Genomic DNA, 141,806 nt, shown 5'->3' with positions numbered 1-141,806 from the left:
ATGTGTAAAGTATACTCTTCTCATGAGTCCAAGATATTGAGGGTTTGAGTTCCATAATACACATTGATGTTGCAGCGAGACTTAGGAGTAGGATTAGCCAATTAGGAGTGTACGTGTTAGTTGTTTAAAAAAATGTTTCAATAATCCATGTATTAAAATAATAAAGTTATAATTTTGTTAGCCAATTAGGAGTGTATATGTTGTTTTTTTTTTTTTTTTTTTAAGTTTCAACAATCCATGTATCTAATTTAACTTATAATAAAAGACTCCAAAAAATGACATATGACAACACCTCCTTCTAAAAAATTATCTATAAATCTTTTGAAAATTCTCAATTGAAATAATCTGATCTAACAAATATGAAATATTGGTTTATCACGTTATCGATCCTCACTATTATTATTATTATTATTATTATTATTATTATTATTATTATTATTATTATTATTATTATTATTATTATTATTATTATTATTATTATTATTGTAACACCCCCAAAATACCACATGCGGAAACCCCGCAAGGCGTGTTACACATCAGAGTCTGAGCCACCAATCACATTGAACCAATAGTAAATACTTAAATAAAACATGTCATTAATCGCCAAGATTAAATGTCAACACAATATTAATTTCCAAGAGTTATGTAGCGGAAGCATATGATAAGTCGTTTTGTAATCGTTTCAAAATAAATTTAAAACCAATGTATCAATTATAAATAATCCAGCAGCTTCGATCCATGACCTCTCCAGCGCGCCCAGATAGCAAGTCCATATTCCAAAGTTAACGACCTACAAGCATGCAAACAAGTGTGTCAGACTACGCTGGTGAGTTCAAGGTGTTGCTTACGTGTGAAGTTACCAGATATTAGTTAAATCAACTCGTTGTTTGGTTCAGATGTCGTTGTTAATTTGTTTATTGTACCGTATGCAGCGTCAATGATGGGAATGCCTAACCCCAATGCCTTACATGCATTGGTCAAAGTCAAGGTATCAAACAACCTTGACAAGCTGTAGGAGGTCTTATATCCGCGTTACAAGTTGTCCCAGTAATTAGTTCACGCCCGTCCTTACGGCCCGGTGTGAGGGTGCCAAACCTAATAGCGCTATCAACTAATTACCCCATTGCCTTACAGGCAATCCGGTAAATGATTGTTTCTATGTTTCAGTTGTTTACCCCACGTTTCCCTTCCAAATGTTTACCAGTTGTCCCAAACCACCGGGACGCATGCTTGAGAAAATGCAATGAACTCACCTGGGGTTGCTCGGCAGATTATACCAAAGTTACTTGAATTAAAAGTAGTCAATCACGTCCTAACAGGATTACCGTACAAGTCAGGTTGGGTTCAAGTATTGTACATATGTTTCACACAAGCTATCACGTTAATCATGGCAACACATAATCAGTCATACAATCCATTCAGCATTGTGCAAATAATTAATTCAGCCCAATAACATCCGGCCCAACATGTTGTGCGATCGGCACATCCTTGTGCGATCCACAGCATGTTGTGCGGTCCAATAAGCCCGGCCCAATATATAAACGTTTAGCATACAAGTGGGGCCCAACAGCTATCAAGATAATACAACTTGTGCGATCCAGACATCATGTGCGATCGGATGGATTTGTGCGATCAGGTTTGGGCTTGAAAGCCCAATCGGTTGAACAACAATTCAGCTTGTGCGACACAACAGCAAGCTCGGCCCAACAGTGGCCTTGTGCGACTGAATTGAGTTATGCGACCCGGCCAGTTGTGCGATCAGGACCTCTTGTACGACAGGAGGCCTTGTGCGAGTGGGATTTTGGGCAGTCCGGCCCAGTAACAACAGTTCAACATGGGCTATGAACACGGGCCCGATTAGGCAAGCCTTGTGCTACCGGGAACCGCTTTGTACGATCAGGCCCCCTTTGTGCGATTAGTTTTGTTATTTCCATGATTTAAGCAACCGGTTACAATTCTTTATCAGTTTCCAATTTTGAAATCAATTAACAACTTTCAGTTTCAAAGCTTACTAGATTTCGATCAAACAAGGTTTGTTACAACCAATTCACATAACCCTAATCATATCATATCATGAACACTAACCTATCGATGAACATGCGGCCGATTACTTATTATTTCATCATGATTCCGTGCGTAACATATGATAATAACAACTAATGAGAGCCCTAATCACTAACAAGATCATCACATAGCAATAGATTAACAATCATACACTCAATCCGATCATATTACACAACATGTAAACGATTCATACAATCAACTCTAACCGGCTAAGACAAAACGTGGAATCATAACATCATTCAGACAAGTAAGCATAGCAAAACACTAACCGGTTAGAATCAAACAAGGGAAGAGAGTGGTCCGATTGGTGAACAAGATCTTCGCTTGCCAAGAGTGTTGCCGTCGTGTGTTGAGAGAGAGAATAAGCACTAGGGTTTTGTGTAAATGAGTGTTGTAACAACAAATGGGGAAACTACCCTAGAGATGGGTGTTTGTACGCAAAAGAGGAGTGGGCCGGCCCTCACTTGGGCTGCCCCTTGTCCGATTACCAATGCAAAGCCCAATCGGCTTGCGTGGTTGTGTGTAGTGTTGTGCGATCGTATCATTTATAAGTATACAAACATCACAAGACACATTCACATCACATTAAATAATATCACGTTACATTAAATCTTCCCATAATCACAACACGTTCACATACGTTACACAAGGTAGGTCAGAATTACGAGTTGTCACAGTATCCCCAACTAAAAAGAAATTTCGTCCCGAAATTTGGTACGCACTCACTAACGTAAGCTATGTTGTTCACTAGTTTTCCTGGGGTGTCACATCATCCCCCACTTGAATGGGAATTTCGTCCCGAAATTCACTAGTTGCATCAACATTAAGTTTGCTAGGTTCTGCCTGATCTGTGGGGAACAAATGTGGATACTTAAGTTTCATCTGGTCCTCGCGTTCCCACGTGAACTCTGGACCCCGTCTTGAGTTCCAACGAACTCTCACAATCGGTATGCGGCTGTGCTTACGAACTTTAACTTCCCGATCCATAATTTCAATAGGTTCTTCGACAAACTGCAATTTGTCGTCTATCTTCAGCTCTTGAAATGGTACTACTAGCGTTTCATCAACCAAACACTTCTTTAGCTGCGATACGTGAAATACATCATGGACATTACCCAACTCAGCAGGTAATTCCAACCTGTAGGCCACCTTTCCAATCCGTTCTAAAATTTTGAATGGTCCTACATAACGAGGGTTTAGTTTGCCGCGTTTCCCAAAACGTACCACACCCTTCCAGGGTGAAACCTTTAACATAACGCGGTCATTAACTTCGAATTCCAGCGGTTTACTACGCTTGTCAGCGTAGCTTTTCTGACGATCGCGAGCTGCGGCCATACGGTTTCTGATCTGCACAATGCTTTCCGATGCTTCAAGAACAAACTCAGGGCCTGTGATCTGACTATCCCCCACCTCATGCCAACAGAGAGGTGAACGACATTTCCGTCCGTACAGTGCTTCGAACGGAGCTGCCTTAATGCTTGTATGGTAGCTGTTGTTGTAGGAGAATTCTATCAGCGGTAGGTGCTTCTCCCATCCTTTTCCAAAGTCGAGTACGCATGCCCGAAGCATATCTTCAAGTGTCTGGATGGTGCGCTCGCTTTGACCATCTGTCTGCGGGTGATAAGCGGTACTCATGTCGAGTTGGGAACCAAACGATTTATGCATTGACTGCCATAACTCTGAAGTGAAACGCGGATCACGGTCCGAAATGATAGAAGTTGGCACTCCATGCCTAGAAACCACTTCCTTAAGATACACTGCTGCCAGCTGAGAAAACTTGTCGGTTTCCTTGATTGCTAGGAAGTGTGCTGATTTCGTGAGGCGATCAACAATCACCCAAATAGTGTCATTCCCAGCTTGAGTTCTTGGTAGTCCTGTCACGAAATCCATAGCGATCTGTTCCCACTTCCATGTGGGTATCTCTGGTTGCTGCAGTAGACCTGAGGGCTTTTGATGTTCTGCTTTGACTTTAGCACAAGTCAAACATTTGCTGACGTAGGTTGCTATATGAGCCTTCATGCTAGGCCACCAGTAGGTAGTTTTCAAGTCGTGGTACATCTTATCTGATCCAGGATGCACAGAGTAGCGTGATTTATGTGCCTCTTCCATTACGAGTTCTTGTAAGTCACCATAGAGTGGGACCCAAATGCGTCCGGTTACGTAGTAAGCACCGTCTCCCTTTTGTTCTAGTCGTTGTCTCGAGCCACGTAAAGCTTCAGCTCGAACATTTTCTGGTTTTAACGCTTCTAACTGAGCGTCTCGTATCTGGGAAGGGAGGTTGGACTGGATTGTGAGTTGCAATGCTCGTACACGCCTAGGTGCATTATCCTTTCTGCTGAGGGCGTCAGCTACAACGTTCGCCTTGCCCGGATGATACTTGATGGCACATTCATAATCGTTCAATAACTCCACCCATCGTCGTTGTCGCATATTCAACTCTTTCTGGTCGAAGATGTGCTGGAGACTCCTATGGTCGGTGTAGATGGTGCATTTGGTACCGTACAGATAGTGCCTCCAAATCTTCAACGCAAATACCACCGCTCCTAACTCCAAGTCGTGCGTCGTGTAGTTTTTCTCGTGCACCTTCAGCTGACGAGAAGCATAAGCGATTACCTTCTCGCGTTGCATCAACACGCAACCGAGACCCTGAATTGACGCGTCACAATATACCACAAAATCTTCGGTACCCTCTGGTAATGACAAGATCGGTGCACTGCAAAGTTTCTGCTTTAACAACTGGAAGGCCTCTTCCTGCTTCGTTCCCCAAGAATATGCCGTGTTCTTCTGTGTCAGTGAGGTGAGAGGTTGCGCGATTTTCGAGAAGTCTTTAATAAACCTTCGATAGTATCCAGCGAGACCAAGGAATTGACGCACCTTAGACGGGGTCTTTGGTGCCGCCCAATTCTTAACTGCATCCACCTTCGCAGGGTCCACATGTATCCCTTTCTCGTTAACAACGTGCCCAAGGAAATGCACTTCCCGAATCCAAAAGTCGCACTTAGAAAACTTCGCATACAGCTGTTCCCTTCTCAAGAGTTCCAAGATGAGACGTAGGTGACGCTCGTGATCTTCCTTGTTCTTGGAATAGACTAAGATGTCGTCAATAAACACTATAACAAACTCGTCGAGGTATGGCTTGCATACGCGGTTCATGAGATCCATGAAAACTGCTGGTGCATTGGTCAATCCAAACGGCATGACCAAAAACTCATAGTGTCCGTAGCGTGTGCGAAAGGCCGTCTTGGGAATATCCTCTTCCCTAACCCTCACCTGGTGATAACCCGACCTTAAGTCGATCTTTGAATAGAAGCTTGACCCTTGCAACTGGTCGAACAAGTCGTCGATGCGTGGTAACGGATAGCGGTTCTTAATGGTCACCTTGTTGAGCTCTCGATAGTCGATACACATACGGAACGACCCATCTTTCTTCTTTACGAACAGAACTGGGGCTCCCCAGGGCGAAGAACTGGGTCGAATGAAACCCCTATCCAACAACTCCTGCAATTGATTGGACAGTTCCTGTAACTCTCCAGGTGCTAAACGGTAAGGAGCTCGAGCGATTGGGGCCGCTCCCGGCGCAAGATCAATCTGAAATTCTACTTGACGATGAGGAGGTAGCCCTGGTAGTTCCTCTGGGAACACATCAGCGAATTCTCGCACCACCGGTAGATCCTCGATCTTACTTTCTTCAGACTGAGCGTTGGTAACTAACGCTAATAGTGCAGGATACCCCTTTTGTAGATACTGCTGTGCACGCATGGCCGTGATAATCCCAACCATCGTCCCACTACGATGCCCTTGAACTAACAGTGGCTCTCCATCAGGGAGAGGAATACGCACAATCTTTTCCTTACACAGAATTTCTGCTTGGTGCTTAGACAACCAATCCATGCCTACCACTATGTCAAAACTACCGAGCGTAACGGGAAGGAGGTCAATGTCAAACACCTGACCCACTAGATCTAGTTTGCATCCGAAAAGGACATTTGAGGCTTCTATCGTCTTACCATCTGCTAGTTCCACTATTTGTCTAACCTCTAAAGGTGTTGGGGTTATCCCTAATCGTTGACTAAACTCTAGGGACACGTAACTCCAATCGGCACCCGAATCAAATAATACAGAAGCAATACGATCGTTAACAGGAAACGTACCAGTTACAACGTTGCCGTCATTCCTGGCATCCCCTGCTCCAAGCTGAAACACTCTGCCCCGCGCACCATTGCCCCCGTTGTTGCCGTTGTTGTTGTTGTTTCCAGCATTGTTGTTATTCGGGCGGTTGTTGTCGTTGGCGTTCTGGTTTAACTGAGGGCAATCCCGCTTAAAGTGACCCTCATCCCCACATTGATAGCACCCCCTCCTAAGACCCTGGTTCTGCTGGGGCGGTTGTCCCTGTTGTCTCTGGTTGTGCTGGTTCTGTTGTTGCTGATGTTTGGGCTGTGAGGCCCTACAATCCTTGGCCTCATGGCCCACTTTACCACACCTGCGACATGTGCGACTACATGGCCCGAAATGATGGTAGCCACACTTATTACACTGTGGTTTCTTCCCTGCATACGAGCCCTGACTTTGACCACTTCCCTGGCCTTGATTGACAGAAGACGACTGGCTGATGTTGCGGTTGCTGTTGTCTGGCCTTTTCTGAGTCTGGCCAGCACTGGATGCCTTGTCATAATCACTCCACTTCCGCTTGTTATCATTAGCGGACGCAGTGGCAGTGGGTGTAGCAGCTTTAGTGGCCGAAATACGCGGGGGTAACGAATCGCTTTCCACCTTTTGATCCACAATCTTGTGAGTCAGACGAACGATCTGTGTCAAATCATTGAGGTGGGCTGCAGTGACCAAGCTCTTCACACGCGGAGGCAACCCTTTGATGAATAACTCAATCCTCCGAGACATAGGCCGGGACAAGTTTGGGCACATGTCGGCCAGTTCATATGATCGCTTCACATACGCTTCGACTTCAGATCCAACCATCTTCAAGTCGTAGTATTCGTTTTCCAACTTCTGGACCTCGTCCCGAGGACAGTACTCCTCCCTGATCAGTTCTTTAAAATCTTCCCAAGTTGTGGCATTCGCTGCCTCAATGCCCAACAACTGCACTTGGGCGTTCCACCATGTTAGGGCACCATCAGCCAAGGTACCCGCAGCATATTTCACCCTGTCCCCAGCGGGACAGTTACAGATAGCAAACACTGACTCTGCTTTCTCGAACCATCTCAGAAGTCCCACAGCCCCTTCAGTTCCGGTGAAGGTCTGTGGCTTACAGTCCATAAACATTTTGAATGTACACGCAGGCTGATTAGGTTGAGGTTGCGCTTGTTGACCTAAATAACGGGAGGAAACACATTATAGGAATGAAAAGACGCGTACGTGGTATAAGAGTAAAGAGTACTTGGTACATTTCGTACCAGCTTGATAGGCTGCTAGGGCCTCAGCCACGCGGGTATTGAATAGGTCAGTCAACTCAGCCTGAGTCATGTTGATGTTGCCACGTCCGTGTCCTCGTCCACTCATGTTTCTATAGTGGGGAATAAACCGATTTAGAAATCGAAACGAGACAGGAGTCAAGTATCACACTGATATTTACGTACTACCAAGTTCACACATAATAAGGCAGAACCCTTCTTACGCTCGATAAGCCTCACTGGGACTTGCATGCACCCCGCGTTATTATTAAGTGTGCACCCATAATAATAAGGCAATTTGCATGCTTATCTCAGTGCCTCTTAGCTTACACTCGAAGTTTCCCCCGTTCAAACAACACAACAGATGATATCACAGTTCTATGGTTTACATGAGTCGAAGAGTAGGGTCACACTATCAAGTCACTACGGTGTTAAACGTTTCAGTTCATATACGTTGTGGGTGTGTGACTGCTAAGCAAGTACTGTATAAAGTGAGAGAGAAACGAACCTTGCAATCTGGTGCTGAGTGTCATGATCGATTTTCGAAGTTGTTCGGTTATAGTCTGGTTTTACAAAACGTTTTAAAACCTAGTTCACTATAACCAGTGGCTCTGATACCAAACTGTAACACCCCCAAAATACCACATGCGGAAACCCCGCAAGGCGTGTTACACATCAAAGTCTGAGCCACCAATCACATTGAACCAATAGTAAATACTTAAATAAAACATGTCATTAATCGCCAAGATTAAATGTCAACACAATATTAATTTCCAAGAGTTATGTAGCGGAAGCATATGATAAGTCGTTTTGTAATCGTTTCAAAATAAATTTAAAACCAATGTATCAATTATAAATAATCCAGCAGCTTCGATCCATGACCTCTCCAGCGCGCCCAGATAGCAAGTCCATATTCCAAAGTTAACGACCTACAAGCATGCAAACAAGTGTGTCAGACTACGCTGGTGAGTTCAAGGTGTTGCTTACGTGTGAAGTTACCAGATATTAGTTAAATCAACTCGTTGTTTGGTTCAGATGTCGTTGTTAATTTGTTTATTGTACCGTATGCAGCGTCAATGATGGGAATGCCTAACCCCAATGCCTTACATGCATTGGTCAAAGTCAAGGTATCAAACAACCTTGACAAGCTGTAGGAGGTCTTATATCCGCGTTACAAGTTGTCCCAGTAATTAGTTCACGCCCGTCCTTACGGCCCGGTGTGAGGGTGCCAAACCTAATAGCGCTATCAACTAATTACCCCATTGCCTTACAGGCAATCCGGTAAATGATTGTTTCTATGTTTCAGTTGTTTACCCCACGTTTCCCTTCCAAATGTTTACCAGTTGTCCCAAACCACCGGGACGCATGCTTGAGAAAATGCAATGAACTCACCTGGGGTTGCTCGGCAGATTATACCAAAGTTACTTGAATTAAAAGTAGTCAATCACGTCCTAACAGGATTACCGTACAAGTCAGGTTGGGTTCAAGTATTGTACATATGTTTCACACAAGCTATCACGTTAATCATGGCAACACATAATCAGTCATACAATCCATTCAGCATTGTGCAAATAATTAATTCAGCCCAATAACATCCGGCCCAACATGTTGTGCGATCGGCACATCCTTGTGCGATCCACAGCATGTTGTGCGGTCCAATAAGCCCGGCCCAATATATAAACGTTTAGCATACAAGTGGGGCCCAACAGCTATCAAGATAATACAACTTGTGCGATCCAGACATCATGTGCGATCGGATGGATTTGTGCGATCAGGTTTGGGCTTGAAAGCCCAATCGGTTGAACAACAATTCAGCTTGTGCGACACAACAGCAAGCTCGGCCCAACAGTGGCCTTGTGCGACTGAATTGAGTTATGCGACCCGGCCAGTTGTGCGATCAGGACCTCTTGTACGACAGGAGGCCTTGTGCGAGTGGGATTTTGGGCAGTCCGGCCCAGTAACAACAGTTCAACATGGGCTATGAACACGGGCCCGATTAGGCAAGCCTTGTGCTACCGGGAACCGCTTTGTACGATCAGGCCCCCTTTGTGCGATTAGTTTTGTTATTTCCATGATTTAAGCAACCGGTTACAATTCTTTATCAGTTTCCAATTTTGAAATCAATTAACAACTTTCAGTTTCAAAGCTTACTAGATTTCGATCAAACAAGGTTTGTTACAACCAATTCACATAACCCTAATCATATCATATCATGAACACTAACCTATCGATGAACATGCGGCCGATTACTTATTATTTCATCATGATTCCGTGCGTAACATATGATAATAACAACTAATGAGAGCCCTAATCACTAACAAGATCATCACATAGCAATAGATTAACAATCATACACTCAATCCGATCATATTACACAACATGTAAACGATTCATACAATCAACTCTAACCGGCTAAGACAAAACGTGGAATCATAACATCATTCAGTCAAGTAAGCATAGCAAAACACTAACCGGTTAGAATCAAACAAGGGAAGAGAGTGGTCCGATTGGTGAACAAGATCTTCGCTTGCCAAGAGTGTTGCCGTCGTGTGTTGAGAGAGAGAATAAGCACTAGGGTTTTGTGTAAATGAGTGTTGTAACAACAAATGGGGAAACTACCCTAGAGATGGGTGTTTGTACGCACAAGAGGAGTGGGCCAGCCCTCACTTGGGCTGCCCCTTGTCCGATTACCAATGCAAAGCCCAATCGGCTTGCGTGGTTGTGTGTAGTGTTGTGCGATCGGATCATTTATAAGTATACAAACATCACAAGACACATTCACATCACATTAAATAATATCACGTTACATTAAATCTTCCCATAATCACAACACGTTCACATACGTTACACAAGGTAGGTCCGAATTACGAGTTGTCACAATTATTATTATTATTATTATTATTAATATTAATAATAATAAATCGTAAATAAAAAATCGCATTTAATAATGCTAAACAATCATCATGTTAAATTTGAATCAGTTAGCGTTGTTATATGTTAACTTTATATCACTATTTATAAATTAGTTAAATTTGAATCATTTATAATTTCTTTTGGGTTTAGTAATTATTATATAGAAAAAGTGTAACGTATAATAGGTCTTATCGTATGATTGTACGCGACTTGCAATCGCATGTTATATAAAATAAACGTATGTGTAAAATCTGGAAATTCGCATGTTGTGTATATGGGTGACATCGCATGGGTGTATATACAAATCACATGGAGGTGTTTAAATCACAATTCGCATGTTTGAAACATAAAATCGCACGTTAAAAAACAATCGCGTACGCAATGTACGTTAAGCCATTTTGTACGTTAACTGACCTCTTATTATATATATTAAATCACATCTTGCTAACTACAATTAATTATATTGCATTTATGCAAAGTTTTATGTTTTTCATTTTGGCCCTAGCTTCCCTTTAATAGGTTAACATATGATGTTTGTAAATATTTATTATCCATTTCTTTATTTATGTGCCTTAAAGATAAATATTCATTTCTCAGTATCGGCTGAGTATTCTGAGGGGTTTGGCTGAGATGAGGTTCCTTCATCTTTTGTGGAACTAGCTAATTGACGATAAGCGTCGGATGTACCTAGCTCACTCATACTGTAAACTAACAAATTGTCAAATAACACAAACTAATAATATACATATTTACACAAAATCACATAAATTATTTCCTAAAACGATTGATTAAAATTTAGGTATTGACAGAACACCTAAATAGCTTAAACCAGTGGTTGTAGCTCTGATACCACATTTTGTCGCAGCCCCGAACCCCTGCCCCGGGAGTGGGCGATCGCGGGACACGCTCAAAGCGGGTGGTATTGGTGTTTATTAATTTGGCAGTGGAATTTATACATCAGGACCATAGTTAGGAAATATTTTTATCAGAGTTGAACACCAAACTTTTATAATATATAAATGGGATAAAAACCCAAGTTTTCATTACAATACATTTATAGGGATAAACCCTAATTTGTAAAAAAACAAAATCTCCTTTTTAATTTGGTAACTTTTATAGCCACTTTTCTAAGCCTTCAGTCCTCTCCAGCTGTCTTCTATCAGCTTCACATTAAGTTACCTGAAACGCGTTTTAAAAAGATTTTATCAGCAAGAAATACTGGCGAGTGCATTCCAGTTTATTCAAAACAATTTTATAATTTCACAGTATTGAGAGCGATTACAATGTTTATATCTACCCAATTACTCATTCAGTACTGTCAATCCTGACTTGTGGGTCATGTTACTCTTTGGCTAACTCTTTGTCCAATAGTAACGGATTTCAAATAATGTATACAAAACCCCAACATACTGGCAGCAATTGTAGAATACACAGACTTAGTCACTGTTATATATAATTTAAAACATTTGAGGTTTTCACAAAAAGGTTTACAAAAAGGGGAATGACTCACATTGCTGACTTAGATAAACTATAGCTTCCTGGTGTTTCTCCTGGTTATTATCTATTAAAATTAAACAATGTACACGTGTTAGTAAGATAACCCAAATCACATTAGCCATACAACACGAGATAGAACTCCAACGACTGAGTCAGGCAGAGCCTTGACATGCGTTACGGAGCCCTAGATCAATCAGGTAGGGTAACAAATACGTGATCGGGGGTTATAATACTTACAACGAGGCAGAGCTTCGCTTTTTAGGGGGTATTATTTCCCGAGCAATATTGCTATTATAGTGACAGAGGAAAGAAAAGAATTGAACGTCGAATTCTGAGGCCTGAGGCCTGAGGCCCCTTTTATAGGGCTGGACATATGGCGGCTCGCGCCCCGCGATGCCCCACCCTTCTCCTTTCGTGGCCCGCGAGCTAGGCTGGCTAGGGCCTAGCCTTGGTAAGTCAACTCACTAGCTTTGACGCGTAACCGGACACGTGGCGGACCAGGGTCCGACCTGGTGTCACTCCGTCGCGCCCCACGACAGATATGAGGGTCCGGGTTGTCATACCCCAACCGATGGCGGAATCATCGGGGCATGGCACTGAGCGAAACAGATTGTCCAGAAGTTTCCATAACAATTATTATTACTATTCAATTTATATAATACGTCCCATACCGTTCCTTAAATAGCAAACAAATTATTACAGATAACATCAAGTCAAATATTCTGTTCCGACAACTCAGATTTTAAATATAAAAATTGTTCAAATGCTTCTAGAGACTCGATCTGCAAGATCTACAGACAACTATGCTCTAGACGCTTATTCTAAGCTCGCCTTCCTAGCAGATAAGCATCCTAATTGCCTGTCACATACGTTAAAATAAATTCAATACATAAAATGTAAAGGTGAGCATACAAGTTTGATAATAGCATATAGAGTTCGAAATAGTTTACGCATAACCAGCACGTACACAGAGGAAAACGAAGCATGTTAATTATCGACATGGATCTATCGATACCAATGACTGCGGGTTGACTGCCCGAGGCAGTTCGCAATACATGATTACCACCGTAATCCATGCAAGTAATTGTCCTTAACAACCCCCGTGTGAACGGGTGCTGAGTCCAAACTGTAGTACTATCGTCGTTAAGGCAGGTAAACAGCATTCCACGTGTAAACATAACAACAAGCATTCATTTAGTCACGTAATACATGCGGTAACGGTTAGCGCTTGAAATAATTGAGTAGTGTGTTCGATTGTGATTTAGAATAAGTAACGTATGTAACACCCAAAAGTGCGAAAGCAAAAGGGGTTCGAGTATACTCACAGTGATTGATGGATTGAATGGAGCACTTGAGAGTAGGGTTAGCCTGAATAGTTCGATAGCATAACGATAAGCAACGCGTAAAACGTAAACAAGTGTTGGAGGATCGGACAGCCTGGTCGATCGGACGGTCGGTACGGTCGGACGGCTTGATCGTTCGGTTAACCAGTCCGTTTGGACAGTCTGTCCGGTCGGTCAGTAGGCCGATCCGATGGACTGTTCGAGCGGATTGTTTCTTCCTTTGGGAAGGATGTGTTTGTGTATGATGGTTTGACCTTTTAAGGTTTTCGTTGTAGTATTTGAAAACATTGAAGTATCCTTACCTTTCAGGTCGATCGATCGAACGGTCTGTTCGATCGGTCAGCTTAACCGATCGGTTAGGTTCTTCAACAGCAAGTCCTTATCAGGGTGTCACCTGGTCGGACGGCTCGACCGATCGGGTGGCACTCCCACGTGTTGAGCAAGCTGAAAATCGATTAAGTGTTGAAGCATAGTATCTCATGATCCGAAGAGTAATTCAACTCAGACCGTAGTCCGATCGATTAGCACTTCGTTCAATAGTAGACTTCATGAAACTGTTAAAGTGTGGGGCCATGTGCTAGCCGATCGGTTGGCCTGGTTAATCGGCTGGCTTATCCGATCGGCTGGGCTGTCCGTTCGGACAGTCAGCCCGATCGGTCAGCTTCCTGACCTGGTCGACTTATTCGTCTAACACTTGGCTTTTTTGATTGTTTGACGTTATATCGAGGTACTTTGACAACGAGTTAAACCATAGAACCCTCGTTCTTACTTGTTTCCCCTGCTCGGACAGGAATCACCCAAATCCGGCCGGTGAACTATTCAGAACGGAGTTTAACGTTTAACCCGAAGTCGGTGAACCTCGTGGATAGAATCCGGTTCTTGGGTCGTGCAACCACTGAAATGATTAGCAAGTCGGCACAAGTTCCGTTCCTATCGGTTTGAAGGCATTAGGTGTAAAAGGGTTGAAAGAAAGTTGGGAAAATCCGCCTCTCTATCCTTTACACCGTGTAATTGTTTAGATCTGTGGAATATCCTTGTTTGTTCATGTGGAAATCGGTTAGATCCAAGTGATCCTCAATGGATTGAAGCCAAAACATGAAGTTCTTCAAGAACACCATGATGACATCATCCTAGAACACTTGAATCTTGATGATTTCACGGTTAAAAAGTAAGATTTGAAAGATAGAAAGGTGTAGGAGTGTGTATAGATCAAGAAAGTACAAGATTTAGGATGAAATCTTACCGGAATCGGAAGAAATCTGAGAAAAGGAGGGGAGCACGAGCTGGTCGGTCAGAGGTTTCCAAAAGTAGAAAGTTTGAAAGTGACAAGGGGTATTTATAGGCTTCCAAAAAAGGAAAGGGCCAGCCGATCGGTCAGGCACCCCGATCGGACAGCCTGTCCGATCGGACAGCAGTCCGATCGGCTGGGCTGTTCGATCGGCTGAGAGCCTGATCGTTCAGCTGCCTGATTCGAGCGTTCGGTGCGACGATTTTCGATATTTCGATTTCGATTGCGATTGATGAGAATTACGATAGAGTTTCCTATTCAAATTACTTTTAATCCCAACCACTATATCTAACATACAATCACCTATGTCTCGTGCTGTCTTTTCGCCGCCAATTATCATAATTCGATTTTTGTTTGAGTTTTGAGTTTCGAGTTTCGATTGATTACCACACATAACATAAAGTAAACATGCACAAGTAACACATAAGGCACACACACACGTATACTAACACCAGAATTCGCGTAATTCGAGTCTCGAGTTCGATGATGATTAGATTAGCTTGATTATTGATTAATTAACTTTATCGCATTGTTACTTCCTATTATTCACAGTCGTTTAGCGTTTCGCATCGATTTGAACACTCGATTACATTGATTAACAACACTTACTCCACATAATACAACTAACGTAATCGCAAACATAAAATAGACTAACTATGGTCAAAGGAGTCTATCTTGACTTTGACTTTGACATTCGGTAACACAGGGTGTTACAGCCTCCCCTTGTTTAGGGAATTTCGTCCCGAAATTAGGCTGAAAGCTGTACATCACCGTGAATCATGTTTGAGAGATGTGATATCAAAACTTCCAATTTGTCACACCCCAACCGATGGCGGAATCATCGGGGCATGGCACTGAGCGAAACAGATTGTCCAGAAGTTTCCATAACAATTATTATTACTATTCAATTTATATAATACGTCCCATACCATACCTTAAATAGCAAACAAATTATTACAGATAACATCAAGTCAAATATTTTGTTCCGACAACTCAGATTTTAAATATAAAAATTGTTCAAATGCTTCTAGAGACTCCATCTGCAAGATCTACAGACAACTATGCTCTAGACGTTTATTCTAAGCTCGCCTTCCTAGCAGATAAGCATCCTAATTGTCTGTCACATACGTTAAAATAAAGTCAATACATAAAATGTAAAGGTGAGCATACAAGTTTGATAATAGCATATAGAGTTCGAAATAGTTTACGCATAACCAGCACGTACGCAGAGGAAAACGAAGCATGTTAATTATCGACATGGATCTATCGATACCAATGACTGCGGGTTGACTGCCCGAGGCAGTTCGCAATACATGATTACCACTGTAATCCATGCAAGTAATTGTCCTTAACAACCCCTGTGTGAACGGGTGCTGAGTCCAAACTGTAGTACTATCGTCGTTAAGGCAGGTAGACAGCATTCCACGTGTAAACATAACAACAAGCATTCATTTAGTCACGTAATACATGCGGTAATGGTTAGCGCTTGAAATAATTGAGTAGTGTGTTCGATTGTGATTCAGAATAAGTAACGTATGTAACACCCAAAAGTGCGAAAGCAAAAGGGGTTCGAGTATACTCACAGTGATTGATGGATTGAAGGGAGCACTTGAGAGTAGGGTTAGCCTGAATAGTTCGATAGCATAACGATAAGCAACGCGTAAAACGTAAACAAGTGTTGGAGGATCGGACAACCTGTCCGATCGGACAGCAGTCCAATCGGCTGGGCTGTTCGATCGGCTGAGAGCCTGATCTTTCAGCTGCCTGATTCGAGCGTTCGGTGCGACGATTTTCGATATTTTGATTTAGATTGCGATTAATGAGAATTACGATAGAGTTTCCTATTCAAATTACTTTTAATCCCAACCACTATATCTAACATATAATCACCTATGTCTCGCGCTGTCTTTTCGCCATCAATTATCATAATTCGATTTTTGATTGAGTTTGATTGAGTTTCGAGTTTCGATTTGAGTTTCGATTGATGACCACACATAACATAAAGTAAACATGCACAAGTAACACATAAGGCACACACACACGTATACTAACACCAGAATTCGCGTAATTCGAGTCTCGAGTTCGATGATGATGAGATTAGCTCCATTATTGATTAATTGACTTTATCGCATTGTTACTTCCTATTATTCACAGTCGTTTAGCGTTTCGCATCGATTTGAACATTCGATTACTTTGATTAACAACACTTACTCCACATAATACAACTAACGTAATAGCAAACATAAAATAGACTAACTATGGTCAAAGGAGTCAATCTTGACTTTGACTTTGACTTTGACATTCGGTAACACGGGGTGTTACACGGGTCGCGGCCCGCAAGGCCCTCATATTTTGTTTTTATTTGATTTTTATTAATATAAAGGTAATTTAGGCTCGTTAATGAGTATTCGGGGTATAATAGGATCGTTTATGGTTATGTTAAAGGGTTTTAGGAGGGTTGTTATATCATGAATAACAGAATTACAGAAAGTAACTAACATAAATTTAATACCGAACACGAACAACCCGGGTGTGTCATCTCAACATGGAAGGTATGAACCAAATGTTGGAGGCTGGACGAGGTTAACTTATTCTAGGTCTAGAAGATTGTTTGAGCGTTCGTTTTGCAAGTTTAAGTGAGGCGGTGGAACTAGATTGGAAGCCAAGGCTTCCACGGTTCACACTCTACTAACACAGAATCATCCATATTGAAAATGGGGATTTGAGTTACATTCAACACTTAGAAAAATGCCGGAACGGAGACAAAACAATGCCCTTCGTGCGAATGGTCCTATTTCGAGATGAAAACAGCTCGGTTTTGTTTGAACAGTTCATCTTCTTGGCTGGAATCGACCTCAACACTAACCCATAGCTATGAGCTTAGCTTGTGAGCTCGGTGGGTTCGTGATTCTGCCAAGTTTGAAATCAGAAAGTTTGTTTTATAAAAGTTTAAAGATAGAACTTCAATCATTAGCTTGGTCCTCAATAATTTGAGTGTTGTCATCAGATTGCCAAGGCAAATCTGTGAAACCAAGTGCAAAGATATGAAGAAAAGCATAAAAGAAAGAAATAGTAAAGGAAATAAGAGATTTTAAAGTGTTAGTGAGTTGAAAACTCACTTAGAAGCTTTATAGAAGTGTTCAGCTGATATTGCACGAATTTAGTATTTGAGAGAGAATTTCGGGGTGTGGAAGGTGAGAAATGATGGTGAGAGTTCGTATTTATAGGCTGAAATAGGCTTGGAACGAATGGGCTTTTGGGGCGAAAGGGGCCTTTGGGCGACTGGGATTCGGGGCGAAATGCCCCTTCGTGCGGATGGTACCTCATTCGCAAGAATGGTCTGGTTGCTTGAAGGTCCGAGTCATTTTCACGTATTTCATCTAGTTTTAAGTGTTTTAAGCGTGTAAGTGCAATGCATAAGTGTAATGTATGAATAAATGTATATATAAACTGAATTTGCATGTATAATAAGTATGAGTTTGCGTATGAATGCATCAAGTTTGCACATATAACAAGTATTGTATAACAAGTACGTATGAAATAAGTATAACACAATGCATAAAAGGCCGAGTTTTTATTATGATTCAAGTCTCGGATTACAATGCTCGGAAATGAAGGAGGAATACAATAGAATTACAAGTTTCCATAAATAGAAATACAAACAAACTTTATAAATAAGGAAAGTTCCAAAAAACGAGGCGTTACATGCAACACCTTCGTTGCCGCCCCACCCACCTGCAACCAAACCCACCACAACCACCCAACCGCCACCAGAATAAACCTCAAAATACCTCTTGTCATGTGGAACACCAAAACAAACCTCAAAATACCTGGATCCTACGTTGGCGACCCTACTTTTCCGCTGTAATGACTGCATCACCGTGTATCTCCGAGTCTCCGACTAATACGAATTCAGTGGGATCCTCAATGCGCCGTCGTCGTCCACCCAGACTTCATCGGAGAAAACCCATATTCTCTACATGAGTTTATTTGGCTTTGTTGTTGTGATTTTTGACTTGTTTTTCCAGTTTTTTTAAAATATTTAGTTGTGTGTTTTGCATAGCGGATTAGCTTGGTGGCTACTGATTGTAGAATGCTGATGGATTGTGGTGGCGATAGTAGGTGGTGACAACTGGTACAGAGAGGGGAAATGATTTAGGGTTTGGGTTCTTTATTTTGGGGAAAAATTGGAGAGGGTAGTGGAAAAGACAGATTTACCCTCATGTGACATGCACATGATGTTATTTAACCAAAAAAATAAATTGGGTTAGGCTCAAAGAATATACCGTGCAAGATTTTGAAACGTTAAGAAAAAAACTCATCAAATTTAAAGGTAAAGAACAACGCCTGAAATTTCAGACAAACTGTCGCAACCCCCGTCCCCTTATACAAACCCGGGAACGGGCGGCCGTGACCAGTTTCGGTGGTATTGATATGCACAAAATGCAACATATAAATTATATCAATTGTGGCATAAAACTAACCATTTTTTAGTACTAATGTCGGAAAAAGTGTGCTTTTGTCTTCCTTTTGTATTTTCAGGATTAAATGAGCTCAAATTAACAAAAGCAAAAAGACAGCAAAATCTAACATAAATACAAGAAAAGGAACAAAAGTGGATTGTCCGACCCCTCGATAGCATCTTCCCAAGCAAAACTAAGAAAACAGAAGACAGAACACGCCCCGTGCTCAGCGAGCACGGGGCCGTGCCCAAGTAGCAGCAGAAAAGACAAACCTTTAGAAGCTTCTACTGCCCACCACGGGGCCGTGCCTAGCGGACACGGGGGCGTGGTCAAGTTGCTGCAGGCGCATTTATTGTGATTGCGAATTACAATTAATGAAGAGAGAGACGAGGATGGACACGGGGCCATGCCCAGCGGGCACGGGGCCGTGCCCGAGCTTCTGTTCAGCCTATAAATAGGAGTGTTTGGAGCCATTTCAACTCATCCCTTGGCACACCACCTCTCTCACACTTCACCCACCACCCACCACCACCATAACACCATCATCCACCACCATCATCCATTGTCCATCATAGAGTGTGTGAGTCGTCTCGGGATCCAAGATTGATCGTAAGAGTTCTTGACAATCAAAGGCCATGTTTGCCTAAGTCTCTTACATCACTTGGTGAAGACAAGTGTTTAGTATAATACTTTTTATTTTTAATCTTTTGCACTTTTTAATTGGTTTTGTATTAATGACTTTAATTACTAGTTTCTTATGTTGAAGGTGATTCTTCCTTATCGTTTGTCCGTGGTGTCTTGGCATTATTTTACTGTCTATATAAAATAAAATATTTTCACCATTCATATCTCCACGGTCTATATGGAGGTATGTTGGCTACCTGGTCGGGGGTTAAGGGAACAGTTTGATAAGAGTCTTGCCATTGTTCAGTGTATAGATCCTGCAAAGGACCTGGGTCAAATTTAGTAGGACCACCTTCAATACCCAAAGGTATTGGATGGCGGGGGTCCAAACTCTTTGATCCCCTCATAAGTTAAACCACTATTAAAACTTTAACCCAACTACTTAGGATTGTATCCCTGCTGACTCAGGCTACTTAGCTGAGGGTAACGTCGCCTTCAAAAGAGGGGCCTACCACATTATGCATTAATAACTTAATTAATTATCTTTCAATAATCCGACCCTTTAGGATTGTATCCTTGCTGACTCAAACTACTGGGTTGAGGGTAACGTCGCCTTCAAAAGAGGGGCCTACTACAATAACTAAGATAATCTCTTAAACATGTGCAAAAGTGCGAAAATAATCAAAGGTTACACTAACACACGAGTCGGATCCAAGTGATTCATCTTGTCTATCTGTTTTTATTTTTATTTTATTTTCAGCATTTTAGTTAGTTTTATTTTCTTAGTTTAAAAATCTTTTTCTAACATTTTGATTTGGTTAGACGTTGAGGATTAAACCGGTACTAAAAGCTCTTGTGTCCTTGGACGACCTCGGTATCTTACCACACTATACTACGTCCACGATGGATGCACTTGCCCATATGTGTGTTTAGTGTTAGTAAATATCGTGTTTTATAAATTTAAAATTTGGCTAAAAGTGTAAAAAGGGCTTAAAATATACATCTAATATATATTACACCTAACACGCATCAAATTTTTGGCGCCGTTGCCGGGGACACAAGGATTTTAAGAAAGTTAGGAATCAACGGCCTAATCATTTTTTTTATTTTATTTTTATTTTTTTAGGATTTTCTTAATTTTTCAGCTTCTGCAGAACTCAGCACGGGCCGTGCCCGCTGAACACGCCCCGTGCCCAATCTTTGGAACTGGCAATCCTGTTTTAAGTCAGACAGTAAGCTGAACACGGGGCCGTGCCCACTCAACAGGCCCCCGTGCCCAAGATTCAGTTACTGAAAACAGAACCGTAAGATCCCGACGGTTGGTAAATTCTGACACAAAAATGAGTGATAATGATTTTTTTTACTTTCGGCACTCTTATGGTACGTGGTGTCAATTATGTGGAGACGGATATAAAGAATTAGAATGTTATTTTCTAAATTATAAGCCCCACTTTATAGACCCATCGTTTCCCTGTATCCTTAAGAGGGGAGAAAGTAAAAATAATCCTTATCTCTCCCTCGAAGGCGCCCGACCAAATATTTTAGGGGAAATGCTTCTTGATGAACTATTTCAACTAGAAGATCTGATTCTTAATTGGTTAAAAGAACTTAGGATGGATTTCCTAAATTCATCTCAAGACAATGACCAAGAAGAAGTGTTGGGATCGCATTCAAACAACCTCGTTGCTCCCGAAAATACCTTCAATTCTAGCGAAGACTTGGACGATAGTCGTCCCTGTGCTGATTGTGCCGTGAAGGACTCTCCATCGACTTAGTTCGGTGCATACATAGACCTGAGAGATTCGGCATACACCTTCTTTAACGAGAGCCCTGAAAAGGGTTGGACTTGTCCACCTACATATAGTATAGGAATCACCCTCACCGACAACCTCTTGCGTTCTCGTCTTAGTCTAGAGCAATTAAGGTATCTTAGGCACTTTGGGGTTGTTCCATCCAGTAAGGAACCACCCGATCTGGATAGGTTCCTTAGAAATAGACAAACTTCATAATCAGCCCCTCGACACGGGGCCGTGTCCAGCCAACACGCCCCCGTGTGCACCAAAAGATTCCCTTCTGACTTTTACGTCAGAATACGGACAAACTGTGTCAGGATTCTGTCTGCACACGGGGTCGTGTCCAGCCGACACAGGGCCGTGTCCAGAACGCTGTCGTTTTCTATAAATGTAGCCAAGAATTCTGCACATTTGGACCATCTAGGGACAGAGATTTGAAGGGATCTTCTCTCCTACCATCCTAGGTATGTTCTAATAGAAGGTTCCAACAACCATCTTGTCCTTTCCTCTTTTATCCATTTCCTTCTTCTTCATCTTTCTCCAAAAACCTCCATTAAAGCTTAAGGTTTCAAGCTTTGATGAAGGGGTTAATGAGTTTTGTTCAAGAAATCTTGTTAAAAATAAGTTGAACAACATTGTTTTAAGTTAATATTGCTCAAACAGGCTTCATAAGTTAGAGGAATAACTTAAAACTTCAAGATTTCTTGTTACAAAATTCTGCAGAAAGATGAACACGGGGCCGTGCTCGTTGAGCACGTGGCCGTGTCCAAGGTACTGTTTCATAAAAATAAACTGTTTTCGGTTTATTTTCGTAGAATGTCAAGTGAAAACAGTGGAACATCGTCAGCACATTCAAGAAACAGTAGAAGTGGGAGAAGGCCTTCCATTGGAGCTACCCTTGTACACTACGTCATGGCACTACGGGAAGCTCTCGATGAAATGACTTCGGTAGAGGAGGTCCTAATAGACCGTATAAATTATCTTACGGTGGGGCTGGAAAATAGTTTTCAAGAGATTAACCTCTTGCACCAGAGGTTAAATATTCTTGTAACACCTCCCATGGAACCCATCCTCCCTCAAGAGGATTGGAACCTAGCACTAGGAGTAAACAACCCTACCGGATGGGATGACATTCCAGCGGAGCCTGCTCTCGAAAATCTACAAGAAGTCCCGGTGGAAGTTGCACCTCCTCAAACCAACGCCAACGAGCCCTCCTTCCTCCTCCCAAGGGAGATAGAGGAGTGGCTCGCCGACATATGAGGATTCCATGCCCGGAGGAAGGAGTTCTATGAAGCCGCATTCAACCGAGACTAATACTTTCTCGGAAATTTTGCTAATTAAAATAACTTGTAGGCTAGAACTCCCTGGTTTAAGCTTCTCGTGCTTATTTATCTAACTTACTAGTATTATAGGACTATGTAATTCTCTCTATGATTTTTAATGAAATGATGGTTTTAAGGTTTGGATGATGTTATAATAAATAAAACACACTCTGGATGGTGAAGGATAACAAGGGAAATGAGAAACATAGCTCCATGCACGAAAACAGGGCCATCCAACAACAATTTCTTCATTACAGTAAGCTCAGCACGGGCCGTGTCCGCCCAACATGGCCCCGTGCTGCACATCCTGCAGAAACATGCCTAGTTCAGGTAACTGGACACGGGCCGTGTTCACTGAACACGCCCCCGTGCCCAGGCTTCTGTTCCATTTCTTAAATTTTTGTCGCTGGCACCTGAACATGGGGCCGTGCCCGGTCCCCACGGGGCCGTGTCCAGACTGCCAGTAACAAAAAATTTTTGCTTTTAACACCACTTTACACATTCAATCAACCTAAAAACTTATTTTGGGACACATTGAGGACAATGTGTAATTTAAGTGTGGGGGGATGCTAAAACCTTGAATTTTGCAAGTCCTAATAACAAGCCTTACACAAAACTCTATTGGAACCGCTAATCACCCCAAATTTTTTTCCAAAAGAAATTTTCATTTTTTTACTTGTCTAAGTTTAAGTTGGGAATTCAAGTCTTAACAAGGTTATTTTTTTACAAATTTACAACCGATAGCGTCGTGATAAAAAGAACCAACATAAGAAAATTATGAAAACGCATGACAAACTTAGTTAAAATTTGATTATATATACTTGATCACATAAAAAACCCTTTTCCCACAAAAGTGAGTTTTGAGCCTTTAACGAGCATCTATCTATTATACTAAAGCAAAATAATGTTGACCATATTTGACCATTATGTGGCATATCTCTTTGGCCAGAGAATTGTAAAAATGGGCGCCAATATCTCAATTCTCTCAATTCTCCTTAATTCATATACCGCTTCCCACATTCTGTTCTTCGATATGGAAACTCCAATCAATTTCTCAATCAGTTGAAATCTTCTCCAATACGTCGTCTCTTCAATCACTCCTTAAAACCCTAATTTCAATTTCTTATATCTTGCCTCTTCCATCGCTCCATCTCTCTGTTGATGAATATTATGTTTTAAATTCATTTTGTGTTTTACATCCTTCCGATTTCGATTTCGAGCACAAACGAAACTGAAAATCAGCATCAATGGCGTTGAAGACCGGATTGCGATCATCATCTTCCAAAATTCTTCTCTCACTAAAAATGGTAACAATCCGTGACCTAATCTCTTTCGTAATGTTTTAGTGATTAATTTCAAACAATAGCTGATTATTCTGTGAAATTTGATTGATATGTTTGTAGTTTTTTTTGATCTTTCATGAGGTAATTCGGATCATCGAGTGTGATGCAGGTTATATGATTAGTATTGGCAACGGTGGCTATGGAGCTTTGAAGGTATGCTGTTGGAAGAAAGAGACTCGAGTCAGCATCCCCGATTTAAAATCCCCAAATCACCTTCATTAAACCCTAATTTTGCCAGTTCTTTGTGAGAATTTCTAGCCAATTTTTATAAGGTATTCATATGTTTTTCCTTTTCTTTGTTCTAATACATATCAATTTTTTTAGGATTGTTTTCAATCACTGACTGTTACACACTTTCAAGTGAAGTAATGATGTTTGTATCTTATACAAAATGTATATATTTGTCCATTTAATATTGATTCATAAGTTCATCTATAAAGGTATGTTGTACATCTATTACTGTAACAGAGGTACATCGTAAAAAGCCTTTCTTTTTGCTAATTTGACGTAATTTTTAAAATAAAATGTAGTTAATGGCATCAACAGTTGAGAATTTACAATCTTTTAACATTTTCTTTTTGGAGTGATGTGATAATGTAATATCTTTGTGGTTAATGCAGGTCAATGAGCTAAAAGCTGCTCTTGGACTGCTTACGGTGCGTAGCTTACTATACTTCACTGACGCATGCTTGAGAAGATATTTGGAAGCCCGAAACTGAAATGTAGAGAATGCAAAAAAGATGTTGGAAGTGGAAGCTATGATGTAACGTGGCATTGCTCATACAACTTCTGTTGGAATGTGAGTATTATGAGTTGTCTTAAAAGTTCGTAAAATGATTAATCTATGTTCTTGCTTATATAGTTTTGTAATAAATTTATATCATCTTTACTGCAACGTACAAAAGAAACTCAAAAAAATTGAGTTATGCCAAAAGTCCAGTTACTTTACCCAATAACTATGCATCTTTCTCTTTTGAGTACACTTATTTGACCCATTAACCCAAACACGAACAGGTATTGTTTGAAAACAACAATAGCAGACCAAACATCCTTCATCACTTCTTTCATCGTAAAAAGGGAACACCTTTTGCTCATGACCAGGTCATCTATAACAGGTTGACTTGGTGGGAGCAATTCTAATTTACTCAACACCAGATCAAAATAATCTTGATAAGGGTTGATTTTTTTTTTGTCAGGTATGTATTTGGTTTATTTGTAGGCAAGAATGTCTGATTTGGAACCTATGCTTATGCATACAAAAATGGTTGATTTTTTTCTATTTGATTTGGATAAAAATAAAGCTAACCAAAAAATGGTTGAACCGCGACATTAAGCAGCCAGAAAAGGGCAACGGATTAGATGGCAGTGTTTTGTGTTTGGGGAATGGTTTCGGGACCAAGTCAAGGCGCACAGAGCAGCAATTATATGTGATATTTCTGGCAGCCAAGTTGGCTGTATTAGGCCCCTAAAATTGGTGGCCAAAAGGTATCGAATAGTAGCGGGTTTGGTAAAGGGCGTTGCTTAGCGTGTCATAAACGAGGTTACTTATTTTTTGTTCCTGAAGGTTATTATGGTTGTTATAAAGGGCGTTGCTTAGCGTGTCATAAACGAGGACGACAAGTGTGATGTTTTTCACTTGCAATCCGTGTTGCAGCCAAAACGGTCCAACAGCCAAATCCGAGCCGATTTAACAAAAATAAAAATAAAATATATTAATTAATACTGTTGACATATTTTTAAAAAAAAAATAATTGGGGGGGGGGGGAGGGGATGCTTACATGATATCGCAACCAGCATTTCTGTTAAATAATTTTTTGGTCTTTTGCAGGTGGTGATTATAATCTGTTGGGGGGTTTGAATTTCATTTTGCAGCTATGTATAACGAATTCTGGAAAAGGTCCGGTAGCTGGTGCCTACGGTAGCGGCAGTGGACCGTTGTGGATCTGGTCACAGCTATATATATATGCTACCAACCCAGTCGCAATATTTCAGATGAAAATTATAGGCGTTAAGAGCTGTCGCGAATAGGTCGTGAAATTCGAGTACCCACGGAAGGTTTAATTTATAATCACAAATGTGGCTGGCGACCAAGATTCACAATTTTCGAGTTTCCTAACTATCCCATAAATTGTTTTGATTTTTCAAAGGGTGGAACATAAGTCTACCCTACTTGGAGTACGTATAAATATATAGCTTGTGATTTGTGAATGGGCATACTTGTGAGAGTCTATTGTTATTACATATCAATTGTATCTTTCTTAACAAATTTTCTATTTTTTCACTACATATATAAGAGGCAAGCAAGCTATGGCTATGGTTGGGATTGTACCAGAAGTATTTAAAGAAGAAAACTTTGAGTTTTGGAAAACATGTTTAAAAAGCTATCTAATTGGTCAAGGCTTATGGGATTTTGTCTGTAGAGAAGCTGCATCTAAGGAGGAAGAAGAATCACAAGAATGGCAAAGGAAGAACGCTCAGGCTTTGCATGCTATTCAACTTGCCTATGGATCATGAACTTATGCCAAAATGTATATACGTACCTCCGCTAAATTCGCTTAGGATCATTTGCCAGAATTGGGTGATCTCAGCCTATCAAAATATTCTGATGAGGTTCAACAACCTGGTGAAGTACTAAACTTCTGAATTAATGCGAGCATATTTTTTTTTCAAGTTTCTGGTATTTATAAGTTAGTTTTATTTTTTTTAGGAATTTTGGAACCGTTATTATATGGAGATCTATACAATGCTATTCAATATGGTGACATCGAACAAGTGAACGAGGGTGAAATAAGCAGTTTTGAGATTTGCTTATTCAAGACTGATTATTCTTTATGGATTCAAAAAAGCACCCAAACACCTCTAAAGTTTTTATATGTTAGTAAAATCTAAATGAATGTTTGTTAACGCGTTGTCATTGTTATGCAGAACCGGTGCGAGGACATTCCGGTTCTTGGACAGAGACCAAACCCGCTACCATGTGCTATGGAGGCTATGCCGGATATGATGTATACCCTCAAGTCCAACAGCCACTTCAGCTGCACTGCCTCAACCTCAACCTCAGCATCATCAGGTTTGATAATTAAAAATCATTTATATATTTTTTAGGGGTGATCATTGAAGCAATGGTAAAGTTGTTGCCATGCTATCTGGATTAGCGGTGGATTTTCGGTCATGTGGGCCAAATCACCAGCAAAAAGAAAGTTGTGAATTCAAACAAATTGTGACTCCAGTTTGTTAAAAAAAGGCTCATTTTGGTCAAAATGCCCTATTTTAGTTAAAATTGGCCTACATTTTGATAATCTACATTAGAAAATTGTGGGATACGAGGGACAAGGTCATTTCACCAAAAATTCTTAAATTATTGTTGATTGCATTAAATTGAAATCATACATACAAGAGATATAGAGTATGATCCACCTAACAAACTAATGATCTTTGTGTTTATTTCCTTTGCAAAACTATAGCTTGGTGGGCATTTGGTTTGGGTTGAACCTTCTCTTTAGAGGCGGCAAGACGGACGGGTTGTGTAACATGTTTCGTTTGGGTTGAACCTTCTCTTTAGGGGTGCGTGAGTATAATAACAAACACTTTGTTTCAAACTTTAAAGCTTTTAGTTAATAGTTAGTGCGTTAATCATGGTTACAAAAACTTTATTATTAGTATAATAATTCAAGTGTTGAGCAACTCTGAGCCGCTTATACCTTCTTATTTGTACTTATTGTTTGCAAGCGAAGGGTGAAGATCTATGCATGTTTCTTGTAGATCATATGGAATCTTTTTTGTGCCCATTTTGACCCGCATATTTTACTCAGAATTTGTTTGTTGGGTAAATGGGTCAAAACAAGTTCATGCCAAAATGTGTCTTTACTGGGACGGGTTGACCCGTTACTCTTTAGTATTTTAGATTGGTTATGATTCACTGCTGGATTTTGTGTATATTTGTTGAATTTTTAATTATGCTGCATCTGTAGTTTCAATATTTATGCCTTTTTATGTGATACCCCCAAATTAAAGAAACTTACACCAGTTGAAACAAAAAAACACTAAGCTCATACTATGCCGCATACACATTAACGTAGTTAGGCATATATAAAGAAAAGTATAATAGTGTGTCACACATTGCGGTGTAAAGTCGTAAAAGTAATTTAAACAAAATGAGGTATCAAGTTATTAGTGAGAAAATGTTGGCGGGTCAAGGTTTTTAATTGTTAACAGTTAGAAGTGAAAGATGAAGGTTAATAGTATTTCATGTTAAAAGTTTAAGGATAAGAAGTGATAAAGGTTAAAAGTCTATGGGTGTTTTTGGTTGGTGGCGACCTTTTCATTTAAGATATATAGATTATTAAACAACTGTTTTATTTATATGTAATTTAATAACTATTTACAAAATTAGGTAAAACTGTTGCTGGTTCTTCTTGCAGGTCCTAAAGACCATCTCCATACCTATCTTGAAGGCATGGCAGCCACTAATGATGTGAAGTATGTAGAGCAACACCATTTGTTTATTGAATCCATGAGAGCGGAGGTATGGTTTTTTTTTTTTTTTTTTTTTTATCAAAGCTTATCGAAGATGTGAAGGTAATAGGATTTCCATGGATCTGACATTAAGCTCGAGCTGCAGCTATGACGTGGGATTGTATTAGTCAACTTTCTCTTGAACAATGGAAAGAGTTAAGTTTCAAGGCTCCAAGCGTCCAAGTATCAAATTAACCAACGGAAAAAAACTCCAATTACAAATGCAACTCCAAGGGAATAATGCTTCTTTACTATTGTGGACTTCTTTTAAGACATGATGTGTTTAATTACTACGCTGAAAAAATATATAGTTGGTATTATTTTGTTGTTATGGCTGCATTTTTGTGGTTTATTTGCATGTTTTGCGAACTTTTTTGGTATTTTTTTTGGAGCCCTTTCTTCTTTTTAAATTTTAAATTTTAGGTTTTTACTTTAAATCATCAAATTCAAATCAACCTGAATTCGGACTCGAACGTAGGGATGAGCTTGATACCATCCGGTACCGAAAATCCAAATAGATGATTGATAAAGCAACAAATTACTATACAATATACCATGGGAGGATTTATAAACTAACACAAAACGAGTATTGCGTTGTAAATTGTCGCCACAGTTGCATCGCGAATTTAGTTTGGTTATGGCTCAAAACCATTTATATAATTAAAATATTTGTGTCAACATTGTTAAAGGAGATATTTTTTTGAAAGCCACCCGTGTAATACACGGGTACTTAGGCTAGTACAAATATATATCTTTACACTAAATGCTCATTTTTTCGTTTCTTGTGTGAATAGTCGCTTGGTTCGTACGACTCTAGAACTTGCCACAACAATACATTCCCGGTCCTTACCAACTTAAACCCGAGTAAGTAAATGATAGAGGCATTAGGACTAACCCTTTTTTCATTCTACACCGTTATTTTTCATTTTTTTTACCACCTACCCAAAATCCCCCTAGTTAACCCCTTTGAGCCTAAACCTCTTCAATTCTTAACCTAAAACAACCCTTTTTACCCACCTAAACCTTTTTATTTTTAACCCTTTTTTTAGTAACAACGTTCGGTTCTCTTATGACTTCTTCAAAAAAAAAAATCTATATTTTTGATGAAACCAAATAAACAAACAAAGTTTATCAAAAATAACTTTGTTTGAACAATTCATCAAAATAAAATAAAAAATAAAAAAATAAAAAATAAAAAAATAAAAGTCTTTCAAACTGACGTTTGTTACGCCTTTCGCCCTTTTTACTAACCACTAACCCAACCACCCACCTTTAGTCCAAGCCTAACCCTTCACCCATAAAGTCCTCTTGATATTTACAAAGGTATATAGTTAAAAAGGAGGAGGATTGATTGCTTGGCAAGCTTATGGTAGGAGTAAGTTCCATGCCGCTCTCGAGTGATTCACTAAAAATACACCTTCTGCCGACTGTTAAGTGATCCCCCGTGAGGTATGTGAACTTATATATAAATGAGATTTTAAAAAGGTATGTTATGCCCTAATAAGTAATTTATCTTAAGAAACGTTCTTAATAAATCATGCCGAATAGGATTGTAAATAAATAAAAATAAAACCTCAATAAAGAATCTTGGAAATCCCGACACTCTCTGACAAGCCCAAAAAACCTTCTCTTCTACCCATTCCATTTGGGAGTGAATAAAGCCACATTATAAAGAGTTTTGCTTGAGGACAAGCAAAGATTCAAGTGTGGGGGTATTTGATATGCACAAAATGCAACATATAAATTATATCAATTGTGGCATAAAACTAACCCTTTTTTAGTACTAATGTTGGAAAAAATGTGATTTTGTCTTCCTTTTGTATTTTCAGGATTAAATGAACTCAAATTAACAAAAGAAGCAAAAAGACAGCAAAATCTAACATAAATACAAGAAAAGGAACAAAAGTGGATTGCCCGACCCCTCGACAGCATTTTCCCAAGCAAAACTAAGAAAACAGAAGACTGAACACGCCCCGTGCTTAGCGAGCACGGGGCCGTGCCCAAGTAGCAGTAGAAAAGACAAACCTTTAGAAGCTTCTACTGCCCACCACGGGGCCGTGCCCAACGGACACGGGGGCGTGGTCAAGTTGCTGCAGGCGCATTTATTGTAATTGCGAATTACAATTAATGAAGAGAGAGACGAGGATGGACACGGGGCCGTGCCCGAGCTTCTGTTCAGCCTATAAATAGGAGTGTTTGGAGCCATTTCAACTCATCCCTTGGCACACCACCTCTTTCACACTTCACCCACCACCCGCCACCACCATAACACCATCATCCACCACCATCATCCATTGTCCATCATAGAGTGTGTGAGTCGTCTCGGGATCCAAGATTGATCGTAAGAGTTCTTGACAATCAAAGGCCATGTTTGCCTAAGTCTCTTACATCACTTGGTGAAGACAAGTGTTTAGTGTAATACTTTTTATTTTTAATCTTTTGCACTTTTTAATTGGTTTTGTATTAATGACTTTAATTACCAGTTTCTTATGTTGAAGGTGATTCTTCCTTATCGTTTGTCCGTGGTGTCTTGGCATTATTTTACTGTCTATATAAAATAAAATATTTTCACCATTCATATCTCCACGGTCTATATGGAGGTATGTTGGCTACCTGGTCGGGGGTTAAGGGAACGGTTTGGTAAGAGTCTTGCCATTGTTCAGTGTATAGATCCTGCAAAGGACCTGGGTCAAATTTAGTAGGACCTCCTTCAATACCCAAAGGTATTGGATGGCGGGGGTCCAAACTCTTTGATCCCTTCATAAGTTAAACTACTATTAAAACTTTAACCCAGCTACTTAGGACTGTATCACTGCTGACTCAGACTACTTAGCTGAGGGTAACGTCGCATTCAAAAGAAGGGCCTACCACATTATGCATTAATAACTTAATTAATTATCTTTCAATAATCCGACCCTTTAGGATTGTATCCTTGCTGACTCAAACTACTGGGTTGAGGGTAACGTCGCCTTCAAAAGAGGGGCCTACTACAATAACTAAGATAATCTCTTAAACAAGTGCAAAAGTGCGAAAATAATCAAAGGTTACACTAATACACGAGTCGAATCCAAGTGATTCATCTTGTCTATCTGTTTTTATTTTTATTTTATTTTCAGCATTTTAGTTAGTTTTATTTTCTTAGTTTAAAAATCTTTTTTCTAACATTTTGATTTGATTAGACGTTGAGGATAAACCGGTACTAAAAGCTCTTGTGTCCTTGGACGACCTCGGTATCTTACCAACACTATACTACGTCCACGATGGGTGCACTTGCCCATATGTGTGTTTAGTGTTAGTAAATATCGTGTTTTATAAATTTAAAACTTGGCTAAAAGTGTAAAAAGGGCTTAAAATATACATCTAATATATATTACACCTAACACGCATCAGTATTCTGTTTTTGTCTAATTTGGCAGCGGAATTTACATCAGGACCGTAGTTAGGAAATGTTTTATCAGATTAAAATATCACACTTTCATAACATTAAACACATGGGATAAAACCCAAGTTTTCGGTACACACATTTTCATAGGAATAAATCCTATTTTTATTTAGTAAAAACATCTATTTCTTTTAGGTAACTTTATTGCCACTTTTCCAAGCCTTCAGTGTTGTCCCGCTGGCTTCTATTTGGCTTTCACATTTTGTTACCTGAAACGCGTTTAAAAACATTTTGTTAGTGGGAAATACTGGTGAGTGAATCCCAGTTCAATCAAGTTTTAATAAAAACTATTGTACAGTATTGAGGGCGGTCTCGCAATTACATTTGTTTCCAAGTCATATCAATTACTACCCACGGTACTGTCGTTCCGACTTATGGTCATGTTACTCCTCGCAAGGCAGTAACAAATTTTGTATACAAAGCCCCAAATTTACCGACGATAATTGTATCCTTACAAATACTCAATAACTGCTTAATATATAATTAATTAGGTGAAGTTTTGTAAAAACAGTTTGTAAAAAGGAGATTACTCACTTTGTTGTCTTAGAATTTTCAGTAAGGATTTCCTGGGAATAATCTATAAATTACACAAATGCACACGTGTTAGTATAATAACCCATTTTAACATTAGTAATACCCTCCCCGAGATGGCATTCCAACGACTACGTCGGGCAGAACCACGACAGCCGTTACGGAACCCTAGATCAATCGGGCAGAGTATCTAATACGTGTCCAGGGGTTATGATACTTACAACGGAGCAGAACTTCGTTATTTAGGGGGGGGTATGAGACCCGAGTATAATGACTATACTTCAGAATTTAGAGAAAGAAAATGTTTGTGAGCGATTCTCGACTGAAGGCCGATGCGTGCTACTTATAGGGCCTGATTTGGCCTTTCTCGCGGCCCGCGTAAAACAAGACCAGGGCCTACGCGCCCCGCGTAGTAGCCCGGGTAGGGTTTAGGTGATCCGGGTCATCAGCTAGCTTCGACGTGTGTTGGGCCACGTGGCGGCCCAGGGTTTCGCCAGCTTTCACCTTGTCGTGGCCCGCGTAAGGGTTGAGGGGTGGCTTACGCGGCCCGCCTCTAACCCAAAATTCCGTTTTTAATTAATTTTAATAATAATTAAGGTATTCAGGGCCCGTTTTCGCGTATGGGGTGTATTTTTGGTCATATTAGGATATTTTAAATTATTTTTAGGGTGTCGGAAAATATTACGAGGGTGTCGATTTAGGATTGCCCTATCCTCCCCACCTTGTTTTAGAGCCCGTCCTCGAGGTCTACTAGAACAGGTGTGGATATTTCCTTTGCATTTCTGATTCGAGTTCCCATGTGTATTCGGGTCGTCTTTTGGAGTCCTACTTCACTTTGACTAGAACTAATCTCTTGTGCTTAAGATTCTTAATTTTCCTGTCTTCTATCTGTAGAGGCCTTTCTACAAATTTGAGTTGTTCATTTACCTCTATGTCCTTAAGAGGTACTACGAGTGATTCATCAGTTAGGCATTTATTGAGATTAGATACATGAAATACATCATGTATTCCTGCCATTTCCTCTGGCAGTTGTAGCTGATAAGCTACAGGTCCTATTCTTCTAATAATCTCAAAAGGTCCAACATACCTGGGACTTAGCTTTCCCCTCTTGGTGAATCTGACTACTCCTTTCCAAGGAGAAACTTTTAACAATACCTTGCCACCTACCTGGAATTCTAACGGCTTACGTTTGTTGTCAGCGTAGCTCTTCTGTCGATCACGTGCTGCTTTCAGTCGTTCCTTGACTTGAATGATCTTGTCGGTTGTTTCCTGCACTATCTCAGGTCCAGATAGTTGCTTTTCCCCAATTTCTGCCCAACAGACTGGGGTTCTACACTTTCGTCCATAAAGTGCTTCGAATGGTGCAGCATTAATACTAGTGTGATAACTGTTATTATAGGAAAATTCTATTAAAGGTAAGTGATCATCCCAATTACCTCCGAAATCAATTACACAAGCTCTAAGCATGTCCTCCATTGTCTGAATTGTCCTTTCGCTTTGTCCGTCCGTTTGAGGGTGATATGCTGTGCTTAGATTCAACTTGGTTCCCATTGCTTTTTCGAAACTTTAACAAAAATGAGAGGTAAAACGGCTATCCCTATAAGAAACAATTGATAAAGGACTTCCATGTAATGAAATGATTTCATTTACATACAATTTGGCTAATTGTTCCATACTGAAAGTTTCTTTTATTGGTAGGAAATGAGCTGACTTGGTTAGTCTATCTACAATCACCCAGATTGTATCATTACCTTTTCTTGTTTTGGGTAATTTAGTAACAAAATCCATTGTTATCAATTCCCATTTCCAAACTGGCATCTCTAGTTGTTGCAGCAATCCTGAGGGTTTCTGGTGTTCAGCTTTGACTTGTGAACATGTTAGACATTTAGAAACATAGGCTGCTATGTCCTTTTTCATTCCTATCCACCAAAATTTTTTTCTTAAATCCTGATACATTTTATCACTTCCTGGGTGCATCGTATATTTGGACTTATGGACTTCTTCTAATATATGATGACGTAGGTTTCCTAATTTAGGTATCCACATTCTTTTCTTATGGAATCTCCAAATTCCATCTGTTCCTTGTTCTAATTCCTTAATCATTCCTTTTAATTTTTCAGTATCTTCCTTGCTTACTGATTCTTGTGCTTTTCTAATTTGATCATTTAAATCTACTTGTAGATTTAATTTAAGAGAACATACCCTTTATGACTTCTCATGATACTTTCGACTTAAAGCATCAACCACTACATTGGCTTTTCCTGCATGATACTGAATATTACAGTCATAATCATTAAGAATTTCCATCTAGCGTCTTTGTCTCATATTTAACTCTTTTTGCCCGAAAACATATCTTAAACTCTTATGATCAGTGAATATGGTAAACTTTCTACCATAAAGGTAATGTCTCCAAATCTTAAGGGCAAAAATTATAGCTCCTAATTCCAAATCATGGGTTGAATAATTCTCTTCATGATTCTTAAGTTGTCTAGATGCGTAAGCTATAACCTTTTGGCGTTGCATTAATACACATCCATAACCTAACTTAGAAGCGTCACAATAGACTACAAAGTCTTCAGTTCCTTCTGGTAACGTTAGTATGGGTGCATGGGTTAGTCTTTACTTAAGGATTCTAAAGGCTTCTTCTTGCTTTGGTCCCCATTCAAACTTAACAGATTTACAGGTTAGCTTGGTTAATGGAATGGCTATTCTAGAAAAATCTCGAATAAATCTTCTATAATAACCAGCCTATCCTAAGAAACTTCTAACTTCGGTTGGTGATTCAGGGGTTTTCCATTTGGTAATCGCCTTGATCTTTGTTAGATCCACACGAATTCGTTCATGGTTAACTAAGTGTCCAAGAAACTGTACCTGTTCTAACCAAAACTCGCACTTTGAAAACTTAACATAAAGCTTTTCCTTTCTTAATAGACTTAAAAGTGCGTGCAAATGCTTTGCATCATCCTCTTTACTTTTAGAATAGATGAGAATATCATCAATAAAAACAATTATAAATTTATCCAAATATGGCTTACATATTCGGTTCAGCATGTCCATAAATGCAGCTGGGGCATTGGTTAAACCAAATGGCATGACAGTAAATTCATAACGACCATACATTGTTCTAAATGCGGTTTTAGGAATGTCCTCTTCCTGTACCTTTAATTGATGATATCCTGACCTCAAATCAATTTTAGAGAAAAATCGAGCTCATTGAAGTTGATCGAACAGATCATCGATCCTTGGTAATGGGTACCGATTCTTAATCGTGACCTTGTTCAATTCACGGTAGTCAATGCACATACGCATTGATCGATCCTTCTTTTTGACGAATAAAATCGGTGCTCCCCACGATGATGAGCTTGGCTGTATGAATCTTTTTTCCAATAATTCGTCTAACTGTTTCTTCAGTTCCTGCATTTCGGCGGGTGCCAAACGATAAGGTGCTTTGACAAATTGGTGCTGTTCCGGGTAGCAGGTGGATTCTGAATTCAACTTCCCTATCTGGCGGTAGCCCTGGCAATTCTTCTGGAAAGACATCTGAAAACTGAGACACTACTGGAATGTCTTTTAGTTCTTTTTCTTTAGTGTTAGTGATTATAGAAATCAAATACATTATGGATCCTTTTCTTATATAACTTGCAGTTTTCATCACAGAGATGAATTTAGTGGATCTAGATGGTTTATCTCCCTTAATTGTGATCTTTTCACCCCTAGGTGAATTTACTTGGATTGATTTTTTATCACATAAAATACTGGCTTTATTGGCTATTAACCAATCCATTCCTAATACAATGTCAAATCCTGCAGATTCATTGGGTAAAGGTTTGCAATAAACTTTTGGTTTAAAATTTCTACTCTTGCTCCCTGCAAGATTTCAGTAATCCTAACCGTTTCTCCATTTGTTGTCTCTACTAGACATTCTTGTGAGAGTTTAGTTAATGGTTGATTGAGAAGTTTGCAAAATGAAGTATTAATAAAACTTTGGTTTGCACAAGATCAAATAATACTTTAGCAAAAACATCATTAACTAAAAACGTACCGGCTATCACGTCCGGAATCATTTTTGCTTCATTTGCAGTTAAAACAAATGCTCTGGCATTTTTAGTATTCTTGTTGTTCGCAGGTGGAGCTAATTTCGGACAATTTGGCTTGATGTGACATTTTTCTCCACAGTTGAAGCACAGTCTATTAGTAGGTTTCCTTGTGCATCTTCTTCCTTGTGCCCTGGTACTTTGCAGAAATTGCAGTAAGTGATGCTTCTTTTTGCATGCTTGCAGTATGGTGCAGAGGTAGAACCTACATTCCTACGGTTGGAATTCCCAAAGCGGAATTCTTGAGTAGGTCTTTGGGTTAGGTTTCTCCTCTGGTCTTCTTCTCTAGTACGGATTAATTCATCTGTCAAGGTATTTGCTAGTTCTACAGCTTCTTCTATGGTTTGGGGTCTAGCTGCCTTGACTACATGTCTAATTTCTCCAATTAATCCCCAGATGTATCGGGAGATTAACACTGGTTCAGGTGATGCAAGGGATGGTACTATTCTAGCATATTCAAAGAATGTGGTAGTATAACCCTTACTATCTACCCCGGTCATCCTAAGGTTCAGAAACTTAGTTGCTATCTGTTCCTTTTCATTGGGAGGGCAGAATTTCCTTTCTACCATATTTTTAAATTCCTCTCATTCCATGTTTTAAACCCTATCACTTCCTTTGACTGGAGGATAGTGTTCCACCATTCTAAAGCTGAGTTCTTAAACAGGTTAGAAGCAAACATTATCTTGTCTTCTTCAGCACACTTGCTTATTTTTAAAACATACTCAGTCTTTTCTATCCAGCGTAGAGCTGCAATGGGTCCTTCATTGCTCGAGAATTCTATTGGTTTGCAGGACCATAATTCTTTATAAGAACAACCATAAGGCATGGTTCTTCTTCTTTTGGGAATAGGCACTTGAAGTACGGGTCCATTGTTGACGCTGTGTTCAGGTTCAGTTGGTCGCTTACTGATATGCTTACTTTTATTATCAGCTTCTCTAACAGTTTGAATAATAAATGGCATTGCATCTATGATTCCTTGTGCCACTATATGTTGGATGGCACTATTATCCACTCGGTTTCCGTGGTTATTGTTGTTCGGATTCTCATTATTCAGATTATCGTTATTTGGGTGGTTATCATTCTGGTTTTCATTGTTCAGGTTTTCCTGGTTCACTTCGTTATCCATCTGAATTTTAAACATTTACCACGTATTAATATCACAAATAATATTTAACATAGCCAATCACATGACACACACTTTGGTCAAAAGCGTCGATCATTGCGACTTTACTCTATTCATATAATATGCATCTATTACACACCAATACTGAAATCAAAATTACAATACTGACTGAAATTTAAAGTTACAATACTAGTAGTAGGCATTCATAGTTTTTTTTAATACACATACACACATATTTTATTATTATATTATATTATATTATATTATATTATATTATTATTATAACCTTCTCCACTATCACTTCTACGGATATGGATTCATCCAAATATCCATATTGCGCTCGTCGTACTTCCAGACGAGTCGCTCTCCCACCTGTCTCATTCTTTCAGTATTCTCTGGAATTTCCTCACCAAATGTCCTAAGTTCTTGTACGTTTTCTGCACTCATTGGGGGTGCAGGTTCTAGGACTGGGTTCGGAATCTGTGGTGCGGGTTCCTGGTATGGGGCCTGGTATGGGTAAGGATTTTCTAAAATCTACCTAATGAATACATCATTATCGTAATAGGGATCTAGAGGGTCTAACCCTGGGTAGGCTCCTAGGTTTTGCATGGGCATGTCTTCGTGTATCGGGTAACGTTGCACATAGTCCCTATTGTCGTCCCACCATGGGTCGTAATTTGGGTCTAAGGGATTTGGTGCATGTACCCTAGGTATTTCCTCTGGATTGAAATCATGCATTTCTATTTGATTTTCAGGGTTTTCTATCTCCATTGGTTGGTCAAGAATTGGTGGTTGTGGTTGGGGTGCTAACATTTGCTCCAGGTTAGGGTCAGCGTTGGTGTTACCACCCGGTTGCTCTTGAGGTATAGGTTGGGTGTTTTGAGCGGGATAAAAAGTTCCTCGGGATTGGAATTGATTTGGGTTGAGGTTTTGGTTGGAGTTGTGGTTTGCCATTGAATCGGTTTCAATGGTCGGTGTGAGTGGTGGTGTTTGGTTGGTTTGATTAGAAGCAAGAGTTGCTTCTAACCGGCTTGCTAGGTTCCTTCTTGCGAGTCTTTCGATTTCCGGTTCGTAGACTAAAGGTGAAGTCCTCCCGGAATTCCGTGTACGCATGCACTACCTGTAACCTGCACAAGTAACACACCCCGCGTAACAAGGAAAAAGACAATACAAAAAGAAAGCTAAACAAGTTAAACAGCTAATCACAAAAAAAAAAAATTCAAACAATATCCAAACACAAAGCGCACGCACTCCCCGGCAGCGGCGCCAAAATTTGATCGGAGTGTCGCGCTCTGGTCAAAGATAATATTTATAAGCCCAAATTACCCTTAACAATGTGTTAGTGGTAGTAAGGGGTCGATCCACGAAGAGTATGTGGTTTGTGTATGGATTTGACTGAATTATAAAAACTTGTCACAATTATGAAGCTTGCCAGATATTTTTATATTTTTGTTTAGAAGAAAGATGTGAATTTGGACTACAGAAATTGAATTACTTAATTAACAACTACTACTTAACGATTGCAAGAATTTCTGGATACGAGAACAATAATATTAAAAGGGAATCACACCCGGTTTCGGTAATTATTAACCTAGGATTTCTACAAGTTCTAGTTTCAACTGAAATGCATTTGATTAACGGATTTAGTGTACCGTGACTTAGGTGCTACTAACTATCAACGCCCCGAAGAACGGACAAAAAGACACTTTGTAATCAACACAAGTAAATCCTAACAATGACAATGTACAATTACATATCACCGTTTCGCAAAGTCATAACTTTTAACATCGCTCGACAATTCACGAATTCGTAACAAATGTAATACTATTGTCAAGAGTTTCAAAAACCAAATACAAATTGTCACTAAGTTAAAACAAGAACAATTCGAAACCCTAGAATTAACAACTACCTACACCGGGGTGAAACCGAGATGATTAGCCGCTCATGGTTGATGCAACTTGATCACCGGATGTTTGGAATGCGGATGGAGTCATCTTGAAGCTTGATTGGATGATTGATGAATGATGAAGGTTGGTGATGGATGGTGATGTTGGAATGGTGAATGATTGGGTGAACTAGGGTTAGGAATCAAGATTGACTTGAATGATGATGGATGATTCTTGATTCGGGTAGGAGATGTTGATAGATGGAATGGTAGGTGAATAGTTGGTGAGATTAGGCTCCAAGTTCAAGATTCAAACTCTCCCAAGTGCGTAACTCCCGTAATCCATGAAAGAAACCCCCTAAAAATCGATCTTGGCACTCAATTTCACAATATTCGCGTTCGTGAAAACCAAAGCCCATCGCCGACGGGCCTGACCCCGTCGCCGACGGGTCCCCAAAAATTGATGTGCAGCCGACGGCTTAATTGACTGGATACGGGACATTTTTGCTTACGGGCATTTCCTGAGCCCGTCGGGGACGGCCTATGCCCGTCGCCGACGGCTTGCCCCATTATGTTTTTCCAATTTTCGCTTCTTGAGTTCCCGGTTGACCCGTAACGCATCCCGGTGCTCCGGTTTTCGACCCGATGACCCATAAAGCTCCCGAAAAGCTCCTTAAACTCCATCAAACCTGCACAACACATTATTGATTAAAAGTAGGCTATTCAAAACTAAAACTTACGTAAAAACGTCAAGTTACACAATAACGAGCACCGGTTTACAACCACGTATCACATCCCCACACTTGTCTTTTGCTTGCCCTCAAGCAAATCTGTATTTCACTTTCACGTGGGTCGAACAACGGATACACATCCCATTCCCGAGACAGAGGTTAAGGTCTATTGTCATACAGAAGTTCAAACTCTTTACAAATTTCACATATTTACCGGTTAAGTGAATAATCACATATACTAATGGTTATCCAAGATTAACCCGCCCGCAAAACTAATCAACTCATGCATATCCCTCACAATGTGCTCTCCACTCGGCTTAAAATTGGCTAACGTGTATAATGTATTAGCACTTCGACAATTAATCGCTCAAAACCAATTAGAACACGTACCCGCATAGGCTTGCAACTCAATCATTCTCCACTATCGAACACAAATACCAAGCACAAGTCAAAAGGTCTTTGAAGGGTTGTAACGGGGCTAGGCTAAGGGTAGGAAATAAGATATTTTTAAAGTGGCTAAAGTGATGAAAATTCGATTTTTTTATTACCAAAGACTATTCTAGACAAAAGTAAACTATAAACATCACTACAAGGCAACACTTAAGCCTTTTATTCAACAATTAGTAACACTTCTTTTTATGTTTTTCTCAAGGCTTTTTCAATCTTTTTCGCAACATTTTTCTCTCTTTTTTTTTTCACGAATCATAACAACTATACAAACTTAAGCTCCTATAATCGAATTTTCATCACACGGGTTTAAAAAGAAAAGGTTTAAGGTTTATGGGCTATAGGGTGGTCAAACGAAAGGTTTAGGCTCAAAATGGGTAACTAAGGAGTTTGTTCGGGTAAGGATAGAAAAATGATTTAAAGAGAAAAAGGTTTACCTAATGCCTTAATCATTCTCGTGCTTGTATTTGGTCTATAGTCTCAAACGTATCAAAAGTTGCAAGTTCTACAATACGCGACTGATGGTCCACTCAAACAAAGAAACATATGAATGTAAATCTATGATATATAAGTGGCTCAAACCTCACGTATAAGGGTATGATATGTGATATGCATAATTTGCTAATTCCTTAGGCGAATTATTCCCAAATAACCACCCGCTAAATACCCGTTATACTTATTAATTTGAACTTGACCATGACAAAAGACCAAATGGGTTGTGACATCCCTTGTTGACTTGGTTACTTGTGCTTTTGAGATTGCTTTGAAAACACGACATTTTTGAATTTTTTTTTTTAATTTTCCCCCATCCCCACACTTGAGGTAAACATTGTCCTCAATGTGTAGTGTTTAAATGAACGGGTCAAAATCGAAAATTTTTACTACTCCCCCATCCCCACACTTGAAGTACATATTGTCCTCAATGTGTAAGAACTAGAGTTTTAGAATTGCACAAGGGATGTGACACGACTAACCTTCCCAAATTTTCACCCCGGAAATTAAAATACACATTACAATCCACTTATTCTAAACTACCAATCAAAGTAAAAAGAAACGCATGCACCTGATTTTTATCACTTGATGCTCATATCCTTCGTCTCTTCATAAAAATGGTTGTCCCGCAAACAGGTTGTACCTACAAATTCTAATCCTTGTGTAGAAGCATGCTTCTCACAACCATCAAAATTTGTTAGTACGTAGTTCTACCCTTTTTATGAACATATTACCAAGCCATGCATTATTTTACTTTGATTTTTTATGTGGAAAAAATTTTTTACAACAACAACAAGCCTAACTCACTTTCGTAGGAATCACGGTTGCATTTAGCTTATGCAACAAGCCCTTTTAAACCCCCCAATAGCTTGGGAGGACGAGAGGTCTCGTGAGGGTTATATAGGGAACACACCCACAAAGTTCATTTAACTAGACATAAATTAAATAAAAACAAAAAGAAATAACGGAACAAAATATACAACAACAACAACATAAAACATACCATACCTCTACCGCTGATATCGCTCGTTTGGATCCATTGGCGGGTTGGGTTGGTATGGATAACCAGTGAGGGCTTCGAACATCTCCCTATAGTTATCTAGGGGGCTTTGCTCCCCTTGAGGTGGCGGTTGGTACGGGATCGGAATGAAGCTAGACCCTACTGCTTCGGGCCAATGTGGAGTCGGGTCGGATGGGCCTTGCGGGTAGGGAAGATCGGGGTAATTTGTCCACCCCGAGTGCTCGGCGTATGGGAGGCCGGCTTGGTAGTCTCTTTGGTGCCGCTCCTGATCATGCAGCACTTTGGCGTTATTAATCGCCATTTGTTGAGAGACGTACAGGGCACTCCAACGGCGTCGGTTCAATTCTTCTTCTTCCTGTCGACGCGCTGCTACTGCTTCTTCCCATGCCCGTCTTCGGGCTGCCTCATCCTCCTGCATCTTTGCCAACTGTTCCATGTGTGATCTTTGCATTGGTTGGAACAGTTCCTGCTCTTCCACAAACTTGTTCATTCTTTCTCTATGGGCTTCTTGAGTTGCCCAATACCCTTGCATTGAGGATCCATGGGACCCCTCCCAAGCTTCTTTTTTTTGATTGTATTCCCGTCCTTCACCTATGCACGCGGAGACATTGTCATATATCTCCTGCTGCCCCGATCGAAATTTTTGTAGAAGGGCACCCGTCTCCTGGTCACAAAACCTGCCACCTCTGCGTTAATTTCCCTATGTGGCCGCATATATCGTTGCCTTGGTCTTTGTGCACCGGAGGGTTCAACTTCCTCCTCTTCTTCACCCATTTCCTCATCTTCTTCCGCTACGGGTGGTGCTCCAGCAGTACGGATCTCATACTTGTTCCCCAAATCATCGGTCACAACGTACTTGTTTCCCGAGAACTTGACTTCGATCTTCCAATTCTTCCGCATGTACCCCAAATTAAACTCCTCCACCGGCTTAGAAACCCATAGTGATTCCGGGGGTAAACAATTTTGTTGCACAATCATGGCGCTAATGAGGCGTGCATACGGAATAAAACGCCTCTGGGACGACTCCCTGGTAGCCCATGTGTTCATCATCACTATATGTCTCCACGACAGTGTTGGGGTCCCATACAGTAAGGCGTGCACCACCCTACAGTCACTCACTCTCACTCCTCCACGATCACCAAACCTTGCCAAGATGTTCTCAACCGAGATCCCTTGAAGAATCTTTCCCTCAAGCGACATTTGCTTTCGTTTCATTTCTCCTCCTTGGTGGGTGGGTAAGATAATATCTATCAGTTGCTCCGCATCGTTGATGTTCAAATGATTATCCAAAAAATGCTCGATGGATGGGTAATCATATGCTTGTACTCCCAAAGAGTCGAAACGAGCAATACGATTCATGGTCTCGAAAGACATTGTCATGCTCCCTCGAGTAGTCTTCCCCACCAACTTCCACTGTGAAGGAGATTCATTCTTGTTCACGAGCTTCAAGGTAGATAAGCATTCACATACCTCCGATAAGTAAATCCTGGAGGTATTATCTTCGCACCAATCAAGAACGCTTTCCCATCCTAAACGCTCAAACATCTGCACAATCCCGATGTGACGAAATTCTTCTATGTTCACCACCCTTTCACAGATTACCCTTGTTGGAACTGAAGTATTCACCCCGTTCACCATCTTCCACTTCCACAACTTAGCCTCTAACTTCCTATCTTGATAATGGGACAACGGTTTGTTCTTCTCGTCATCCCAAATTTTTGCACTTTGGCTATCCCTGAACTTCGCCCACTCCCAATCTTGTCTATATAATCTTGCATCATTCTCCTCTACGGAGCTTAGTTGCTCCCATTTCTTCGGTATTAAACCGGAAGAAGAACCAACCCCGGATGATGAAGCTTGGCCTGTAGTCTTTTGTCTCTTGCCTCCCGCCATAACTACAATCACAAACAAGCAAACATCAATATAAATTCAACCTTCATTAAACTCCCAACTTTTGAACATGAGGTGTGATGTTGACATTTTAATTAACAAGTGGATGTAAAATCGCCTCTTTAAACTTCCAAAGTCGCTCACTTTATCATAAACTTATTAATTTCTTGTTAATCTTACAATTTCTTATAATTTCAACAAAAGTCGACATCACCTTCATGTTCAATCATGTGCATAACAAGTGTAATTACTTCACTATAGTTAAGACATGCTCAAATTCCATCCAAAACAACTAATCTTACTCGAAATCATGCTAGCACAACATACATTGTCTAAACAACCTACTCTTAAACCACAAAGTTTAAAATTTCGGAAGAAAAACACTAACATATGATAATCAAGCATAAATTTAAGAAGAATCCATACCTTTGTTGTTGTTAAACAAGAAGAACTAAGAAAAGATGGCAAATAAGCAACTTGATGAACACCCTTTCAAAAACCCTAAGTAACACGCCCAGAAATCTCGCACAATAGCAAGAATTGATGATAACCGTGTTGGGGGTTTTGTTCCTATTGAAAAATTACCCAAGATGGACCCGAAAATCAGTTGGATTGATGGAGATTTGAGAAAGTTATGGTAGCTTGAAGGTTTTAGGGTTTTGGATAATTTTGTGAAGAAGATGAAGGGAATAGGTGAGAGGAAAAGATGTTATGCAGTGAATATGAGGGTGCTAAGGTGAATGGGTGAAGTGGGAATGATATGGGTCGAATTGTGTTGAAGGAATTAAGTTTAGGGTATGTTTGAGAAGGTTTAAAGGTGTTTGGTTCGGGTTTTTTAAGCTAGGGACGAAGCTGGGCGGATTCACAAACGAAGGCCCGTCGCCGACGGTCAAGACCCCGTCGCCGACGGGTTGTGGAATTTTGGTGTGGTGCCGACGGGTTAACCGTCTGGATACGGGAAAAGAGGGCCTACGGGTCATTTCCGGTGCCCGTCCCGGACGGCCTCACACCCGTCGCCGACGGGTCCCTCAAATTTTTTTTTTTTTTTGAAACTAGGAAGAAAAATATGATTATTTAATAAAGAGACTATGTACATTAGAAATTCCTAAAAAATATTAAAAATGTTTTTGTGATTTTTTATAAGTTAAGAACAAAACTTAAACATGGCATGGACGTCGTTCACGGCCCTACCACCCCCCAAAAAAAATCGTGTATTGTCCTCAATACACATAAACAAGTCTAAGAACATACCTTGTATCTTCATGACCCGTTCGTAATGTCTTGACTTCACACAATCAAGAAGGATTAGTAGGAATTGAAAACGATAATCCTCGAAACACACAAACAATTAAACAATTATACATAACTTTACACAAAGTGTTACCGGTCCTTTTCATTCGACCTCGTAAACCGGGAAACTTACCACAAAGCTTACCGATTCCTTGTTTGCATCCACTTTCTCATTACCCTCGAGAAACGGTTTTAGCCGATGACCATTTACCGTTTGCCGTACCCCGTCCTTCGGGTCCTCGATAGTAACATCACCCAATTGTCCGACCCGGGTGACAACATAGGGTCCCACCCATTTGCTTCAGAGCTTTCCGGGAAAGAATTTGAGCTTTGAATTGTAGAGCCACACCTTTTGACCTACTTCAAATTCTTTCTTCCTCAACTTGGCATCATGCGCTCTCTTCATTCCGTCCTTGTATTGAGATGCGTATTCATATGCCATCTCCCTTAGCTCCTCCAATTCACACAACTTGAGCTTCCGTTCCTTACCTGCATCATCATATTGCACATTAACCTCTTTAATGGCCCATAACGATTTGTGCACAAGTTCAAGCGGTAAATGGCAGTTTTTACCGTAGACCAACCGGTAAGGTGTAGTGCTTATGGGTGTCTTATGTGCCGTTCGGTAGGCCCATAAAGCATCGTTCAATTTAATTGACCAATCCTTACGGTCTGCCCGCACGGTCTTTTGCAAAATCTGTTTGATTTGCCTATTTGACACCTCAACTTGCCCGCTTGTTTGCGGGTGATAGGGGGTAGCAATCCTATGGTCAACACCAAACCGTTTTAAGAGTTTGCCAAACCGAAAATTTTTAAAATGAGATCCTCCATCACTTATGATGACACGAGGAATCCCAAACCTTGAGAAAATATTGGTTTGGACAAAGTTGCATACTACGGAATGGTCGTTTGTCTTGGTGGCTATTGCTTCGACCCATTTTGACACATAGTCAACGGCCACCAAGATGTACAAATTGCCATAGGAATTGGGGAACGGGCCCATGAAATCAATACCCCATACATCGAAAACATCGACTACAAGGATTGGTTGCATGGGCATCTCATCCCTTTTTGAGATACCCCCTAATTTTTGACACTCTATGCAATTTTTGGCAAACTCGTTTGCATCTTTGAAAATAGTAGGCTAATAAAGGCCACTATTTAACACTTTATGACCCGTTTTGTGACCAATAAAGTGACCACCACATGCAAACGAGTGTAGATGCTGCAACACGCTCGGAATCTCTTCGTCATCAATGCATCTCCTTATAACTTGATCCGCACACTCCTTCCACAAATGCGGTTCTTCCAACCGATAGTATTTGATTTGGGACATGAAGTGTTGCCTTTTCCGTCTATCCCAATGTGCCGGCATATCACCTGTAACAAGATAATTGACAATGTTAGCATACCATGGCAATTTATCTAATTTCATTATATGGTCATCTGGGAAAGACTCATTGATTTCTAAGGCTCTCGGATCATCTTCTACCATCAACCGGGACAAGTGGTCCGCTACCACATTCTCAATGACTTTCTTGTCCCGTATCTCCAAATCAAACTCTTGGAGCAACAACACCCATCGGATCAACCTCGGCTTCGCATCTTTCTTCTCCATGAGGTACCTAACTGCAGTGTGATCCGAGTAAATAATCACTTTACTACCCCATATGTAAGACCGAAATTTATCCAATGCATATACCACCGCAAGTAGCTCTTTTTCGGTGGTTGTGTAGTTCAATTGTGCATCCGAAAGAGTCTTACTTGCGTAGTATATGGCAACGGTTTCTTGTCAACCCGTTGTCCCAACACGGCTCCCACCGCATAATCACTTGCATCGCACATGATTTCAAAAGGTAAAGACCAATTTGGCGATTGCAAGATTGGGGCCTCCACTAACTTCTCTTTTAAATTGTTAAAAGCATTTTGGCAATTTTCATTGAAATCAAACGGTTGGTCTTTTAACAAAAAATTACATAAAGGCTTTGTTATATCACTAAAACCCTTAATAAACCGCCGATAAAACCCCGCATGACCTAAAAATGACCTAACACCTTTAACAGTCGTTGGATATGGTAAAGTAGATATGACTTGTACCTTAGCACGATCAACCTCTATCCCACGACTTGACACCACGTGCCCCAATACAATTCCCTCTTGAACCATAAAATGGCTCTTTTCCCAACTTAGGACCAAACTAGTTTCAACACATCTTTTTAATACTTTATCTAATTGGTCCAAACAAGTCTCAAATGATGATCCAAAAATTGAGAAATCATCCATGAAGATTTCCAAAGACTTTCCCACCATATCGGAGAATATACTCATCATGCACCTTTGGAAGGTGGCGGGAGCATTACATAATCCAAACGGCATCCGCCTAAATGCGAAGGTACCGTAAGGACATGTAAATGTAGTCTTTGATTGATCTTCCGGATGGATGGCAATTTGGTTATAACCGGAATAACCATCTAGGAAGCAATAAAATTTTTGCCCCGATAATTTCTCAACTATTTGATCTATGAAAGGTAAAGGAAAATGATCTTTGGAAGTTGCGGTATTCAACTTCCTATAATCAATACAAATTCGCCACCCGGTTACCGGCCGGGTAGCTACCTCTTCACCTGCGTCATTTTTGACGACTTGTATACCGGCTTTCTTGGGAACCGTCTGTGTTGGGCTTACCCATTGGCTATCCGAGATCGGGTAAATTATACCCGCATCCAGCCACTTCAACACTTCTTTCTTCACGACCTCCCGCATATTCGGATTTAACCGCCTTTGTGCATCTCGAACGGGAGTCACATTCTCTTCCGTGATGATTTTGTGCATCACCACCGAGGGACTAATACCCTTCAAATCCGCAATGGTCCATCCAATCGCCGCCCGATTGATGACCAACACTTCCATCAACTTTTTCTCTTGCTCCGCGGTTAAATTTGATGCAATGATAACCGGGAGAGTATTGCCTTCTCCGACATAAGCATACTTGAGATGCTTTGGCAATGCTTTCAACTCCACTTCCGGAGGCTCTACTAAAGACGGCTTCAATTTAGTATCAATGCTCTCCGGTAAGATTTCAACTTGGTGCGTCCATGTCGGTTTTCCTTCTCTAACCGCAAGCACCTCCAAACTCCTTACTTCCTCGTCCATGCTTTGCTCCACCTCCACCTGTGACCTGTCAAACATATAACAATCCTCCATTGTGTTTTCCCCATAAACGACTGTGTCGCAAAGAGGTATACACGTGTCAACAATGTCTGCCATATAGCATTCATCATCAACTGGAGGGCTCATAAGTCCAGAAAAACATGCAACCTCAACCTCCGGTTTCCAAATGTCATGTCAACCGTTCCCGTTCTGCAATCAATTTGAGCATTTGCAGTTGCTAAGAACGGTCGACCCAAAATCACCGTAGGTTGTTTGGTTGGGTCCTTGGCCACATAATCAAGTACAAGAAAGTCCACCGGATAGTAAAAATCCTCGATTTTCACTATCACATCCGAAACAACTCCACGGGGTAGCTTGGGTGTCAAATCGGCTAACACCACGGTGGTGTTTGACGATTGAAGTGGACCAAATTCATATTAGTCATACAAGCTACCCGGTAGAATGCTTACGCTAGCTCCAAGATCTAGAAGTGCCCGGTTGATTTTAAAATCGCCCACTTGAATTGAAATGATAGGCGCACCCGGATCTTGGAGCTTAGGTGGAAGTGCACCCGAAAGAATCGAACTCACATTTTCGGTTAAATCTAATTTTTTTGGAAATTTGTGAGTGCGTTTTTGGGTACACAAATCTTTCAAGTACTTAACATACGACGGTACTTGCTTAATTGCATCCAAAAGAGGTAAATTGATTTTTACTTGTTTGAAAATTTCCAACAACTCTTCTTGTTGTGGACCTCTTTTGTTTATAACTTTTTTCATCGGTCCCTTCAATGCTTCGGGATAAGGAGCGGTATTAGCCTCCACACCCTTTTCCTTAGCCTTGGGGACGGGGATGGTCGCAACTGGAGTAACATTATTCTTTTTCAAATCATTTTTATTTTGACCCGTTTGACCATCCTCAAGCTCCTCATCACTAGCATCTTCCACCACCCCTTCAACAAATTGGGGTGGTGGTGTTTTGACACCATTATCAACAACTCGACCACTACGTAAAGTAATTTTATTAATTGGTACCTCACGTGTGTTCCTCGAGCTCGACCCTTGATGCTTAGGGTTTATGGTGGTGTCACTTGGAAGCTTCCCCATGCCTCCCTTTATTTGGGCCACTTCTTCCGCTAGTTGACCCACTTGTTTCGCCAATGCCTCGTGTGCTTTGTCTTGAATCTCGTTTGCCTTCTTTATCTCTTTAACATCACTGTGAGTCTCCTTTTGCATGTTTAGCAACGCATCCATCTTGGCACTCAAATCATCACCACCGGTTTGGTTGTTTGACCCACTTCCGTTACCGCCTTGGTTATTGTAATTCTTTTGGTACCCACCTTGGTACCCTTGGTTGTAATTTCGTTGGTAACCTCCTTGGTTACCACCTTGACGGTTTTGATATGATGCCCCACTTCCTCCTTGATTACCCGATTGGAAATTCGGGTTCATTTGATTTGAAGCGTTACCATACCGGAAGTTGGGGTGATTTCTCAAACCCGGATGGTAAGTGTTGGAGTTCATGTCATACTGTTTTCTATCTCCATACACTTGATTGACTTCTTCGGTGTAACCACTCGACCCCATTGAGCATTGCTCGGTCGCATGCCCAATATCTCCACATTCTTCACAAACCGCAAACTGAACCGCATTTACCTCTTTCTTCTTTTTCAGTTGAGCTATTTCCCGTTCTAAGGTGGAAATCCGGTCTTTAGAATCGAGATCGGGAAGTGACCGGGAAACTGGATGTCTTTTTGCTCTATCGGCCGATTCTTTTTCCTTGGATCGTTTGCTCATCCTTTCCAAAAATTCCCAATCATCATCCTCATGATTGCTCAAGAGTGTACCATTGCTTGTTGTCTCGAGACGATTCCAAGTTGCATCATCCAAACCCCGTACAAAGCATTTCACCAACTCCCATTTTTCTATTTGGTGATGTGGGCATCTCCTCATTAGCTCTTTGAATTGGGTAAATGCTTCATGTAAAGGCTCACTCGAAAGTTGACGAAACGACCGAATTTCATCTCTAGCATCGTCGGTCTTTGCCATAGAATAGTATTCATCCAAAAATGCTTGTTGCATTTGTTCCCAAGTTCGAATACTGTTGGCCGGAAGTGTGAGGAACCACTGTTTTGCCTTGTCTTTCAACGAAAATTGAAATAACCGAAGCTTAACTTCCTCTAGTGCGAAATTGTGCCCCCAATAGTATCACAAATGGAAGAGAACTCCGTTAAATGTGTGTACGGCTCATCATTGGACCTCCCATTGAAGTGAGGAAGTATGTTGATGTAATGCGGTTTACAATCAAACATCCTCCTTTCGCATACTATCGGAGAATTATTCTCGGTCACTATTGGGCGGAAACGGTCATTTACTCCCCGTGGAGGTTGTTGACGACGTTGTGGACCATTAACCTCTTGATCGACCGGTCTTCGATTATCCCGTCTTTCACCTCTTCGATCCTCTCTTCGATTTTCCCTTGGGTTACCACCTCCCACGAAACGAGGAATCCGGTTAGGGTTTGCATTGTTGTTGTTATAAGGCCCATCATTCCGGTTCCGTTGGTTGTTGTTTCGTGGTTGACGGTTATTCCCATAACCATCATTTCTTCCACCTCCGTAACCGTATTCATCGTCTCCAACATAATTGGCATTTTGGTAGCCAAATTCCTCATCATCATACCTTCTAGCATTGTAAATGTTTCTCCTGTTCACGTGGCCCCAATCTTCATCATCGTTAACCCGATCATCGTAGTACCCCCCATCGTCTGAATTTTCCGTATGAATGCTTACATGTTCCGGCGATTGATAACCGGGAACACTATACGGTTCATCATCGGGGATTGCATTCCTTAAATCGCCGATGTTGAAAAACGGGTCTTCATTTGCGGGATTGCCGCGATCACGGTTACCTCTACGATCGGAATTGACATTCCGATCATCAAGGTTGATAGGTAACGATGCTTGTCGGTGAAGGGTTTGTTGTTGAGGTGTTCGTTGGGTGTTGTTGGTATTTTGGTTTCGGAAAGGTGGAGTGGGTGGTCTTGCGTTGGTGTTACCACCCGGTTGCTCTTGAGGTATAGGTTGGGTGTTTTGAGCGGGATAAAAAGTTCCTCGGGATTGGAATTGATTTGGGTTGAGGTTTTGGTTGGAGTTGTGGTTTGCCATTGAATCGGTTTCAATGGTCGGTGTGAGTGGTGGTGTTTGGTTGGTTTGATTAGAAGCAAGAGTTGCTTCTAACCGGCTTGCTAGGTTCCTTCTTGCGAGTCTTTCGATTTCCGGTTCGTAGACTAAAGGTGAAGTCCTCCCGGAATTTCGTGTACGCATGCACTACCTGTAACCTGCACAAGTAACACACCCCGCGTAACAAGGAAAAAGACAATACAAAAAGAAAGCTAAACAAGTTAAACAGCTAATCACAAAAAAAAAAAAAAAAATTCAAACAATATCCAAACACAAAGCGCACGCACTCCCCGGCAGCGGCGCCAAAATTTGATCGGAGTGTCGCGCTCTGGTCAAAGATAATATTTATAAGCCCAAATTACCCTTAACAATGTGTTAGTGGTAGTAAGGGGTCGATCCACGAAGAGTATGTGGTTTGTGTATGGATTTGACTGAATTATAAAAACTTGTCACAATTATGAAGCTTGCCAGATATTTTTATATTTTTGTTTAGAAGAAAGATGTGAATTTGGACTACAGAAATTGAATTACTTAATTAACAACTACTACTTAACGATTGCAAGAATTTCTGGATACGAGAACAATAATATTAAAAGGGAATCACACCCGGTTTCGGTAATTATTAACCTAGGATTTCTACAAGTTCTAGTTTCAACTGAAATGCATTTGATTAACGGATTTAGTGTACCGTGACTTAGGTGCTACTAACTATCAACGCCCCGAAGAACGGACAAAAAGACACTTTGTAATCAACACAAGTAAATCCTAACAATGACAATGTACAATTACATATCACCGTTTCGCAAAGTCATAACTTTTAACATCGCTCGACAATTCACGAATTCGTAACAAATGTAATACTATTGTCAAGAGTTTCAAAAACCAAATACAAATTGTCACTAAGTTAAAACAAGAACAATTCGAAACCCTAGAATTAACAACTACCTACACCGGGGTGAAACCGAGATGATTAGCCGCTCATGGTTGATGCAACTTGATCACCGGATGTTTGGAATGCGGATGGAGTCATCTTGAAGCTTGATTGGATGATTGATGAATGATGAAGGTTGGTGATGGATGGTGATGGTGGAATGGTGAATGATTGGGTGAACTAGGGTTAGGAATCAAGATTGACTTGAATGATGATGGATGATTCTTGATTCGGGTAGGAGATGTTGATAGATGGAATGGTAGGTGAATAGTTGGTGAGATTAGGCTCCAAGTTCAAGATTCAAACTCTCCCAAGTGCGTAACTCCCGTAATCCATGAAAGAAACCCCCTAAAAATCGATCTTGGCACTCAATTTCACAAAATTCGCGTTCGTGAAAACCAAAGCCCATCGCCGACGGGCCTGACCCCGTCGCCGACGGGTCCCCAAAAATTGATGTGCAGCCGACGGCTTAATTGACTGGATACGGGACATTTTTGCTTACGGGCATTTCCTGAGCCCGTCGGGGACGGCCTATGCCCGTCGCCGACGGCTTGCCCCATTATGTTTTTCCAATTTTCGCTTCTTGAGTTCCCGGTTGACCCGTAACGCATCCCGGTGCTCCGGTTTTCGACCCGATGACCCATAAAGCTCCCGAAAAGCTCCTTAAACTCCATCAAACCTGCACAACACATTATTGATTAAAAGTAGGCTATTCGAAACTAAAACTTACGTAAAAACGTCAAGTTACACAATAACGAGCACCGGTTTACAACCACGTATCAGGACCGTAGTTAGGAAATGTTTTATCAGAGTAAAATACCACACTTTCATAACATTAAACACATGGGATAAAACCCAAGTTTTAAGTACACACATTTTCATAGGAATAAATCATATTTTTATTTAGTAAAAACATCTATTTCTTTTAGGTAACTTTAATGCCACTTTTCCAAGCCTTTAGTGCTGTCCCGCTGGCTTCTATTTGGCTTTCACATTTTGTTACCTGAAACGCGTTTAAAAACATTTTGTCAGTGGGAAATACTGGTGAGTGAATCCCAGTTCAATCAAGTTTTAATAAAAACCATTGTACAGTATTGAGGGCGGTCTCGCAATTACACTTGTTTCCAAGTCATATCAATTACTACCCACGGTACTGTCGTTCCAACTTATGGTCATGTTACTCCTCGCAAGGCAGTAACAAATTTTGTATACAAAGCCCCAAATTTACCGACGATAATTGTATCCTTACAAATACTCAATAACTGCTTAATATATAATTAATTAGGTGAAGTTTTGTAAAAACAGTTTGTAAAAAGGAGATTACTCACTTTGCTGTCTTAGAATTTTCAGTAAGGATTTCCTGGGAATAATCTATAAATTACACAAATGCACACGTGTTAGTATAATAACCCATTTTAACATTAGTAATACCCTCCCCGAGACGGCATTCCAACGACTACGTCGGGCAGAACCACGACAGCCGTTACGGAACCCTATATCAATCGGGCAAAGTATCTAATACGTATCCAGGGGTTATGATACTTACAACGGAGCAGAACTTCGTTATTTAGGGGGGGGGGTATTAGACCCGAGTATAATGCCTATAATTCAGAATTTAGAGAAAGAAAACGTTTATGAGTGATTCTCGACTGAAGGCCGATGCGTGTTACTTATAGGGCCTGATTTGGCCTTTCTCGCGGCCCGCGTAAAACAAGACCAGGGCCTACGCGGCCCGCGTAGTAGCCCGGGTAGGGTTTAGGTGATCCGGGTCATCAGCTAGCTTCGACGTGTGTTGGGCCACGTGGCGGCCCAGGGTTTCGCCAGCTTTCACCGTGTCGCGGCCCGCGTAAGGGTTGAGGGGTGGTTTACGCGGCCTGCCTCAAACCTAAAATTCCATTTTTAATTAATTTTAATAATAATTAAGGTATTCAGGGCCCGTTTTCGCGTATGAGGTGTATTTTTGGTCATGTTAGGATATTTTAAATTATTTTTAGGGTGTCGGAAAATATTACGAGGGTGTCGATTTAGGATTGTTTTACAAACATAAAGGAGAAAACTTGTAATTTGCTCTATCTTTTATTGTGAGGCCATACGTGTAACACACAAAAACTTAAACTTGTTAAAATAACATAATGAAATACAACATGATTCCAAGTAAATAAGTAAACACAAGGCAGGCAGGCATTTGTAATTGCAAGAAAGAATTGAGAGGGAAATAATATTCAGTGGTGGTTTCAATTTCAAAATCAGGGCAAACAGAGTATTATTTTTATTATATAAATTAAAACCCCAGCCCATACCCCACTCCGTGCACGCCTCCCTTATCAGTTATCATAACCCTCTGCCACTCTCGCCGTCCGATCTCCGTCGTCTCAACCCCCGTCCGCCGGTAAGTTTCTTCATTTTCCCTTTACGCCTTCAAAACCGTCATCTTTAACATCTTCTATCTTCATTTACTTAAGTCAAGCATCAGTTTCCTTCAAATCTACGGTTTTTTATCTTACAAACTAGATCTGATACCCGATTTTCTCATTCTCGTTGTAAAATTAGTCGCGTAACCTAATTTATGTAGTTGATTTGAGATTGTATCTGATAGCATTGACAAATCGTGTTTTATACGGTGAATTAGAGTGTTTTGACTTGTTTTTACTTATGAGAAGACCAGTTGTTTAAATTTGTAACGGACTGTGTGTTTTTATTTAGGTTATGTTTATTGGATTTAGTATTCATATATCTATTGTTTTGATCTTTCGAATGGACTTAAATAGATCTAATATGGAGCAAAATCCGGATCTGTATTGTTGTTTCAAAACTGTACATTAGCGCATACTGTAATATGTTTTTAAAAAAATCTATGCTGTTTAGAATAAAATCCATAGTATTCAGAGTATGTAAGATGGATACAGAGGCAATCAAGATATTATTTTGTTAGGGTTTGTGAATTTTTTATATTTTAAATGACAAATGTTAGGCTAGAGTAAACATAATGTAATTTATCATTTTGTTAGGGTTTGTTAAAGCGCTGTTAGTTTATTATCTTGTAAATGAAAGGTGTTAAGCTAAAGTGTAAAAGATGGATACAAAGGCTCAGGATATAAACATAATCCAATTCATCATTTTGTTAGGGTTTTGTTTAAAATGTTGTTAATTTCTTATTTTATAAATGAAGTCTGTTACGCGAGAGTGCTAAACGTGTATTAAATGCATTGTTGCAGATTCTTTGACATGGATTCAACTGCACAAAACCGCTTGCACTCGATTAAGTTGTGGCCTCCAAGCCAAGGAACGAGGCAAATACTTGTGGAACGCATAACCAAAAACCTCACCACTCCATCCATTTTATCCAGAAAGTATGGTCTTTTAAGCAAGGAAGAAGCTGAAGAAGATGCTAAGAGAATCGAAGCTGCAGCCTTTGAAACAGCAAACCAACACTTTGAAAAAGAGCCAGATGGTGACGGTGGTTCTGCTGTTCAACTTTACGCTAAAGAATCAAGTACGCTAATGGTGGAGGCTGTAAAAAGAGGTCCCAGAGTAAAAGAAGAACAACAAGAAATTACAATTGAACCGATTACACCAGGAACCAAAAAAATCGTTTTCGACATTTCTAAAGGGAAAAGAGCTTTCATTGAAGCTGATGAAGCTAAAGAGCTGTTAAAACCGCTACAAGAACCTGGAAACAACTATACGAAGATATGTTTTAGCAACAGAAGCTTCGGGTTGGATGCAGCGCGTATTGCAGCTCCTATTTTGGTCTCTCTAAAGGGTCAACTCACAGAAGTTGACTTATCGGATTTTGTTGCTGGTAGGCCTGAAGAAGAGGCCCTGGAAGTTATGAAAATGTTCTCAGCAGCCCTTGAAGGTTTCGACTTGCGGTATTTGGACATTTCAGATAACGCATTGGGTGAAAAAGGAGTTAGGGCGTTTAGTGAGCTTCTAAGTTCACAAAGTAACCTCGAGGAGTTGTATTTAAAGAATGATGGTATCTCAGAAGAAGCCGCAAAGGCGGTGGTTGAGTTGATTCCGTCCACACAGAAGCTAAAAATCCTTCATTTTCATAATAATATGACCGGCGATGAAGGCGCGATTGCAATTTCCCAACTTTTGAAAAAATCCCCGATCTTGGAGGATTTTAGGTGTTCGTCGACTCGGGTTGGTTCTGAAGGGGGAATTGCTTTATCAGAAGCACTCGCCACATGTACCGGTTTGAAGAAACTCGATCTTCGTGATAATATATTCGGTGTAGAAGCCGGGATTGCTTTGAGTAAAACCATTTCTTTACTCACTAATCTGACTGAGATTTACCTCAGTTACTTAAACTTGGAAAACGAAGGAAGTTTAGCCATTGTTAACACTCTCAAAGATTCCGCGAAGTTTCTTGAAGTTTTCGAATTGGCGGGAAACGACATTACCGCAGAAGCAGCTTCTGCTCTGGCTGAATTTATCGTTGCGAGAAAAGAGTCGCTAGTTAAGATTCTTTTGTCAGAGAATGAATTGAAGGATGACGGTGTTATAACAATTGCTAAGGCCCTTGAAGAAGACTTTCCACGGTTGACTGAAGTTGACTTGAGCACTAACATGATTAGAAGGGCTGGAGCTCGGGTTCTGGCTCAGGCTGTTGTAGGTAAACCCGGGTTTAAGGTGCTGAACATTAACGGTAATTACATATCTGATGAAGGTGTTGAAGACGTGAAAGAGATTTTTAAGAATTCACCTGATTTGCTTGGACCGTTGGATGATAATGACCCTGAAGGAGAGGAGTACGATGATGAGGACGAGGACGAGGACGCTGACGAGGATGGTGACGGTGATGAGTTGGGATCCAAACTCAAGGAGCTTGAAATTAAGCAGGAAGAATAGAGGTCACATTTTAGGTATGACCTTTTATCTAGTTTACATTTCTTATGATTTAACGTATTTAGAAGACAATCATGAATCCTTTTTTTAGGTTAAGGTAAGGGATGTATGACTTGTTTTGTATTGGCATTTGGATTTACTTATGTTTCCGGCACCTGATTGTGCTTTTTTAATTCTAGTTATCTTTATTAATCTGAGTTTTGTTTTATTATCTGCATATTGATTGCTGTTTGAATGTTTGGGTATGTTTTTTTAGTTAAAGCCAAACTAGAAAGAAGTATATTTCTTTGGTGGTTGGGATTTCGTACACCAAAACTATAAAAAAGTGAATGGGAATAAACTTTTAAATTTGACTATTAGATTAAAAATATATATATATATACCGATTTTGATGCTTTTTTGTTTCTATTTATGTAGAATCATTGTTTTGACCATCTAAATAGAAAAATAATTTTGAATTTTGAACAAGTATATTTTTCACTTAACTACAAATAGTTATTTTATTATAGAGTAAATTGCGGTTTTGGTCCCCCGTGAGGCCATTGCTTATTTTTACAATTTTTAATTTTCAACAAGTAAATTGCCCGGTTTTGACCATCTAATCTTTCCATTTTATTGCAATTTTACTCCACCATACCAACTCCATCCATATTCTAGTTAAATACAAGTAACATGACAAGCATGTGCAGGGGCAAACTCGTAAATAACCAAAAATTGAAAAAAACAAAAGAACAATAATCAACTTTATGCTTTTATACTGCTTTATCTCCATTCTTCTTTTTTCAAAATCGGACGTGGTTCTCAAACATAACTGGGTGTTTCGGAAGCAGAATGAACCGTTCAAACTCAGTGCTGTGTATGGTATGCATTACACCCTCGAAATACCTAATAAAGTGTGTTCGTTTAATTATCAATATGTACATTCAAGTATGTCTATGATACATCTACTTCTACACCCTCTAAATACCCGTTGAAACAGTTAAAACGTTAAAAACTGTTAAATATAGTTAAACCCTGTTAAAACAGTTAAAACTGTTAAAAATGGTTAAACTGGTAAACAGATGCTGTTGTTAAACTGGTGTGTCGTGCTACGGATCAAAAGCACAATAGAAGTTGTTAAACTGATGTACTTAAACTGGTAAAAATCTGCTGTGTTGCACAAAATACAACAGCAGGGGCGGCACTGCTGCCACTGCATGCCGCAGCAGCAACGGCTACAGCGAGCGCAGCAAAATGTTGTTGGGGGGAAACTATTAAATACTGATACATAGACTTCCTTATATGAACGATGAAACAAAACTTGACAAGTATCAACTACTAAGTAATAAAAACATATAAATAAAAAAGATCAAATAAAATTTTATTTTGTTTAGAAATTCAAATTTTATATTAATTAAATCTGTATAATTATATAAATACATAATAAAATTTTAAAGAAAATGTCCTAAGAATCAAAAAGGCGTAATTCATATTTTGAACGTAATGAATGTTTTCTAACGATACACATGTGAAATATTTTGAGCCATAAAGTGTAGGAAGTATAGAAAAAGAAATGTTTATAATTTCATTTGTTTTTTTTTTACTTTTTATTTTCATAAAGTTATCAAAAATGCAACAATAATGTTGCATTTTAGCGCCCTATAGCCAAATCAGCAAAATTAGCGTCCTATAGCGCCGGCGTCAGGGGAGGGGCATTGAGTCTCCGCCAACACATTAACGAGTGCTATTAAGCAGTGGCAGATCCATGATTTTTTTCCTGGGGGTGCGGAAATTTTTTAAAGATTTTAGACCCCTAACCATATAAAAAAATCGGTTCATAGCGGGTCGGGTCGAGTCATGTAAAACAAGTAAATACAAACAAACAAAGTTTCATAGCGGGTCGAATCAGATCGGGTCGGGTCCATTTCAATTTTCAAACAATCAAACCCTAGTTCCTAACTTCCTATCACATTAACAAACAAAAAAGCATCAACATTCAAATCATCCATACTTCTATTTCTCTTAATCATTAAATAAAAGAACAATAAAACTTATTTAAAACATACATTGGTCTTTAATTAGAAGAATCCGACGAAAAAAAGTGGCTCCACTCCTTTCCTCTTGAGAAATCGCGACATAACCTCCCTACTCATTGATCTTTCCTAATCCTATCACATACAAAATAAACAAGGATCTTCAAGTGTTTAACCATAGCACATGTTCCTTAATTTTCAATTTAAAATTTTGAATTTCAAGCCCTAGTATTGTTATTTACCAACCAACAATCATATAATCAATAAAACCACCAACGATTTGGGTTTTTTTTTTTTTTTTTTTTTTTTATTACGTGGACTGATTTTGTTTAACAAAACTAGTAGTTGGAATGGGGCTTGAATGGGTATTAAGTTATTGGGCTTGATGGATTGAATTTTAGTTTTATTAAAGGGGTTAGTGGGCTAATTTGTTTACATAATTTGATTGGGTTTCAATCTGTGTTCACAATTTTTTTATATAAATTCCTAACATTTTTTTTAAGGGGTGCGGACGAAATTTTCCAAGGGGTGCGGTCGGGATTTTTCACGAAAAATACCACTAATTTTTTTTCAAGGGGTGCGGCTTCCCACCCACCCCATAAAGTAGGTCCACCCATGCTATTAAGTATGTATGTGAGATACTGAGATCCATTCCTTTTCCACCAATCGGATTACCTTCTTTTTTGATATCCTTTTTCTTTTTCTATATTGTTTAAAAGGGGTTTTAAATCATTGCAATAATATTAAAGGAAGAGGCTTTAAAGCCCCCATGTGAGGTGGCACCTATGTGACGCCGATATGACGTGATAAAGCCACTAGGGGTTTTATACCATACCCTACAATCTAATATAATATGTTGTCAATTATATTTGACTCAATTGAAATAAAAAAATTTACCACATAATCCATTTAAAAAAAATATTAATGTCATATTTTTTTTGGATATTTTATATACGAAGATATAAATAAACAATTTTCACACAACAAAATTATTCACGAAAGCTAATCCATAAATATTCATTTGTAGCAGCAACTATTAATCCCGACCAACGAGCATCACTGGTACATTAACGTGACGACACCTGATTGGCTGGATTTGAATTGGTCTTGTCAAGGATTTGGTTGTTTATTGCGCTTTGTTTAAACTTTAAAGGAACACCACTCAAAATAAAAATAAAATAAAATAAAATACTGAGTTATTATCTACTACTACAAAACCCGATGAGGGGAATAGTGCCAGGCAGCTGCCTGGCACTCCCCCATTGGACCAACCTTTTTTAAATTTTATTTACTTTCCACTTCAAAATTACGCTTTCGTCCTTCGTTTAAAAGTACGTTTTTACCCCCAGTTCAAAATAACTCCCCCATTGGACCAACCTTTTTTAAATTTTATTTTCTTTCCACTTCAAAATTACGCTTTCGTCCTTCGTTTAAAAGTACGTTTTTACCCCCAGTTCAAAATAAAATTATAATTTCGTCCCTAGCTCAAAATTACGCTTTTACCCTCGGTTCAAAAAACTCATTTTTAATTTCGTTCTCAGTTTAAATTTACGGTTTTGCCCTTCATTTAAAATTACGGTTTTGACCCCGTTCAAAATCAAATTTTGGTTTTCCCTCCACCTTAAAATTACGATTCTGGCCTCAGCTCAAAATTACGTTTTTGCCCACAGTTCAAATAAAATTATGATTCCCCCCCCCCCAGCTCAAAATTATGATTTTGCTTTCAATTTAAAATTATGATTTCGCCTCTAGCTCAAAATATAATTACGATTTTGCCCTCTATACAGACATACATGTTATAAGAGAGAAATATTCGGTTTATTGCCCCGCAACGCGGGCGGGGCAAAAACTAGTTTACAAACATTTCCAAACTATAAATTAGTAACTTTTTATTGAGTTATAACATATATATATTGGGTGTTTCTTAAATTTTTTTTTTTTTACATTTTTAACTTTTAACCCAAAGGTTTTTATGTTTTTCATTTTAAATCCTTTGACTTTTTTAGTTTTAACACAAAGTTTTTCAACTTTTTAATTTAACCCCAACACTTTCTTATTTTCAACTTTGGCCCCTTATACTTTCATCTTTCGCAAGTTTTTCGTTTTACATTTCGTTCTAAATTTTGCGAGTCAACACGCAGCAACGTGCGTGTAGGGTGCAACGTTTTTTCGTCTGTTTTCCTCGTTTGACAGTCCAGTCGCAGCGCGTCTATTTTTCTCCGTTTGAAAAGTTCGTCGCAACGCGCGAATCCTAGATCGACTTAGATATTCTTTTTTACGTTTCCTTCTCATTAACACGCCGCGACTGGCATGCATGGTTCAATGATTTTACGTATGTTTTTTGTTCGGTGTTATTTTTTACTTTTTTATTTATTTTATTTTTACAAGCTCTTCTGATGTTGGTGTTCGTTGACAGTGGTTTGGCATTAGTGCTACTTGGCACAATTTTACTAACGTATTTAACCTATTAAGTTTTTTACTAATAATTTGTTTCGAGTTTAAAAGAAAAAAAAAACTAATTTTTTTTTCACGTGCATAGTTTGATGTATGTGCATGTATAAATTCGATTTTATCTACATGTTGACGTAAACTTTTTCTAGAACCGAGTTAGGTTAAATATAATATGTTTTCGCTTAAAAAACATTTTTACATGCATATTTTTATGTACGTTTCAGTATAAATTTGAGATTGGTGTATGTTTTGACGTAAACTTTTTTGGGAAACGAGTCAGGTGATGTTTTGTAAATTTTGTTTTGAACCGAGTGGAGTCAAATTATGGTTTCCTTTTTTCCATTTTTTCAAAAGCTCTAATTCATCTCTTTTGATTATACGTGTCAGCTTTTCCGTTATATCCGTTACATTTTCTATGTATGACTTGGGTCACATATAATACGCTATGATTGTCGGGTATAAATTTGATTTACTTTGTGTTTGATCCAACTGCAATGTTTATATAGGTAATATTGAGTTCAATCAGATACGTCGAAACACGTGTTTTCATATGGTTAACGCATCACATAACGTATGGACTAATCTATTCGATGTTTACGATGTATCGCGCCGCAACGTGCGCGAGTTGTATTGCTAGTTGTATTTAATCTGCAACAAAGTTAAATTTAACCACATTCAAGTTTATTTTCATCATTATATTGTAATGAAATGTAACTAGTTATTTCTTTTAACAACTTTAAAAAACACTATATTTGTTACATAATTTTATTTTCTAGAGTAAATTACAAGTTTTGTCCTTTATGTTTACATCAAATTGCAGGCGGTGTCCTTTGTCTTTAAAATTGACGGGTTTTGTACTTAATGTTTCAAAATCTTACACGGTATGTCCTTTGAGCCTAACCCAGTTTATTTTTTTTGTTAAATCTGATCACCCAGGGGTATTTTAGTCTTTTACTCATTTGATTATACTATTTTAATAAATAAAAGAAAAGAAAATTAAAAAAGTTACTTTATGAATATTCAAAGAAGAACACTTGATTTATATCTTCCACATCTCAACCTCAACAGCCATCACGTCTTCATCCACCCACCACCAACCCAGCACCTCCCACCGTCCACCACCACAACCACCCAGCACCGCCCACTACCATAACCACCCGAAACCTCAGGCGACCACCACCTCTACCATCGCAACAATCTGTAACCACCCACCGATCATCATCACATAACCGCTACCATCGAAACCCATCCTCCGCCACCATCGAAACGCCTCCGCCACCATCGAAACACCTCCGCCACCATCGAAACCCCACCACCACCACCTTAGAAACCTAACCCCTCCTCAGATCGGTGCTCATTAGGTACGGCGACGATGGTAAAAGAGGTGGCAGATGACGGCTAGCAATCACCCCCTAAACCTCACTCTGCTCCACCTCTCACACTTTCCTCCGGCCACCGCACCATCCAATCGAAGACTAAAGCTGCTATTGTGACTTGTAACAGCTCATTTTGTTGTGATTGTATAGGTATTTGTTTTGTTGTTTTGAGTGGTTTGATTTTTTTTTGGGCTAGTAATTGAATTTTGAAGAATCTATACAGTTGTGGAAAAAGGGCAAATGACACAATGTAGACCTAATTTGGTGTAAACATTGTAGGCGACCTAATGCCCTTTATGTTTACTGGTTTGGTGTTTTTTTTGGGCTAGTAATTAGATTTTGGTAGATTTTGGTGGGAGGTGTGGGTTTAGCGATGGTGGGAGGGTGCGATGGTGATTATTGGTGGCGGTGGTGGGATGGGTATGGTGGTTGGTTGTGGATGGTGAAGGTGGGTTTGTGGTGGTGGAGGTGGTGTTAGGGGTGTTGCAGGTGGTGGTGGCCGGAGTGGTGGGTTCTGGATGGTGAAGGTGGGTTAGGCAGTGGTGGGAGGTGGTGTTAGGCTGTTGCAGGTAGATTGATGTTGAAGATAGGTAAGAGTTATAAATTATTTTGTTTTATTTTTTTAAATGATATTAAATAAATAGGGTAAAAAGACTAAAATACCCCTGGGTGATCAGATTTAATAAAAAAAAAAAAAAAACTGGGTTAGGCCCAAAGGATATAACGTGTAAGATTTTGAAACATTAAGTACAAAACTCGTCAATTTTAAAGACAAAGGACACCGCCTGCAATTTGATGTAAACATAAAGGACAAAACTTGTAATTTACTCTATTTTCTATGTTTCTCTTTTAACATTCATATAACCCACTTATATGATTTTTTTCTAACCATATTTTCTTAGTCATGGTATTTGCATATTTGGGGATGGAAGATTTAAATTGAACATTATATATAATTTGTGTCAGTGAAATTGACCTTTTAGTAGTTTTTTTTTTAAATTCTCAAGTTATCTTTTGTAATTTTGGTGTTCAATTGGCTAACATAAACATGACCAAGTGACCAACTGTATGAACAGTCATAAGTCATGATACCATAATATGACCAAATTGCCTCAAATTTTAACAACACCAAAAACATGACCAAATGCTGTCACACACCAAAAGCATCAAACATACCTTCTTTGTTTTTTTGAACGGCACATCAAACATACCGACTTTTAAAAATAATTCAACTTCATCCAACAAAATAAATGTATCTATCTATCCACATGTTGTCAACATCCATTGTTCCTTCATTACTGTTCTCCCCACATCGTGATTTTTTAACTGTGTAACATATGCATATGCTTGCAACATCGTGTTTTTTTAACCGTAAGAATCTATTACTGAAAACCGAAGAGACCTCACCAATTCTCTGCTAAGTGTTAACAAATGAGATGAGGTCAAACACAAGTTGCGTCAGACATATGGCTTTCAAGAGAGTAAAAACATCACGTTTTCATGACATTCCCGCCAATTCTCACATTGGTTTATTAAAAATCATAGTTATGAAGCTAATCATAGTCTGTTTTAATCGAAGCACTGTTTCGATTGGTAATACAGCAAAGGACATAAAAAGTTGAAAAGACGATTTTACTCTCATGTACAATACAATTAATCATAACACCATTACAAGGAAAGGCTTATTATGCTACAAAATCGTCAATTATGTAGAATAAAAAAAAGACGATATTTGTAATGAATTCTAAGAAAAAAGTTATAAATATTGCCAATTTGGAGAGGTGTAGCTTATAACAAGGACTATCCAAAATATATAGTAAAAACATAATTTGGATAGTTAACATTCACCAATTAAACGTAAACTATGAAACAAGATTTCTTGTCTTTAACAGTTACAAAATGGATCATGTAAGAAACACAACCCTAGGCTTTTCCATGACTCGTTTTCAACGATGTTGCAACCCCAATATCCCATTCATTAATTTCTGAATATTCACACTTAACACTAGAACAAATATTCAATAAATTCCGAATATCGAATTTGAGTTACCATCTTGTCGATCTATTGGATTCTACTTTTCCCAAGATAAAAGATTAAGTGATTGTCAACCTTCTCTTATTATGTAGAAATCCGAATTTCTGAAATGTATGTAATACACTAAAATATTCTATTATCAATTTCTAGCCATTAAATCCATTTTAATGCAATTTATAATAACATAAAGTATGGATGTCATGGTTGATGCATCAATTCCCTAACAATTAAGATAATTTAGGTGTTGAAATCAGTACATGGGTTCTAATATATATAAATACAAAGATAGAAAAGTGGTTTAAAAAGGTATAAATTTAGAGGATGCAAAGTGATGACCACAAATATCACCAAGAGGGGAATCCTCTCTGTTGGCTCACTTTTGCCTACCAAGGACCAAGGAGTGGTGTGTCCAAAAAAAGTTTGATTTCTTATTGGTAATCCAATAAAACAAGTATGACTTTGCTTTCTTTCCCATTGTAACCAATCAACCTAAAGACCACTAGCATTTGCATCATCACAATAGATTATGGGATTTATATAATTTGTATAAAAACACTAAGACCATTCGTAATGGGGAAAATTTGGGCGTTTTATGCCAAAACCACGCCCCTCCATGCCTCCAAACCACCCCCATGGGAGTTTTTCTCAAAAAAAATTGTTTTGGCGTTGTTTTTTCCACGCCATGTTCATTTTGTGTTGGCCAATGACTGTGCATCCCTTTTTATTTGGCCAATAACAATTTTTGATGTTTTTTTACTCAAATTCTATTACACCCCTTTTAACATAATGCCCACATCCCCACTTTTTAGGAAAACGCCACATAATGCTCAATTGCTGACTGGACTGCCACATGGCGCAAAACACCCAAGGGTGGGGTGTCTTCCACTACGCATGATCCAACATCATTTATATAGTTTAGCCATGGACTAGATTTTTTTTATGGGATCAAAAAGTTTTTGAGAGTAGGTTTTCTATAAATATATATTATTTTTTATTCATTCCGAGCCGGGTTAGGTTACATGATTGATAGATAGATAGATAGATAGATAGATAGATAGATAGATAAAACAGATTAAATTAAAAGAAAAAAAAACAAAAGTACGTCAATCGTAATAGAAATGCATAAAATAATTACAAAAGAAGATCTAGTGAATGTATTCAGGAGTTTTAGATGAAAGATCAAGAGAAAACCCTCTTTTTTGTTAAAATTTTATGAGGATGGTTTACTTATTTTTTTGAGGGATGATTTCAAATTTTCATGGGGATGCCCGCCCCCATACTCAGAGCATAGATCTGCCATTGTATAGTTATCTAACATATTGATTTGGGACTGATAACTTCAAATAGCCGGGCTATGGTGAATCGATGTGAATGCAAAAGAAGGATGATGAAACACATTAATAACTCATATAAAACATATATAAAGCTTTTGAACCTTAGTTTATCTTAGATTGTCACTTTTTTAATTACTTCAGTTATTTATAAACTTGTAGTTAGAGTTAATTACTGTTTTCATCCCTGTGATTTGTCAAAAATCACTATTTCAATCAGTTAGTTTAAAAATTGCGATTTCAGTCCCTGTGGTTTCACTTTCGTAACCATTTCAGTCCCTGTGGTTTCACTTACGTAACCATTTCAATCCATTTATTCTGTTAGTACAGGGACTGAAATGGATACGAGATGGACTGAAATGGTTACGAAAGTGAAACCACATGGACTGAAATCGCAATTTTTAAACTGAGTAAATTGTCATTTTAGTCCCTTAGTTTTGTCCAAATTTGCCATTTTAGTCCAAATAGATTTTTTTTTGCCCTTGGGTACTTCACTTTTCCCTTTTGTTGCCATTTTGATCACATACACTAACTCCAACCAAAAACTCCATCTTTAACCAGGGTTATTTTGAGGATTTTCATTTTAAATGTTTTCAATTGCCATTTTGATCCAATTCCAAAAAATCAAAAAAATTCTAAAAAATTCTAAAAAATAATAAAAATTCTAAAAAATCATAAAAATTCTAAAAAATTCTAAAAAAATACAAAAAATCCGTTTCGGCGCGAACCGTTTCGAAGCGAAACCCGAACCGTTTCGAGCCGAACCGTTTCGACGCGAACCGTTTCGACCCGTACCGTTTCGACCCGAACCCTTTCGACCCGAACCGTTTCGACCCGAACCGTTTCGAGCTGAGCCGTTTCGACGCGAACCGTTTCGAGCTGAGCCGTTTCGACGCGAACCGTTTCGACCCGTACCGTTTCGACCCGAACCGTTTCGACCCGTACCGTTTCGAGCCGAACCGTTTCGACGCAAACCGTTTCGAGCTGAACCGTTTCGACCTGAACCGTTTCGAGCCGAACCGTTTTGAGCTGAACCGTTTCGAACTGAACCGTTTCTAGCTGAACCATTTCGAACCGAACCGTTTCGAGCTGAACTGTTTCGACGCGAAACGTTTCGACCCGTACCGTTTCGAACCGAACCGTTTCGACCCGAACCGTTTCGACCGCTGAACCGTTTCGACCGCCGAACCGTTTCGAGCCGAACCGTTTCGAGCCGAACAGTTTCGAGCCGAACCGTTTCGAGCCGAACAGTTTCGAGCCGAACCGTTTCGAGCCGAACCGTTTCGAGCCGAACCGTTTCGACCCGAAACGTTTCGACCCGTACCGTTTCGAACCGAACCTTTTCGAGCCGAACCGTTTCGACCTGTACCGTTTCGAGCTGAACCGTTTCGACCCGTACTGTTTCGGGTCGAAACGGTTCGCGTCGAAACGTTTCGGCTCGAAATGGTTCGGCTCGAAACGGTTCAGCTAGAAACGGTACGGGTCGTCACGGTTCGCGTCGAAACGGTTCAGCTCGAAACGGTTCGGGTCGAAACGGTACGGGTCGAAATGGTTCCGCTCGAAACGGTTCGGGTTCGAAACGGTTCGCGCCGAAACGGATTTTTTGGATTTTTATTAGAATTTTTATGATTTTTTAGAATTTTTTGGAATTTTTTTGATTTTTTGGAATTGGATCAAAATGGCAATTGAAAACACTTAAAATGAAAATCCCCAAAATACCCCTGGTTAAAGATGGAGTTTTTGGATGGAGTTAGTGTATGTGATCAAAATGGCAACAAAAGGGAAAAGTCAGGGATCCAGAGGCAAAAAAAAAAAACTATTTGGACTAAAATGACAAATTTGGACAAAACTCAGGGACTAAAATGGCAATTTACTCTTTTAAACTAATGGACTGAAATAATAATTTTTGACAAACCGTAGGGACAAAAACAGTAATTAACTCTTGTAGTTATTTTGACATAAACTAATAGTTTGAATATGTTTTCTATTATATTTAAAACTCGTGTCAATGTGTCAGGCATTTTGACCAAACTTAGTGCTTTGTTAATATACTAATTAACAACAAATTATTCCATTCCATTTAAGTTTAAAAGAAACAGCTTTTGATATAACTAGTGTTTTTCAATGACATGCGTTGCGCGAAAGGCATTGGTGTTTTCGACCGACATCATTCTTTAAACGATTCAAGATAAACGATGCGTAACCAGCCATATCCGGCATCGTGGAGTGTATTAAAAAGGGAGCAATTGGACGATTGGATGCTGGGCTAGGTGTTTCTTGGAATGCCCACGGATTGTTCGGGTCAAAACCACGATTATGAGGATTCATTTTTCGTATTGTGGTTGGATGAGAATTTTTTTTTTTTAAATAAGATAGAGATGATTATAGAAGAGGTGGAGTAGTTGTGGTAAAAAAATGAATAGAAGTGTGAGTATTTATAGTGAATATTTTTTTTTAAACACATAGCCGTTGGCCAACGGCTAGCCCAATCGGCTACTTGTCTTGGCCAATGAGATCCTGCCATGTCATCTTGATAGCCCCGTCAAACGCCCGGGCTGAAACCCCCGCCCAAGGGGCCACGCCGAAGCCCAAGCCCACCCGGGGTGGTGACTTGGGCGTTTGTACCCAACCCACGCCACAACCCCCGCCCCAGGTTGAAACCCCCGCCCAAGGGGTCACGCCGAAACCCAAGCCCACCCGGGGTGGTGACTTGGGCGTTTATACCCAACCCACGCCACAACCTCCGCCCTATACCCCATATTTTAATATACCCTAAATTCACTGTTCATTTAGTTTGATTTTTATCATATATGAATATGAATAATAAACTTCTTCCATTTAAATTTTAAATAAACGTTTTGTTAGAATATATCTAATACATTTCTTGCTTTGTCATTGTCCCGTATTACATACTTAGTTGAGACATCGTTTTAGTTATACGGTCACCAATATTTATCTATACGAAAAGTTGAGAATGCAACAAAAATGATTTATCACACGGTGCTCAGGGTCAATGTGGCGTCCAAAATAGAGAAAAGAGGGAGGAAGAAATCCTTGGGGACAAACGCCCACAAGTGGAGCACGTGAGAGAGGGGAGGAGAAATGGGGGAATGTGTCCACGCAGTGGCGTCTATAAGAATGCATGTACCCTATTTGAACTCGAAAAATGTGCCCTTATACCTTAACGATAAACAATGCAATTACGAAAATGACAAAATCGTAGTATTCGATAAACAATGCGATTATGAAAAATGAGAAAATTATAGTATTCAAATGAGTTACATTACATACCGTAATAACTAATAAACTAATAGCTAACCAATTATTCGTGCAGCTCTTCTTGCATTCTTCATAGCAAATTGGTAGATCAACTCTTCAGTCTTCACAATTTATATTATCTAAGACTTCGTTTTCAATTAGTAATGGGCTCAATTAACCTAATGGACTAAATTCTAAAGTCTAAACCATAAAAAAATGATTTGTAAATGAGCCTTACTTGAAATTGGTATGGGTTTACTACTTAAAAAAATAACATATAAATATCAGATTTTTTTTCTAAATCCATATGCCCTGCGAAATCACGACCCTGTACGAAAGTCCTCCCCACACACCATCTAAACCTCCCATGTGTCCACGAGAGAGAGGGGGCACGTTTGTAAGGTTTATTCAGACAACTATGACGTGGCTTCATTCATGGAGAGCCTCACCGGAATGCTCTAACATGCACGTAAATGTATAGAATGAATCAGATGATATGTTAAAAGACGAGCTGTGGTTTTTCTATATCTTCTAAATCACCCATTTATTTACATATTGTAAAATATAAAAACAAATAATAATGGTCAGCTATATTTATATTTATTAAATAAAACAATAGTTCATTTATTTTTAACCTAAGTTATCATAAAATATTCCCAACCAATCATCTCTTGGTTTAGTGGTTAAGGGGTGGTGGGAAGCTTTGTTTATCTTGGAGGTTCTGGGTTCAACCGTTCAAGTTCAGGCAAGTAGGTTTTAATACTAACTTGGTGATACTAACTACTAACCCGCAGTGGCGGATCTAGGATTCCGACCAAGCGGTAACGTTTTATAAATAAGCGGTAACGAAATCGAAAAAACGTCAAATTTTTCAAAAATTTACACTAAAAACGTCAAAAATTTTCCGACCAAGCAGTAGCGGAGGCTACCCCTTGTTCCATAATACATCCGCCCCTGCTAACCCGGTTAGCGATATCCTAACCATACGCCGTTAAAAAAATCATAAAATATTCTCAAGAAAATGAATAAATTCTAGTGGCATCTCTTTGGAAAAAAAGAGACCTCTCATGTTCTAATCTTCTATATATACACCCTCAACCCCTCTATTCTCTTCTCATCAACCATCAAACTTTCTCACTTCTTTCCAATTTCCCTCTAAAGATCCACAAGTTTTCTTGAAAAAAAAAAAAAACAATTCCAATCACACCCAACTCTGTTTTTCCTACTCTAACATCATGACCTCAATTGTGTGTCAAGGTTTGCAATCATGCCTAGAGCCTCAGCTAACCAAATCACCTGTTCTCACCTCCAAACTGTCTTCAAAACCAAAACCCGAAGCGAATTCGAACAACGGGTGGGGCTTCTTTAACGTTCTTTCAAACCCAACATCAAATGATCATGTTAACCATGAAGAGGTGTATGTTCATCCAATGGTGAAGCGTTCTGCTTCTGCATTGAGTACCAAGAGCTTAGAAATGTGTACGGAGAGTTTAGGGACTGAAACAGGGAGTGATGTGAGTGAAAGTAGTGATGAGTTTAATTTGGAGGAAAGAGAGAGGTTGGGTGGTTTATTACGGTCAAAAGCGCGTGCTTTTGAACGCAAAATGATGAGCCAGCGTAGAGGTGGCGGCGGGTTTCCGCCGCCATTGACCTCTATCAGTGGTTCAGATGGTACTGTGAAGGTCAGGCCTCATAGGGAGAATGGGCGGTTGGTTATTAAGGCTGTGAGTGTTTCAAATTGTGGTACTAAATTTGAGGCAGAACGTATAAATGGGAGACTTAGTCTTTCTTTGTTGAGGGACTGTTGTGTAAATGTTGAAAGTGGAAGGGCTAAAATGAAAAATGAAGCCGGAGAGGAAATGTGTGACGCTGACGTGGAGGAGAAAGGTGGGAGTGAGCGGTGGGAGGTGGACGGAGATAGAAGGAAAGTCGGTAGTAAAACCAAAGTTAGATCATCGAAACGAAAATCTCAAGTACCGAACTCGTTGGAAAAGTCAACCGAGTTCGAGTTGACCAAGTGCAAAGGTGCCGGAAATGGGAATAACGGGATAGGAAACTGGAGTTTGTTTCGTGTGGTCATTCCTTGAAAAAAAATCATAATGCCGGTCTTTATTTTAACGAATTTTCAGTAACGATTATTAATAAAAATATTTTGATGCGTAAAATTAATATTTTTGTCACTCAAGAGTTATATTCTTACGTTTATATCGGGTTGAGTCTACCTGTACTTTCACGAGTTGTTAAAATAATATCTACATGGATTTGAGTTTTTTGTTGATATTTTTTGTCGTCGTCTCTTCGTTGTGGATTGTTTAATGGAAACGTTAGCTATTATTGTGGTTAATACCCATTTTTTTACTTGTGTTTTCTACATTGTAATGTTCGTGTTTGAAAATCTAGTGCAATAAACCGTCGTGAGTAATCTTATTTACATTATACATTCATTTGTTTGTTACATGTCATTTTCGGGTGTAACAAAAAAGTCATCTTAGTAATTATATATACTACAAACATGCTATTTTATCATATTAACCAGCTTTTGCCCTTGAACTTTAGTATTAACCAACTTTATCCCCTCAATTTTAATAATAAACAACTTTAGCCTCCCAACTTAATGACATGTTAACCCCCCTCCCCCTCCCCCAACCAAGATGTCAAACATCTTGAACTCTCGTATTTTGCTTATTTTTGTCTACATTTAGAACAGAGCGCGAGTGATAATCCACTAGTTAAATTTAAAATGTTTATACACGTAAGCACCGAGTGTAACTAAAAAAGTCACCTTAATAATTAAATTTAAAATGTTTGCACACGTAAGCACAATTCTACATACATGGCATCTATTGAGTAGATTTTGCACACGTGTTCCTGATCGATTTAATTTTTAGATATCTATATATTATATCTATATAAATTATAAGAATATGAATAGTGTATTTTTTTACTTTAGTCTATTTCGTCATTGAATGTAAACTTTTTCATTTGCAACTCATATACTTTAAATATTGTATTCTTTTTTAACCAAATTACTCTTTTACTTTTCTACTCTTAAATAGTTTTTTAACGAACAATAAAACCGTTTTAGATTTTCTTTTTCTTTGCTATAATTATATCTATATAAATTATAGAGTTAATTATCGTTTTCGTCCCTTTGGTTTGTCAAAAATCACTATTTCAGATCATTAGTTTAAAAATTCCGATTTCAGTCCCTGTGGTTTTACTTTTGTAACCATTTCAGTCCACCTCGTAACCATTTCAGTCCATGTACTTAACAGAATAATGGATTGAAATGGTTACAAAAGTGAAATCACAGGGACTGAAATGGTTACGAAAGTGAAACCACAAAGACTGAAATCACAATTTTTAAGCTAATGGACTGAAATAGTGATTTTTGACAAACCACAGGGACAAAAACAGTAATTAACTCTAAATTATAAGAATATGAATAGCGTATTTTTTTTACTTTAGTCTATTTTGTCATTGTATTGAATGTAAACCTTTTCATTTGCAACTCATGTAGTTTAAATATTATATTCTTTTTCTTTTTTAACCAAATTATTCTTTTTACTTTTCTACTATTAAATAGTTTTTTTTAACAAACATGTTAATACCGTTTTGGACATATTTTTTAAGTTTTCTTTTTCTTTGCTATAACGACTGTGAATAAGTTTTCTTTTTAGTTTTTTTAATGAACTTGCCGATACTCTTTTTTTTAGTTTGGTTTTTTAACGAACACACCGATACTCTTTTGAACATATTTTTTAACTTTTCTTTCTCTTTACTATAACGTGCGTACAGAAATCGACCAAGTTTCTATCATTTTCTTTTTTGTTTACCTTTTTTACCTTTGTTATTTACTATATTGTTTTACCTTTTCTTATTATTTTGATGTTTAGAGTTGAGTTACGATGCAAATAGTATAACACATTTAGATATCATTTTATTTAATTTTGCAAATTTATTTATCGGTTGTCATAGTGTACTATATGTTTTGAATGCCAACCGCGTCCTTACGCAACGCGTGGATAACTACCACCCTAGTTTGAATTGAATGAGAGAAAATAATTAAGCACGTGTTTTTGACTAGCGAAATAACTAATAAAAAAAAAACCAGATTAATAAAACAATTAAACAGGTAGGTTAAATGGTGTATCACATATACTTAGAGATACAATAAATTTACCTATAACAATAACTAAGTATAACAATAAAATTATATTATAATATTTATATATAGCTACTTTTTATGGAGACTTACTATTAATATAATATAATATAATATAATATAATATAATATAATATAATATAATATAATATAATATAATATAATATAATATAATATAATATAATATAATATAATATAATATAATATAATATAATATAATATAATATAATATAATATAATATAATATAATATAATATAATATAATATAATGTATATTTTTAAGGGACAAGATAGTATGAGTTGGGTCTAATTGATAAAACCATTAAAGGTAAGATGTTGATCCTATTGAATTTAAAGGTTGGAGCCACATCGAATACGAATTTAGTGTAATTTAAACCGTTAAAAAAGAGATTACTTATGTATATAAGATATGGTTATTAACGATGATAATATAGATTCATTCAAATGGTAGCATTAAACGGTTAGGTAACTTATGAAAGTCATTTCCATCTTTTCTAATGAATAACTTTATTGTGCCACTAGGTTATAGATCCATGTGTTACATAGGTTTGAATTTAGAAAATGAAAGGGTTTAAGATAATCATGGCGTTGATCGAGTTCTTTGAAAAAAATGCGTGTTTCAGTTAAGATAAACTTGAATGAGTTTTTAAAAATAAATATGTTATTGTTGAGGTTAGTTGTGTTTGAAATACATAACACATTTTGAAACATAACAATTATAAATTTTGAATTTTTTATATTTCATATTTCATATTATATCTTGCATCACACATAATAAATAAAAATTTTGATATGAATACATATAATGATATAACCCTAATATGAACTATACAAACAAAATTAAAAAAATATATATAACATTACTCATTTTAAATGATGCGTTTTCAAAGTAAGAATTTTGTTTTTAAAAAACAAAAGGATTAGTATATTTTATTTCAAATTAATATTTTGTTATTTTAAAAAGTGTTATCAAATAGAAGAGGAATGGAACTAGTTCATTGTCTAAGATTATCTATATTAAAATACATACAAATATATATATATATATATATATATATATGGATGAGTTAAAATGAGAACCACTATGAGTTGTGAGAACCGTTAGAACTTTTTGATCTCTCGCGAGTTTGACCAAAATTTTTTTGAGCAAATGTAGATGCAAACATTATAAACACATCTGTAAAAAAAAGTAAAAAAATTGTCGAGTCGTTAGTTTTGACTAATTCAAGTTTTTTTACGCCCTGATAAAAAAATAGTTATCAACTGTAAAATTTTATACCAGCGCGTAAAAAAAACTTGCATTAGTCAAAACTAATGCCTCGACAATTTCTTATACTTTTTTTACAGATGTGTTTATAATGTTTTCATCTACGTTTGTGCAAAAAACTTTTGACCCAACTCGCGCGGGATCAAAAAGTTCTCACGGTTCTCACAACTCGTGGATATATATATATATATATATATATATATATATATATATATATATATATATATATATATATAGGCTAATTATAATGAGAAAACTCAATCCAGTTGACTAAACCCTGAAAACTCTAATATGTGGCTAGGATTGATCCACGTTTAATCTTTTATTTGAAAGAACCAAGGACAGGATAGTAAATTTACATGTTTAATTGTTGACATGTGTTGATGGCTTTGGTGATGTCTGCACACGCAGACTTCTTTCTCCTAGTTTCAAAGCTTCTTCATTAATGCATATTGTACTTTCTTGTGTAGACTTTCTTCATATCTCACTTCATCTCTCACTTCTCACTATCACAACCTTCCATTTCATCAGCTTTTTCATTCATTTACTATCACAACCTTCCATTTGAGAAGCTTTTTCATTCATTTATTCACACATCTTAGAGAATGTGTTAAAGAGAGAATCCTTACTCAGCATTGAAGAGATTTTGCATTTAAGATGGCTGATTCTAACAGCCAACAACATCGAAATGTTGCCGGCGGTACGGAGTTACCGAACCTCAATGATGATCCCGGTTCACCCTTAAATGTTGTCCCACATAATCTTTCACTTCATTTTGCATTTAATGAAGATGAAGATGCCTTGGGTGAGGGTAGAGTTTCACCAGATCCTGAACCTATTTCTTCAGAGATTCCACGTGAGTGTTTTTTTTTTATGTTTCATTAAATGTATAGCTTTTAAATGCTTGTGAGTGATTTTTTTTTTATTTGTAGCCTCACTTCTGAATCAGTATGTACCAAATGATGATGAAGATGGTGTTCAAGATTGTAGTTTTACTCGGTTGCTATCAACAGGTCATTGTTTTTATGTGAAACCATGAATTTTTTATCTATAGTTTTATTGTAAAACCCCATTTTTTTAATGTTTGTAGTTTTTTTATTATTATTATTATTAATATTATTAATATTATTATTATTATTATTATTATTATTATTATTATTGTTATTATTATTATTATTATTATTATTATTATTATTATTATTATTATTGTAACAGATGATGTTTTGGTTAGTTTGGTTGAAAATGTGGTATTTTTTTTTCAAGGAAAAAACAAGTGTAACCATTTTTTTAGAAACAAGCTTTTAGAAAACATGTCGTTACACTTGTATTAATTTTTTATATTTTTTTGGAAACAAAGGACTTGAAATTGGTAATATGGTTAGGTTATATATGCTAGTATGTATTGAAAAGGTGACACTATCGCACACCATAATAATAATTTAGTAAGGATACGTTAACAAAGTATGACATATGGTCACCATGAAAAAAATGCAATAGCATCTACATTTTTTGGCGTCATCAATAAAATGTATTTGAATTTTTTGGGAAACGTGTTAATGTTGTATTTTTGGAAACTACAGTATCAGTTTGTTAGGTTTCATGTTACAATTAAATTTGTTTTCTTAACCTATACGTGTTATAATTTATTAAACAATACATTTTTTCTAGGTGTTCATGCGGACGAGGAATTTTATGTTCACCACACACCCAATGGGACTCGAATGTGGTGTCCTAATGTTCCTCTTGTTTTAAAGCCTGTTGTTGGTTCTGTTTATGAAACGTGGAAGGATGTGTTCAGTATGTACAAGGACTATGCTGTGTATTCTGGGTTTTCTATTCGTAAGGGGCAAACCAAGAGATGGAAGGGTGTTGTCACTCACCAGTACCTAAGGTGTACTAAATATTCAAAACCACAGATTAAGCGTAAAACTGATACCTTAGAGCATTCAAGCTTGACTATTAGGCAAAGTAATTTCACAGTGACAGATTGCAAGGCTAGTATACTGGTTAAGTTTTGTGAGGGCAGCTCTACGTGCACAGTGGTAGGGTTCAATGAGCACCATAATCATCCGTTTGTTGAGCGTTTCAATCGTGACCTAAGTAGGATTTCAAGGAAACTACCATTTGCATCTAAACAGTTTATCCATAACATGAGTTTGAACAGAATTGGTCTGATTGTTTCTCACAGAGTTTTAGTGTCCCTGATGGGCGGACATCACAATGTACGTGGCACGCCAACTGATTTTAAGAATTGGAGCCAGTCGGTTAGGCTTTATATTGGCGATCGCGATGCGCAACTTGTTATAGATCGTCTCAAAGAAAGATCTGAGAGCTTACCAGACTTTTACTATGAGTTTGTTGTTGAGAAAGGGCAATTGAGATCGATTTTTTGGGACGAAATTTCCAAGATAAACTACGAGGTGTTTGGGGATGTGTTAGCTTTTGATGCGACTTATCACACTAACAAGTAAGGTTTTGGATAGTTGTACTTTTTTCCCTTTAACATATTATTAACTTTTTGTTTTTTTTTCTTTGTCGCACAGGTACAACATGATTTTTGTTCCTTTCACAGGCGTTGATAATCATAAACAATGTGTGACATTCGGTGCTGGCTTGTTATTCAATGAAACCACCGAGTCTTACACGTGGTTACTTGAATCATTTCTGAAGGCACACAAGAAGCAACCAAAGTTAGTTCTGACGGACCAGGATCCTTCAATGAAAGCTGCCATTTCAGAGGTTTTCACAGACTCTCGGCACCGCCTTTGCATGTGGCATATTATGAAGAAACTTCCCACCAAGGTTTTATTAATTTATGAATCTATTTTGAGATTTTTTTTTTGTTTCATTTATGTTAACCGTTTTTGTGTTTTTCATATGTATAGATTGCTGGAGACCTGTTACAAAACTCTGAGCTAAGAGCATTGATGCGTCGTTTGGTGTGGAGTATTCACATGAAGCCATCTACATTTGAGACGCGTTGGCAACTTTTGATGGAGGAATATGGGTTACAAGATCACGACTGGTTGAATGACATGTACTCAATTAGGGAGCAATGGGTACCTGCCTACTTCCGCGACATTCCAATGTGTTGTCTGATGAAGACTACATCAAGATGTGAAAGCTCTAACTCAAGCTTCAAGGTCAACTCTTCTAGCGCTAACACACTAGTTCAGTTCATGCTATGTTACGAAACTAGGATAGACAATCAGCGTTACAGGCAACGCGTTGCAGAGTTTAAAACTTCGTCTAGTGTATTCATGGACAGTACTGACTTAGTTATTGAGAAGCATGCTTTTGAGTTGTATACACATGCAATTTCTACAGAAGTAAGAAAAGAGATATACAAGGGGAAGTTGTTTTGTTACATTGTAAACACGGAGGATTGCGATGATGGTTGTGTTTACTATGTGAATCAATTGGACAAACGTAACAATGCAACCAACACATTCACGGTAACTTTGCTGTATCCTTATAGTTGCATTTTTTTTTTGTTTTTAAGCTATTCATTATGCTTTTTTTCCATAGAAGCTTAATTATGTGTTTTGGTGTTTTTATAGGTTATACTTGAGTTGAGTAACCAGTCGGTATCCTGTTCATGCAACAACTTCATCCGTATTGGATATCTGTGTAGGCACATTTTTTGTGTTTACCGGGTAAACAATATTGAAAGAATCCCGGCCCAGTATGTTGTTAAGCGTTGGTCTAGGGACGTGCTTCCTAAAAGTTTATTTTCTATTGAAAGTAGATATGGTGTTGATACTCGTCCACAAGCTGCTGCGAGAAGTCAGATTCTTGAGATCGTAACTGAATGTGTGGACGCATTAAGAAGCGATGTTGGAGGACTTTCCTCTTTCGCTGAGCAGATAAAGGAACTGAAATGCAAGTTACTAAATGGAGGACCAGTTGATGACGAAGCCAACAATGATAACTATGCTGCTGTTGAAGAATTGCTTGGTGTTTCCTTAGATGGGGACGTAACTCTTGACAATCCAGACGGGATCAGGAACAAAGGACGCGGCAAACGCCGACGATTGACTAGAGCACCTCAGGATGGTTCGAGCAACTCTGCTGTCAAACCTCCCAAAACACCCCGGCTTTGCCGAACCTGTATGAAGTATGTGACTGGGCATGATTCAAGAAATTGCAAGAAAAAGAGGAACAAGAACAAATCGGGTAACGAGGACGAGGACTCAAGCTCTGCGAGTCAGGAGTCCACTTGATTTGGTATTTTTATGTTGATGTGTGTGATATGCGTATTTTGAAAACTTTTATGACGCCAGCTTTTTGGTCTCCATGTTAGTGGAGGCGCAAGTAAACTTTGATCATCCCTTTTGGACATGCACATGTTTGCATGTGTAGATTACCTGAAAAATCGATGCACATGCATATGTTTGCATGTTAGGATGTATTTTGCTTTGGTATGTCGTATGTTTTTAAGTTTAATGACTATGGTTTAACTGATCAGTTGCATTTATGAAATGATATCCCTAATGTTTTGTGTTAGAAGTAAACGCTGCATTGTTCGTTGAGACTAAGAAATGGGTGGTACTTAGTTGGATTATCCTTGTTAGTATGCTAATGATATTTTCCTTAGTATGTACTTGTTGATGTTTCGTTGAAGCTATGATATTTTCCTTAGTATGTACTTTGTTGATGTTTCGTTGAAGCTGATACCTTTTTATGCTATGGATTTTTTTGTTTTTTTTACTATGTTACATTTTTTTTTACCATGAGTTTTTTTGTAGATTTTTTGCTGTGTTTTGATTCTGAATTTTTTCAATCATATGGATTTTTTGGTTTTTTTTTATACTGTTACATATAATTAGAAAATAGTTAGAAAATGACCTTTTTTCGTTACAAAAGCCAGTAACAAAAAAAAATTTTAAGCACATATATAGTAGTTTGTTTTTTTTTCTGTTTGTTACTTTTTCCTTTTTTTACCTGGCGATGCATTTAATTTGTCATTTACTTTCATATCTAATCACCACCATCCTCCCCCAAAGTTTTATTTTTTCCATTATAAATAAGTTTCAGCATCCCCCAATGTGTATATCCCCAAAGCATTGTTACCTACTTATCACACACACAAGCATAACAATGCACAAGAGGCCATGCTTGGTTTCTAAACTTCCGGATGTTGAGGCGATTGATATCAAGCCTGAAAAAAATGAGTTCATTAATGTTGGCAAGAGACTTCGAAAGTATGCATCGACTCCAGTCGGCGGTGGCAATATTCCTGAAACAACCCATCTACCCGCTATGCCCATACGTACGCTTAGGAAGATTTTTACCAGTGATGGGCACCCCCGCGGGAAGAGAAGTAGTTTTTCGACCCCCAAGGTTGAACCCGATCTGAAGCCTACGCCGCGAGCAATACCGAAAAACGAGCCTACTGTTAACGCTACAGTCAAGATGGAGCCAAGAGTAGTTGAAGATCCCACAACTAGCGATTGGGTAGATGATGTCTCGTGGATGAGTGAAATTGAGTGGGATTCATATTTCCCAATAAACATATCAGTTTCCCCTGTGCCAACAAACCCATGCAAGTGCAAAAAATGGTTCACGTGAACAAGCTCAAGTAGAAATTAGGTGTTGTTGGTGTGTTTTATTAATTATGTTGTTTTTTAAGATGTATGTATGTTATTAGGTTAATTAGAATTTAGGTGTAGTATCAGGTTATCAACATTATCTAAGGAGTAATTTATGTGTCAAATGTTTTTGTAATTTTTTGTGGTGTAATATCTAATGGAAAAAAAAAACTATCTAGTTTGTGTGTTGTTACTTTCTTTGTTGGGATGTATTATTATTTTTTTTATTATGTTTTTGGTTTATTCAAGTAGATATGTGGTAAACTTTTTCCTAGGGTGGGGGTAGGCATATGGACGTGGGTAATGACAAAAGGATATATGTACAATGGGACCCACAAATGGTTTGTTCATATCTTTATATTAGATCCATCATTTCAACTAAAGGCTTCCAACTATCTCCATCTCCAACAACCCAAACTATATTTAAATATATGACTGCCTATATATGATTTTCTCATCTATCTTTTCCGTATACAATTCATCTATCTCTCAAAAAAGATGAAAAGGTGTTCATGTGGGAGGATTGCTGTTACCCGGACATCATGGACCGACGATAACCCAGGAAGAAGGTTCTTTTCATGTCCATTTAAGGTAAAAAATTCGAACCCTGGTTTTAATAAGCAAATGCGTGTTCTAATCGTGTTTTTTGCCTATTTTTTTTAATGTAGCCTAGCAACTGCCCTTTCATTGGTTGGGTCGACCCACCGATGTGCTTACGGTCATCTAGGATCATACCCGGTCTTTTGAGGAACATCAACAACCTGCAAGCTGAACTGTTTACCCGCGAACAAGAAATTCGGAAGAAGAAGAGGGTTATATGGTTACTGATATTAGCGTTAGTGTTTGGCAGCTTAATTGTTAGGGTTGTTTGTTATCATTAAGAATTAGTTAGTACTTAGTTGGATCATGCTTATTAGTATGTTTAATGACATTTTCCTAGTATGTACTTGTTGATGTTTGGTTGAATCTGAGTTTTTTCTATGTTATGGGTTTTTGGGTTTTGTTTTTACCATGTTACATTTTTTCCCCTTAAGATTTTTATGTAGACTTTTGATGTTTTCAATCTGAGAATTTTATATGATAGTGTTTTTTTTGGTTTTTGGCTTTACCATGTTACATTTTTTTTTTGACTCTGATTTTTGTACATTTTTGGTGTATCCGAGATACATTTTTTTTTCAGTGAGATTTTTTTGTACATTTTTGTTCTAGGTGTGTTTGATCATTTGCTTTTCGTTTTTGATCACGTGAATCTTTTTTTTATTTATTTATTTTTTTCCCTAAAGTGTGTAACCTATGTATGCCCTTTTTTTAAGATATCAATTTTTTTTTTTAAAATCATATAATAATGACACGAATTTTTGAATAAGATACATTGGAAAAACATAGATTTAACTCAATAGTTGAGTTCATAATAACTTCAATACTAGATATGGTAAACAACATAGGATAACTAAAGTAAACAACGTAGGATAAGTAAAGTAGCCCTATATTGCATGAGAGAGGGAAAATTGGGGCACTTTTTTTTTTTCACACCGATAATAGCAACTTGATGTAAACATCACTTTTTAGTCAAGAAACGATCCTGGAGTGCCATATTGAATTTCAGCGCTGAATGGTTCTGGGCTAAGCTCACTCTCCCACGGGTTGTGATGGGCCCACGAGATAAGAGTGTTTGGTGAGTAGCACGAGTAATCATCATTTATAGGATCATCTTCTGGATCATTGGTAGGCTTTGGATCAACTGCCGGGGGGTTCACTTGTGTGGTATTGACTGGTTTAGCTTCGTCAGCGAGCATCACAGTTGAAGAGCTTTTGACAGGGGTAACTTGTGTAGTGAAGTAAAAAGACCCCCAGTCAACATCAAAAAGTGCATCATCTAAGCACATCTCATCATGTGTTGTTCCTTCAGGTTTAGTGTTAGTAAGGAGGTCACTTATAAGCTTAGCATCGATACCAAGATTTTCTTCAACAGCTTGCAGCGTTGTCGGAAGAGAAGGGGTGTTTGTGATTTGAGAACACTCTGGGTTGGCATCTGATTTTGGAGCTTGGAGTTCAAATGAAAGAGTTCTCCGCAATCGTTTGGTAACCCGTTTCGAGTCGGATGGTGATGCTGGACTAGACATAATAAGTTTTTTTTTCACTTCTTTTTTATGGGGAAAAAGTGATGAAACAAATGTTTACATTTCACCCTAATTTATAAAGAAGCAAATGATGTTAGGTGGATAAATTAATTAGATTCTTTACATCAGTTTAAATCAACATTAAATGTTGCCTTAAATGTAATACCCTAACCAATATAGAAGTTAAGTATTTTTTTGCTCTTTGTTTGTGTGTTAAAGCAATTAATTGAGAAATGTAACATAAGGGTTATGGTCTTAGGTTGAAACATATAAGGCTACCCATACATATAATTATCTAAGCCTTTCAATCAGTAGCTTTTTACATTTGATGTTACAACTTTCTTTAAAGTTTTGTACTTTTGATTCTTCGTTCCTTTTGTTCACCCAACGTTATAGGTGTATATATATTGTATTTTATTGTTATTACGGGGTTTGTTATTACACCACAAAGAGTATATTGGGATTCATTTAATGCTTGGGATATCAAATCACAAGAGGGCTGCCCATCACAAGAGAACTATTGATGCATGTGCATAAGATAGAGATAGAAGTTGACATTTTGTTTTTCAATTTTTTATGCTTTTTGCTTTGGTTCGTGTAAACATCATTTGACTTTGTACTTTATACTTGCTTTTTGTCCAATTTAGTTTCCCTATAATGGGTGATTTATATCACCTTTTGTACTTGTTATTATTTATATATATTATTATAATTTTGAATCACTACTATGATATATTTTATTGGGCATGGTGTTGGTTTGCGTGTTTGTTTTTGGTGCAGATTAGACTAGACACTTAAAAGTTGGCAGCATTAATTTGTAAGACTTTTCTTTTTTTTCTTTATATAAAATGCCCCATAAAATATTTTAAATAGGAGTAGTATATGCTGTGTCTGCCTTATATTATGTTACATTTTTTATTTTGTACTGTTTTTTGTAACGAAACATGTCTTTTTTTTCTATTGTTTTTATTTTTGTATCAAACTAGCTTGTAATGATAATTACCACTGTTTAAGAAATTAGCTTGTTTTTGTAACAAATTAGCTTGTAATGACAAATTTTACCACAAATAACAGACATATTAGTCATAATATTTCTTTTTAGATTTGTCAAAGTGATAAAAAAGTTATCATATGAAAATATTGCATTTCTACACCTTTTGTTACTACATCTTTTTTGTATGCTTTTCAAATTAATATATCTTAGTCAAGCTTTTCCATTAGTGTGCTTATGGGTCGCCAAAAGTTAACATTAAACATACATATAAAAACATTTGTTCCAAAAGCAACGACATAGTCTAATAGTGAAATACATACATAGGCAACTGGCAAAGTACGAGTTATATTGTTTTAGTTCTCCACAAAAAACATAACACTAGCAGAAGCTTACACTGTTAATGCAGCCTCGCGAACCTTCGCGTTCATCAAATTCACATTAGAGAGTAGCATGCGTGTAGCGAATTTTTTTCGGAGGGCAAGAATCTGTTTTTGCTTTTTCTTCCAGTGGCTGCTAAAACCACATTCAAAAGGTTCATTGATGCCGTTAAATTTCTGCATGTGCTGCATAAGGAATACCGCACTATCCATTGGATGTGCAGGGGTCGCCCATTTGATATTACACCTTTCAATCTTGGCTGCTGAGATTTCATCTTTTGCCGGATGTTCGCAAAGCTCCAAATAAACGTCCATCATATGCTTCTGTTAAAAACAATATACTAATCAGTTTTGGTATGAGTTAATTTGTTCCTCATCATGAAGTTTACAAGAACAGAGAATGACTAACCACTTTGTACGGTGTGTCTTTAATGTAGTAGTCTTGATGATCCCTAATGCCAACTAAGGGTGTGCGATCAGGCCTGTGGTCTATCACTGTTATTGCGCCTTTTTTCAGATCGAAGACAATCAAGTAATATTGATCATTCTCAAGGATTGGAAAGAAAACCATTTTCAACCCAATGAATTCATATGCGCCCGCATCCGTCACCCTTTCGATGAACGTTTTCATACGTTCATCATCATCACAAGCAGAATCTGTCAATAACCAGCTGTCCTGTAATTTTTTTTTTCAAATAAGATGTGTCAATAAGTTGGTGCAAGACCCGAATTCCAATAATTAAAAAAATTCTTTTTGAATAGGAAAGCTGGTTCAAGAGCAAAAAGACTTAATAAATTCAGAATCATAGACAAAGATCAAAACAATATACGATGAATACTCACTATCACAGTTGTTCTAAAATAAATACGCGTCAAGTCGCCGTTGGTTCTTTCTACTTCTTCAAAATTCATTAAATCTACCCAAGCATCAACCACGTCAGGGAACACCTTCACTTCCTCCCTCAATGTGCGCATCAGCGTCTTTGTGATTTCGGTGCCGTAAATACTATTGAATATAATATCTCTACGCAAGATAATGTTAAATTTATAAATTAAATTCTAGACATAAAAAATCTACGAATACTATGTTTTTACTTATTTTTTATATAACTGAACTTACTCAGCAGATTCACCAAATTTTCTTGTTACCCCGCTAGACAAAGAGACGACCATTTTCCGTGGCCTGTATGTTGTTTATGAAAAACGTATGCTGTTATACATTTAAAAGAAAATAGTGTACTTGTAAAAAAACATTCTATTTTGGACCAAAACATTCCGTAATCTACCTAGAGCAAAGCCTTGCTTAATGTAACAACTAGTATTTTATAATTTAAACGGAATCTTACATTGAGTATTTGATATCGAACAGAAAATCCCATATATGCTGTTCTTCTGACGTAATTTCAATTTCCATTCCGTCATCATGGTCATCGCATGACCGGTTGAACCTCCCAATTGGTTTTATTCGTTTTGATTCAAGTTCCTTTACCCAAGCGTTATTTCTGATATCATTTTCAGCCTCTCCCTTGCCTGCTTATTTTTTTTTGTTTGTTAGTATTAATAAAAAAATCATAAGTTTTATTATAATATAGTAATGAAGTAAAAAACATGTAGAACTTACCATTGATTTTATTCTTGGTCTCTTCTTCTTTCGATTTTTTATCTTCTTGATTCATGGCATCCGTTGTTTCATCGACATCAGCACCTGCACATTTTTTTTGGTTTTTATATATATGATTATATGTTGTGTACAGGAATAACACATGTTACGGTATTTTTAATTTTTTTTTTTATTTTTGGAATCATGAGTTACCTAGGTCGGTTTCTTGTGTAAGTAGGTCAAAGGTAGGGCCATCAAGCAATTCTTCCATGTTTTGTGTTTCGTTGCTGGTGTCCAATTCTATTCATTTTACATGTACACATACATGTATGTGTTAGTTTTTCTGTATTATCGGTTCATCTTAATTTTTGTACACATGTAACAGGTTATACGTGAGTTTTTATAAAATGGGTGATTGAAACAAAAAAACATGTAGAACTTACTTCTCGGTGAAGCTTTCTTCTCTTGATCTTTTGCCTGACTTTCTTCGTCGCGTGTCACTACACATGTGACATTTTTTTGTGTAGTAGCCGGCGAATCTGGTATCTTCTCTTGTGTTTTGTCACCCTCACCCTCATCTACATATATTTTACATTTAGTTTGCATTTATAGGAGATACATAAGGCGGTTAACTTTACTTTTGGCTGATTACTTTTTGCCATTAATTTTTTACGTTATTTTTAATTAAATCATGCTACATTTTAATTAAATCATGCTACATATATGTAGGGTTTTTTAATGGTTGTGTTATGTTTGTAAGATTAATTTAATTGAATTTAAGTAGGTATGCAAAAAAGTTCATACCATCAACGTTTGCCACCTCAGTTGCAGCTGCGGCATTATCTTGATCTTCTGCATTTAGACCAAAAAAAAAAAACTAATTAGTTACCATTTGTAGTAAACGTTAATACATATTTAAGGTAGTGATTTACCCGTCATTCATATTACCTTCCGTGTAATCATTTTCAGGGGTTTGCACTGTCTTCTTGAGAGACATGAGGACCCCGGCAATTTTTTTCTGTGGGGTATCAGGCACAAGCCACACCCTTGTTTTCCTGGAGTGAACAATCTTCTCATACCGTTGTATCAATTTCTGAACTTGCACATTGCGTGGATGAGCATTAAACACAACCTCCAACTTTTTTTGTACCGTTAGCTTTTTGGCTTCCATGACATCCAAATGCTTTCTAATAGATTCAATCTCATTCTACAAAGAAAGTTTTCAAAAACATTTTTTGTAAGTGATGTTGAAAGAAGATAATTATTCTGAAACTGGTTATGATTAGTAATCTTACATTAAGAACTTCATCATTAACTCGTAACTCAGTTTTCCTAAAATCCCGTTTAACCACAGCAACTTCATGCAAGCTGCCTCTTCCAAAACCACCTGTTTTAATCTCCAATCTTTCTCTCTTTTTCAATTCGTTTTTATTCCACAATACGATTGGGTTGATTGACCGGTCCACTTCAAGTCCGGTGCATTTAACTCGGTCAACGTACAACAGCTGTGTAATGAAAAAAAAAAGAATTAAAAGTGGTAAGATAACTAAACAAATGTTTGTATAGCTTTATTTTTAGTAAGTTTTTTTACAGAAACACACTTACAGCCAAAAGCGTGAGTGGACCTGAAAATGGAGAATCAGGATCACACCTCTTCCATCCGTCTTTACAAGATTTAATTTGCTGAATGACGTAGGCACACCAATTAATTTTACTGAAATCCGTATTTCCAGTTAAACTTTTCAAAATCCACTCCTTCATTCGCCCATTTCTATTACACTCAACCATGACGGTTAAGAATAACATCAGGAAGTCTAGACGGAAATTGAAACTATTGTCTTCATCACTTGTGGCTATAGATTGTGCCAGTTTTGTCGGCGCCACAAATCGTGAACGGTATCTTTTTCGCCATGCCATAACAGCACCATCAAGCTTCTCAGATTGTTTTACATTTTGCATGTTTATGCCTTTGTTAGGAATTCCAAAAAGGTCATGCACAGACTCAACATCAACACTTATTGACCCACAGGACATCTCGATAGCCATTTCTTCTGTATTGAAGTGATCCACAACATAGTGTGCAAGCTTTGCAGGTATGCTACTGATGTTGAAAGATAGCATCTTACCAAACCCCATCCTCTTCACATCCTCTTGTTGATTACTGGTTAGAGACTTGATGCATTTGTACAATTGCATAGGCGCTGAACGTGTTTTTATTTTTGGCCACTTATTGCTTTTTGGTGGTTTCCCACTTCGCCTTAGCACCCGTTCTTGTTTTTCTTTTTTTGTTTCCCTCACCACAGTTGCATGCTTCTCTGGCTCGACCGCATCGCCTTTGTGACCCAAGGTGAATTCTCCAGCCATCTCTGAGTCGCTGTCGACTGAAACTAAGACACCAACTGTCAGATATGATTTACATATTTTTATAAAGGAAGGAAACAAGTTGTGTGTACATACCTATTAATTTCCTTTTCACGATTTTCTTTGTTTTGCTATCCGCCCGTGATTGTTGACCTGTAAATTTAGGTTTTATTAAGAAAGTATTGAAACATATATTTATTTTAGATTCCTAAAGATGACCTCTAATACAGTTATGTACCTGCTCTAGTATGTGTTGCTGGCCCGCCCGCATCGACATCAACTGGAATGTTTTTTACAAATTTAATGTACATAAATATTAGATATATAAAAAATGTAACGAAGAAATGTATATAGAAATAAAAAACATACCTTTTTTCATTTTCTTCATGTTTCCCCCGGGTGTGTCCAAATCACTGTCTGGTGAAACTGATACACCAACTTTGTTTTATTATTTATATAAAACATAATTATAAAACAAACAAAAGAAAAAAAACGCTTGTACGTACTTATTAGCTTTCTTTTATGCAACTTCTTTTCGCGATGTGCTTGCTTACCTACATTTGTACGAGTTTTATATAAATCCGAATCTATTAACAACACTTTACAAAATATATGTCTTAACAATATAAAGATAAAAGACTAATTTTAAAACATTTTTTACCTCCTCTTATTCGCGTTGCTGGCCCGCCCGTGTTAGCATCCGGTGTCACTATTTAGAACGCTTAATAATTAGCATTAAGGTATCGAAACATATATATTATTTAGATTCATAAAGATCACATCTAAAACAGTTTTTGTATATTCTCCATGTTTTTTCCGCGTGTGCCCACTCGAATCGTTGCCAACTCAGAACGTTTTTTTTCAAGGTGCAAGTACATAAATATTAGATTTTAAAAAAATGTAACAAAGAAACTTTTATACGTAAGAAAAAACATACCTTTTTGTATATTATCCATGTTTTTCCCGGGTGTGTCCAAGTCACTGTTTGTTGTAACTGAGACAACAAGTTTGTTTTATTATTTTTTTCCAGAACATAAATGTAAGATTAGTGAAAAAAAAATGCTTGTACGTACTTATTAGCTTTCTTTTTTGCAACTTCTTATCCTGATGCGCTTGCTTATCGACAACCGGCGTACAGCGAGTCTTTTTAGCTGCATTTTGTTATAATAATTAGCATTAAGGTATCGAAACATATATATTATTTCGATTCATAAAGATCACATCTAAAACAGTTTTTGTATATTCTCCATGTTTTTTCCGCGTGTGCCCACTCGAATCGTTGCCAACTCAGAACGTTTTTTTCAATGTGCAAGTACATAAATATTAGATTTTAAAAAAATGTAACAAAGAAACTTTTATACGTAAGAAAAAACATACCTTTTTGTATATTATCCATGTTTTTCCCGGGTGTGTCCAAGTCACTGTCTGTTGTAACTGAGACAACAAGTTTGTTTTATTATTTTTTTCCAAAACATAAATGTAAGACTAGTGAAAAAAAATGCTTGTACGTACTTATTAGCTTTCTTTTTTGCAACTTCTTATCATGATGCGCTTGCTTATCGACAACCGGCGTACGGCGAGTCTTTTTAGCTGCATTTTGTTAATTGTAAACAACATTAATAAACAAATTTCCAATTTAATGCGTAAGCATAAATTATGAAAGGTTTTGTAATTTTAAACACCTGGGCTCATTTTTCCTTGGATTTTTAGTCGTAAATGCGGATGACTGCAAAATGTCACGTATGCCAACAAAGCATCAGTTTACACATCAGAGCAAAATGTCACGTATGCCATCAAAGCATCAGTTTACACATCAGACGACCATTCTTCGGACAATAGTTATGCCCTTTATTTTTTATTATCCTCAGAATTCTTGATTTTTTTTACTTATGATTTCTGATTATGTATTGATAAACCGCGAATAGCCGTTTTTTCTAATTACAGATTATTAGTGTAATTTATTTTCTCAATCAAATAGAAGCAAGAAACATATACTACACAAAAATTGTGATGTTCAATACATTCAAACCTAAACCCCCAAAAGTCAATTCCTTTAGAACCACACACAAACTCTAACCCTTATAAAAATTAAAGAAACAACATTAACAACAAATCATAAGCCTTTAAAAAAAACCAGAAACAACAAATCTATGAAACACACCCAAACCTGTATATATAAAATTCCGGATTCTACATAAACAAAGGCTTACAAAATATATAAAAAAAAACCTTCATTTTTACCCCCCCCCCTAAAACAAACCAGTTTAGTCGGCACCAGGCTATGCAAATGGAAGAATTTTTTTTGGGAAGAACCATGTCTTTTTAAGAAAACCCAAATATTATTTGCAGAACATAATCGCCATAAAGTCCATTCTTTTTAACATCCTTCATTGTTATGACGCACAAGACTAAAAAAACCATGGCAAACTGTGAATCTATTTTACACTTACATAATCAAAGAGTAAGTAAAAACCTGAAACGACGTACCGGAACCCTATTTTTTCCGGCGAACATTCTTTTCTTCGGTGATTGTCAGAAATCTGCGTCGATTTATGAAGATTCAAGAGACTCAGTGATGAAGATGAATGTCAGAGCGTGAATCTCAGGTGATTTTGGGGTTAATTTCAGAGGTTTGTTGAAGACTACGAGAGAGAGAGAGTTTTAGGAATTTTTGAAGAATTTGACGGTTGTGAGTCTCCGGTGAGTTTTGGGTATTTTGAATTTTTTGTAGACTGAGATAGGTTTTGTAGATTAGGGGGGGTAATGATGTAGTTGATGTAAGTTTGATGTAAACTTCTTACACCATGCAGTCTTTATTTTGTTATAAGAGATCATATCACTTTCGTCTTTCCCATATTGCCCTTCAAGTACCATCAATATATTAAAAAAATGTACAAAAGGCATTCAAAATCCAAGAATGAGAAGATTAAATCTCAGCCATCCATGAAGGTTAATCAATGGCCATTAATGGGTTTTCAGGGTTTAGTCAACTCAACTGGGTTTTCAATTTATCCTTGCCCTATATATATATATATATATATATATATATATATATATATATATATATATATATATATATATATATATATATATATATATATATTGTAACGCTCTGCTTTTTCGTACTTTCCTTAATTAAAAGCTTATCTTGTATTTCTATTTTTGAAAACTTGTATTCCTTGTAATCGTCGTTTCGTTGTATCGTTGTAAAATCCGAGACTTGAGTCATAATAAAATTCGTTATTTCATACAAATTATGCCTTATTTAATTCGTGCATGCTCATACGTTAAATTCCTTATGCATGTGGTACATTATTCGTGATTATCGTAAACGTGTGTTAAGCCTTAGAATACATATCATACATACGCAATTTATACGTTTTCACGCATGTTTATACGTCATTTACACTTAATAACCCCCTTATAATATGCCTTTTCACTTAAAACACATCAAACCTAACTTAGTTAAACATAAGGGACTAAAAGTGCCAAACAGGAAACTTTAATCCGGAAAACCCACCCGTCGCGTTGCGCAACGGGGATCCATGTGTGTGGTCGCGTGACGCGATCCCCCAGAATCCACAGACTCTCGTTTCCAGCTCGTGTATTGGGTAGATTTGTGCTTCTTGGTTGTGTTTTCTTCATTATACACTCACCTAACTCACCTTAAACCTCACTTATATAACACACCTCAACACTTCTTCCACTTTGCAAACACCTCATTCTCACTCTCAAATCACTCTAAATCTGTAGCAAATCTCAGGTTAAAGTCAGTTTCAAGGCAGAAACTTCCAAGTGCAAAAGTGAGTTCAATCTCACATTTCTTTTACCTTTCTTCACTTTTTCTTCCTCAACAAAGTATGGAACACCTCTAGGAGTGTTTCCACAGGTTTTCCATGGAAAACCAAGGTGGAACATCACCATATTGAGGTCCAACTTTCTGTTTTGGAAGAAAACTTTATAAAACATTCTTTAAACTTGTGTTTTTCTTCAACAAACCTATGTTCTTATGCTTCTAATCAAGCCTATGATTAGTGAGCTTAAACAAGGTTATTTCATACAAAATCGGAGATGTTTTATCACTCCAAACTTTCTGTTTTGTAAGGGTTTTAACCCACAAGTGTTGTATCCACCAAGCTTGTTCTTGAAACAAGACTTGTGATGGATGTGTGTGATTATTTGGAAGCTTTGGCTTTCTATCTTCAATCCACCACCTCACTTGATGATTTGTCCCTTGAGTAGTTAGTTCATTTCATTTTCATTTTTATTGTATTCATGACCATCCTTGTTGTTCTTGTAACAACTTGTGCATTGGTGAATCTACGAAAGAGGTCTTAAAGGAAGGATTATCCTCCTACCTCCATGCATGACTTATATGAAATCCTTGAAATACTTATTGGACTATAATTGTACAATACACTATATAGAATATATAAAACATATATAATATATATAATAACCGAACCCTTGATGATAATCAAATTATTATTCGTCAAGGTACTAAGTTACATCATCTAAATACTTAGTTTCTCGTTACGATTCTAATGGGCATTTAAACCCATGAAATCATTCTTACCTATACAGGTTTTATATTGTAAAAAACGAGTATTAAGTACTAGATGATTATTTTCTTGTATACTTACTTTCGTATATTTAAATTCTGAATCCTAATCCTCCGTTATTATCTGAATACTCACACACCTATGTTTCCTCGTGTAGAAGGACTCGGTGTTCCCCCTCCAAACCAACAACTCTTCACGGATTAACAAGTGGAAGCTTGCAAAACCATGAGTACACTTGACCCATTTCCTTTTAAACACTTTTGGGTTGTAACATGTTAACGTACTAAATTCTCAAACACACACTTAAACATATTTTATGCTCAATCCGTTATACATGCTACTTGATATACTTAGGTTCATGCCGTTCAAAAAAAAAAAAAAAAAAAAAAAAAAAAAAAAAAATATACTTAGGTTCATGATAGATTCATTCTTTGCTACATGTCATTAACTTAGCTAGCCCAAACTTAACATGTATAGCGCTATAGGAGTAGCACGCCGCCTGTCGGGGTCTTGTTAAGTCTTTTATTCATAAACTAGTCTCGTTACTTTTGTGGCGAGGGACACTTAATTCTTGTGGACACTTGGGGTTTCGCATTTTGTAATGCATGCTAGTTTACCTTGTATACAATTGCCATGTGGATTCGAGTAAATGCTTTTTATACGTATGCTATGTAATATAAACCTTGTGTACTCGCTAATGCTTTTGCGTTGAACATTTATTTTTAACATGTTACAGGTTGATGTTAATGCTATGACGAATCTAGTAGGGAAGACTTAGAAACGCACAAGAATTTACCAGATTTGCTTATTTTATTATGATAAGTTGTTGTATTTTGTCTTTGATGTTCTACTTGTATTTCTTTTGGTTGCATTTGACAATTTATGATATGAAATGAAATTCGGTTTTGAATTAATTATTGCCGCGAATAGTGTTATATGTGATGAGCAATCTATTTCGTCACACTCCGATCATTCCGTCATCGGTTGGGGTATGACATATATATAGTTTATACATATGTTTAACATTTGTGAAAATGATAATAACAAATTATAAACATGATGAAGTTTGAAATTTTTGGTTACATCAAATAGTGATGGATGCATATATTTTTTGTTATCCCATCTTCTTTTGATAAGTATGTTTTTATTTATTAAAGTAGAGATATTATATTAAAGTATAGGTAAATAGATAACTAATATTAAGAATTAAGAATATTTACGAGATATAATCATGAATATAAGATTATTTTAATAGCGGAGAGTTCAAATGAGAAGGATTTTTTTCTAAGAAGAAAAAAGAAGATGTTTCAACCAATGAGAATGCCTTATTTTACTTCATTTAATATAAATATTTAATGTTACTATAAGGGTACATTGGTAAATCAACATAGGTCATTAATTTGTAGTCTTCCTCTTTAATAGCTAACTACATTAAATCTTTTGTAACTTATCTTCAAGATATATATTTTTCAAAAAAATAAAATAAAATAATTTAAAGTGTATGATAAATTACAAGTTGTGTAGGATAAATTACGAGTTGTTTAGGATAAATTTCAATGTGTAGGGTGAATTTCGAAATATGTAAGATAACTTTTGACGTGTGTAGGCAAAGAAAGTTAGTGTGGAGGATACTAGTCTTTATGACTAATTAATTAGTCAAATATGATAATAAATGAGATAAGTGAAAAAACTATTTAATGTTTTACAAAATTACCCCTTGTTCTTTTTCTTCTCAATTAAATTTTCTTCTCAAATGAACCTTCCCCTATTTTAATATATATATATATATATATATATTAAATTCAATCATTTAATAGTCTTTATATTAATTTAATTGTTATTTATTATTGTTGAGGTAACATGATAAATTGCCACATGACCTTTTAGTGAAATCTTTTATTATAAAAGAATGTCATGTGGCATTAAGGGGAGGATTTGTATATTTTATTTTAATTAATATTTTGTTATTCTAAAAAGTGTTACCAAATAGAAGAGGAATGAAATTAGTTCATTATCTGTGATTATATATATATATATTAAGATATATATAGGGTCAGGATTTAGAGAAAACGGGGGAAAGTGTGAGAACGCTTATGGATCGTCAGATCAAAACAATCCATGGACTAGATTGCACGGTGGTGTTTTCGTAAATAACATCAATTTTATTATGTGGGACGCGCTTCATTAAGGGTAAAAGGGTCTTTTACCGCTCAAATTCAAAACGCCAACAAATGATAACACGCCATTAAAAAAAATAAAACGCCAGTAAAAACAAAACGCCAAAAAATTAGTGATAAAACCTGTTGGATATTACAGGAAGAGGAAACAACACAGTAACTGAATTTCAGTTATTAACATTTATTAGAAGAAATTCCCTCCTAAATTACGCGCCAAAAAACATCATTGTATAAACGACGTAAAACATCGCTTCCATAATCACTTCAATCTATCATTTCTGCAAAAAACATCTTTAATCAAAAACGCCAGTTTAACCAAAACACCAAAAATGGCAATAATCGTTTGGTGGAGATTGTGACACCCCGTTGAAACACGCTAGCTTGGCAGTGGCTGCTTCAACTTTCGGGACGAAAGTTCTTAAAACTTGGGGATAATGTGACACTCGAGGTTTTTCCGAACGATCACCTTGTAATATTTTGTGTATATATAAATATTATTAAATGGAAACGTGATTTGGTGAATGATATGTGTGATATGTATGTATTATGTATATATTTATATGAGAGCCGAAACCACGACCCGAGACCATGACTCGCAACCGGGCGGTTGCGAGTGGGTCCCTCGGTTACGAGTGGGCCTTTGGGCCGTAACTGGCTTGGGCCGAAACCCCCAAGCCCAACCCGAAACACCCCATGTATATATATCCCACCTTCTCCTCACTTTCCCTCATTTGTTACAACACACAAACCCACAACACTTCTATTCTCTCTCAACTAGTAACCCCCAACAACAACACCCCTCTTCTTCCTCTTTCGGTTCAAGCAAGGATTTCGGACAAGGAAACTCGGTCAAGACCATCACTCGTATACTCCATCTTCTCGGTTCTCTTCTCTTTGTTCTCGGCCCTCCTTTCATAACCGGTTAGTGTTATCTTCTTGGTGTATAAGATTTGTGAAATATTATGAACTAGAAATGCCTTGTATTCTTGCTTGAATGATATGTACATGAACTAGAAAAATGTTTGGTTAATAGTATTTTGCATGATTTTAGGAGGATTTGTGAAGTTTGGTCATATGTGAAAACCCTCATATAACATGTTTAAAGATGGCTAAAGTATAGTGATTTAGGAATGATTATGCCAACCAAAACTATGTTCAAGATTATAAAATGTATGTTTTCTTGTTTGAGCATCATGATCTTGTTAAAAATATGTGATTTTTGGTTCATGAATATATGGATTTGTTGGATATGAAAACCCTAGAAAACTATGAACATAGGAAGAACTTGTTTGAATATGGCTTGAAGATGCAAAAATGGCAAAGTTTGATCTATCTTTACTAATATTCAGATTAGGCAAAGTGTTAGTGAAATATTATTGGTTGTTTCCTATTATGGGCCTGAATTTTTGGTACAATTTGGACTGTCATATCTGCATCATCACGTGTACATGAAAGTGACAGATTACGACTCGCAACGACGACATTACGACTCGCAATCACAGCATTCCGACTCGAAACCACACGGTTGCGACTCGCAACCAAAGCATGACAAGTCGAAACCACGAGATTGCGACTCGAGACCACGCCGTTGCGACTCGCAACCAAAACGTGATAACTCGAGACCACGGTTGCGACTCGCAACCATAGCGTGACAAGCCGAAACCACCTGGTTGCGACTCGAGACCAGCTGGTTGCGAGTGGGCTGTTCATTTTAGTTATTGGGCCATTCTGTGTTGGACTATCTGTTAAATGGACTTTGTGATGTTGTGTTCTGTTTGACTGTGTTACTGTTAGGGCCGGCCCAATAACCCCATGACTGTTTACTTATATGCTTGTTACGTGCCAGTATGTGTTTTTACGTGAATGCTTGTATACCGAACCTGACCTATACCGGTAACCATGTTAGGACGTGGTGACCAACGTGATTGACAAGTAACCTAAACCTACCGAGCAACCCAAGGTGAGTTCACAACTTAAAAGCATGCGTCCCGGTGGTTTGGGACACGAGACTAACAACCCTATCCCCTGGTAAAAGGGGATACCATTTACATACCTTCCCTAGTTATTGGGAACAAAACTTACTTTTCCTTCCCGGGTATTGGGAAACCTTTTTGGTTAATTACTGTTTATACGGATTGCAACTAACGGCACTAAACGAAACTCTATCACTCAAGTCCCTACTACAAATACCGATTAGTCGCCGGGTTAGGCGAGCGGGTTATTAGTTGATAGCGCTATTTAGGTGTTTACCAGCCTCACACCGTGCCCTGGTTTGGGACGGTCGTGAACTAATGTACTCAGAAATCCGTCAATGATGATAGAACATTGACATCGGGGCATCCTGCGGATACGCAACGGTTACCTAGTGTTCGGTATTGGAAAAACAGTTTAGTCGCTAACTTTTGGGGTAGCTCCCCATGGCATGTATAAACGGATAAATTAACCGGTGAAACAAAGTTTTTGGAAATTAAAAACTGGACAACTAGTGAACTCACTCAGCATTATTGTTGACCCCTTACTGCATGCTTTGCAGGTAACCAGTGACGAAGGAGCTTGCAGCTTGGGAAAGTGTAGTGTCTGTTCACCCTTGTGTTGGGTGTTACCTTATTTTGAATCATGAACTTTGTTTTAAACTACCTTACTTATGCTTCCGCTACTTATTACTGTTTTGAACTTAAAACTTTAAACTCTGAACTTAATATTTGCTAAGCTTATGAATGGTAAGTATTACTTTTGTTATCAACTTAAGTATTCGGTATAATTGGTGGCTGGATCCTGGTCAGTCACGCCCTCGAAGCGGGTGTTATCCGCAGGTGGATTTTGGGGGTGTGACAGATTGGTATCAGAGCCATTGGTTATAGTGAACTTGGTTTTAAAAAGGGAAAAATCTTTTTGGAGAAAACCAGACTATAACCCGTGACTCGTAACGACACTACACTCCAAGTGCAAGGCTCGACACTTTTGACCTCATAGCTCGGACCAGTGTTTACTTGTTTGCTTTATGTTTCCTGTTATGCTATACGTACTAGTGTGCCTAAACTAGATAGATACACCTCTCTTTTCTATCCCATTCTCGCTACACTACGACATCACACTCATACTGTGTTTTCTGGTTATGAAGACAATGAGTGGACGCGGAAGAGGAAACATTAACATGACGCAGGCTCAGTTCACTAACCTGCTCAACACAGTGGCTGCGGCTTTTGCAGCTCACCCTATAGGTAAGCTCGTTGTTTTAGGATGTATAGATCCTACCGCCACATCGACTTTTCGCCTCTAAACCTATACGCTTCGCTTCTCACGAACAGGTCAGCATGCACCTGCGCAACCACCAGTGTGTACTTTCAAAACTTTCATGGATTGCAAGCCTCTCCCTTTCAACGGCACTGAGGGTGCCATAGGTCTTCTGCATTGGATTGAGAAAATTGAAGCTGTTTTTGCTGTTTGCGAATGTCCCCCTGCAAACTGGGTGAAGTTTGCTACTGCTACGCTTGAAGGAAACGCGCTTTCTTGGTGGAAGGCGCAGATTCAAATGTTTGGATTGGAAACTGCTAATGCCACCGCATGGGAGGATTTCAAGGATATGATTAAGGATGAATACTGTCACCGGGATGACATCCACAAGCTTGAGAATGAGTACTACGAGCTCAAGATGGTTGGGTCGGAAATTGAAACTTACACCAAGCTGTCTAACGACTATGCTGCTCTTTGCCCAAACATGTCACGACCAATGTACCGAAGGATCGAACTGTATATCAAAGGTTTAGCTCCAGAGATTCGAAGCCATGTCACTACAGCCAACCACACTACCATTCAGCCGATTGTTCGACTTGCCCACAAACTTACTGATCAGGCCGTAGAGGAGGGCAGGTTGCCCAAAAGGATCAGTGCTATGGTCGGAACTTCTAGTGACAGCAAGCGTAAGTGGGAAGGAAGTCAAAGCAAGGATGCTAACCCCACTCAGGCCCCAGCTCAGCAAAGGAAAACCGAAAACAACAAGGGCGCTCAACAACAGGGTGGCTATCGTGGAAACCACCCCAAGTGCAACAAGTGCAATCGACATCACAGCGGGCAGTGTGTGAAGGGCCAGTGTCAGCGATGTAACAAAATGGGGCATGAGGCCAAGGATTGTAGAAGTCAGTTCCCAGCTAGACAGAACCAGCAGCAACCCCAACAGCAACAGCAGCAGGGAAACAACCGGGCATGTTTTAAGTGTGGAGCTGAGGGGCACTTTAAGAAGGATTGCCCTGAACTGAATCAGAATCGCAACAATAATCAGGGAGTTGGGAACAACAATCAGAACAACAATGCTGGGAATGGTGCTAGAGGAAGAGCTTTTGTGATTGGAGCTGGAGAAGCAAGGAATGACCCCAATGTCGTGGCTGGTAAGTTCCTACTCGATGACCGTTATGTTTCTGTGTTATTTGATTCCGGTGCCGATGCTAGTTATGTATCCCTACGTATTAGTAAGAAGCTTAAGCGTCCGCTTTCGTTACTAAGTTCTCCTCACCTCGTCGAGTTAGCTAATGGTAGAAACATCGAGGCCTCACATGTTGTCAAGGGCTGCAAACTAGAGTTGTCTGGTCAGACATTTAGCATCGATCTTTTCCCTGTTACTCTTGGAAGCTTCGACGTCGTTATTGGTATGGATTGGTTATCCAAGCATCGCGCTGAGATCCTCTGTCAGGAGAAGGCAGTTCGTATTCCTCGCCGTTCTGGCAAACCCCTCATTGTACAAGGTGGCAAAAGTGGAGAAATCTCCGGCGTTATTTCTTTCTTGAAGGCCCAGAAGTGTTTACGAAAAGGGCACACCGCTATCTTAGCACTTGTTACCAACGCGCAGGAAAAGGAAAAGAGGATTGAAGACTTTCCAGTAGTGCGTGACTACCCCGAGGTATTTCCTGAGGAATTACCTGGACTCCCTCCCCATCGTCAGGTCGAATTCCAAATCGAGCTAGCTCCCGGAGCAGCACCTATAGCTCGTGCGCCTTATCGACTAGCCCCCGCAGAATTGAAGGAACTCTCTACTCAACTACAGGAACTATTGGATAAAGGGTTTATCCGTCCTAGTTCATCACCCTGGGGAGCACCGGTACTCTTTGTTAAGAAGAAGGATGGCACGTTCCGAATGTGCATTGATTATCGTGAACTGAACAAGGTTACCATCAAGAATCGTTACCCTCTCCCGCGAATCGACGATTTGTTTGATCAGTTGCAAGGATCGAGCTACTATTCCAAGATTGACCTGCGATCAGGCTACCATCAGTTAAGGGTCCGTAATGAAGATATTTCCAAGACTGCATTCAGAACTCGTTATGGTCATTATGAATTCCTCGTTATGCCCTTTGGAATGACCAACGCCCCTGCAGTGTTCATGGATCTCATGAACCGGGTATGCAAACCCTACCTCGACAAGTTCGTGATTGTGTTTATAGACGACATCTTGATCTACTCGAAAAGTCAGGAAGAGCATGAACAGCACCTACGCCTTATCCTCGAACTCCTTCGCAATGAGCAACTGTATGCCAAGTTCTCGAAATGCGACTTCTGGCTTCGAGAAGTCCATTTCCTTGGGCACGTGGTTAACAAGGATGGAATCCACGTCGACCCAGCTAAGATCGACTCTATAAAGAATTGGCCTACCCCTAAGACTCCGACTGAAGTTCGCCAATTCTTGGGATTGGCAGGTTACTACCGCAGATTCATTCAAGGATTCTCAAAGATCGCACAACCCCTCACTACACTCACTCAGAAAGGCGTCACCTACAAGTGGAATGAAGCACAGGAATCTGCTTTTCAGAGGCTTAAGGATAACCTCTGCAGTGCTCCTATTCTCTCGTTACCTGAAGGCACTGACGACTTTGTGGTCTACTGCGATGCGTCTATTCATGGACTCGGTTGCGTGTTGATGCAACGCGAGAAAGTTATTGCTTACGCCTCTCGACAACTTAAGACACATGAAAGGAATTACACAACACACGACTTGGAACTGGGAGCGGTGATATTTGCGCTTAAGATATGGAGACATTACCTGTACGGTACCAAGTGCACCATTTACACCGATCACAGGAGTCTCGAGCATATCTTTAAGCAGAAAGAATTAAACATGCGACAACGTCGATGGGTTGAACTTCTGAATGATTATGAATGCGCCATCAAGTACCATCCGGGCAAGGCCAATGTTGTGGCAGACGCCCTCAGCCGAAAGGACACTATACCACGGCGCGTGCGAGCGTTACAACTTACCATCCAGTCTAGTCTCCCTACCCAGATCCGAAATGCTCAGATTGAAGCTTTGAAACCGGAAAACATCAGGGCTGAGTCCCTGCGAGGATCAAGACAACAGTTAGAGCAAAAAGAAGACGGCGCCTACTATGTGGCAGGGCGCATTTGGGTCCCACTTTACGGAGATCTACGAGAACTTGTGATGGACGAAGCCCATAAGTCCCGTTATTCGGTACATCCTGGTGCAGATAAGATGTACCACGACTTAAGGACCACTTACTGGTGGCCTGGCATGAAAGCCCACATAGCAGCCTATGTTGGCAAATGTTTGACCTGCGCAAGAGTCAAAATCGAGTATCAGAAACCAGCAGGCCTACTACAGCAACCCGAAATCCCGAAATGGAAATGGGAACAGATTTCCATGGATTTTGTTACAGGGCTACCTAGATCTCAACGCGGGAATGATACTATTTGGGTGATAGTAGATCGTTTGACTAAGTCTGCACACTTTCTGGCCATTAAGGAAACAGACAAGTTCTCAACCTTGGCAGAAATCTATTTGAAGGAAGTAGTCTCCAGGCACGGGGTGCCAACTTCTATTATTTCCGACCGAGACGCTCGTTTTACTTCCGAGTTGTGGCAAGCTATGCACAAATCCTTTGGCTCACGTTTGGACATGAGCACCGCTTATCACCCGCAAACGGATGGGCAGTCTGAACGCACCATCCAAACCTTGGAAGACATGCTTAGAGCATGTGTGATCGATTTTGGCAAGAACTGGGAGAAGCATCTACCGTTGGTGGAATTCTCCTACAACAACAGCTACCACACTAGCATTCAGGCGGCACCTTTTGAGGCATTGTACGGTCGTAAATGCCGATCACCCCTCTGCTGGGCGGAAGTCGGTGATAGTCAACTCACAGGCCCAGAACTGGTAGTAGATACAACGGAAAAGATTTCCCAGATCAGGCAACGCATGGCGGCAGCTCGTGACCGTCAGAAAAGCTACGCTGATAAGCGTAGGAAACCACTAGAATTCCAGGTCGGGGACCGGGTTCTACTTAAAGTCTCACCCTGGAAGGGTGTGGTCCGTTTCGGTAAACGGGGCAAGCTGAATCCACGGTATGTTGGACCATTCGAAATTACCGAGAAAATCGGTAAGGTTGCTTATAGATTAAACCTGCCTGCAGAGCTGAGTGCAGTGCACAACGTTTTTCACGTATCTAACCTGAAGAAGTGTTTGTCGGATGAAACACTTGTAATTCCTTTTAAGGAACTGACTATAGATGAACAGCTACACTTTACTGAGGAACCGATTGAGATCACAGATCGAGAAATCAAAACCCTCAAACGTAGCCAGATACCCCTTGTACGAGTTCGTTGGAACTCACGGCGCGGCCCAGAGTTTACCTGGGAGCGGGAAGACCAGATGAAGTCTAAGTATCCCCAGTTATTCCCAAACGAAAACCCCAGCACTGAAGCTACAACCGAATTTCGGGACGAAATTCCAAACTAACGGGGGGATGATGTGACACCCCGTTGAAACACGCTAGCTTGGCAGTGGCTGCTTCAACTTTCGGGACGAAAGTTCTTAAAACTTGGGGATAATGTGACACTCGAGGTTTTTCCGAACGATCACCTTGTAATATTTTGTGTATATATAAATATTATTAAATGGAAACGTGATTTGGTGAATGATATGTGTGATATGTATGTATTATGTATATATTTATATGAGAGCCGAAACCACGACCTGAGACCATGACTCGCAACCGGGCGGTTGCGAGTGGGTCCCTCGGTTACGAGTGGGCCTTTGGGCCGTAACTGGCTTGGGCCGAAACCCCCAAGCCCAACCCGAAACACCCCATGTATATATATCCCACCTTCTCCTCACTTTCCCTCATTTGTTACAACACACAAACCCACAACACTTCTATTCTCTCTCAACTAGTAACCTCCAACAACAACACCCCTCTTCTTCCTCTTTCGGTTCAAGCAAGGATTTCGGACAAGGAAACTCGGTCAAGACCATCACTCGTATACTCCATCTTCTCGGTTCTCTTCTCTTTGTTCTCGGCCCTCCTTTCATAACCGGTTAGTGTTATCTTCTTGGTGTATAAGATTTGTGAAATATTATGAACTAGAAATGCCTTGTATTCTTGCTTGAATGATATGTACATGAACTAGAAAAATGTTTGGTTAATAGTATTTTGCATGATTTTAGGAGGATTTGTGAAGTTTGGTCATATGTGAAAACCCTCATATAACATGTTTAAAGATGGCTAAAGTATAGTGATTTAGGAATGATTATGCCAACCAAAACTATGTTCAAGATTATAAAATGTATGTTTTCTTGTTTGAGCATCATGATCTTGTTAAAAATATGTGATTTTTGGTTCATGAATATATGGATTTGTTGGATATGAAAACCCTAGAAAACTATGAACATAGGAAGAACTTGTTTGAATATGGCTTGAAGATGCAAAAATGGCAAAGTTTGATCTATCTTTACTAATATTCAGATTAGGCAAAGTGTTAGTGAAATATTATTGGTTGTTTCCTATTATGGGCCTGAATTTTTGGTACAATTTGGACTGTCATATCTGCATCATCACGTGTACATGAAAGTGACAGATTACGACTCGCAACGACGACATTACGACTCGCAATCACAGCATTCCGACTCGAAACCACACGGTTGCGACTCGCAACCAAAGCATGACAAGTCGAAACCACGAGATTGCGACTCGAGACCACGCCGTTGCGACTCGCAACCAAAACGTGATAACTCGAGACCACGGTTGCGACTCGCAACCATAGCGTGACAAGCCGAAACCACCTGGTTGCGACTCGAGACCAGCTGGTTGCGAGTGGGCTGTTCATTTTAGTTATTGGGCCATTCTGTGTTGGACTATCTGTTAAATGGACTTTGTGATGTTGTGTTCTGTTTGACTGTGTTACTGTTAGGGCCGGCCCAATAACCCCATGACTGTTTACTTATATGCTTGTTACGTGCCAGTATGTGTTTTTACGTGAATGCTTGTATACCGAACCTGACCTATACCGGTAACCATGTTAGGACGTGGTGACCAACGTGATTGACAAGTAACCTAAACCTACCGAGCAACCCAAGGTGAGTTCACAACTTAAAAGCATGCGTCCCGGTGGTTTGGGACACGAGACTAACAACCCTATCCCCTGGTAAAAGGGGATACCATTTACATACCTTCCCTAGTTATTGGGAACAAAACTTACTTTTCCTTCCCGGGTATTGGGAAACCTTTTTGGTTAATTACTGTTTATACGGATTGCAACTAACGGCACTAAACGAAACTCTATCACTCAAGTCCCTACTACAAATACCGATTAGTCGCCGGGTTAGGCGAGCGGGTTATTAGTTGATAGCGCTATTTAGGTGTTTACCAGCCTCACACCGTGCCCTGGTTTGGGACGGTCGTGAACTAATGTACTCAGAAATCCGTCAATGATGATAGAACATTGACATCGGGGCATCCTGCGGATACGCAACGGTTACCTAGTGTTCGGTATTGGAAAAACAGTTTAGTCGCTAACTTTTGGGGTAGCTCCCCATGGCATGTATAAACGGATAAATTAACCGGTGAAACAAAGTTTTTGGAAATTAAAAACTGGACAACTAGTGAACTCACTCAGCATTATTGTTGACCCCTTACTGCATGCTTTGCAGGTAACCAGTGACGAAGGAGCTTGCAGCTTGGGAAAGTGTAGTGTCTGTTCACCCTTGTGTTGGGTGTTACCTTATTTTGAATCATGAACTTTGTTTTAAACTACCTTACTTATGCTTCCGCTACTTATTACTGTTTTGAACTTAAAACTTTAAACTCTGAACTTAATATTTGCTAAGCTTATGAATGGTAAGTATTACTTTTGTTATCAACTTAAGTATTCGGTATAATTGGTGGCTGGATCCTGGTCAGTCACGCCCTCGAAGCGGGTGTTATCCGCAGGTGGATTTTGGGGGTGTGACAGAGATACACTCTGGCAATTAGGCGATTCGTCCTTCGTTTTGACAACAGAAGGATGGTGTATGTTAGGACGATCAAGGCAATTTTAAAGATGGAAGAAGAGGTACAGAAGGGTATCATATCTCTTGGCATCGCTCTGGATAACGAATTCCATGAAACACATATGCTTATGAAAGCATTAACAACGAAATTTGCACCAATCAAAGCAGATGTAAAGCCGGACCCTGTCATGACATCATGGCGTTTTGATGATGAAACAGACATGGTGACCGTTATATACGACAGTGGAGAGTAGGAAGACTACTGGCTTGAAAACATCATGACAAAGCAGGGGCTTGGGTTCATGGAAGAATTGCATAACGCCAGTTGTTTGAACACATAAATCGACTCAAATTGGCGTTAATGCAAGACATGTTCAAATGGAGGCTTTAGAATCTTCAGGAACAAGAAGCCGATGAAGGTGAAGGTGATGACATGGATGAAGATCCAGATGAAGACTCCGAGGAAGAAGATGACGCAAGTGATGGATACTTTTCGGATAAAGTACCTTCTGACGAAGGGTTTTAATTTTTTTTTCTTCTGTGTAATCTCCTTTTTTTAAGATAATTAAATGATATATTTCTCTATTTATTTGCAAAACGCCAAAAAAATACTACAAAAGGTTATTGCTTACAAAGCGTCAGAAATAACAAAAAATATTTTTCCTGCTTAATATTTTATTTTCTCCGTTATTGTATTTTCTCATCTTGGTCTGAACAACGCCATTTAAAACGCCAAACTTGGAAGATGGGACGTCTATCACCCTAGAAACTGATAAAACCTGATCAAAACAGTAAATACAAACAGTAATTGAAAAGACAATTACTTTGTTACTATAATTTATTATAATAAAAAAATCCCGCCTAAACTACGCGCCAAAAAACTTCTAAGAGAGGGGTCTACACATAATGAATTGATCACACCCAGAAAACAAACGTCATGTTCTCTAGAAACCACTCACATTAAAACGCCAAAAAGGTTAGTTAAAATAACCACAGATGGCAAAGCTTTCACTGAATGGATTCTTCTCTGAGGGGGTTATCTCTATAATCTTTTGCTGAATGAGATGGACAAGTATTCAGGAAAAAAAGACTGATGATAGTGATATGTCATCATGTGAGCTTTGTTCTTGATGAATATAGGCATGTCATAAAGGGATCACCACAAGTGTAAAATGCTATTTTGGACTCCATTATTATAAATAACATCAAGCAAGAGTTGATCTTCAATGACATGCCACCAAACAAGAATATCACACCAAAAAACAGGATGCCACTAAGAAGCTTCGTCTAAAAAAGACGAGGTTTATGTAGGAAAGTTGGCATCTAGCTAAGGTATTCAAAGGTTCAAAACACCAAAACAAATTCAAGAAGAAGAGGCTGATGATAGTGAAGATTCGGATGAGAAATTAGATTATCATTTTAATTTTTTTTCTTTTTCACTTTATATTGTTTTGTTATCAAATTATCTGTTGTTTTGTTATCTAATTCTCTACAAATAAAATACATTCTTATATAAAACGCCAAAAACTACAAACACCAAAACGCTAGTAGTATGAAAACTGTGAGAACGGGTGCTGGCAAAGCACCTTGTCAATGTATTAAACGCTAGAAAAATTGACTAAACGCCATAAAAACATTTGGTCTTATTGTAATCTTATGAAAATATTAATGACTCGTAGTGAATTATTATACAACGCCACAAAACGCCAAAAAATTGACCAGAAAACGCTATAACGCCAAAAAATTATCTGTGTGAGACAAAAACAATTAATTTAACGCCAAAAAGATTAATAAATATAATTAACGCCAAAATAATCTTAGACGCCATAAAATGTTATAGCGCGTTGGGAAAATAAAAGAAGATTGAAAAGACAAAAAAACCTCTCACCCGCTGATCATATCCCGCGCCACGTGCCCGCGCCACGTGTTGGGCCAGGATGCGTTCTCACCGTTCTCACACTTTTGGGCGTTTTCTCCTGATCCCGACACCGTTAGATATATATATATATATATATACACATATATATATATACATATATATATATATATAGAGAGAGAGAGTTAATTACACCGTTAGTCCCTGTGGTTTATGGAAAGGAATAACCTCAGATACTAATATACTAATAGTTCAAAGTAACAATCAAAGGTTTTAACTTTTGATTTTGTAACATCCTCGGGCCTTAAGGCTAACGGCCGTTATAAACTAACTAAGAACTTAGTACCCAACCTTGAACTTTAGAGAAACCAAATGGACTAATCACAAAATTAACTCTTGTAATATATAAAACACAAATTTTCTTTTTCTTTTATTATTTAATTAAACCTTTTTAGTTATGTAAGTAAACCATTTACTAAATAATTATATGTAATTGACGCATTAAAGCTAGTTTGAAGCCACTTCAGTAATTAGCTTAGAAGTAAATTAACGAGAATATTTCACAAAATGATAACCAAGTTTTAGAAGTGTTTCAATTAGGTCACTCATAAAGAAAGTGTTCTAACTAACTCAATAAAGTCTATTTTATTTGCTAATCTTATATAATTAACCTGAATGGGAGGTAGACTATCTTAGGTGACATTTTTTTTATTTTTATTAAATATGTTGACATAATTTATTTAATAAAATAAAAATTAAGTTAATCAAATAAAAGAATAGATACACATTGTGATCATTCAGTATTGTCGCACCACCACCTAACCGTTAAACCACCCCCGTGCTAAACTTCATATAAATTTAGTTAAAACTAAATTGTGATGAATGGATGGGTATATGATGGATATAAACTTTATATTTGCTTTATTGTTTGATGACCACCTTCAAACTAAAATTCATGTTGATCAAGGATGTGCAATTTTTTTTAGTAAAGTTGAATTTAGTTCTTGATGGATATAAACTTTAATTTTTTACTAAAATTGAATTATGTGTAAAAATGATTAGAATTAAAAGTGACTTATTCCATGGTTTCGAAAAGTTTTTTTTATAACTCATATTGACCATTTTGAAGTTCATAAATTAGCGTGCTTTGGTTTGTCCTCATTTTTTAATATTTTTTAGTTAAATAATAAAAAAGCTTAGTTAAAGAAAAAGAGAAAACATAAAAATTTATGTTTTAAATACTATCAGAGTTAGTTGCGGGCTTAGTCCCTGTAGTTTCTCCAAAGTAACAAGGTTGGGTACTAAGTTCTTAATTGACAAAAATACCCTAAGTTTTCAGTTAGTATTTAACAACCGTTAGTCTTAAGGCCCTAGGATGTTACAAAATCAAAAGTTAAAAAATATTAGATTGTTACTTTAAACTATTAATACCCAAGATTGTTACTTTCCATAAACCACAGAGATTAACGATGTTACTTTCCATAAACCTAGGATGTTATCAAATAGAAGAGGAATGGAATTAGTTAATTATCTAAGATTATATATATATATATATATATATATATATATATATATATATATATATATATATATATAGGAGAAGGTTCCGTTAGAAACCACCCTTTATTGCGAGAACCTATGTGAACACAACCAAAAATACCTAAAAAAAACACACAATTTTTTTTTAATATTTTTTACTTAAAAGTCCTTGTATTTTGTTATTAAAAAAAAATTGGCTACTAAAAGTAGTAATTTTTAAGTAAAAAATATAAAAAAAAATTTTTTGTGTGTTTTTTTAGATTTTTTTAAGGTTTTTTTGGGGGTTTAGTTTTTAGCATTTAGCTTGGGTAGGGGGGGGGGGGTTAGGTTTTTTTTAGGTTTTTTTGGGGGTTTAGTTTTTAGCATTTAGCTTTGTGGGGGGGGGGGGTTAGGTTTTTTTAGGTTATTTTGTTCTGTTCACATTGGTTCTCGCGGTTCTCACAATAAAGGTGGTTCTCAAATGAACCTTACCCTATATATATATATATATATATATATATATATACACAACTCGGGGTGGTTTTCATTCTAGCAGCCCCCTATATATATATATATATATATATATATATATATGATTAGATTCAAGAGTGAACACTAGTGTAGTTTGCAAACTGAGCGAACTAATCCTGGCCATACATGTGTGTAGATCAATGACCAGGATTTGATGATGAAATACACTAGTGTATTTTACGATTTGATGATTAAATACTAGCCATCCACGTGTGTAAATCAATGGCCAAGATTTGTTCATTCAGTTCGCAAATACATTAGTGTTCACTCAAGAACCCTACCCTATATATATATATATATATATATATATATATATATATATATATATATATATATATATATATATATGGGAGGGTTATGTTGAGAACGCTAAATATTGCGAGAACCGTGAGAACGAATGAAAAAACCAATCAAAATTGGATTTTTTTAATACAAACCTCATTATAATTAGAATACAACATCAAATAAATTCATTTCTCCTCTCAAAATCACTCTTACTATATTTTTTACGCATGTGTAAATGACAAACTTACACATGTGGAAAATTTCTTTATTTACGAATTCATGTAAATTTAAACGTGTAAATTTAATTTCTAACATTATATTCGAACAACAATGATAAGTGTAAAAAGAAATTTTGAACTTGAATTGTTTTTGACCAAATTCTCGTGGTTTTTTCATTCGTTCTCACGGTTCTCGCGATATTTAGCGTTCTCATTTAAACCCTCCCATATATATATATAGGAAAAGTGTAAAATACAATACGACTTAACGTATATCAAGTACGACAACGTGCGTGATTATGTGTATAATGTGCGTGATTAATGTTTTCATCATGCGTGATTACTGTTTTCCAACATGCGTTATTTGGGTTTTTTTAGTTTATAACGTGCGTGATTTTCAAATGAACGTGCGTAATTATCTATCGTACATGATGTTTTATATATATGTTTAACATTTGTGAAAATGATAATAACAAATTATAAACATGATGAGGTTTGAAATTTTTGGTTACATCAAATAGTGATTGATGTATATATTTTTGGTTATCCCATCTTCTTTTGATAAGTATGTTTTATTTATTAATGTAGAGATATTATATTAAAGTATAGGTAAATAGATAACTAATATTAAGAATTAAAAATATTGAAGAGATATAATCATGAATATAAGATTATTTTAATATATATATATATATATATATATATATATATATATATATATATATATATATATATATATATATAGGGTAGGGATATGGTAAAAAGTGTTTAAAATGTGAGAAGGGTAAGAAGTGTTTTAAACCATTGGATATTTGATCTAATGGTTGAGATCAATATGGTATAAAAATGTAAATTGTGTTTTAATTAGAGGGACCTTATGTAAAATTGAAGGGCAATAGTGTCTTTTGCAATGTTTGAAATATGGTAACCGTAACCTACACAACCAAAAACACCTACATTCACTCCTTTTTCCTTAAATATCGGAATTAATGATTCACCTTAATTGTAGGGAGGTCTTTGGTTGCATATTCTTTATACGTTATCATAAAGAGATCTATAATCAGATTCATGGTGTGGTGTTCTAAAACAACAGGATAAATTGACTATGATTCAAGTCATGGTGTTTTATCTGGAGACATTGTTCATGGCGTGGTGTTTTAAACATCTATGATTCAAGTCATGGTGTTTTGTCTGCAGACATTGTTCATGGCGTGGTGTTTTATCAATACAAAACATTCCCAGATTTTAAAACACCATGACTATGATTCAAGTCATGGTGTTTTATCTGGAGACATTGTTCATGGTGTGGTGTTTTAAACATGTATGATTCAAGTCATGGTGTTTTATATGGAGACATTGTATAATCAGATTCATGGCGTGGTGTTTTAAAACAACTGGATAAATTGACTATGATTCAAGTCATGGTGTTTTATCTAGAGACATTGTTCATGGCGTGGTGTTTTAAAAATATGGAGACATTGACTATGATTCAAGTCATGGTGTTTTATCTGGAATCCAGAAAACATTGTATTGTGATTACATCCATGGTGTTTTAACATCTGGACAATCAATATGAAACATTCCCAGATTTTAAAACACCATGACTATGATTCAAGTCATGGTGTTTTATCTGGAATCCAAAAAACATTAAAACACCAATTCAAGATCGAAGCTGTATGTATATAACCCTTTAAAACACCAGAATCGAAGAAGGGCGCAGAAGTTAAACAACTGTATTGTCTCTAGCGATTTCACAAGACTTCTTGTATTTCTAATTGATGAAGAATGATACGTAGATAACAGTCGTATTGGATCTTGCAAAAAAAATTACAAAATTCGAATCAATCCCTAAACATTCTCATCACCAGTTATTTTTCTTTCAGTTATATTGGAAATCAATTAATTGACAAGAATGTACAATTACTAATATACCCTTTTGAATTAATTAAGATGAGGGACACTTGTCATTCCCAAATTATTTCTTACACTTCTTACAAAAGATGGACTTTGTACAGGATCCTCTACCTATATATATATATATATATATATATTAAATTCAATAATTTAATAGTCTTTATATTAATTTATTTATTATTTATTATGGTTGAGGTAACATGATAAATGTCGTGTGGCATTAAGGGGACCTTTTTATTAGTATTAGATTTTTTTTTTATTGAAATTCAGTTTTTTTACTAGCTAAATTCTATATTAAATTCATACACCCTCAAAACCTACTATTAAATTTATATATTCCTCTACTATGAGAATAAAATTATATTATTTGTCCACTTAAAGAAAAACACCTTGTCACACATCTTAATACCACTAGACTACAAACGCTTTGTCTTTTTTACGGAGACAATGCAGATACAATGTCAATACGTAAAGCAGGGTGTTTAAGTTTAATTTGTAAACTATTGCAACAGGTGAAACCGGTAAATGAAATTTTGTTTCCTTTGAACATAATACTTGCAAGTTAGTTTAGTAACAAACCTGTGTTATATTGCATGTTGCTTTTCAATTTAGGGGTGTAAATGAGTCGATTCCCAGCTCGTTTAGGTAAACTTTACTCATTTAACTTTAAGAAAAGCTTAGGCTTGAGTTTGGCTTCTTTTAAGTTCTATTTCTAAAGCTCGAACTCGATTCGTTATTAGTTTTTCAAGCTTAAACTTAGCTCGTTTAGTATTTATTAATTTTGTCATTTATATGTTTATATTGTTATTTACGTGTGTGTGTATTTATATATATTGTTGTAACTAGGTGAATTTCTTCGCGGGATGCGGCGAGGGTTTGGTTGGTATCTTTCCGGTTCATTATGCAGGGGATTCGGTCGGTACCTCTTCGGTTCGTTACGTATTGGTATGGTACCGACATTCGATTTAATGTTATGATATGTCCAGAAAATTGTGTTTTACATTGAAAACCATGAAAATGAATATAAGTGTCAGTTCCGATAATAACTATACTAGTATCAACTTGATTCGTCATGGTACTATTTTGAAAAATAATCTCTGTTTTCAACAATTTTTTTACAGAAGCAACGGGAAAAAAATATTGAACACATTCGGTATTCAATATTCCACAAAAGATAATGAACGCGAGTTATCGAACAAAAATAAAAAATCAAATTAAATAAACTAATGGTTTCAAAGCATATATACTTCAAAGTATATCCAATAACACTGATACCGGTATGGTTGTTGTTCGATCGTTATCAGTTTCACTCCTCACAGTACCGCTATGACCTATGACATTGACACTTGATCTAGCCCATGATACAATATAGAGACTCTTTTTCGAACATAACCCCGGTTTCAATGAAATTAGTCAAGAACATCAAGAAAAACAATCAAACCCAACTACGTATTTGTTTTTTTTTTAAATCAACGAACGCAAGTAATCCAAGAAAAACCAGACTAATAAAACAATTAAACAGGTTAAACGTGTGTATCACATATACTTAGAGATCAAATAAATTTACCTATAACAATAACTAGGTATAATAATAAAATTATATTATATTATTTTATTTACATATAGCTATTGTTGATAGGGACTTGCTATTATTAGCTACTATTCATGGGAACTCTGTTTGCAACAAAGTTTTTATAGAAGCAGCTGGAAAAAAATTATTGAACACATTTAGTATTCAATTTTATAAAAAGATAATGAACGTGAGTTATCGAACAAAAATAAAAAATCAAATTAAATAAACTAAACGATTTTAAGGCATATATACTTCAAATCCTATAATACTGATACCGGTATGGTTGTTTTCCGATCGTTATCGGTGTCACTCATCACAGTACCGCTATGAGCCTATGACACCGACACTTGATCTAGCCATGATACAATATAGAGACTCTGTTTTGAACATAACCCCTGTTTTCAATGAAATTTATGCAAGAACATAAAGAAGAACAATCAAACACAACTACGTATTTGTTTTTTTTTTAATTAATGAATGCAAGTAATTGAAGAAAAACCACATCAATAAAACAATTAAACAGGTTAAATTTGTGTATAACATATACTTAGAGATAAAATAAATTTACATATAACAATAACTAAGTATAATAATAAAATTATACTATATTATATTATAATATATATATATATATATATATATATATAGAGGATCATGTACATTAATCTAGAAATGTGAGAAGTGTATTATAACACTATATATAACACTATACAACACCATATAAACACCGGGTAACACTATGTAACACCATATAACACTATGTAACACTATATAACAAATAAAACACTATATTTTGTCTGATAGCATGTCTATGATAGATGTATAGTGTTATATATTGTTATATAGTGTTATATAGTGTTACATAGTGTTATATGGTGTTATATGGTGTTATATGGTGTTACAATACGGTGTTTATATGGTTTTATATAATGTTATATATTGTGTTATAATACACTTCTCACATTTCTCACACTTCTGGATTAATGTACAGGATCCCTACCCTATATATATATATACACATATAGCTACGGTTGATCGGGACTTGTGTAACACCTCGAAATTTTGTGTCCAATAAAGTGTTGACACGTGTCATGAGTTTACACGTGGCATTAAATACTAAATAAAGGACTAAAGTTGACAAACCTTGAAAATATGTAAATTCGAGGGTTATAAATGTCAACGAGGGGTAAATATACTGTATAGTAACCCTAAACGATGCTCGTACCTTCAAACGAATAAATCATGCATCGTACGGGGCGAAACGCGGGAGAAAGTGAGAGATTACAAGCTACAGGGGTTAATTGTGTCAACATGTTTAATTTATACCTCTGAGTGACCCTTTGACGAACCCGAGGCTTTGTAACAGTAAAATACGCTCACTAGAATATACAATATAAATTCCGCGAAGTTCCATTTTAAAACGAAAAAGTTATGATCAAATTCGTATGCGAGGGGTTAAAAGCGTCAACAATAAAAGTTAAGGCTTTTCAAATAATAATTAAACTAACCGGGGACTTAACAATGCGGGTAAAAATCACGAGGTCCTTAATTGTAAATAATCGAGGGCCAAATCGCAAAGTTATCCCTTCGAAACCGAAAGGTCAGGTTAATCATTACAAAAGATTTGAAAATCTTGGAAATCAGCCCTCAGGCGGGCCGCGTTAAGGATATGGTTGAGCTAATGCGGGCCGCACGCCAGTTGAAGATACGTTTACTGACTTTAGGATTCATGCGGCCCGCGTCCAAGTGGCCTGAATCCTAATGCGGGCCGTGTACGAGTCCCAGATGCAGAATTCTTGGACAGATTCAATGTTTGAGCTTGTGAACGATCATTTAGGCATTAATTAAAGCATGGGCGCCCTCTACATGTCCCCTAGCACCTTAGGACACCTGCTGATCATCCATGAGCAATCCTAGAGTGAGTTGTAATGATCTTGAGCTAAGTTTTTCACTATAAAAGGCATGGTAGTGTTCCATTATGAAACACACCTCAAACCTGCCTTCTGATCATTTCTGGAGCTCTCAAGCATTCTCCTAACATCCATAGTCGTGCACCAAGCTTCTGTAAGTGTGCCTAACCTTTTGTGGCTTTGTTTTTGCTTAGTTTAGCTTAAAAGTCAATCCGTCGTAATTAACGATTGACTTTGCGATAAATCACAAATGGTCCAGTGGTTTGTCGAATCAAAGATAGTTATATGATGGTAATCATGTGAGCTTTAAACCCCTAAAAGGGCACCCTCTGATTCCCACTCTAACTAGTCCAAATGTCGAGTCAAACGTGCTTAGAAAAAGTCAACAGAAATGCCATTTTGTGATTTAATGCATAATCAGTAATGTAGATGATGTGTAACCTGTTTAAACACTCATAAAACATGATAATAAGTATATTAACTAGTCTAAGTTTGTTTGATCCGACCATTTACTGTTTTGACCCGGTTCTGAGCCGAAGGTCGCAAAGCTTTGACTTTTGCATTGACTTCAGTTCTGACCCGTTAAAGTATGATTTAGATATGCCTTAGGACTCTCTTAGGACCAGGTTACATGATGGTATAACCCTCTGTGACCGGTTCGTTGTTTGTCCGAGTCTTTTACACATTTCCGTTAAATGCTTAAAAGTTGACCGTAACGCCCTTTTTAAATTAAAACGAGAATTTCGGACATGTGAAAGAACCATAACCTTAGTTACTGATTCCTAAGCATGACCCTAAAAATTTCACGCCAATTCGAGGTCCAGAATAGGAGTTATGCTAAATAGCGCAAATTACAGAAACTTTAGTAATTTAATAGCGCAATTAGCATAACGCCTATCTAAACCCAGATTTCGACACCAAACCTTTTACACACTGATGTAAAATTATATTTTGGGATTTTTAAAGATTTTTAATTATTTTTAACCTGCTCATAACCTGCAGTTATGGCAATGGTTCGGTAAATACCGAATATACCCTTTTCGGCCATAACTTGAGTTCTACAAGGTCTTTTGACCCGATTCCAGTTGCTACTGATTTTAAATAATAAATAAAGTATTTTGGACTTTATAAACTGTTCGGGAAACTCAGATTTCCTGTAGAACTCAGAAACCTCTTTTATAATCTTTAAAAAGACTGAAATACCCCTACGGGGCATAAAATGAACTTAAACTCGTTACGGGCATTATGAAAGGTATCCTACTGATACCACAACCTCTTTAAAGCATATTGAATTAGGAAAACAGTGTAGGACTCTTACGGTTACCGTTACGCCTTTTGCGCGCACGGTTCGGCTTATGTAACTAATTTACATAAACTAGCCGAAACGGGTCAAACCATATTGTTTTGACCCCAAAATCCAGAGTGTGGTTATTATACCCATATAAAACAAGTCTTCAAACTTGTTGGGTCCAAATCACATTCCATTCACGGTTTTCGCCTTTCACGCGATTAAACCGTAACTATCCTTGAAACTGACCGGTCTAAGCTACGACTAAATTAAAGACCCGTTAGGATTCTAATAGGTTATTTTAAACCTCCGTTCCAGAATAGGAGACCGGTAAAAGCTATCTGCAATTTATTTTGATTAAGGATTTATACTTGCAAAGGTAAATACTTTTAACTTATTTTCCGTTATACGGGCTTGGGTTACGGTATATAGTATACCGCTTAATCGGGCATCAAATTCTCCACTGTTGAGTGGGTAATTGAATAAATTTGATCGGCTCGTTTAAACAGTCTTGTTACTTAAAAGCCTTTGGGGGGTTAATGACCATGTCCCGGATATCCCTGGCATCATTTTACGAAATGGCCACGACCTAAGCGCGAAGTGTAGGCATACACTCGTCAGTGCATAAATAGTCGCTGTGGTGTGTCTATTGATCTTTAACCCGGACTTGATCCGGGCTACTGAACGCATAAGGAACATGTAATTCGTTCACAAGATTATAATATTAAATAATTCTCCCAAGTTATAAAAGGTTAATCTTGCCTCTGTGCATTTTAATCAAAAGATATTTTGTGCCAAGTGCATTCAAATCAATTTTACTAAACATTTTACAAAAGTGTCGGTTGAATGTATTTACCAGTGTAAACTGACGTATTTTCCCAAAAAGACTAAATGCAGGTACTATGCGTAATTGGCTGGATATTCTCCTTAGCATCATAAAGAGTTTCGCAAGCTTAAGATGTCTACGTCTGTTGAACAATAATTATATTTTTATTTGATCCCCTGTGGATACCTTTCGACTATTCGTAATACATTTGATATTACAAACAATGGTTGAAATGTTATTATCTTTATGCTTCCGCTGTGCATTCATATATTGTGTGGTTTGACTATATTGTTGCCAACTACGTCACGGTAATCCCCCACCGGGCCCCCCGGTGAGACACGTGGAAATCGGGGTGTGACAGGTTGGTATCAGAGCCAACACTGAGTGAATTAAACACTAGCCTTTGTGTTTAATCTCAGATACACAATTGCACATACTTGAGTCTAGACAAGAACATAGGACAAATTCGAATTGCTATTCCAGTTTGTCTTTTTATTGTTTATTGTTATTTAAAGTTTTGAAAGCAGGAAATATGCCACCAGCAATCAGAAGAGGAAGAGGAGGAAGAGGCAAAGGGACGATCATTACTCACAATGATCACGAGGCTGGACCTTCGAACATGCGAGCTCCTTCCAGTACAAGAAGTGAGGAACCACAGAGATGAAGAAGAAACCTCTTTGAACCTGCGAGACATTCCACCTCGCACAGTTCGACACCCTCATACCGTCATTCTTTTGGACCAGATTCGGAAAATAATCCCAATAACCCTCAACCATCCTTTATACCTCTCCAGCGATCTGCTTCGCATCGTTCTTACGGCGATCCTTCACCTTTCTTCATAGGACAATTTAACCCGGCGGATTATATCCAAGAGCCAATAGGGTATAACCCTTTAGGACCAGAGGATCACTTTTCTGAAGGTAATGCAGTGGATATGGATGAGGATACAGATCCCGTCGAGCCTGCAAGGGGTACTCCCAACCATCCAATCGAGATCTCTGATGGGTCATCCTTTCATGGAACACCCTATCAAGGTCCCGACAGCTATCAGGCGAGGTTTGACCAATGTAATTGGTACTTTACACCATCTCATCACTTCTCGCCTCATGACCAGCAGCAGCAGGATCCTTCTGAGGATTCGCGGTTCGTGGCAGTTACGCCACCGCCACCGCCACCGGTTCAACCCGTAATTCCAGATCCGCCAAGGCGTAGAAGATCAGGCGCACGGATGTCCACCCGAGGAGGGGAATTCCATTTCAGCACCCCTCGCCACTCGAGTGCGAGTCACTTTCCGTCAGTGCCTGAAGAAGAACCACAACTTGGGGAACCTTCTGGTCACCCTGCAGAGGTGAATTCCGCACCAGTTGCACCACTCCGCCACCTTTCGGATATGACAATCCGATACCAGCGTACGACGCTTCCACCGCGTACAATCCGTTTGAGCAGCCGACTCACACGCACTACAATTATAACTATGATGCCGATCCATACGTGGTAGCGGCTAATTACAATGCCCTCCATGGAACCTCTTGGAGACCAGATTACTCAGCTCATGGGTATCCAATACCTCCTAGACCTCCGGTTCAGCAACCGTCGCAGCAGCCACGTTTTTCTCCACCGGAGCAAGAAGAAATACTCCACCGGTTAAACCGTGTGGAACGAGACTTCAAACAAGAACGTAAGAGTAATCGTGGATTCCTTAAAGGCCTAGCAAACCTACTGAAAGGAAGGAAGAAACGAGATCATTAGTCTCCTTATGTATTGTTGTATTTACTATTACAAATTAGTCCCTACGTGGACAATTGCATTTTAGTCCCTGCGCGGACATCTATCTTGTATTTGGTCCCTGCGTGGACTTGTTTTTCTATAAACCTCTGCGTAGGTATTTACTTATTTAAAAGTCCCGTTTAGGGCAGCGTGTAATCATTACTATAAGTAATGGAATGTTATGTTACAAATTTCATTTTTGTTATTATATATGAAATAAATCAAAAATCATTCCTTTTAAATTTAAATCTGCCTAAATAAAGAATCTTAAGAGTGAAACCTAGCCAGGTGTCTTTATAAGACCCGGCCAAGATGGTAAGACCTGATTTAAAAGATTCGGATTCCCAGTTAATCTCTGTAAACATGTTAACGTTCATGGCAGATGTGATTCGTTAAAATCGCACGCGTCATTCTTATATAAGAATCCTTTTAAGGATTCCAAAGCCCAAATTAATGATTTGTAAATCATGGGTTAAATCGTCAATAAAGATGATCATTTATTAAACATCCATTAGTGATGTAATGCCTACGGGCCAAACTTATAAACATCCATTAGTGATGTAATGCCTACGGGCCAAACTTATAAACATCCATTAGTGATGTAGTGCCTACGGGCCAGACTTATAAACATCCATTAGTGGTGTAGTGCCTACGGGCCATAATTATTGTCATATAAGACAAAAGGCAGTGGTAGTCTATGACTCCCTGTCAGAAAAGGTAAAAGGACTATGGTTTGAACCTTCATGCCTTGATTCTCTGTAATCCCGGCTAATATTATAAAAACGTCCTCGTGACTAGGCTTTTATACCACTAACAATATTGTTTGTAATTAGGATAAGTATGTTCAAATCCTAAAATGAAAGTGAGTAACAAATTAACCAGATATGGTCTCTGTTTACCATGGTTGATGAATTGCCATAAAAGACAATTCCATAATAAACTCCTAAATAAAAGTTTTTGTTATCTTCTGTAGCAGATTCAAGTTACCATGGCTGATCCAAGTGGGGAGGATAGTCATTCGAAAGAAGATGAATACGATAACTCCCAGGTTCATTTGACGGGCGCTGAATTAAAAGCTCTTGTCGACGGTGCTGTGAAGGCAGCCCTGGATCGACAATACGAAGAGTACACTGAATCCCGGAGCAGAACCATATCTAAACCACACTCAAAGCCGAAAACCCACTCCAAATCTCACAGCAAACCCCCCGTCTAAACCCAAAAAGGACGATGATAATCACTCATCCAATGAAAACAGTGTCTGTCCAGAAAAAGTGTATACTGATGCATCTCGCGCCAGGGGCTGTACCTACAAGTATTTTGTATCTTGTAAACCCCGAGATTTCACCGGGGAGAAGGGCGCGGTAGATTGTATGACGTGGCTAGACGAGATGGACACCGTGGTGGACATCAGTGGTTGCGCAGAGAAAGATGTGGTAAAGTTTGTTTCACAATCGTTCAAGGGCGAGGCCCTGGCTTGGTGGAGGTCTTTGGTTCAGGCCTCGGGAAAGGCTGTTTTGTACAGCATGACATGGGAGGAATTCATTTCTCTCATCAAGGAGAATTACTGCCCTCAACATGAGGTTGAAAAGATCGAGACCGACTTTCTATCGTTGGTTATGACAAACCTTGACTGTCAAGCTTACCTCACGAGCTTCAACACAATGTCCCGGTTGGTTCCGTATCTGGTAACCCCGAAGCCAAAGAGAATAGCTCGTTTTATCGGTGGTTTAGCCCCCGAAATAAAGGCAATCGTAAAGGCCTCTCGGCCAGCGACCTTTAGATCTGTAGCTGACATATCTTTGTCCCTTACTCTGGATGCGGTCCGACAAAGATCGCTGAGGAACAAAGAGGCTGAGAAGAGAAAGCGTGAAGATGATACTTCACGAAGGTCGGGCAAGAAGCACCGTGGAAACGGTGACAGCAAGAGAGGGTCTGAGTCAAGGAAGGATGGGCAACAGTCTGGTGAGAAGCCCAAGTGCAAGAATTGCAAGAGACATCACTTTGGAAAGTGTAGACTCGAATCAAACTCGCAGACTCAGTCGAAGTCATTTGCTTGCGGGTTATGCAAGTCCAAGGACCACAAGACCGTGGATTGCAAAAAGATAAAGGATGCAACTTGCTACAGTTGTAATGAGAAGGGGCACATTAGAACCAACTGCCCTAAAAGTGCCAAGAAGCCTGAAGAGACCAAGAAGACCAATGCGAGAGTCTTCAGGATGGATGCAAAAGAAGCAGTGCTAGACGATAATGTGATCACAGGTACCTTTCTCGTAAATGATATCTTTGCAAGAGTACTTTTTGATTCGGGCGCTGATAAGTCTTTCGTAGATCATAAATTTTGCACATTGCTGAATATGCCTGTCAAAACCTTAAATGTGAATTATGAGGTAGAGCTAGCAGATGGCACCATAGAAACCGTCTCCACTGTGTTAGATGGATGTGTGATATCCATTAAGAACCACTCTTTTCCTCTATCTCTACTTCCCTTTAAATTGGCTGGTTTTGACATAGTTCTGGGTATGGACTGGTTATCTCACAACCAGGCCCAAATCGTCTGCAACAGAAAGCAAGTGGTGATAAAGACTCTGTCTGGTGAATCGCTTACCATTCGGGGAGATACCCAGTATGGATTGCCTGAGCAAGTGACTATGCTCAAGGCTTCAAAATGTCTAAAGAAGGGTTGTGTCATCTACATGGCACATGTGATTTTTGATGAGCCTAAACCGAAGATAGAAGACATTGCCGTCATTTCGGAATATCCAGAAGTTTTCCCTGAAGATCTACCTGGTTTACCGCCAGATAGGCAAGTGGAATTCAGGATCGATATCATCCCTGGAGCAGCACCTATTGCTAGAGCACCTTACAGGTTAGCACCAACCGAAATGAAGGAGTTGAGGACCCAACTAGATGAACTACTAGCTAAAGGTTTCATCAAACCTAGTTCGTCTCCCTGGGGAGCACCTGTCCTGTTTGTCAAGAAGAAGGACGGATCGATGCGTCTATGCATCGATTATCGCGAGCTTAATAAGGTCACGATAAAGAATAGATATCCCTTGCCGAGGATCGACGATTTGTTCGATCAATTACAAGGGGCAAGTTATTTCTCGAAGATTGACTTGAGGTCAGGCTACCATCAACTGAAAGTCAGAGATGAAGACGTACATAAAACCGCATTTAGGACTCGTTATGGTCACTATGAGTTCCTAGTGATGCATTTTGGGCTCACTAATGCACCGGCTGCGTTCATGGATCTCATGAATCGCGTCTGCAAGCCATACTTAGACAAATTCGTCATCGTTTTCATCGACGACATTCTTATCTACTCTAAGAACCGAGCTGACCATGAGAAACACCTTCGCTGTATTCTCAAACTCCTGCATCATGAGAAACTCTATGCCAAATTCTCTAAGTGCGAATTCTGGCTTCGAGAAGTCCAATTCCTAGGACATGTTGTCAGCGAGCGAGGTATCCAAGTGGATCCCGCTAAAGTAGAAGCTGTCATGAATTGGCAAGAGCCAAAGACGCCTACAGAGATTCGTAGTTTCCTGGGGTTAGCAGGATATTATAGGCGTTTCATTGAAAATTTTTCAAGGATTGCTGCGCCCTTAACTTCTTTGACCAAGAAGAAAGTAAAGTTCGTTTGGGGCCCTAAGCAGCAAGAGTCCTTTGATATTCTGAAGCAAAAGTTGAGCAACGCTCCTGTGCTGACATTACCTGAAGGTACCGAAGAGTTCGTAGTTTACTGCGACGCATCACACACTAGCATGGGATGTGTGCTTATGCAGAAAGACAAAGTTATTGCCTATGCTTCGAGACAGTTAAAGGTGCACGAGAAGAATTACACCACCCATGACTTGGAGCTGGGTGCCGTTGTGTTCGCACTAAAGCTGTGGAGGCATTATCTGTATGGTATCAAGTTTGTGATCTATTCTGATCATAAGAGCCTTCAACATCTGTTTAATCAGAAGGAACTAAACATGAGGCAACGTCGTTGGATGGAGACTTTAAATGATTATGATTGTGAAATCAGATATCATCCCGGCAAGGCGAATGTAGTCTCTGATGCCCTGAGTAGAAAGGAAAGGGTGAAACCCATCCGAATCAATGCCAAGAGCATTGAAGTGAAGAATAATTTAATGGAAAGGTTGTTAGCTGCACAGAGAGAAGCTGTGCTGGAAGCTAACTATCCTAAAGAAAAGCTAGGAGTAACTGAGGAGCAGTTGACTCTTAGCAAGGACGGAATTTTTCGATTAAATGGACGAATATGGGTTCCAATTTATGGAGGACTACGAGATGTTATCCTCCAGGAAGCCCATAGTTCCAAATATTCTGTTCACCCGGGAGCTGATAAGATGTATCAGGATCTAAAGGCAAATTATTGGTGGATAGGCTTGAAAAAGTCTGTAGCCGCTTATGTAGCCAAATGCTTGACTTGTGCGCAAGTCAAAGCTGAGCATCAAAAGCCGTCAGGCTTGCTACAACAGCCTGAACTTCCCGAATGGAAGTGGGAATGTGTAACTATGGATTTTATTACCAAGTTACCCAAGACGAGGAAAGGAAATGATACAATATGGGTTATAGTTGATAGACTGACTAAGTCAGCACATTTCTTACCCATCAAGGAGACTTATAGCTCCGACATGTTGGCCCAGTTATACGTTGATAAGATTGTAGCCTTACATGGCATACCTGTGTCTATTATCTCTGACAGAGATACTAGATACATGTCTCATTTCTGGAAAAGCTTCCAGCAATCTTTGGGCACACGTTTGAATTTTAGTACGGCTTACCATCCTCAGACAGACGGTCAGAGTGAGCGTACTATTCAAACGTTGGAAGACATGCTGCGCGCATGTGCGATCGATTTGGGTGGTAGTTGGGATAAGAACCTACCACTAATCGAATTCTCCTACAACAATAGCTACCACACCATCATTAAGGCTGCGCCTTTCGAGGCATTATACGGTAGAAAGTGTAGATCGCCTGTTTGTTTGGCGGAAGTTGGAGATGTCCAATTATCAGGACCAGAGATAGTCTTCGAAACGACGGACAAGATTGTCCAGATTCGAGACCGTCTCAAAGCTGCCCGAGATAGGCAGAAGAGTTACGCAGATCCAAAGCGTAAAGATTTTCACTTCGAAGTAGGTGAAAAAGTGTTACTTAAAGTATCACCTTGGAAGGGGGTGATGCGTTTCGGTAAGAAAGGCAAACTAAGCCTGAGATACATAGGACCTTTCGAGGTTATCGAACGTGTCGGGTCAGTTGCCTACAAGTTAAACTTACCAGAGGAGCTCAATGGAATTCACAATGTGTTCCACATCTGCCATCTGAAGAAGTGCTTCGCTGATGAATCACTGGTAATACCACATACAGATGTGCACATAGATGAGAGCTTAAAATTTGTGGAGAAACCTTTGTCGATTGAAGATCGACAGGTAAAGAAGCTTCGAAGGAAGCATGTGCCTATTGTTAAGGTCAAATGGGATGCCCGTAGAGGTCCCGAATTCACGTGGGAGGTTGAATCCACAATGAAAGAAAAATACCCTTATTTATTTCAGTAAATCTCGGGTCAAGATTTATTTTAAGGGGATGAGGATGTAACACCTCGAAATTTTGTGTCCAATAAAGTGTTGACACGTGTCATGAGTTTACACATGGCATTAAATACTAAATAAAGGACTAAAGTTGACAAAACTTGAAAGTATGTAAATTCGAGGGTTATAAATGTGAACGAGGGGTAAATATACTGTATAGTAACCCTAAACGATGGTCGTACCTTCAAACGAATAAATCATGGATCGTACGGGGCGAAACGCGAGAGAAAGTGAGAGATTACAAGCTACAGGGGTTAATTGTGTCAACATGTTTAATTTATACCTCTGAGTGACCCTTTGACGAACCCGAGGCTTTGTAACAGTAAAATACGCTCACTAGAATATACGATATAAATTCCGCGAAGTTCCGTTTTAAAACGAGAAAGTTATGATCAAATTCGTATGCGAGGGGTTAAAAGCGTCAACAATAAAAGTTAAGGCTTTTCGGATAATAATTAAACTAACCGGGGACTTAACAATGCGGGTAAAAGTCACGAGGTCCTTAATTGTAAATAATCGAGGGCCAAATCGCAAAGTTACCCCTTCGAAACCAAAAGGTCAGGTTAATCATTACAAAAGATTTGAAAATCTTGGAAATCAGCCCTTAGGCGGGCCGCGTTAAGGATATGGTTGAGCTAATGTGGGCCGCGCGCCAGTTGAAGATACGTTTACTGACTTTAGGATTCATGCGGCCCGCGTCCAAGTGGCCTGAATCCTAATGCGGGCCGCGTACGAGTCCCAGATGCAGAATTCTTGGACAGATTCAATGTTTGAGCTTGTGAACGATCATTTAGGCATTAATTGAAGCATGGGCGCCCTCTACATGTCCCCTAGCACCTTAGGACACCTGCTGATCATCCATGAGCAATCCTAGAGTGAGTTGTAATGATCTTGAGCTAAGTTTTTCACTATAAAAGGCATGGTAGTGTTCCATTGTGAAACACACCTCAAACCTGCCTTCTGATCATTTCTGGAGCTCTCAAGCATTCTCCTAACATCCATAGTCGTGCACCAAGCTTCTGTAAGTGTGCCTAACCTTTTGTGGCTTTGTTTTTGCTTAGTTTAGCTTAAAAGTCAATCCGTCGTAATTAACGATTGACTTTGCGATAAATCACAAATGGTCCAGTGGTTTGTCGAATCAAAGATAGTTATATGATGGTAATCATGTGGGCTTTAAACCCCTAAAAGGGCACCCTCTGATTCCCACTCTAACTAGTCCAAATGTCGAGTTAAACGTGCTTAGAAAAAGTCAACAGAAATGCCATTTTGCGATTTAATGCATAATCAGTAATGTAGATGATGTGTAACCTGTGTAAACACTCATAAAACATGATAATAAGTATATTAACTAGTCTAAGTTTGTTTGATCCGACCATTTACTGTTTTGACCCGGTTCTGAGCCGAAGGTCGCAAAGCTTTGACTTTTGCATTGACTTCAGTTCTGACCCGTTAAAGTATGATTTAGATATGCCTTAGGACTCTCTTAGGACCAGGTTACATGATGGTATAACCCTCTGTGACCGGTTCGTTGTTTGTCTGAGTCTTTTACACATTTCCGTTAAATGCTTAAAAGTTGACCGTAACGCCCTTTTTAAATTAAAACGAGAATTTCGGACATGTGAAAGAACCATAACCTTAGTTACTGATTCCTAAGCATGAACCTAAAAAATTCACGCCAATTCGAGGTCCAGAATAGGAGTTATGCTAAATAGCGCAAATTACGGAAACTTTAGTAATTTAATAGCGCAATTAGTATAACGCCTATCTAAACCCAGATTTCGACACCAAACCTTTTACACACTGATGTAAAATAATATTTTGGGATTTTTAAAGATTTTTAATTATCTTTAACCTGCTCATAACCTGCGGTTATGGCAACGGTTCGGTAAATACCGAATATACCCTTTTCGGCCATAACTTGAGTTCTACAAGGTCTTTTGACCTGATTCCAGTTGCTACCGATTTTAAATAATAAATAAAGTATTTTGGACTTTATAAACTGTTCGGGAAACTCAGATTTCCTGTAGAACTCAGAAACCTCTTTTATAATATTTAAAAAGACCGAAATACCCCTACGGGGCGTAAAATGAACTTAAACTCGTTACGGGCATTATGAAAGGTATCCTACTGATACCACAACCTCTTTAAAGCATATTGACTTAGGAAAACAGTGTAGGACTCTTATCGTTACCCGTTACGCCTTTTGCGCGCACGGTTCGGCTTATGTAACTAATTTACATAAACTAGCCGAAACGGGTCAAACCATATTGTTTTGACCCCAAAATCCAGAGTGTGGTTATTATACCCATATAAAACAAGTCTTCAAACTTGTTGGGTCCAAATCACATTCCATTCACGGTTTTCGCCTTTCACGCGATTAAACCGTAACTATCCTTGAAACTGACCGGTCTAAGCTACGGCTAAATTAAAGACCCGTTAGGATTCTAATAGGTTATTTTAAACCTCCGTTCCAGAATAGGAGACCGGTAAAAGCTATCTGCAATTTATTTCGATTAAGGATTTATACTTGCAAAGGTAAATACTTTTAACTTATTTTCCGTTATACGGGCTTGGGTTACGGTATATAGTATACCGCTTGATTGGGCATCAAATTCTCCACTGTTGAGTGGGTAATTGAATAAATTTGATCGGCTCGTTTAAACAGTCTTGTTACTTAAAAGCCTTTGGGGGGTTAATGACCATGTCCCGGATATCCCTGGCATCATTTTACGAAATGGCCACGACCTAAGCGCGGAGTGTAGGCGTACACTCGTCAGTGCATAAATAGTCGCTGTGGTGTGTCTATTGATCTTTAACCCGGACTTGATCCGGGCTACTGAACGCATAAGGAACATGTAATTCGTTCACAAGATTATAATATTAAATAATTCTCCCAAGTTATAAAAGGTTAATCTTGCCTCTGTGCATTTTAATCAAAAGATATTTTGTGCCAAGTGCATTCAAATCAATTTTACTAAACATTTTACAAAAGTGTCGGTTGAATGTATTTACCAGTGTAAACTGACGTATTTTCCCAAAAAGACTAAATGCAGGTACTATGCGTAATTGGCTGGATATTCTCCTTAGCATCATAAAGAGTCTCGCAAGCTTAAGATGTCTACGTCTGTTGAACAATAATTATATTTTTATTTGATCCCCTGTGGATACCTTTCGACTATTCGTAATACATTTGATATTACAAACAGTGGTTGAAATGTTATTATCTTTATGCTTCCGCTGTGCATTCATATATTGTCACACCCCGATTTCCACGTGTATCACCGGTGGGCCCGGTGGGGGATTACCGTGACGTAGTTGGCAACAATATAGTCAAACCACACAATATATGAATGCACAGCGGAAGCATAAAGATAAATATAATCCAACCATTGATTGTAATATCGAATGTATCACAAATAGTTGAATGGTATCCACAGGAGGATCAAAATAATAAAAAGTATTGTTCAACAGACAAGGCATCAAAAGCTTGCGAGACTCTTTAGGATGCTAAGGAGCTATAGCCAGCCGATTACGTGTAGTACCTGCACTTAATCTTTTTGGGAAAATACGTCAGCTTACACTGGTAAATACATTCAACCGACACTTTTGTAAAATGTTTATTAAAATTGATTTGAATGCACAAGGCACAAACTCTTTTATAACTTGGGATAATTTATAATTAAATCTTGTAAAGAATTACATGTTTGCTATGCGTTCGGTCGCCCGGGTCGTGCAGGGTTAAAGTTTAATAGACACACCACATTGCGTAAAACCGAGGTGGGTAAACCAACGGTTACGTCTTTTAATAATATAGACATAATGTCGGGTGTACGCCTACACCCGGATGTCGAGGTCGTGGCCATTTCGTAAAATGATGCCAAGGATATCCGGGACATGGTCATTAAGCCCCCAAAGGCGTTAAGCCAACAAAACAAATTTTTAAAGGGGTCACATTGATAATACCCAACTACAAATGAGTTGGGGTCAATTGCCCGACCAAGCGGTATTTTAGATACCGTAACCCAAGCCCGTAATACGGAAAATAAGTTAAAAGTATTTACCTTTGCAAGTATTGTCCTTAATTGATTAAATCACAGATATCTTTTACTGGGGCTCCTATTCTGGAACGAAGGTTTTAAAATAACCTATTAGAATCCTAACGGGTCTTTATATTAGCAGTAGCCTAGACCGGTCAGTTTCAAGGGATAGATACGGTTTAATCGCGTGAAAGGCGAAAACCGAGAATGGAATGTGATTCTGACCCAACAAGTTCGAAGACTTGTTTTATATGGGTTTAATATTCACACTCTGGATTTTGGGGTCAAAATGATATGGTTTGACCCGTATCGGCTAATTTATGTAAACTAGTTACATAAGCCGAACCGTGCGCGCGAAAGGCGCAACGGGTAACCGTAAGAGTCCTACACTTGTTTCCTAAGTCAATATGCCTTAAAGAGGTTGTGGTATCAGTAGGATACCTTCCGTGATGCCCGTAACGAGTTTAAGTTCATTATACGCCCCGTAGGGGTTTTTCGGTCATTTTAAAGACTTTTAAAGGAGGTTTTAGAGTTCTACAGGAAATCTGAGTTTCCTGAACAGTCTATAAAGTCTAAAATGCTTTATTTATTATTTAAAATCAGTAGCAACTGGAATCGGGTCAAAAGACCTTGTAGAACTCAAGTTTTGGCCGAAAAGGGCATATTCGGTATTTACCGAACCGTAGCCATAACCGCAGGTTATGAGCAGGTTAAAATTAATTAAAAATCTTTAAAAATCCCAAAATATTATTTTACAACAGTGAGTAAAAAGTTTGGTGTCGAAATCTTGGTTTAGGTAGGCGTTATGCTAATCGCGCCGTTTATTACAAAATGGCTTTCTGTTGACTTTTTAAGTATACGTTTGACTCGACATTTGAACTAGTTAGAGTGGTGATCAGGGGGAACCCTTTTAGAGGTTTATTACCCACATAAATACCAACACATAACTACTTTTGATTCGACAATTCACTGGACCATTCGTGATTTATCGCAAAGTCAACCGTTAGTTACGACGGATTGACTTTTAGGCTAAACTAAGCAAAAACAAAGCCATAGAAGGTTTGGCATACTTACAGAGACTTGGTGCACGACTTAGGATTATAGAAGAACACTTGGGAGCTTCAGGAATGATCAGAAGATGTGTTTTGAGGTGTGGTGAACTTATGCACAATGTAGGCCTATTTATAGTGAAAGAATGGCCTCTAGATCATTACAACTCAAGCTACAAGTGAGTATGGATGTTCAGCAGGTGGCCCTTGATGCTAGGAGGCAAGTAGGGGGCGCCCATGCTTCACTTATTGCACTTTTGATCGTTCACAACTTCAAACAACAAGTCTGTCCAAAGTTTCTGCATCTGGGTGGTTCACGCGGCACGCATGGGAGATCAGGCAGCCTTGTACGCGGGTCGCCTGAGTTTTCATATCAGAACGCGTAACTGCAGGAGGCTCGCGGCCCGCATCAACTTACCCATGACCTTTACGCGGCCCGCGTTAGGTCTAAATTCCTGGATTTTTGAATCTTTTATAATCATTTCCTAAATCTTTGTAATTAATAACGAAATCTTCGGTAATTAATAACCTGACCTTTCGGGTTTGAAGGGGTAACTTTGCGATTTGGCCCTCGATTATTTACAACTAAGGGCCTCGTGTTAGTTACCCGCATTGTTAAGTCCCCGGTTAGTTTGTTAATTAATCGGAAAGCTTTAACTTTCATTGTTGACGCTTTAAACCCTTCTCATACGAATTTGATCATAACTTTCTCGTTTTAAAACGGAACTTCGCGAAATTTATATAGTATATTCTAGTGAGCGTATTTTACTGTTACAAAGCCTCGGGTACGTCAAAGGGTCACTCAGAGGTATAATTAAACATGTTGACATAGTTAACCCCCTGCAGCTTGTAATCTCTCACTTTCTTCCGCGTTTCGCTTCCGTACGATCCATGATTTATTCGTTTGAAGGTACGAGCATCGTTTAGGGTTACTATACAGTATACTTACCCTTGTTTGACATTTATAACCCTCGAATTTACATACTTTCACGGTTTGTCAATATTAGTCCTGTATTTAATATTTAATGCCACGTGTAAACTCAAGACACGTGTCAATACATTATTGGACACAAAATTTCGAGGTGTTACATCCTCACCCCCTTAAAATAAATCTCGACCCGAGATTTACTCAAACAAATAGGGATATTTCTCTTTCATCGTGGATTCAACTTCCCACGTGAATTCGGGACCTCTCCGGGCATCCCATTTAACCTTGACTATAGGTACATGCTTTCTTCGAAGCTTTTTCACCTGTCGGTCTTCAATCGACAAAGGCTTCTCCACAAACTTCAAGCTCTCATCTATATGCACATCTGTGTGTGGGATCACCAATGATTCATCAGCGAAGCACTTCTTTAGATTGCAGATGTGGAACACGTTGTGAATTCCATTGAGCTCTTCTGGTAAGTTCAACTTATAGGCAACTGACCCGACACGTTCGATAATCTCGAAAGGTCCTATGTATCTCGGGCTCAGTTTGCCCTTCTTACCGAAGCGCATCACCCCCTTCCAGGGTGATACTTTTAGTAACACTTTTTCACCTACCTCGAAGTGAAAATCCTTACGCTTTGGATCAGCGTAACTTTTCTGCCTATCACGGGCAGCTTTGAGACGTTCCCGAATCTGGACAATCTTGTCCGTTGTTTCGAAAACTATCTCTGGTCCTGATAATTGGACCTCTCCAACTTCCGCCCAACAAACAGGCGATCTACACTTTCTACCGTATAATGCCTCGAAAGGTGCAGCCTTTATGCTGGTATGGTAGCTATTGTTGTAGGAGAATTCGATTAGTGGTAGGTTCTTATCCCAACTACCACCTAAATCGATAGCACATGCACGCAGCATATCTTCTAATGTTTGAATAGTACGCTCACTCTGACCGTCTGTCTGAGGATGGTAAGCCGTACTAAAATTTAAACGTGTGCCCAAAGATTGTTGGAAACTCTTCCAGAAATGAGACGTATATCTAGTATCTCGATCAGAGATAATGGACACAGGTATGCCATGTAAGGCTACAATCTTATCAACATATAACTGGGCCAATGTGTCGGAGCTATAAGTCTCCTTGATGGGTAAGAAATGAGCTGACTTAGTCAGTCTATCGACTATAACCCATATTGTGTCGTTTCCTTTGCTCGTTTTTGGTAACTTGGTGATAAAATCCATAGTTACACACTCCCACTTCCATTCAGGAAGTTCAGGCTGTTGTAGCAAGCCAGATGGCTTTTGATGCTCAGCCTTGACTTGCGCACAAGTCAAGCATTTGGCTACATAAGCGGCTACAGACTTTTTCAAGCCTATCCACCAATAATTTGCCTTTAAATCCTGATACATTTTATTTGCTCCAGGATGGACAGAATATTTGGAACTATGGGCTTCCTGGAGGATGACATCTCATAGTCCTCCATAAATAGGAACCCATATTCGCCCATTCAATCTCAAAATTCCATCCTTGCTAAGAGTTAACTGCTCCTCAGTTACTCCTAGCTTCTCCTTAGGATAGTTAGCTTCCAACACAGCTTCTTGCTGTGCAGCTAATATCTTTTCTATCAAGTTATTCTTGACTTCAATGCTCTTGGCATTGATGCGGATGGGTTTCATCCTTTCTGTCCGGCTCAGGGCATCAGCGACTACATTCGCCTTGCCGGGATGGTATCTGATCTCACAATCATAATCATTTAAGGTCTCCATCCAACGGCGTTGCCTCATGTTTAGCTCCTTCTGATTGAACAGATGTTGAAGGCTCTTGTGATCTGAATAGATCACAAACTTGATTCCGTACAGATAATGCCTCCACAGTTTTAGTGCGAACACAACGGCACCCAATTCCAAGTCATGGGTGGTGTAATTCTTTTCGTGCACCTTTAATTGTCTCGAAGCATAGGCAATCACCTTGCCTTTCTGCATGAGCACACACCCCATGCCAGTGTGTGACGCGTCGCAGTAAATTACGAACTCTTCGGTACCTTCCGGTAGCGTCAACACAGGGGCGTTGCTTAGCTTTTGCTTTAAAATATCAAAGGATTCTTGCTGCTTAGGGCCCCAAACAAATTTTTCCTTCTTCTTGGTCAAGGAGGTTAAGGGCGCAGCAATCCTTGAAAAGTTTTCAATGAATCTCCTGTAGTATCCTGCTAACCCCAGGAAACTACGGATCTCTGTAGGCGTCTTTGGCTCTTGCCAGTTCATGACCGCCTCTACCTTAGCGGGATCCACCTGGATACCACGCTCGCTTACGACATGTCCAAGAAATTGGACTTCTCGTAGCCAGAATTCGCATTTAGAGAATTTGGCATAGAGTTTCTCGCGATGCAGCAGTTTGAGAATACATCGTAGGTATTTCTCATGGTCAGCTTTATTCTTTGAATAGATAAGAATGTCGTCGATGAATACGATGACGAATTTGTCTAAGTACGGCTTGCAGACGCGATTCATGAGATCCATGAACGCAGCCGGTGCATTTGTGAGCCCAAAAGGCATCACTAGGAACTCGTAGTGACCGTATCGAGTCCTAAATGCTGTTTTATGGACGTCTTCATCTCTGACCTTCAGCTGATGGTAGCCCGACCTCAAGTCGATCTTTGAGAAATAACTAGCCCCTTGCAACTGATCAAACAAATCGTCGATCCTTGGCAATGGGTATCTATTCTTTATCGTGACCTTATTAAGTTCACGATAATCGATGCACAGACGCATCGATCCGTCCTTTTTCTTAACAAATAGGACAGGTGCTCCCCAAGGGGATGAACTCGGTTTAATGAAACCTTTAGCCAGCAGTTCATCCAGCTGGGTCCTTAATTCTTTCATTTCAGTTGGTGCTAGCCTGTAGGGTGCTCTAGCAATGGGAGCTGCTCCAGGGATGATATCTATTCTGAATTCCACTTGCCTATCTGGTGGCAACCCAGGCAGATCTTCGGGGAAAACTTCTGGATACTCCGAAATGATTGGAATGTCTTCTATCCTTGGTTTGGGCTCTTCAATTATCACCTGTGCCATGTAGATGACACATCCTCTTTTTAAACATCTAGAAGCCTTGAGCATAATTACGCTCTCGGGCAATCCATACTGCGTATCACCTCGAATGGTGAGCGATTCACCAGCCGGGGTCTTTAGCACTATTTGTTTTCTGTTGCAAACGATCTGGGCCTGGTTGTGGGATAACCAGTCCATACCCAGAACGATGTCAAAACCAGCCAGTTTGAAGGGAAGTAGAGATAGAGGAAAAGAGTGGTTCCTAATGGATATCACACATCCATCTAGTATAGTGGAGACAGTTTCTACTGTGCCGTCTGCTAGCTCTACCTCGTATTTCACATTTAGGGTTTTGACAGGCATGTTCAGCAATTTGCAAAATTTTTGGTCTACGAAGGATTTATCAGCGCCTGAATCGAAAAGTACTCTTGCAAAGATATTATTCACGAGAAAAGTACCCGTGATTACGTTGTCGTCTTGCAAAGCTTCCTTCACATCCATCTTGAAGACTCTAGCATTGTTCTTCTTGGTTTCTTCAGTCTTCTTGGCGAGCTTGGGGCAGTTGCTTTTAATGTGCCCCTTCTCATTGCAGTTATAGCAGGTCGCATCTTTAATCTTCTTGCAGTCCACAGTCTTGTGGTCTTTGGACTTGCACAGTCCACAAGTATGCGACTTCGACTGGGACTGTGAGTGCGACCCAAGCCTACATTTCCCAAAGTGGAATTTCTGGCAGTTTTTGCACTTGAGCTTCTCTCCGGATTGTTGCCCATCTTTCCTCAACTCTGTCCCTCTCTTGCCATCACCGTTCCCACGGTGTTTCTTACTCGACCTTCGTGAGGTATCGTCCTCACGCTTCCTCTTCTCGGCCTCTTTGTTCCTCAGCGATCTCAGTCGGACCGCGTCCATTGTGAGGGACAAAGAGAGGTCAGTTACAGACCTGAAGGTCGTTGGCCGAGAGGCCTTCACACTTGCCTTTATTGCGGGTTCTAACCCCTCGATAAAACGAGCGATTCTCCTTGGTTCCGGGGTTACTAGATATGGAACCAATCGAGACATTGAGTTGAAGCTCGTTAAGTAGGCTTGGCAGTCCAGGTTTGTCATCACCAATGATACAAAATCGGACTCTATCTTCTCCACCTCATGTTGAGGGCAGTAATTTTCTTTGATGAGAGAAATGAATTCCTCCCATGTCATGCTGTATAGCACAGCTTTTCCCGAGGCCTGAACCAGCGCCCTCCACCAAGCTAGGGCCTCGCCCTTAAACGATTGCGACACAAACTTTACCACGTCCCTTTCTGCACAGCCACTGATGTCCACCACAGTGTCCATCTCATCCAGCCACGTCATACAATCGACGGCACCTTTCTCCCCCATGAAGTCTCGGGGTTTACAAGACACAAAGTACTTGTATGTGCAGCCCCTGGCACGGGAAGCATCAGTATACTCCCTTTCACGACGAACACTGTTTTCATTGGACGAGTGATTATCGTCGTCCTTCTTGGGCTTTGACAGGGGTTTGCTGTGGGATTTTGAGTGTGTTTTTGGCTTGGAAGGTGGTTTGGAAACGGTTCTGCTTCGAGATTCGGTATATTGTCGATCTAGAGCTGCCTGAACAGCGTTGTCGACGAGAGCTTTTAATTGAGCGCCCGTTAAATGTACTTGGGCATTATCATACTCATATTCGCTCGTATGACTATTTTCTCCATTAGGATTCGCCATAGTAGCTTGTATCTGCTGCAGAAGATAATGAAAATTCTATTTAGGAGTTTATTATTGAATTGTCTTTTATGGCAATTCATTAACCATGGTAACGAAGACCATATCCGGTTAATTTGTTACTCACTTTTTATTTAGGATTTGAACATACTTATCCTAATTACAAATAATTTTGCTAGTGGCATAAAAGCCTAGTCACGAGGACATTATTATAATATTAGCCGAGATTTCAGAGAATCAAGGTATGAAGGTTTGAACCGTAGTTCTTTTACCCCTTTCTGACAGGGAGTCATAGACCACCACTGTCTTTTGTCTTATATGACAATAATTATGGCCCGTAGGCACTACATCACTAATGGATGTTTGATAATTCGGCCCGTAGGCACTACATCGCTAATGGATGTTTAACAAGTGATCATCTTCATTGATGATTTAACCCATGATTTATTATATCATTAATTTGGGCTTTGAAATCCTTAGAAGGATTTTTATATAAGAATGACGCGTACGATTTTAACGAATCACATCTGCCATGAATGTTAACATGATTACAGAGGTTAACTGGGAATTCTGAATCTTTTAATCAGGTCTTACCATCTTGGCCGGATCTTATAAAGACACCTGGCTAGGTTTCACTCTTAAGATTCTTTATTTAGGCAGATTTAATTTAAAAGGAATGATTTTGATTTATTTCATATATAGTAATAACAAGAATGAAATTATAGCATAACATTCCATAATTTTAAATACGATTACACGCTGCCCTAAACGGGACTTTTAAACAAGTACACGCCTACATAGAGGTTAATAAAGAGACAAGTCCACGCAGGGACTAATACAAGATAGATGTCCGCGCAGGGACTAAAAGATAAGTCCACGTAGGGACTGAAATACGATAAACGTCCACGCAGGGACTTATTTAAAATAGACATTACATTAGAACATATATAAGGACTAATGGTCACGTTTCTTCTTCTTGCCTTTCAATAGGTTCGCTAGGCCCTTAAGGAATCCCCTGTTGTTCTTTCGTTCTTCCTCGAAATCCCGTTCCACACGAGTTAAGCGGTGGAGGATTTCTTCTTGTTCGGGCGGAGAAAAATGTGACACCTGTGTCACCGCGACCATCAAACAAATACCAAGCCGATGAAATATTGTATTTCATACTTGGGATCTTGTATAAATATGTGTATGTTTTGCACATATCAATTATTGTTCAATTTCAAACTCTACATTGCTTTCTAGAGCATTATACGCAAACTGGTGCGTAAACGTACTCAGTTTAATGCGACAAATACTCCGGAACATCAACATATACTCAACATACCTTAAATAACCTTTACATAACTTAGAAATAAGTTTTGAAGGCTGGGGTATAGCAAAAACAAGTTAATTCGCTTACAGGGACTAAACTTGACAAACTGCGAAAGTATGCCAATTTGAACTGTAACGAACATTCCGGAACATGTTCATAAGTTAAACATACCCTAAATATCCTCTACATAGCTTAGAAATAGGCTTTGAGGTGTTTGGTATGCTAAAACAAACTTTTGGATCATTCAGGGACTAAAAGTGTCAAAAAGTGCACAAGTTTGCACTTTCGCGCATAACTTACGTTCTGAATACACCCGGACATCCAAAAATTTATGTAAGCATCCTTATATTATGCCTTAGTGTTTGGCATGAGAAAAATCCATTCGTCGCGTCATTTGGATCGTCTTTCGCGCTTATGCGCATTCCGTCGTAATTAAGCGAACATCGCAATCGTACGGCCAAACGAACCGACATCCGGAATATTTTTGAGCATATTTCATGTCCCCTACACTTTAACTTCATCTTAGAGCCTTGAAATGAGGTTAACGGGGCTTAAACGTGCCAAAAATGGGCCAAAATACGTGTTTCTGAAGTGCAGGGACCAAAATTGTAAATTCTGATATGGGAACCTTAGGCGGGGCGCGTAAGGATTTACCAAATCCTTACGCGGGGCGCATGAGACTGTCAGACAGAAAAATCTTTGCATTTAATGCAGTTTGGCCTTTCGTTCGATCAAGGGGCAATGCCCTTTCACCCAATCAGGAGCCAAGGGCCAAGTTCTGACTTACCACAAGAATTTGACAAGTGTACGCTCGAGATCGCGGCACGATATTCGATAAACGATCCTAACGGTTCCACTTTTCCTATAAATACCCCCCCTTTGTTCCAAAAACCCACAAAATCTGATCTTAAGGCTCTAAGTTGGAACCATTGTTCCATACCTGAGCTATTTGATCTAGATTAGCACTCGGGGACCTTCCGTAAGTCTTCTTTCGCTCTTTTATCGCTTTTCGAGTCCGAAAGTCAACATTTTGTTGACTTTCTGCATTGACCAGCTTATGGTCGATGCGAAGTTCATGGAACTTCATAACGTGAGCGTGATCACGATGGTTATAGTCCGTAGTGACTATACCTACTGATCACCACGTTAACAAGGCTCAGTGACGGGTCGTAGTTTCGGCCAAAATGTGCATTCTTGCATATTTTGTAACCAAACTACTCGTGAGCATCAAAGCCGTTTGTTTTGATGTTAAACCTGTTTTCTAAACTTAGTTAAGCATGTTCTAACATGCTTAGCTCGTCACTTTTAGTTTAGTGCTTATACAGGGTCGTAAGGTAAGCGATCTAAACCATCGCTTATACTTTCGAACCCGACCCATTTGGTCGATCTTTAGGATCCGACCAAACTCATTAGGTGACCATAGCTATAACCTTCCGAGGTTATACCTTGTGGTCACGATGTTAGGCGTTCCAGACGTGTTCTACGCGAACGACGCGTTAGGGTAGCCTAAGCTACCTAAACGGGTCATGATGGGGCGTAAGCACTTAGGTTAGGTTTCATTTTAGTATGTAGGCTTTGTTAAACCATATTACACGAGTCTCCATACTCGTTTGGTTTACGAACCCGCATACTATCCGACCCTCCGATTTTGGTCCGGTATATTAATATAGCTACCTATTAGGTGCCGTTTGATATCCCGTGACCTCTAGCATTATCTGGTTATTATACAAGGAATTCAAAGCAATCTCAGGTGAGTACATTGAACCCCTATTTTACTGTTTTCCAAACTGTTTTGGGGTGAAACACATGTGCCTACTTGCTACTTTCATGCTTTCCTGTTTTCACATCATATACTTGCTATGTTCAATAGTACATATATAGTACATGATTTCATTGTGTTTATGCTATGTATGTCCATCGTGTGCATACTTAGCACAACACTTTACATTACATTTTCATGCTATGTATGCCCATTGTGTGCGTACTTAGTACATTGTTTTACATTACATGCTATGTATGCCCATTGTGTGCATACTTAGTACACTGTTGCACATTGCATTACTGTTGCATATGCTCATCCAGCATATGAACACATTACACTACATTTTGAACCGTTGTACTCTACAATACATTTCATGCTACGTACGCCCATTGTGTGCATACGTAGTACATTGTTTCACATTGCATTACTGTTGCATATGCTCATCCAGCATATGAACACATTACACTACATTTTGAACCTTTGTACTCTACAATACATTTCATGCTACGTACGCCCATTGTGTGCATACGTAGTTCATTGTTTCACATTGCATTTCTGTTGCACATGCTCATCCAGCATATGAACACATTATACTACATTTTGAACCGTTGTAACCATTTGACTATGTGAACCGTCTTAACCCTTCAATTTCATGAACCGTCTGTAACCATTGAACCGTGTAAACCAGTTGTATCCGTTGACATGGATTACATTTGACAATAGACATTTGACTATACATGAACATTTCTACCGTTGTTAAACATTTCATCTTGATGGTTTGGTTTGAGTAAGTGATTTAAGTAACGAGGCATGTGTAATATGATACAAGCATGGTGGATACGCCGCTGGTACTTCCTATATATAAGTGTTTGTATGGTATTACATATCGTAGCGTTATTTGAATCATTTCAATTTGAAACATAGAACATTTTATACAAATAACACGCTTTTCACAAGACATTGATTTACAAACAACAAATCTTATACAAACTCTTTTTTTACATGGTTATTCAGTTAACCATGCATTGTTCTCTTATCTATACATATCATTTGATCTTACCGTTTTTCAAATGATTTACAAGACAAAGCAAAATACGAGGTTCATGACTAAACATTTTCTCAAACTCAAGTCATGAATTCCGTTTTCACAAAACCAATGTATCTCACAGGCATTTTTATGCTGACGTACCTATTTTCACATGTGTTTTCAGGAGATGATGCATAGGACTTATCAAGACATACTTAGGCGGACCTGTGCCTTAGTGACTTAAAACGAGCCAAGAACTAGTTAATTTATGTTATGTACACTTTGATTCTTGTTTAGACAATGTAAACTTTCATGTTTGATTTATAAAACGAAACTTCATTTGCCATGGATTTGAAACAATTGATTCTGTTACAACACTCCCCAACGTTTCCGCCACGTTTTGTATGTTCTACGTGGTCGGGGTGTGACAGAAAAGATGGTATCAGAGCCAATGGTTATAGGGAATTAGGTTATTAGTAATGCTTTGACCTAGTCTATAACCTTCCTAGGAACCTAACGCGAGTTTACTTGCGTTTAGTCACAAAACAATACCGTCACCTACCCTTAGGCGACGACCACAACAAGAACATAAATTTCAAAACCGCCTTGAAAGCTAATCATCTGTTCTAGGATGATTGATTACTAGGTTTTGAACCCTCTATTGTAAGGTTTTGAACCCTTTGTTATAAGGTTTTGAACCCCTTTGAATTTTCAAAACTCCCGTCAAAGTTTTGGGTCCTAAATAGTGTGAACACGTGTGAACTGGAAGGGTGAATGCCTGTACCCTGGGTTTTCTGTCTAAGGTTAGAGTGTTCGTACAAATCCGCATAATCGGACCAGTCACTCTTACCTGGGAACTCTTGGGGTGAGTGTCCACTTATAGGCGAGCATGTCTTCGCGATACACTATGAGGATCTATTTGCTTTGATTCAGCCCTGGTGTTGTTTGTTTGCTTCATGATTCAAACAAGTGACCATCAACCGTGATTATGGTCAGTGATTGTAACATCCTATTCTTACCCAATACCATTTTATTTGTTTCCTTTCATGTTTTCCTCTTTTAGAATGCCTCCTCGACGCGAACACCAGATAGCAACTGCCGAGCTGGCAGAAATTATTGCGCAGCAGATGGCTGCTCAATTCCCAAATCTCTTTGCTCAATGGAACCAAGCCAACAACAACAACAATGGTACATGCAATTTCAAGAACTTTAACTCGGCTAAACCACTCAAGTTTAGTGGTTCTGAGGGAGCAACTGGGCTTCTCCAATGGTTCGAGAGCATCGAGAATACCTTTCGCCACGTGCAGTGTCCGGAAAATCGCAAGGTCGAGTTTTCTTCGAGTGTGTTTCAGAAGAGGGCTCTTACATGGTGGAACGGGGTAATGAGAGACCGTGGTGCAGATGTTGCTCTAGCACAAACATGGGCTGAACTGAGAGCACTTATGATGAGAGAGTTTTGTCCTCGTCATGAACAACGAGCGTTGGAGAAGGAGTTTGATGATTTGAAACAAGATAGTGGCGAACACAGGGCATATACTGATAGGTTTGAGGAGTTGAGTCTACTTTGCCCGACTATGGTCGCCCCACTCGACAAGGCTATCGAAAGGTACATCGACGGCCTGCCTGACTCGGTACAAGACATTGTCACTGGTAGCAACCCTACCACACTCCGTCAGGCCATTGAGCTATCTGCAACCTTGACTGAATCGCAGATCAGAAAGCATAAACTTTTTCGAAAAGGTGACAAGAAATCGGTCGTGGAATCGAACCCAATCGAGGAATCAAAGACCATGGATGAACAGACTGAATCTCCTAAGAAGTCAAGGAAGCGAAAGGCTTCTCAGAACTTCGCCGTGGTCGCTCACAATGGTCAAGCCGTCCCCAACCAACCAGCTCAACCCCCTGCTAGAAAACCATACAATGGAACTGCACCCTTGTGCAACCAATGTAGCCTCCATCATCACGCCAATGTACAGTGCCGCAAATGCCAAACTTGTGGACTCATAGGCCATACAACAAGAATCTGCCCAGCTG

General features: G+C 38.6%; 4 protein-coding genes and 2 long non-coding RNA genes across 6 annotated transcripts; 4 read left to right on the top strand and 2 right to left on the bottom strand.

Annotated features, from left to right (window-relative positions):
- Nucleotides 1-54,978: 54,978 nt before the first annotated feature.
- On the top strand, nt 54,979-57,829 carry LOC110937372 (RAN GTPase-activating protein 1). Its single transcript, XM_022179781.2, has 2 exons — nt 54,979-55,167; nt 55,994-57,829. Exon 2 carries the CDS (start codon nt 56,004-56,006, stop codon nt 57,633-57,635), a length of 1,632 nt encoding a protein of 543 aa, XP_022035473.1. The 5' UTR covers nt 54,979-55,167; nt 55,994-56,003; the 3' UTR covers nt 57,636-57,829.
- A 13,378-nt stretch (nt 57,830-71,207) lies between these two features.
- LOC110937373 (protein FANTASTIC FOUR 2) lies at nt 71,208-72,365 on the top strand. Its single transcript, XM_022179782.2, has one exon. It carries the CDS (start codon nt 71,331-71,333, stop codon nt 72,180-72,182), a length of 852 nt encoding a protein of 283 aa, XP_022035474.1. The 5' UTR covers nt 71,208-71,330; the 3' UTR covers nt 72,183-72,365.
- A 6,242-nt stretch (nt 72,366-78,607) lies between these two features.
- Nucleotides 78,608-79,794, top strand: LOC110933941 (protein FAR1-RELATED SEQUENCE 5-like). The gene is made up of 2 exons (XM_022177141.2): nt 78,608-79,003; nt 79,109-79,794. The coding sequence occupies exons 1-2, from the start codon at nt 78,635-78,637 to the stop codon at nt 79,769-79,771; spliced, it is 1,032 nt and encodes a 343-aa protein (XP_022032833.2). The 5' UTR covers nt 78,608-78,634; the 3' UTR covers nt 79,772-79,794.
- A 1,854-nt stretch (nt 79,795-81,648) lies between these two features.
- LOC110935106 lies at nt 81,649-82,120 on the top strand. The gene is made up of 2 exons (XR_002588875.2): nt 81,649-81,730; nt 81,808-82,120. It is a non-coding gene; the product is annotated as an uncharacterized LOC110935106 (long non-coding RNA).
- A 3,626-nt stretch (nt 82,121-85,746) lies between these two features.
- Nucleotides 85,747-89,547, bottom strand: LOC118491591. The gene is made up of 13 exons (XM_035989480.1): nt 89,529-89,547; nt 88,961-89,017; nt 88,830-88,871; nt 88,688-88,744; nt 87,836-88,611; nt 87,526-87,735; nt 87,179-87,437; nt 87,035-87,082; nt 86,674-86,808; nt 86,444-86,530; nt 86,252-86,335; nt 85,977-86,160; nt 85,747-85,813 (listed from the first exon to the last, which is right to left on the bottom strand). Exons 1-13 carry the CDS (start codon nt 89,545-89,547, stop codon nt 85,747-85,749), a joined length of 2,025 nt encoding a protein of 674 aa, XP_035845373.1.
- Nucleotides 89,548-89,673: 126 nt separating this feature from the next.
- On the bottom strand, nt 89,674-90,191 carry LOC118491148. Its single transcript, XR_004890603.1, has 3 exons — nt 90,104-90,191; nt 89,969-90,025; nt 89,674-89,742 (listed from the first exon to the last, which is right to left on the bottom strand). It is a non-coding gene; the product is annotated as an uncharacterized LOC118491148 (long non-coding RNA).
- Nucleotides 90,192-141,806: the final 51,615 nt, after the last annotated feature.

Source organism: Helianthus annuus, chromosome 4 (assembly GCF_002127325.2).
Source record: "Helianthus annuus cultivar XRQ/B chromosome 4, HanXRQr2.0-SUNRISE, whole genome shotgun sequence".
NCBI classification, from domain to species: Eukaryota; Viridiplantae; Streptophyta; class Magnoliopsida; order Asterales; family Asteraceae; genus Helianthus; species Helianthus annuus.
The sequence above is the reverse complement of the archived record's forward strand: the minus strand, read 5'-3'. Positions and strand labels throughout refer to the sequence as shown.

What these genes read in the sequence shown, in the direction of transcription:
- LOC110937372 (XM_022179781.2), top strand. Translation starts at nt 56,004, where the DNA reads ATGGATTCAACTGCACAAAACCGCTTGCACTCGATTAAGTTGTGGCCT.
- LOC110937373 (XM_022179782.2), top strand. Translation starts at nt 71,331, where the DNA reads ATGACCTCAATTGTGTGTCAAGGTTTGCAATCATGCCTAGAGCCTCAG.
- LOC110933941 (XM_022177141.2), top strand. Translation starts at nt 78,635, where the DNA reads ATGTGTTGTCTGATGAAGACTACATCAAGATGTGAAAGCTCTAACTCA. An exon ending in ATGCAACCAACACATTCACG is followed by an intron (nt 79,004 to 79,108) that starts GTAACTTTGCTG and finishes GTGTTTTTATAG; the next exon opens with GTTATACTTGAGTTGAGTAA.
- LOC118491591 (XM_035989480.1), bottom strand. An exon ending in CGTGAAAAGGAAATTAATAG is followed by an intron (nt 88,612 to 88,687) that starts GTATGTACACAC and finishes TCTTAGTTTCAG; the next exon opens with TCGACAGCGACTCAGAGATG. An exon ending in GTCCACTCACGCTTTTGGCT is followed by an intron (nt 87,736 to 87,835) that starts GTAAGTGTGTTT and finishes TTCATTACACAG; the next exon opens with CTGTTGTACGTTGACCGAGT.